This window comes from Heptranchias perlo, chromosome 10 (assembly GCF_035084215.1).
Source record: "Heptranchias perlo isolate sHepPer1 chromosome 10, sHepPer1.hap1, whole genome shotgun sequence".
Taxonomy (NCBI): Eukaryota; Metazoa; Chordata; class Chondrichthyes; order Hexanchiformes; family Hexanchidae; genus Heptranchias; species Heptranchias perlo.
Window position 1 is genome coordinate 50,806,445 of NC_090334.1, and position 121,896 is coordinate 50,928,340.

The window sequence follows — 121,896 nt, forward strand, 5'->3', positions numbered from 1 at the left end:
TTGCGCGGTGTCCGTTCATCCGTTGTCGCAGCGTCTGCATGGTCTCGCCAATGTACCATGCTCTGGGGCATCCTTTCCTGCAACGTATGAGGTAGACAACGTTGGCCGAGTCACAGGAGTATGAACCATGCACCTGGTGGGTGGTGTCCTCTCGTGTGATGGTGGTATCTGTGTCGATGATCTGGCATGTCTTGCAGAGGTTACCGTGGCAGGGTTGTGTGGCGTCGTGGACGCTGTTCTCTTGAAAGCTAGGTAGTTTGCTGCGAACGATGGTCTGTTTGAGGTTGGGTGGCTGTTTAAAGGCGAGTAGTGGAGGTGTGGGGATGGCCATAGCGAGGTGTTTGTCCTCATTGATGACATGTTGAAGGCTGCGGAGAACATGGCGTAGTTTCTCCGCTCCGGGGAAGTACTGGACGACAAAGGGTACTCTGTTGGTTGCGTCCCGTGTTAGTCTCCTGAGGAGCTCTATGCGATTTTTTGCTGTGGCCCGTCGGAACTGTCGATCGATGAGTCGAGCGTCATATCCCGTTCTTACTAGGGCGTCTTTCAGCGTCTGTAGGTGTCCATCGCGTTCCTCCTCGTCTGAGCAGACCCTGTGTATTCGCAGGGCCTGTCCATAGGGGATGGCCTCTTTGACGTGGTTAGGGTGGAAGCTGGAAAAGTGGAGCATCGTGAGGTTGTCCGTGGGCTTGCGGTAGAGTGAGGTGCTGAGGTGCCCGTCTTTGATGGAGATTCGTGTGTCCAAGAAAGAAACTGATTCTGAGGAGTAGTCCATGGTGAGCTTGATGGTGGGATGGAACTTGTTGATGTTATCGTGTAGTCTCTTTAGTGATTCCTTGCCGTGGGTCCATAGAAAGAAAATGTCGTCGATGTATCTGGTGTATAGTGTTGGTTGGAGGTCTTGTGCAGTGAAGAAGTCCTGCTCGAACTTGTGCATGAAAATGTTGGCGTATTGGGGTGCGAATTTGGTCCCCATGGCTGTTCCGTGTGTTTGGGTAAAGAACTGGTTATCGAAGGTGAAGACATTGTGATCCAGGATGAAGCGGATGAGTTGTAGGATGGCTTCCGGACACCTGTACTCAGGACACAGCAGACCAGCTACGTTATACCGCCAAACAGACGAGGCAACGGAACTACGCTGCCTACATGAAAACCAAGAGCAGGAAGCTTGAGAAACTCGGCATCACCACCAGCAACGACCAAGCTTCCCCTGGTACCACGGTTGCAACCACAGGGAAGTCTATTGTCAATTTATCCGACCACACCCTTCAACCAGACGAAATCGAAGTTCTCAGCCGAGGGCTCAATTTCTGCCCCACTACCAAAATGGACCCCACTAGTCTCGCGGCGGACACAGAGGAATTCATCAGGAGAATGAGGCTCCGGGAATTCTACCACAAACCCCAAGATTTCAGCAGCGAACCCAATGAGACAATCGACGATCCGGAACAGCAGACAGAGGGATCCGCGGTACAGCAACCGAAGAGGAAAGAGTCAAACTGGACTCCTCCGGAGGGTCGCTGCCCTCAGCTGGACATGTATGCTCAAGCTGTCAGGAAATGCGTCAATGCCAGATTCATCAGCCGCACTCAGAAGACAGTCCAGAATGTCACCCGAGCACAACGCAACGCCATCAACGCTCTCAAGACCAACCGCAACATCGTCATCAAACCAGCGGACAAAGGAGGAGCCATAGTCATACAGAACAGAACAGACTATTGCAAAGAAGCATACCGACAACTGGACAACCAGGAACACTACAGACGGTTACCCGCAGATCCGACCAAAGAACACACCCACCAGCTCAACAAACTGATCAAGACCTTCGATCCAGACCTTCAAAGCATCCTACGCATTCTCATCCCACGTAATCCCCGCGTGGGAGACTTCTACTGCCTCCCAAAGATACACAAAGCCAACACACCCGGACGTCCCATCGTATCCCATCCTGGATCACAATGTCTTCACCTTCGATAACCAGTTCTTTACCCAAACACACGGAACAGCCATGGGGACCAAATTCGCACCCCAATACGCCAACATTTTCATGCACAAGTTCGAGCAGGACTTCTTCACTGCACAAGACCTCCAACCAACACTATACACCAGATACATCGACGACATTTTCTTTCTATGGACCCACGGCAAGGAATCACTAAAGAGACTACACGATAACATCAACAAGTTCCATCCCACCATCAAGCTCACCATGGACTACTCCTCAGAATCAGTTTCTTTCTTGGACACACGAATCTCCATCAAAGACGGGCACCTCAGCACCTCACTCTACCGCAAGCCCACGGACAACCTCACGATGCTCCACTTTTCCAGCTTCCACCCTAACCACGTCAAAGAGGCCATCCCCTATGGACAGGCCCTGCGAATACACAGGGTCTGCTCAGACGAGGAGGAACGCGATGGACACCTACAGACGCTGAAAGACGCCCTAGTAAGAACGGGATATGACGCTCGACTCATCGATCGACAGTTCCGACGGGCCACAGCAAAAAATCGCATAGACCTCCTCAGGAGACTAACACGGGACGCAACCAACAGAGTACCCTTTGTCGTCCAGTACTTCCCCGGAGCGGAGAAACTACGCCATGTTCTCCGCAGCCTTCAACATGTCATCAATGAGGACAAACACCTCGCTATGGCCATCCCCACACCTCCACTACTCGCCTTTAAACAGCCACCCAACCTCAAACAGACCATCGTTCGCAGCAAACTACCTAGCTTTCAAGAGAACAGCGTCCACGACGCCACACAACCCTGCCACGGTAACCTCTGCAAGACATGCCAGATCATCGACACAGATACCACCATCACACGAGAGGACACCACCCACCAGGTGCATGGTTCATACTCCTGTGACTCGGCCAACGTTGTCTACCTCATACGTTGCAGGAAAGGATGCCCCAGAGCATGGTACATTGGCGAGACCATGCAGACGCTGCGACAACGGATGAACGGACACCGCGCAACAATCGCCAAACAGGAGGGTTCCCTCCCAGTCGGGGAACACTTCAGCAGTCATGGACATTCATCCACCGACCTTCGGGTAAGCGTACTCCAAGGCGGCCTTCGAGACACACGACAACGCAAAATCGTCGAGCAGAAATTGATAGCCAAGTTCCGCACCCATGAGGACGGCCTCAACCGGGATCTTGGGTTCATGTCACGCTACACGTTACCCCACCAGCGAACAAATGTTATCTGTTTTTAATATAATGGGTCATTTGCTGGCTCTCTCTGCCTTCCGGATGTTTCTGCCTCTCTCTGTGTTTTTTTTCTCTGTTTTTTTTCCCTGTTTGTTTTTTTGTTGAATGTGTATTCGGGGGTTCTGCAGGTGACACCTCTCTGTCTGAACACGGTGATTGCCTTGGCAACGGGCAGTTGCAGGGGCAGTCTGTAAACACCATGTATTGTTCTATATGTATAAATGCGTAGGCTTCAAGGAGTTCTTGAAACATTTGCCTGAGGAAGGAGAAAATCTCCGAAAGCTTGTGAATTTAAAATAAAATTGCTGGACTATAACTTGGTGTTGTAAAATTGTTTACAACTGGCTAGATAAACAATGGAAAGTTTATTTGTGCCCTGTGCTGGTAAGTGGCGTGGTTTTAGCTAGTTAACCTCTAGCAGTGTCCCAAAGCCTTGGCTCTTACCAACCTGTGAACCTGTGCCTAAGCCTTCTGCATCAGGTAAGTGGGGAGAGAACTTACAGGGAAAGAATGTGCATTCTGTATTAGGCACATAGAATCAGTATATGGATTTCTCAGTAGCTTGATTTGGAGACTTTTAAACACAACGACGGGTTTCCACATGTCAGCTTAACAAAAATAATTTACTGAAAGTGGACAACTTGCTTCCGGTCCTCTGCCAATCCTGCTCTTGGTCTAGTTACTAGGATGTTTGCAAAACCAGCCTGGAAGACAATTCATTTGTTATTTTTCCCTTCTCTCCCTAGCCACAGGTATCTGGTCAGTTGTTGAGAGGAGGCCAGGGTGACACTGCTGTAATAAGCAACTCAGGGAAATGAGAATCAAAATCTCAATTCCCGTCAGTGGTACTAAAGACTATTTCCCTAGGCACAAGAACATTTTATTTTCACCTCACATTTACATGGGAGTGATACAATTCAGATTCACGCCCTCAATCGCCAGAGATCCAGCCTCAATCCTTGTCAAAGAGTCACTTCCCCACAATGAGTGAGTCATTGGTACACTCGCGCACTTCCTAAAAGCCAGAAATTTAAGACCAAGTCACGTATCCACTCTGTCCTTTAGAAAGGTGGGACAGGACAGGGAAACAAAAGGCGAGGTTAAAGATAAACTATTTATTTACTAAAAATTCAGTAATTTTCTGTTTTTTGGCACTTAGTGTTGCAACTTTCAAAGTCTGAATTTTTTATCCACATCTTGTGTGAGTCACATACACAACATACTGATCAACTGTGGGTCAGCTGATATTTTGTTCCAAGGCTTGGCTCTTATAAAACAGAGACGTATTTGTGTTAAAACTAGATTTGGGACAAATGTGTTAGTTATTTTGTTTGTGCGCTCATCATAATGAGAGATAGCATTGGGAAAATGGAATGCTGCTTTTAATAACTATAATGTCTACATTTATGTTCTGTTTAGTATCACAGTGGAAAATTAGCATATTTGATTTTATTGGCATCCAGAATCAATTTTTGAAATAAGAGGCACTGTTCTTTGCAATTAACTCACAGGAATTGCAGAGGATAATGAAGCTTATGGTTTAAACGTAATACTGACTACGATCTACTCCTCTTAATTCAAAATTACTTAATTTGAATTATCTGTTAATATGAATTGAAATCAACCAAAATAAATGTTTCCTGGGCTGTTTTATTTAAATTGCTTAATTTGGACTACAAGATAATTTAATTTTTTGAGCCAAAACATGACTGAATCAACAGGAATAGACTTAAAAATCTTGAAGACTGTAAAGTGCCAATTTTAACTTGGTCCACCAGGTGGGAACGGGATATTAATGGCCCTAAAATTGGAGTGCTTCACTGGCTGCCCCGTTCCCCCTCCGGTCCCACTCCTGCCAATTTGCTCTTGCGAGGGTGGACCAGGCAGAAGCCTCATTAAAGCAGGTAAATCAAGGGCCCATGATATACATAGGACCCTGACGCAATTTTGTACCTAGTGTTGAGTGGCCTAAACAACGGTCCTTACTACTGCTACTACATTGCTACCGGCCGCTCCAAAAACAGCCGAGTAAAGTTTCTGGTTATAATTTTGTGAAGACAAAAGGAGCAGAAGTCCACATAAACATTGCCAGTCACTCCTGGCCCAGGCTTGCCATCTTCCATGTACATCTTTCCTCCAGGACGTCACTGCAGGCAGGCTCATAGAAACATAGAAAATAGGTGCAAGAGTAGGCCATTCGGCCCTTCAGGTGTGTTCCACCATTCAAAATGATAATGGCTGATCGTCTAACTCAGTACCCTGTTCCCGCTTTTTCCCCATATCCCTTGATCCTTATAGCATTAAGAAATATATCTATCTCCTTCTTGAATACATCTAATGACTTGGCCTCCACTGCCTTCTGTGGTAGAGAATTCCACAGGTTCACCACCCTCTGAGTGAAGAAATTTCTCCTCATCTCAGTTCTAAATGGCATACCCCGTATCCTGAGACTGTGATCCCTGGTTCTGGACTCCCCAGCCATCGGGAACATCCTCCCTGCATCTAGTCTGTCTAGTCCTGTTAGAATTTTATATGTTTCGATGAGATCACCTCTCATTCTTCTAAACTCTAGTGAATATAGGCCTAGTCGACCCAATCTCTCCTCATACGTCAGTCCTGCCATCCCAGGAATCAGTCTGGTAAACCTTTGTTGCACTCCCTCCATGGCAAGGACATCCTTCCTCAGATGAGGAGACCGAAACCGCACACAATACTCCAGATGTGGTCTCACCAAGGCCCTGTATAACTGCAGTAAGACATCCCTGCTCCTGCACTCAGATCCTCTTGCAATGAAGGCCAACATACAATTTGCCTTCCTAACTGTTTAGCTGCACCTGAATGCTCGCTTTCAGTGACTGGTGTACAAGGACACCCAGGTCTCGTTGCACCTCCCCTTTTCCCAATCCATCACCATTCAGATAATAATCTGCCTTTCTGTTTTTACAACCAAAGTGGATAACCTCACATTTATCCACGTTACACTGCATCTGCCATGTTCTTGCCCACTCACCCAACTTGTTTAAATCACATTGGAGCCTCTTTGCATCCTCCTCACAGCTCACATTCCACCCCAGCTTTGTGTCGTCTGCAAACTTGGAAATGTTACATTTAGTTCCCTCATCCAAATCATTGATATATATTGTGAATAGCTGGGGCCCAAGCACTGATCCCTGCGGTACCCCACTAGTCACTGCCTGCCACCTGGAAAAAGACCCGTTTATTCCTACTCTCTGTTTCGTGTCTGTCAACCAATTCTCAATCTATGCCAGTATATTCCCCCCAATCCCATGTGCTTTAATTTCGCACACTAACCTCTTGTGTGGGACCTTATCAAAAGCCTTCTGAAAATCCAAATACACCACATCCACTGGTTCTCCCCTATCTATTCTACTAGTTACATCCTCAAAAAACTCCAGTAGATTTGTTCAGCTTGATTTCCCTTTCATAAACCCATGCTGACTTTGTCCAATCCTGTTAATGCCCTCCAAGTGTTCTGTTATCACATCTTTTATAATAGACTCCAGCACTTTCCCCACTACTCATGTTAGGCTAACTGGTCTGTAATTCCCTGTTTCTTCTCTCCATCCTTTTTTAAATAGTGGGGCTACATTTGCCACCCTCCAATCTGTAGGAACTGTTCCAGAGTCTATAGAATTTTGGAAGATGATCACCAGTGCATCCACTATTTCCAGGGCCACTTCCTTTAGTACTCTGGGATGTAAATTATCAGGCCCTGGGGATTTGTCAGCCTTTAGCCCCATTAATTTCCCTAGCACTATTATTTTTTTTTACTAATACTGGTTTCTTTCAGTTCCTCCCTCTCACTAGTCCCTTAGTTCCCTAACATTTCTGGGAGGTTATTTGTGTCCTCATTTGTGAAGACAGAACCAAAGTATGTGTTTAATTGTTCTGCCATTTCTTTGTTCCCCATTATAATTTCCCCCATTTCTGACTGTAAGGGACCTACATTTCTGTTCACTAATCTTTTTCTCTTGACATATTTATAGAAGCTTTTACAGTCAGTTTTTATGTTCCCTGCTAATTTACTCTCATATTCTATTTTTCCCCTCTTAATCAATCTCTTTGTCCTCCTTTGCTGAATTCTGAACTGCTCCCAATCCTCAGGCTTGCCGCTTTTTCTGGCAATTTTATATGTCTCCTCTTTGGATCTGATACTATCCTTAATTTCTTTGTAAGCCACAGTTGAGCCACCTTTCCTGTTTTATTTTTGCACTAGACAGGAATGAATAATTGTAATTCCTGCACACGTTCTTTAAATATTAACCATTGCCTATCCACCGTCATCCCTTTTAGTAAAGTTCCCCAATCTATCATAGCCAACTCGCACCTCATACTTTCATAATTTCCTTTATTTAGATTCAGGACCCTAGTTTCGGATTCAACTATTTCACTCTCCATCTTAATGAGGAATTCTGTCATGTTATGGTCGCTCTTCCCTAAGGGACCCCGCACAAGAAGATTGTTAATTAATCCTTTCTCATTGCACAATACCCAGTCTCGGATCGCCTCTTCTCTAGTTGGTTCCTCAACGTATAGGTCCAGAAAACCATCACATAAACATTCCAGGAATTCCTCCCTCACAGTATTATTGCTAATTTGGTTTGACCAATCTATATGTAGATTAAAGTCACCCATGATTATAGTTGTACCCTTCTTGCATGTATCTCTAATTTCCTGTTTAATGACCTCCCCTATATCTCCACTAGTATAGACAATCCTCACCAATGTTTTCTGCCCCTTGGTGTTTCTTAGTTCCACCCATACAAATTCCACATAGTGATTTTCCAAGCCAATATCCTTCCTCACTATTGCATCGATTTCCTCCTTTACTAGCAATGCTGCCCCACCTCCTTTCCCTTTTTGCCTGTCCTTCCTAAATATTGAATACCCCTGGATGTTCAGTTCTCATTCTTGGTCAACCTGCAGCCATGTCTCCATAATCGCAACTATATCATAATTGTTAATATCTATCTGCGCTGTTAATTCATCTAGCTTATTGCGAATGCTCCACGCATTAAGACACAATGCCTTTAGACTTGTCTTTTTAAGATTGCTAGTCATCTTAGTTTTATTTTGCACTATGGCCCTATTTGTTTCTCGCCCTTGTTTTTTCTGCCTTCCACTATTGCTTCTTCCCTTTCTGTCTTTTGTTTCTATTCTTGTTTCCCCCTCCTCGGTCTCCCTGCTCAGGTTCCCATCCCCCTGCCATTCTAGTTTAAACCTTCCCCAATAGCACTAGCAAACACCTCTGCGAGGACAACGGTCCCGGTCCTGCTCGGGTGTAACCCGTCCCACCTTCCCCAGAACCGGTCCCAATGTACCAGGAATCTAAATCCCTCCCTTCTACACCATCCCTGCAGCCACGCATTCATCTGGTCTATTCTCCTGTTCCTATACTCACTAGCTCGTGGCACTGGTAGTAATGCTGAGATCACTACCTTTGAGGTCCTGCTTTTTAATTTATCTCCTAACTCCTTAAATTCACCTTGCAGGACCTCATCCCTTTTTTTTTAACCTATGTCGTTGGTACAGATATGGACCATGACTACTGGCTGTTCACCCTTCCCCTTCAGAATGCCCTGCAGCCACTCCGTGACATCCTTGACCCTAGCACCAGGGAGGCAACATACCATCCTGAAGTCACGTTTGCGGCCACAGGAACGCCTATCTGTCCCCCTTACAATTGAATCCCCTATCAATATAGCCCTGCCACTCTTATTCCTCCCCTCCTGTGCAGCAGAGCCACCCATGGTGCCACAAACTTGGCTTTTGTGCTGCTTTCCCCTGATAAGCCATCTCCTCCAACAGTATCCAAAACGGTACATCTGTTGGAGAGGGAGATGGCCCCAGGGACTCCTGCTCCACCTGCCTAATCCTTTTACTCTGCCTGGCAGTCACCCATTTCCTTTCTGCCTGCGGTGTGACCACCTCACTGAACGTGCTATCCACGATAATCTCAGCATCGCGGGTGCTCCACAGTGAATCCACCCGCAGCTCCAGCTCCAAAATGCAGTTAGCCAGTAGCTGCAGCTGGACACTCTTCCTGCACACATGGTCGCCAGGGACACCAGTAGTGTCCATGACTTCCCACATAGTGCAGGAGGAGCATATCACAGGTGCGAGCTCTGCTGCCATGACTTGCCTTAGATTTACACTGTGTTCACCTCTTGGACTCTCTTTCCGCTCGCGGGACTCTCCTTTTACACTGCGCTCACCACTCGGAACTCTCCTTTTACACTGCGCTCACCTCTCGCACTCTCCTCCTGCTCTCGGAATCTCCTTTTACACTCAGTGTCCAAGTCACTCAATATTGCACTGGCCTGGAGCTGGAGAGTGGCAACTCACCGGCAGAATGGAAATGAAGCCCGCACCGCTAAATAACTCGGGCCTCCTGCCAGCAAGAACTGGCAAGTGGCGGGTGCACCCACCCGCTGCTCGCTTTTTCTCGGCCAGCAGTTAAAATCAACCCTTAGATGTGCTGGTATAACACAGAAAGCAGGTCGACATCACAGAGTCAAACAATATAAATTAATGCAGCCATAAATATCTGGCGGTTTTAATGAATAGTGTTCCAAACAGATTTAATATACAACGGGCTATAAATTAAACTATGTAGCGGCCTTTCTTTTTTTTTTTAGGCACTATGCAGCCTCCTAAGGTCCCAAAATAGCATCCAGAATGCACGCACACGCTTCTAGTGTGACATGTGCCAGACACCATCTTGGTATAAAGTCACTTGCGCATGCGCAGATGACGAATGCCGGTACCATGTAAAGTATGAATTTGCGTTAGATCAGTGTGCAACGCTGATTTAAAGTAATAGATACCATTTTGGCACGCAATGCTCCAGCTAACACACGGTCTTAACCACGAACAGCTGAACATGTCGTAGACAGCATGGAGTAACCCCCCCACCCAGCGCTATTTAAAGGGACCATGCAGGATTTACAGGTTAGTTGCTGGATTATCGCTTCTGGTAGCTGATGCATTTGTACCTGTTTTTGGAGGTCTCCTATACTTGGACACTAGGGGACATAGCCTAAAATTTAGAGCCAGGACTCGCAGGAGTGAAGTTAGGAAATGCTTCTACACGCAAAAGCTGGTAGAAGTTTGGAACGCTCTTCCTCAAACAGCAGTTGATGAGCTCAATTGTTAATTTTAAATCTGTGATTGAAAGATTTTTGTTAACCAAGGGTATTAAGGGACATGAGGCTAAGGCGGGTATATGGAGTTGGGTCACAGATCAACCATGATCTCACTGAATGGCAGAAAAGGCTCGAGGGGCTATAGGCCACTGCCACTTGCTGCTTCCTGTTATGCGCCACCTTCTCCTGCAAGAAAGCAGGACGTGTGCCAGTGAGTGTCCTGCTGGATGATGTGCCTGTCATGATTGAACAGCTGCCAGTGTGTGAGACCTTTGAGTTGTGGGTATGTGGCTTGCAACAGTGGTAACGTGTGAGGGTGCCTTCTCTAATTCAAAACATATTAGTCAGTTGATAAACAAATGGGTCTTGAGAAGAAACAAAGCCCTAAAAATTCTTGTTGGCAGTAATATATATTGTACGATATTGCACAGGCATAAACAAGCGATTTTTTAAAATAACATTTTATTGAACAGATTTTCAAACACACAAGAAAAGCAAATCTGCAGATGAGGTACAAATGCAGGAAGAATGTCCGACAACGTAGGTTAAAAACTAGAAGAGTTTGATGATAATCTCAAACCAATAAACACATTTATATTTCCAGCTGAGAGATATTACATAATCCACCCCTGTTGAGTCTTGTATCAGAGATGCTCCCTGGTCTGGCACTGTTTACTGAAAAGTGAGCAGAAGAGGCTTAGCAGGATGAATGGAGAGTTATTACATTCCAGGCCATTGGCGACCATCAATCCGAGACTTCACAAGGCAGTAACGTGGAGATTACTGACCACACGGGCTCTATGAAAAGAAGAAAGAAAATTCTCCACACCAGAGTGATAAAGTAGGGGGTACTAACCAGAGGAGTGGTGAAAGGAATTGCTTCCAGCAGAGGGGCTAAAAATGAGTCCTCTAAATTCACAGCCCACTGCTCACAGTTCCAAGCCCTCCAGGGGCATCTGAGAAAACTCACAGGACTAAAATAGCCTTACTTACACACACTGCTCACAGTACTCTAAAAAGAATAATGTTATCTGGAAGAACTACTTCTAATGGAGATGGAGAGTGCAGATATCTTGCCAAATGGGTAATTATCCCATACATCTATATCCAGGTTGATTGCAATGGAAACCCTACCTGGAGTCATATGGTTGGGATACACAATTGTGCAGTACACATCAGATCAGTCATATGGCTCTTTCATGGAAATCTTCACTGGGAGGCCAATAGCGTGGTTACGGACAATCTCCACAATTAGAATCAATAAATGAGGTACATTTGAATTTGAATCCTAGAGTTGGCTTTCACTCATTTCTTGACCAAACTTTTGGTTACCTCTTAAATCTCTCTCTCGATGCCTGTTTTCTTATACCTATTTGGGAAGGGTCTTGGTTTCATTACATTGAAGATGTTACATAAATGCAATTTTTTGACATTGTAGCAGGTTATTTTGTTGGAATCCTTTGACTCAAGAAAAAATTATTTTGTAAACCATGTAAGGTTTTAATTTTTCTGTAGCTGATTACAGAACTTTACATATTTCATTAAATTAAGGCCATGAAACCAGCATGCTTAATACATTTGTTTGAAATTCCTCTCTGCTATTTCAGCCCAGATATTAGTCAATTTAAACAAATGGCTAGCACCCCCAGGCATTATTTCAAGGTTCAAGTAGTTAAATTCTTTTAAACTTCTTTCACGCGCTATAAAACTCTACTTTTTCTCCATCACCTATTACAAAGGTTATTTGAGTTCTCTCTTCTTTTCTCATTATGTACTGATATGTTGGGCAGTCCTAACTGTTCCTTAAATATCCAGGATAATTCCTGAATTTCCACAATTGTCACTTGTTGCCGGGGGCGTGTCAACTTTTGTCCGAATGTGTTACAGAACCTGCAGAGGCATGCACAAAAAACAATGTTTTGCCCTTATTCAATCTGATCTTATGGAAATTGTCCATATGTTTACAAATGGATGAAATGTATGACAAATAAAATCTAGCATGAATGTAAATCATGAACATATGAAATCAGTGGTCTGAATTTTTCTACAGTATGTAATCTGCAACGGTGCAGTCCCCAGTGATACTACTTTGTTCAAGTTGACAAGAGTAATGAAAGTAGTAGCAGGGCAACCTGCCACCCAGTTTTTTTTCCCTTCGGTGGTTGTTACTGCTGCTGTTGGCAGAAATAAGATGGATATCATAAAAGGGATCTATTCCCTTTCCATCTCTTGACATCAGCATGATAGCAGAGTCTGCTACCAGCTTAGCACAAATCCTGCATGACATTCCTGCACAAAGCAAAGAGCAGAACAGATACAGTTCCACTCACTGTGGGCAGATTGTTTGAGCAATGACGAAGCAAATGGCCACTGCATCATAGGGTCAACTGGATAGATATCTCTATATTGCAATTTATTTTCCATCGCTACGGGGGGGGGGGGGGGGGGGGGAAAGGGGTGAACTGGTAGATCATTAAAAAAATGTCCCCATACGATAAATCATACTTTGGAGAACAGGTTTGTAAATCAGTTTTTTTTCCCGCAGTGCAGAGTCCACTATTTCACATGACCATGTCCAACTGAGGGCAGGTGATGACGAACTCTAAGATGCTGCCAATGCCATTCCCTACACACTTCTATCTCCACTTACACCCATCATACATAGCTCCAAATGACAGCAGACATTCATGGTGTTGTGACATTGAAGTAGGAACTTTGCATTCCATGGTACAGATTGTGGGAACACCATTCTTCTGTGCTACTGGTCCAAATTACTTGGTTTTGTTAACTTTGCAACCCATACAAAATATAATTGCTGTTGCATTAAAATAAATCTGTAATGAAATATCTAGTTTAAAAAAAAGAAATTCTCTTGTAGCAGAATGAAGAAAAATCCTTTAACTTGCAGTCTGTCCCAACAAATTGGCATTATAGACTTTTGATTGTACTAACACTCTAGAATGCAAATCTATGTCATCATTTGTCTTGATGGTGGATGTCACTGCAGTCATTAATAAAGCTGAAAAAAATACAAATTGAGCAAAGTGTTAAGTTCTTGAGGTTTTAAAAGTTCAACAAAAACGAGAAAAATATAAAACTGCTGCAAATCCTCAGTTACAATAATTAATGCACAACATTTGTTTGGGAAAAAGGGATTTGTGCTTTTGACATTGCACCAAACCTCTTCTCATACTCATTGATCTTGTAGAAAGATAAAGCATAGCTAACCAGCAATGGAGAATTATTCTCTCCCCCATCTGTTGGTACTGAAATATAGCACTCCAATATTGTGCTTCAATTCATTGAGGACAATGACCAGACAGCACTGCAACCCAACTCTCTGCTGCATCAAGTGGCATTTCCATCTTCTACACTAGTCTCAATTCCAGATATCTCTGCATTAAGGCCGCCAAGTATGCAGTTAACATTATTACTTTCAGAATATACATGAAGGCTTTCACTTTTGAAAAATAATAGCAGGTCAGGCAATGGGGATGTTTTAAGCTATCAAATCCCGAGCCAGATTTTCTCTCAAATCCCTTCAATGAAAAGACAGCTTCTGAGACCAAATAACTTGTTGATAGTTTGGGTTAATTTTTCAGTAGGTGTTTAGTGTCAATGCGTAGCTGGTTATTAGAGTATTTGAGCCCATAAGTAAGGTTAATGGGTATTAGATAATGTATTTTCATATGTCAAGTTTTAGTTTGCTAAAAGATTAAAATTAAATGACCCTGAATTTACTCAAGTGTTCAGTTGGACTCTTGCCATAACTCCAGCAGGAGTCAGGCACAACCCACCAGAAAAAGGCATAGACCCAGTTGTGCTGGGTCTCCACCAAGTCCAAGAGTTCCTGGTCAGCCTTGCAAGGGATTGAATTGCTGCCCACCTCTTACAAAGCCAATGATGTCAAGGGAGCGGAACGAAGGGTGGGGAATCCCTCCCTAAACTGGGAGTCCTGCTTCCCCAGCTCAAAAGAATGAAGAAGTGAGGTGTACTGGACTCCAGATGGGCACATGTAGGCCCCACCAGGTGTATAGCTGAGGGTGGTGACCTGGATCCCAGAGAACAGGTTGGACAATTTTTTAAAAATTTGGATTGGGCCTTTTACACATAATGCTGAGGAGGAGCTTGATGGGGTCTCAAGCATGATGGGGTTAAGGTCACCCTCTCTCGATGGGGCAGGTGCTGAAGATACGCCCATAAAGGTACATGTGCCTGCTGATCCCATGCAAATGAGGTGCCATTCTGCCATTCCTGCAAACCCTGGCACTGTCAGCACTGGAGGTCCCTGGCAGGTATGATCCCGATCTAACCACCAGGACCACGGCCCACTGATTTTCAGGGCCAAAGTATCTTCTTTTAAATGGTAGCAGCTGGGAGAACAGGTAGAACATATCGCAAATTGAACGATACAATTAGTCCACTGTGCCATATTTCCACATGTTTAAAACAGCAATAGCGAGGTAGAAACATAGAATGTTACAACACAGAAATAGGCCATTCAGCTCATCAGCTGCAGTAGTGTTTTTCTTCAGTCTAATCCCACTCACTTGCTCGCTCCTCCATACCCTTAAATATTCTTTTTCAAGCAACTTTTTAAAAAATTATTTGTCCATGGGATGTGGGCGTCGCTGGCAAGGCCGGCATTTATTGCCCATCCCTAATTGCCCTTGAGAAGGTGGTGGTGAGCCGCCTTCTTGAACCGCTGCAGTCCATGTGGTGAAGGTTCTCCCACAGTGCTGTTAGGTAGGGAGTTCCAGGATTTTGACCCAGCGACGATGTAGGAACGGCGATATATTTCCAAATCGGGATGGTGTGTGACTTGGAGGGGAACGTGCAGGTGGTGTTGTTCCCATGTGTCTGCTGCCCTCATCCTTCTAAGTGGTAAAGGTCACGGGTTTTGGAGGTGCTGTCGAAGAAGCCTTGGTGAGTTGCTGCAGTGCATCCTGTAGATGGTACACACTGCAGCCACAGTGCACCGGTGGTGAAGGGAGTGAATGTTTCGGGTGGTGGATGGGGTGCCAATCAAGTGGGCTGCTTTGTCCTGGATGGTGTCGAGCTTCTCGAGTGTGTTGGAGCTGCACTCATCCAGGCAAGTGGAGTGTACTCCATCACACTCCTGACTTGTGCCTTGTAGATGGTGGAAAGGCTTTGGGGAGTCAGGAGGTGAGTCACTCGCTGCAGAATACACAGCCTCTGACCTGCTCTTGTAGCCACAGTGGTTACGTGGCTGATCCAGTTAAGTTTCTGATCAATGATGACCCCCAGGATGTTGATGGTGGGGGATTCGGCGATGGTAATGCCGTTGAATGTCAAGGGGAGGTGGCTAGACTCTCTCTTGTTGGAGATGGTCATTGCCTGGCACGAATGTTACTTGCCACTTATGAGCCCAAGCCTGGATGTTGTCCAGGTCTTGCTGTATGCAGGCATGAACTGCTTCATTATCTGAGGGGTTGCGAATGGAACTGAACACTGTGCAATCATCAGCAAACATCCCCATTTCTGACGTTATGATGGAGGGAAGGTCATTGATGAATTAGCTGAAGATGGTTGGGTTTAGGACACTGCCCTGAGGAACTCCTGCAGCAATGTCCTTGGGCTGAGATGATTGGCCTCCAACAACCACTACCATCTTCCTTTGTGTTAGGTATGACTCCAGCCACTGGAGAGTTTTCCCCAATTCCCATTGACTTCAATTTTACTAGGGCTCCTTGGTTCCACACTCGGTCAAATGCTGCCTCGATGTCAAGGGCAGTCACTCTCACCTCTGGAATTCAGCTCTTTTGTCCATGTTTGGACCAAGGCTGTAACTATAATTCCCTTTTCAAAGAATTTACAGTCTCTGCTTCAATACTGTTTGTAGCAGAGAATGTCACATTACAACCACCATCTATGGAAATAAATTATTTCTAAGATCCCTTTAATTCTTTTTGTGATTATCATACATTTTTCTTAGAATCACAGAATCTTACAACACAGGAGGCGGCCATTCGGCCCATCGTGCCTATGCCAGCTCTTTGGAAGAGCTATCCAATTAGTCCCACTCCCCTGCTCTTTCGTCATAGCCCTGTAATTTTCTCTCCTTCAAGTATTTATCCAATTCCCTTTTGAAAGTTACTAATGAATCTGCTTCCACCACTGTTTCAGGCAGTGCATTCCAAATTATAACTCATCCCTATTCCTGACCAATGGAAACAATCTATCACTAGTTACTCATCATAAGCCTTCATAATCTTGAAGACATCTATTCGGTCACCCCCATAACCTTTTTGGTTCTTGTGGAAAAAAAGTTCTAATTTCCCAAGTCTCTGTTCATAACTGTAACCCCTCACTCCTGATAATATCCTAGTGGATCTGCATTGCAGCTTTTCCATTGCGTTTATATCCTGTCTATAATGTGGTGCACAAAATTGTCTACAATACTCCAACTATGGCCTATCTAAAGTCTTGTACAAGTTCAACATTACTTCCTTATTTTTGTATTTTACACTACTAGATACAAAACACAAGGATTCTTTTTGCCTTCTTAAAGACCTTATTTACGTGTGCTACCACCTTTAATGGCCGATGCATCATTAAAGCTGGTAGCACAAGTGGATAAGACCATAAAAAAGCAAAGGAATAGATTCAAGTCAGCTGCCATATTCTGTTATTGCTTAGTTCATTTGTTTAAGGATTTTCCTTCCCATTTTATCCTAAACATTTCAACTGTCAGCAAATAGTTACTAACAACTATATAATGATTCGATTAAACAATCATTTAATGATCTCAATAGAAAAATGTTTGCTGCAAGGTTAAATTATCGTTTTTTGTTTAAGCTTTTCTATTAAAAACACAAGTTGCTATATTTTAAAAAAGGACATTTCTGACCATGATAGAGTGCAGTTTAGGCAGACAGCAGACAACTATTGGCATTTAAATGTAACCTATTGTTATTAAAGCTTATATTTTGTGATAGGTGCAACCGCTGTTGTTAATGGCCTGTGTGGGGGGGGGGGGGGGGGGTAGAACTTTTCCATATTTCTTTGGTACAGGTTATGTCACAAGATGATTACAGATGAGGAGGTCCATGTCCCTCACTCCAAATCCAAGGATTTTCCTGATGTCCCCCTCAACTCTCTATATTTGCTTATGCCTTTAAGGTAGGCCAACATTATACAGTACTGCTCCTTTATAATTGAATTTAAATGCCCTTCCTACCCCAAAAGCACAGACCGCTGTAACAGGAAAGTAGGATTCAGCATGTGGTAATTGCTGTGAATTGTTTATTCCAGATTTACAGAACCCCCCCCACCCAAGTCCATGAAGAATGTGATGGCCTGGTTTGGGCACTTTTAAGCCATTCCTCAACTGGGTTGGGTTATACACAGATTGGAAAACATCAAGCTCATCAGGTTTGTCCTGACCTGCAACTCATACCACAAATCCTAAAACTAATACCAACAATACAAAACATGCTCCTCCTGTCTTTGGAATGGTAGCTCCTGAATGACATGAAAGCTGTTGCTGCTTAACTAAACAGAAACTGGAAAATGTCAATCAGGCACCATTCACAACTGTTTGATTTGCTGATGCATCAGATTACAGTCAAGGAGTAAATTAATGTTCACATTTTTTTAAAACCGAAAAACAAGAATGTTTCCTTGGCCTAGATAAATCTGTTTAGTTTGTTTAAACAAGGGAAATGAGAGAGAGGTGCAAGAACTATACAGTAGTGATAATGGGGGACTTCAACTATCCTAATATAGACTGGGATAGTAATAGTATAGAGGGCATAGAGGGGGAGGAATTTCTGAAGTGTGTTCAGGAGAACTTGCTTAATCAGTATGTTTCTGGCCCAATGAGGAAGGAGGCTTGGCTGGACGTGGTTCGAGGGAATGAAGTGGGTCAAGTGCCAGTGGGGGAACATACAGGGAACACTGATCACAGTATCATACAGTTTAGATTAGTTATGGAAAAGAACAAGGAGCAATCTAGAGTAAAAATACTTAATTGGAGGAGGGCTAATTTCAGTGGGTTGAGAATGGATCTGTCCCGGGTAAACCATTACAGCCTTGTTAAAAAAAAAACCAGCAACTACAGGCCAGTCAGTTTAACCTCAGTGGTGGGGAAGCTTTTAGAAATAATAATCCGGGACAAAATTAATAGTCACTTAGACAAGTGTAGATTAATAAAAGAAAGCCAGCACGGATTTGTTAAAGGCAAATCGTGTTTAACTAACTTGATTGAGTTTTTTGATGAGGTAACAGAGAGGGTTATGAAGGCAATGCGGTTGATGTGGTGTATATGCACTCTCAAAAGGTGTTTGATAAAGTACCACATAATAGGCTTGTCAGCAAAGTTGAAGCCCATGGAATAAAAGGGGCAGTGGCAGCATGGATATGAAATTGGCTAATGACAGGAAACAGAGAGTAGTGGTGAACGGTTGTTTTTCGGACTGGAGGAAGGTATACAGTGGTGTTCCCCAGGGGTCGGTACTAGGACCACTGCATTTTTTTTGATGTATGTTAATGACTTGTGTTGGGTGCACAGGGCACAATTTCAAAACATGTAGATGACACAAAACTTGGATGTGTAGTAAAGAGCGAGGAGGACAATAATAAACTTCAAGAGGACATAGACAGGCTGGTGGAATGGGCAGACGAAATTTAACGCAGAGAAGTGCCAAGTGGTACATTTTGGCAGGAAGAATGAGGAAAGGCAATATAAACTAAATGGTACAATTCTAAAGGGGATGCAGTGTAAGAAACACGATTGTAGACCAAATCAATTACGTATCCAACCCCGCAAAGCTTCAGACACTTGGCTAAAAAGCGAAGCGCAAGACACATTGAAGGCCAACTGTCAGGAACAGATAACAAAACATCCCAAGGCATAATCAAAGACTCAGGACCTGGACACAGACTAATCCTGTTATGTTAATTGCAGGAGCTTTTTAGTTAATTAGGTAACTTTCACAATTGGCATATACAGGATGAGACATTGTAAATGTCTGCATCCAATCAAAGTACACAAAAAGATAAGGGCACATCCCTCCCCCATAAGATAGATAGAACAGACAACAGTTACCACCATAAAATAGATAAAGATGTTTGGAACAACGGGCGCCCTGGTGGGGGGAAATGTTCGGGACAGATGACATCATGAGACTAATGCTGTTAAACTACTAGAAGCAACTATGCTTCAGAAAGATATATAAACTGAGACACTGTCCCACTAAAGTTGGAAGCAGTTTCTCGGGACTGCGGAGGTCCACACACCCTACGATACCAGGCCTCATCAGCTTGAAATTTCCTAGGGGCAGGTACTACCATCCTTGTTTATTTGATATAACTGTATTAGAATGTTGTTATATAAATACTTGTTGTTAGAATCATAGAAAGTTTACGGCACAGAAGGCCATTCGGCCCATTGAGCCAGCGCCGGCTCTCTGCAAGAGCAATCCAGCTAGTCCCACTCCCCCGCGCTTTCCCCGCAGCCCTGCAAATTTTTCTTCTTCAGCTTTCTATCTAACTCCTTTTTGAAAGTCACAATTGACCCTGCTTCCATCACCCTTTCAAGCAGCGCATTCCAGATCCTAACCACACACTGCATAAAAAAGTTTTTCTTCATGTTGCCTATGGTTCTTTTGTCAATCACCTTAAACCTGTGTCCTCTGGTTCGCGACTCTTCCACTAGTGGAAACAGTTTTTCTTTATTTACTTCGTCTGGACCCTTCATGATTTTGAACATCTCTATCAAATCTCCTCTCAAACTGAGATCCATCATCCCTGGAACCATTCTTTAAATCTCATTTGCACTCTCTCTAAGGCCATCACATCCTTTCTAATGTGCGTTACCCAGAATTGGACACAATTCTCCAATTGTGGCCGAGCCAGAGTTTCATAAAGGTTCAACATCCTCGTTTTTGTACTCTATGCGCTATTTATAAAGCCCAGGATCCCATATGCTTTCTTAACCGCTTTCTCAACCGGTCCTGCCACCTTCAAAGACCTGTGTACATATACCCCCAGGTCTCTCTGTTCCTGCACCCCCTTTAGAATTGTACCCTTTAGTTTATACTGTCTCTCCTCGTTCTTCCTACCAAAATGTATCACCTCACACTTCTCAGCTTAAAATTTCATCTGCCACGTGTCAACCCATTCCACCAGCCTGTCTATGTCCTCTTCAAGTCTATCACTATCCTCACTGTTTACTACACGTCCAAGTTTTGTGTCATCTGCAAATTTTGAAATTGTGTCCTGTACACCCAAGTCAAAGTCATTAATATAAATCAAGAAAAGCAGTGGTCCCAGTATTGACTCCTGGGGAACGCCACTGCATACCTTCCTCCAATCTGAAAAACAACCGGTCACCACTACTCTCTGTTTCCTGTCATTAGCCAATTTCGTATCCATGCTGTCACTGCCCCTTTTATTCCATGGGCTTCAACTTTGATGACAAGCCTATTATGTGGCACTTTATCAAACACCTTTTGGAAGTCCATATACACCATCAACCACAATGCCCTCATCAACCCTCTCTGTTACCTCATCAAAAAACTCAATCAACTTAGTTAAACACGATTTGCCTTTAACAAATCCATTCTGGCTTTCCCTTATTAGTCCACACTTGTCCAAGTGACCATTAATTTTGTCCCAGATTATTGTTTCTAAAAGCTTCCCCATCACCGAGGTTAAACTGACTGGCCTATAGTTGCTGGGTTTATCTTAACATCCTTTTTTGAACAACGGTGTAACATTTGCAATTCTCCAGTCCTCTGGCACCACTCGAGTCTAAGGAGGACTGGAAGATTGTGGCCAGTACTTCCGCAATTTCCACCTTTACTTCCCTCAGCAACCTAGGATGCATCCCATCTGGACCTGGTGACTTATCTACCTGAAGTACAGCCAGCCTTTCTAGTCCCTCCTCTTTATCCCACACAGTATCTCAACTTCCTCCTATTTTGTGGCTTTGGCCGTATCTTCTTCCTTGGTAAAGACAGATGCAAAGTACTCATTTAGGACCTCTGCCACACCCTCTGCCTTCATGCGTATATCCCCTTTTTGGTCCCTAATCGGCCACACCCCTCCTCTTACTACCCGTTTACTATTTATATGCTTATAGCAGACTTTTGGATTCCCTTTTATGTTAGCTGCCAGTCTATTCTCATACTCTCTCTTTGCCCCTCTTATTTCCTTTCTTGCTTCCGCTCTGAACTTTCTATACTCAGCTTGGTTCTCACTTGTATTAACGACCTGACATTTGTCATACTCCCCCTTTTCTGCTTCATCTCGCTCTCTATCTCTTTCGGCATCCAGGGAGGTCTGGCTTTGGTTGTCCTACCATTCCCCCTCGTCATCCAGGGAGCGCTCTGGCTGGTTTTGCAGTACTTTTAGTGTTATTTAAAATATTGTGCTGAAAAATGTTGCTTCCAGACATGGGTGGCCTGGTAGGGCTTCCTCTGGGAACTGAACATGACTGGGAGAATGAAGAGAGGCCACATCCGCGGAGGGTCTTTAGGGAGCAATTCTCTTACCTCAATTTCAGTGACTACCAGTGCATGAGATATCTTCGCTTCACAAAAGAGGTCGTAACTGAAATCTGTCAACTGCTGCAGCCACAACTGCAGCCTCAAAGCTGTTCTGAACACCTCCATTCAGTCCGCAAGCGTGACCCTGAGCTTCCGGTCGCTTGCCATTTTAATTGTCCGTCCCATTCTGACTTCTCTGTCATCGGCCCCCTACACTGTTCCACTGAAGCTCAACGGAAGCTTGAAGAACACACCTCAACTTTCGATTAGGCACTTTACAACATTCTGGACTCAACACTGATTTCAATAACTTCAAATCATAACCACTGCTCCCATTTTTCAGTCAGCAGGTGCTGATAATGGTTCTGCTGTTGCCATTTACAGCTCCTCTAGACCCATCTTTTGTTTCTTTACTTGTCCCATTACCACCCTCCTTGCCTTGCACCATCATCCCTTTTGTCATTTAATCACTTCTGGCCTCCACCCTCTCAGAGACCTTCCCTTTTGTTCTTTCCTCTCCTCCACTCCCCTTCCCTTCCTCCCCCCCCTTTCCCTGGCGCTGTACTTGCTTAAAAACTGTTAAATCTTTACTTCTTCCAGTTCTGACGAAAGATCATTGAACTGAAACGTTCAATCTGTTTCTATCTTCACAGATGCTGCCTGACCTGCTCAGCATTTCCAGCATTTTCTGTTTTTATTTCATCTCATTCCCTCATGCCAGAGACAAGCGAGCAAGAGGTTTTGCACAGATTGCAGGCTTCCCCATGATGCAGGGTGCCATTGACTGCACACACACTGCCGTGCGTGCTCTTCATCTGAACTCGGCCATATTCATCAACAGAACGGGATTCCACTCCCTCGAAGTGCAGCTGGTGTGCGACCACAGGCAGCGCATCATGCAGTTCAATGCCCGCTATCCTGGCAGCAGTCATGATTCTTTCATTCTCCGGCAGTCCTCTGTTCACTTTGTATTTGAACCAGCACAGCAAGTCAAAGGCTGGTTACTGTGCGACAAGGCTTATCCCCTCATGACACAGCTCATGATTCTGGTCAGGAATACATGCACATGTGTACAGCAGGCCTACAATGAGAGCCATGCTGCCACAAGGAACAGTATAGAGTACACCATAGGCGTTCTCAAGCAACGCTTCTGCTGCCTGGACCACAATGGAGGAGCCCTGCAGTATCGAGATTTGTGTTACTATGCTGCATAACCTGGCCATCATGAGGGAAGAGTCCTTGTCACCACCTAGCGAGAAGCTGAGAAGCATGAGCACGAGGAAGAGAAGGAGGCGGACCAAGTGGAGGAGGAGGAGGAAGTGGAGGTAGAGGAAAGGAGGCTGCAACGTAGACAAGCCCTTTCTGCCTGGGCTCTAAATGTTCAGATCATTCATGAGCGATACCAGTAACCTGAACTACACCTCCCCATTCACCGAGAGTCCCACACTTCTTACTTTTCTTCTCTCACTGACCATATCATCCTCTTTCTGACAACACATATTGGTCCCTCCCTCAGTTCACCGCAGAAATAAAAACCACCACCAAAACCAAATTCAAATCCAAAGTTATCAATTTGCTCATTACATATGGCATACAAAATAAAACTATTCACCCATGTGCATTCCCGTAGTGCCTATAGCTTTCCTAGTGCTTATACGAAGTGCTTCCCCAGTGGATGCAGCATGGGAGGTGGAACATAAGAACATAAGAAATAGGAGCAGGAGTAGGCCATACGGCCCCTCAAGCCAGCTCCACCATTCAATCAGATCATGGCTGATCTTCGACCTCAACTCCGCTTTCCTGTCCGATCCCCATTTCCCTGGATTCCCCTAGGGTTCAAAAATCTATCCATCTCAGCCATGAATATATTCAATGACTCAGCATCCACAACCTTCTGAGGTAGAGAATTCCAAAAATTCACAACCTTCTGCATGAAGAAATTCCTCCTCATCTCAGTCCTGAATGGTCGACCCCGTATCCCGCGATTATATCCCCTAGTTCTAGACTCTCTAGCCAGGGGAAACAATCTCTCAGCATCTACCCTGTCAAGCCCCCTCATAATCTTATGTATTTCGATGAGATCATCTCTCATTCTTCTCAACTCCAGAGAGTATAGGCCCATTCTACTCAACCTCGCCTCATAGGACAACCCTCTCATCCCGGAAATTAATCTAGTGAACCTTTGTTGCACCGCCTCTAAGGCGAGTATATCTTTCCTTAGATAAGGAGACCAAACTCCAGATGAGGTCTCACTAAAGCCCTATACAACTGTAGTAAGACATCATTACTCTTGTACTCCAACCTCCTTGCAATAAAGGCCAACATGCCATTTGCTTTCCCAATTGCCTGCTGTACCTGCATGCTAACTTTTTGTGTTTCTTGTACGAGGACACCCAAGTCTCTCTGGACACCAACATTTAATAGTTTCTCACCATTTAAAAAATATTCTGTTTTTCTATTCTTCCTACCAAAGTGAATAACCTCACATTTCCCCAAATTATACTCCATCTGCCACCTTCCTGCCCATTCACTTAACCTTCTATATCCCTCTGCAGACTCTGTGTCCTTCTCACTGCTTACTTTCTCACCTAGCTTTGTATCGTCAGCAAACTTGGATACATTACACTTGATCCCTTCATCTAAGTCATTAATATAGATTGTAAATAGCTGAGGCTCAAGCACCGATTCTTGTGGCACCCCACTAGTTACAGCCTGCCAACCTGAGAATGACCCATTTATCACTACTCTCTGTTTTCTGTCCTTTAACCAATCCTCTATCCATGCTAACATATTACCCCCAACCCAATGAGCCCTAACCATGTGTAACAACCTTTTATGTGGCAGCTTATCGAAAGTCTTTTAAAAATCCAAAGATACTACATCCATTGGTTCCCCTTTATCTACCCTGCTAGTTACATCCTCAAAAAACTCTAATAAATTTGTCAAGCACAACTTCCCTTTCATAAAACCATGTTGACTCTGCCTAATCATATTATGATTTTCTACATGCCCTATTACCACTTCTTTAATAATGGATTGCAGCATTTTCCCAAAGACTGATGTCAGGCTAACTGGCCTGTAGTTCCCTGTTTTCTCTCTCCCTCCCTTCTTGAATAGCAGGGTAACATTTGCTACCTTCCAGTCCACTGGGACCATTCCAGAATCTAGAGAATTTTGTAAGATCATAACCAATGCATCCACTATCTCTGCAGCCACCTCTTTTAGAACCCTAGGATGTAGGCCTTCAGGTCCAGTGCATTTGTTGGCTTTTAGTCCCATTAGTTTGTCCAGTACATTTTCTCTAGTGATATTAATTGTTTTAAGTTCCTCACTCTCATTTACCACTTGGTTCCCCACTATTTTTAGTATGATTTTTATATCTCCTACTGTGAAGACAAATACAAAATATTTGTTTAACGCATCTGCTATTTCCTGATTCCCTATTATAATTTCTCCTGTCTCAGCCTCTAAGGGACCAACGTTTACTTTTGCTACTCTCTTCCTTTTTACACACTTGCAGAAGCTCTTACAATCCATTTTTATATTTCTTGCTAGTTTACTTTCATATTCTATTTTCTCCCTTTTTATCAATTTTTTGGTCGTCCTTTGTTGGTTTCTAAAACTCTCCCAATCCCCAGGCTTATTACTCTTCTTGGCAACATTATAGGCCTCTTCTTTCAATTTAATACTATCCTTAACTTCTTTGGTTAGCCACGGGGGATCATTTTTCCTGTGGAGTTTTTATTTCTCAATGGAATACTTGTTGCCATTGCTTTTCAACTGTCAAACCCTTTAATTTAATTTCCCAATCTACCTTCGACAACTCACCCCTCATACCTATCTAATTGGCTTTATTTAAGTTTAAGACTTTAGTTTCTGACTTAAGTATGTTACTTTCAAACTCAATGTGAAATTCTATCATATTATGATCACTCTCCCCGAGGTTCTTTTACTGTGAGATTACTAATTAACCCTATCTCATTACATAATACAAGATCTAAAATAGCCTAGAAGGTTGCTGACCTTCAATTGAGGAGAATGTGGATGGCCTTGGAGGACGACCTCGAGCAGCTCTGGGCCTAGAGGGCCCGGCTTCAGACTGCACCATCTCAGCATGGGCTGCAACAGTCTGGCCTGGTTGGCTGACAGGCAACAGCAAGGGCACTGGTGGAGTGGCAGGGGTGGGAGCAGGAATGCTGTCATCCTGAGAGGGGACAGCAGGTTCCTCTTTCATGAAGCCACTGCTAGTCTCCCGGGGCCGCGCCTCAGCAATTTTGGTGATCTGTTGGAGAACAGATTGCTGGACTGCTGTGACGCCCTAAAAGCCCCTTTCAACAGTGGTACCCAGAGCCACGATGGTAGCAATCTGAGATTCCAAAGCAGCAGTCAGACCTTTGATGGAAGCTGTGCTATCTGTCATCAGATGCTGTATCATGGTGGGTTCCACAGGTGTCCTGATGGAGGTGACCACCCGTTCCATGTTGGAAAGAATGGGCTCCAAGCTCTGCGCAAAGCCCTGTGACAAGTTGGAGCTGGACACCTCCATGCTCCTTGACAATGTGCGCAGGTTTTCTGGCAGGTATTTCAGTGCACCAAGCAATTGGTGGTGTACGCCCATCAGCCTTCTTCTGTAGCCTGGGCCATCGAAGTCCTCATTGCACTCCTCTGCAGCAGGACTAGTGAGCGACCTCGACCTCCAGCGAGCTGGCACCTGGGCATCCTTTCCCCCCGCCCTGGCTCCTGCGCACTTGTGCCCGGTGTCTCACCGTGTGCAGATCACCTCCTCTATCCTAACTGAGAAAGTACGCGCAGTGTCAGTCTCTGAGCTGGTGGCTGTGAGTGTAAGATCGAGTGACGGTGTCTCTTCATCATCAATGTCTTCCTCCTCTGACTGGGAAGGTTCCAGTTCTTGGGTATCTGAAATGAAAAAGGGACAAGGGTTGAGCTGTGGTGAGGGGAGAGGAGAAAGTAAGAAGTGCATGCTTACACCATCTGCAGCTTGTGAGTCAGAAAAGATTGTGGGATGAGGGAGAAGTGGGATGAGGGAGGATTAGGTTTGTAGAGAACCTCATCATCGATCCCTCCTGCACTGCCAGTGGCCATGGCCTCAGCGATGCCCCTTTCCATGTTAGCCAGCACTGTCTCCTCCATGGGCGCGCTTGTCCCCCTCCAGTTTTTTGTTGCTGCCTCCTGTTATGCGCCACCTTCTCCTGCAAAAAAGAGGGTTCTGTGTCAGTGAGTGTCCTGCAATATGTTTGGGTGATGTGATTGTCATTGTTGACTAGCTGTCAGTGTGTGTGAGCTGTGAGTTGTGGGTGTGAGGCTTGCAATAGTGCCAAGTGTGAAGGTGAGGTATACCATATGAATTGAAGGGTTGAGTACTGTTTGATAGAGATTGTTGGTTGGTGGGTGATGGGGGTGTAGTGAATTGAACAGTGGATGAGGCTAGTGGTGCAGTTGATAGGATGCAGTTGGTTGAAGGCCTTGGTGCAAGAGGTGGAGAGACATCCTGTAACCACAGGGGGGGCAGAAGACCCTTGAGACATATGCTCAGTAGGCAGTGGGCGGAAGTAGCGGCAGAGGTTAATGCCTGGAGTATAGATCCAAGAACATGTTCTATTCTTTATATTTTTCCTTTCTGTAAAGTTATTTTTCAGATCCTCCCAAATGCCACTCAGTAACAAGCTGCTAAAAGTCACGTGAGCCTAGTGTAGTTCATCACTGATATAACCGGCTCCCGCTGAAGATGTGGCCACGATTTAGGACCTCATTTCACGGGGAATAAGGTCCATGAACCTACAACCTGCAAAGACCCATTACACAGCACACTGGTATAACTCAGTGCCCCACTGGATCAGCTCTAGACACATGTTGTATACACCCCACAATGTAAAGCGAAGATCAACACATTTATTGGCTTTAAAGCTTGAATCAAAAAGGAACAGTTACCAAAATATATGATTCAGAATTTCAGTTCAATGTGGGATTGTTGTGGTTACAGTGAACAGCCACTGAATTGATGCAACTCTTACCAGCCTGTTTGCTTGAATCCTAACTGAAGGAATGCAACCACCTCTTCATTCTCAGCAGCCAAAGCCTGGAGGCAAAGGCAGAAACATTCATACATCTTAGCTTCACCCAGCTGAAAAATGTGATTCATATCATGAAAGTGCCAACAGCTATTTTTAAACACCAGCTAATGAGCAATTCAGCTAAGAATGTCAAAGTACCGTGTGTGCCTCATTTGGGAGGAATGTCAGCACTAAGATTTTTAATGTGGCTCTCCTGAGTCCCTCTCCAAATACAGTTTAAAATTTTTGCTTACAACTTCCAGAGGATTTTGTCCATCGTAGCTGCATTGGTCCAAGTCCACCCCTGCCAGCTGCCAAACCTCCAGTCCTTCCACATCACCATTTGCAGCCAGGCTGTGTACAACAAACAATATTTTATGTTTTTCTCACAGAGATACAGGTATAAAAGTGACAGATGCAGAAAATGTAAAAAGAGGTTGGGCTCATTTGTTTTTAAAAAAAGAAACCAACTATTTGCAAATATCCTTTACCGGTGTTATCATCAGTCAACTTATAACCTCTTCAATTTTACAGCACTGACGCACGTTAAAGGTTTATCATAACAATTGGGTAGACAAAAAACCTATCCCTTTTAAGATTCATTTAAAGTTCATAATTTTTCTTTTTTTTTGAAAAAAAAGAGAATGGTTCCCTCCCATTTTTTTTTAAAAACCCAGAAACAGTAAGATTTTACTTCACAATATTCCTTTCTCCCCCATTTCAAATCAATTTTCCTCCAGGCTTGAGATTGTCCCTTTATCATGCATCATTTTCCTTGCCAACAGGATGGGCAAGTCATCTGGTTCCACATCTCTGCCAATGCCACACTGTGAGCAGTCTGCAGTGACTCACCTCTATTTTTCCTCCAACCACCTGCTGATGTGTGTGTGTGGGGAATCTGGGCTGTGCTGTACTGTATGCATATGTGAATACAGCAGCAAGTCTCATAACATTTTCATTTCTACACAGAGCGGGTGTTTATATTATTCATATTCTCCCCCTTTCAAAACATGCCCATTGGGAGATGAGCATTTTGCTTACCATGATGAGCAGTGAAACCTTGGCAAAACATGTAATAGTGAGCACCCTGAAAATGGCAATGTCCATGGAAACCCAGTGGCACTGTGCATTTTGTATAGGTACACATTGTGCCACACAGTGATAAAAAATGGGTGGGCACCAAAACCCATAGGGCGAATGCCAAATTCTAAACCAAGAAGGTGGGAAAATTAGAAAACAAGTCAAAATGGGCTGCCCTCATCTATTCCCTTGTGGCTGGTTCACAAGTGCTACAGGGAAAGGCCTGAGAGCAGGTCACCCATTGCCTCAGCACATGTCTCTGGTACCACTTTTAGAGCACAGAGCTGTATATGAACAGCCGCTTGCTAGGCTGCATTCCCACCCGAGAGTTAAAACTGTCCTATCATTTTCTAGGTCATATTTTCAAAGTCAAGGATACACTTGCAAAATGGAGTAATCAGATGTGGGAATCCTGAGTGATTTTCTCTCACTGGCTGAGGCTGAAGCCATAAGGCCAAATGAAGAGCTCCTACCGCTACCCTAGTTCAGCACAGACCAGGGATCCAACCTAGGACTTTCTTGGTCTGTATGGATCAGTAACCAAGAAAGTCCCAAGTTTGCACTTAGTGGTGCATTTACCCACTAAGCTGTAGACAGAGCTTAATAAAATGTAAAATCAATTAAACAGAAGTCAACTCAATAAGCAATTGTATTTTTAATTACTGCATGCAGCTGTTGTTATAGCGACTGGTTGGTACAAACAAGCTTTTATCATATTGGCAGCCATTCTCTGAATTACGTCAACCAAATGGAAGATACAACAGAAGATAGAGGTAAAAATAACAATCTCTTTTTAGTTTTGTAACGTCTTGCTCATGTCTGGCATTATCCAATTGGGGATTCATCGGATCCTGTCCTGCTGTGATTTGCAATGCAAACATGACAGTTTAAAGTTAATCTGCCCGATATCAGAAGCAAGTTATAGAATTATGGCAAGGCCTGATCTCAACACCAAACATACCACAGATACATATTTGTAATGCAAGAATGAACCTATTAATGTCTGGGATTTATTCAGAGTTCAGTTCATAAATGATAAAAAGTTGGAACAATTTATGTAGTCTTCTAAAGGTGGAAGGATCAGTAACAGTTGGTGTGTAATGAGTACTCCATTGACATAGTATCAACTCCATTTTTTAAAACTGATGTGATCAGACAGCCACTGTTATACTGTTCATGACACAGGTGTTGGGTGGGAGAAAGCAGAGCTGTGTGCCAAAGTGCTCAAACAATGAAAGTCAGAGGGAAATGCTAAACGCCAACTACAGTAATCCATAATCCATGGCAGCACAGCCTAAAAGCCACCAGACACTGATTCAGCAGTGCAGGAGTGCGTCCCAACACTGCTACCATTCCCCAGAATTAGTCTCCAGGGCCATCGGTAACTCACTTTGTACGATTCATTTGTCATCACCCTGTTCATGTATAGTGGTTTATGGACATAATATACAATGCGTTGTAATCAAAGAACAATTGCAATATAAGAAATGTTTTAAAGGTAGGATACCAAGTCTCCAGAAATGTTTGTAAAATTAAAGCTTAACATTTAAAGTCAGTTGTACATGAGCTACTGGCATAGTGCAGATGATGTGCAACACCAACAATGCAAGAGCACCTTTCTCAGGTGGCCTCACCACTGATGCCAAACTGAGGAAATTTTGTGAAATCAGCCGTGTTATATTGCACATTCGATGTCACTGTAGTGCAAGGTATCACATCACACTGACACCAAACGTTTAGTACTAATGGAGCTCAGGAAGAAAGGACGGGATACAGGAAACCGGTGTACAATTGTCTCCATGTACAATGAAAACCAACTGTGACACAGTGAGGTTGGACTCAAACTGGAACTCACATTTGCTGAAATGATAGCCTTGATTTTAACTCAGAGCGGGAATCGGGCGGGCGGGGGTGGGGGCGGTGAGCGGCAAAACCCCGACCTCAGTAGCGTAATGTGGTAGCCGAATCATCAATATTATGATTTTTTTTATTGGCAACCCACTAAATAAAAATACACATTTGAAATTGCTTTAAAAGTGCACAGATTAAGGAGATTGCAACTCTATGTTTCCACCCACTTACACTCTGACCTGTTTCCTAGGCAGTATAGGAGCTGTATGTTCATTCTTTGTAACCCAGATACACAAGCAGGTACATGGGCCCAACCAGATTAGGAAAATAAATTCCCTAAATCTGCAAATGAAGAAGACTTTAAAATTTTGCATCTTAACAGAAATGACAATATATGAAAATGTTGGTTTATATAATAGACATTGGGCTCCTTTATTTAAGATTTCTAGTATCTGCAGTGTTTTGCTTTTTGTTTTGGAAGCAAAGTCCATTCTGATTCACATTTGTTGGGGTTTTCTATATTTTTTGGTCCTAAGTGTGCTACCCCAGTGTGGAGACCAGGCTCTGCTGTTGGTTTTGTGGAGCTACAGGTTGTTTGATTTACTGCTCAGCACTTTCATTTCTCGTCAACTGCTACGTGACATAGGTCACAGAGGTCCAGCTCTTCTCTCTAATGGGGATTAGACAGCTGCAGCTGTACTGGGTTCCTACTTGATTCTGTCAACAGATTTGGAAGGAAATAGTGGGTGGCCTGTCTTTCATAGTGAACAGTGGTGAATGGATCAATTTTGGTATTGTTATCGTGTCTCACTTGTAATTTTCCCTGAGCTATCAATGACCTACTGAATTGTAAGAAATGCCACCATTTTAGGGCGCTAACCTGTAAATTACAGGATTAATTTCTCCAAAAAGAACAAACAGAAATGCAGGTGAAAGATTATTTTGATTATCCTATTGGAATATACAGTTTGTTAAACAGCCCAGGATTCCTTCTTAAAAGTTTCTTTAATTCACAGTCAAATGCAAATCAAAGTTTCAGCAGTGTGTGCCTGGAGCCTCAATCCAGTTTGCGACACAGTAGCTCCACCTGGCGCTATCGATTGTCATGAAGAAAGCAGGTTGAACAAGGTTTACAAATGACAGCAGCTTGTCTGGGAGGGGTTAACAACTATGCGTGCTAAGTATCAACTCAAAGTGACACTCCTTTGGAGTTTAGGACAGGGAGGGACAGTTCCATTTTAAAAGTCAAAATTAAGATTCAAGTATGAATTTGTAGACTCCATCTCAGGAATCAGGTTAGCCAAGCATCACAGAACTTTTCTGACGCATGATTTTAACTAATGTTAAGTCCGATGTGTCAAGATTCCTTGCTACTTGGTTCAAAAGGCAACATTGATCTTTGAACACCCCCCCCGACTTGGAAAATGATAGAACGTGGATTTGCCATCCTCTTGATTTTTCAGTGGAACTGTGGTGGGTGGGAGCAGGAAAGGGGTCAAGGACATCCTCTGCCACAGGGCTGCTAATTATACATCCCCCCCCCCCCCCGATTTCCCACAGGCAGGGACCAGCAGCACAAAATACATTCGCCCATTTGTGGGCAGGCATAATTTATTTTATGCAAATGAGGCGAATGTGTCAAGCCACGCATTTCCATCATGCGCACTGCAGCAACACTAGATTGTTGCAAATCTCTGGTATCCAGCATTGCTATGGCAACAGAGGTGGTTTTAATTTTTGAAACTAAAAAGCCTGTGCATTTGCTCGCAGAGCATTGCAAAGGCTGTAGTACCAAATTCAAAATTTAAAAAAAAAATTCTTTACCAGAAGTTCGGAGGCTGTCAGCTATGCTGCACTTCAGCAGACCTCCACCCCTCTTCCAGGCAGAATTCCCAGCGGAGGCCAGAGAGGCCGCCAAAATTATGTAAAAGATAGAGGTTGGAAAATTGGCTGGGAGCAGAAAGCATCTTTCTGGCAAGAGGAAGTCCCACCAGGTCGTAAATGTGCCCCAATCTTATTTTTAAGTTAGCTAATCACTAGCCTTTCGCAAAGTAAATCAACCCTTGTCGGGCTCCACCATTTACTCAGCTGGTTAAAACGGTGAGTAATTGAACTGCATTGAGCAGGAAGCTCCCATATTCGATCCCTAGTAGCCGATCCCGGATGGGGGTCGAACACAGGTCACAGAAAAAAATTTCTGAACCTTTTCCGGAGTGGCCACCAGCGGTCCCTTCAAAGACTGCTGATTAGGCGGCTCACCACCTGGTACAAATTGGCAGTGTGTGCACCTCCGCCCATTTCTATTTGAAAATTGCAATCAGTGTCCTAAGATCGGAGCAAGGCCTTAATTTGCATATTTAAGCTGCCTTACACCCACGCTGCTTCCCATTTACAGGCCCGCTTGTAAACTGCATCAGGTAGGGTTTGGGCACCAATGGGGCTTCTGAGGTGCCCCCCACCTCCAATTTTCAGGTGAGAAATGGGCACCTGACAATTGAAAATCCCCCCACCCATATTCCCAGAGAAGGTGGGCGAATCAGCTACTCTTTGACCTTTGAAAATGACACTTAGTAACTTGATGTGACAGTAACTGCCATAACTGGCAGGTTAATAATCCCTCTTCCGCTGTGGTGAAGCACTTGGCCTGCATTCTACATCCTCTGCTGAGGTCAAGGCCGAGATTGAGAACTTGTGAGGAATTGAACGGATTAAAAGCAGCTCAGTACTGTTCTAATATAACCATTGTTATTAATGCAATACAGAAGTCAAATTATTACAAATGTGTATGGAATGTCAATTATAACCGTACCTGAACCTGACAATCATTGAAGTTACTGAACAGCCAGCAATTTGGCCTTTAAAATTCTGGTCTGGGGATGGGGAAGGAGAGAAATAAATCTTCACCTGATAAGAGTTATAAAGATTACTTTTCCACTTAAATATACTACAAGTTAGTGAACAATGTATGTGAATCAGGCTCCTCAGGCACAAGACAAATTAGAAATCTTACTTGCACAACTCAGTTCCCACTTCTACAATCTCATCTTTTGAGAAATGGGCGCCAGTCTGCCGCAATAACTTGATGACCTCAGTGTGCCTGCAAAAGAAAAACAGAATCACTGTAGCCATCGAGAAGCAAAACATCTAACAAAGCAAAGCATAACCAGTCGTTTATCAATGTGAAGCATCAGAACTGCTAGGGACAGTAAGCTGTTCTCCGGTGTCTCATTCAGTGTGAGTTGCCATCACAAGATGAAGGATCCACGATACATAACTTCCCTTTCACAGGAGAATTATATCTGGAGACTTTGGTGTATGAATTTTAAATTGAGCGCAGGACTTATTTCAATATTGAATTGAGGCTCCTGTGCTCATTTCAGATCTGGATGCCTAAACACAAAAAATAGGAACAGGAGTAGGCCATAGGGCCCCTCGAGCCTGCTCCGCCATTCAATAAGATCACGGCTGATCTTCGACCTCAACTCCACTTTCCCTCCCGATCCCCATATCCCTTGATTCCCCTAGAGTCCAAAAATCTATCCATCTCAGCCTTGAATATATTCAATGACTCAGCATCCACAGCCCTCTGGGGTAGGGAACTCCAAAGATTCACAACCGTCTGAAGAAATTCCTCCTCATCTCAGTCTTGAATGGCCGACCCCGTATCCTGTGATTATGCCCCCTAGTTCTAGATTCTTTAGCCAGGGGAAACAATCTCTCAGCATCTACCCTGTCAAGCCCCCTCAGAATCTTATATGTTACAATGAGATCACCTCTCATTCTTCTAAACTCCAGAGTACAGGCCCATTCTACTCAACATCACCTCATAGCACAACCCTCTCAACCCGGAAATTAATCTAGTGAACCTTTGTTGCACCACCTCTAAGGCAAGTATATCCTTCTTTGGATAAGCAAACCAAAACTGTACACAATACTCCAGGTGAGGTCTCACCAATGCCCTGTACAACTGTAGTAAAACTTCCTTACTCTTGTACTCCAACTCCCTTGCAATAAAGGCCAACATGCCATTTGCCTTCCTAATTACTTGCTGTACCTGTATACTAACTTTTTGTGTTTCTTGTACGAGGACACCCAAGTCTCTCTGAACACCAACATTTAATAGTTTCTCACCATTTAAAAAATATTCTGTTTTTCTATTCTTCCTACCAAAGTTAATAACCTCACATTTCCCCACATTATACTCCATCTGCCACCTTCTTGCCCACTCACTTAACCTGTCTATATCCCTTTGCAGACTGTGTCCTCCTCACAGCTTACTTTCCCATCTAGCTTTGTATCATCAGCAAACTTGGATACATTACACTCTATCCCTTCATCTAAGTCATTAATATAGATTTGTTTGCCCTAGTCAATACTTGCGAAACACAAGCTCCGGCTAGTATTTCTGTGACTTCTGGAGGCTGCTCAAAACAGGCCGACAAACTTGGAAATTTTTTTGTATTTTGTGGAGTCGGAAGGAACAGTTGCTCCTCCTAGATCCATAAAACAACTGCGGGCTGCTACCGGCTCACCCTCACCGCCCCCCCCCGATCGCCTCTCCCCCTCCCTTCCAGACTTACCTCTGAGACTTGGCGTGGGCCGAAGTTCACAAGGCTCCAACAGGCATGCTGCGTCAGGCACCTAATTGGGCCCTGCAACTCGCCTGATTTATTCTGATGAGACCAGAGGATGAATTTACTTTAGTCTTTGGGCCTTTCCGTTCCGGCGTGCTGTCGCTGCACGCCGATGGAATCATGGCTGATTTAGGGCACTAAGGGAATTTAGGCCTCTTTATTCCTGCAAGTTCATAGATGTTAGATTCGTTCCCCTTCTTTCCCCCCACCCCACAAATACACTAATCATAAAATTGTATCAAAATGGCTTGCACCAATTAAATTCTTCCAAAATATTTGCAAGAGATATGTGCAAACTGGTAAGTGAAACCAGTTAGGGAGTCTGGAAAGAGCTCTTTATGTAATTAAAAGAGCAAATTAAAAGTCTTCAAATGTCAACAACGCATGGTGCTCAAAAGGTAATTTTCTGGCTTCATGCTCTCTACAGGAAGCCCTCCCCGCTGTGTATAATTTTCCGACCAAAATGGATGGAAACTCATGTACAGCATACTCACGAATTTCCGATATATAGTTCTGGCAGGTGAGGCGCTCTGCTGGGATCAAAAAGTGAGAAAATGATTCCTTAATCCAAACCTGAAATAATGATTTTCCTGCAATTGGGAATCAATGCAATATATACACCGGTGAGGATATTCGGATATTCCAGTAATTTACTGTAAAATATAAACTGCTGCAATTGTAGGTCCTCTTAACTTTCAATAATGCCCATGACTCTCGCAAAATCACTTTCAGTTTCAAGGCACAAACTTTAGAATCTGATATATATATTTTAAACAACATTGAAATATAAGGGAATGATGGAACACTGGGAATTCGCTCTTACAAGCCACAACACCATACTAAACTCAACAGGATTACAGTTTGTGGGGGGGGGGGGGGGGGAGAAAAGAGAAAACAGTAGAAAATGTCAGATGTTTCCAAACATTTAAAAACTATTGGTATTCATTTGCATCAATTCCACTTCTAGCATGTTTGATGTTTCATGATGTAGGGATGAGGAATCCCATAGCACAGAATGTCGCAACTGGCTGCGGTAGTGTGGCAGCAGGGGGTAGCAATGAAAACTGTTTAAAAAGGGGAAAATATATTCAAAAAAGTTCAGTCTGGTCTGTCCCATATACAACTGTATTTAAATGCTGCTCTATAACTGGAGTGGAATATCAACTGTAACCTACAAATAAAGCCCATGTAAACAAGAAAGAGAGGAGGAGGAACAGTATCTTTTTCTTGTAGCGCTTCAGTACTCAGCACTGAATATTAACCACTCATGATTTGCTGATATCCACACGTGGCATTGGCTGAACTGTAAATGTCCATAAGCACAAAAGCAAAGTCAAGGACATAGCCCATTGGAGCTCATCCCTGACAAACAGAAGGGCAGAAAGAGATAGAGACAGAAAGACAAGACTTGCAATTTTATAGTGACTTTCATGACCTCAGGACGTCCCAAAGCACTTTACAGCCAATTAGGCACTTTTTTTGAAGTATAGTCACTGTTGCACCTGCCGCTTTGTAGCTGAGTGATGGAAGGTAAACATAGGGCAAGCATGGGGAGGCACTCACAAAGAGCATAAGAGATCCCTCCCAGTGAAAAAATGCCTGACCTTCATTTAGTATCTCCACACAGAGGCACAGCTGAGATTGAAAATGCACCATGTGGGGCAAATGTAGGCCCAAGCCTGCTTTCTATTACCCCACAGCACAGTATGCCATAGCTGCAACATGCTGCACTGCCTGACAGTAGTTTTTGTTTAAAAATCACATGCGATCTTCAGCTTTTTCTCTATACTCAAGGAAAGGTAAAGAGGTTTTATGGAGTACTATACTCCCGCTATTAGAGAAGAATCAACTAATGCTGAGTGGTAGGTCATTCTTACTCCTCGTTCAATGATATTTATAGTGTATCGTAATGTGGACATAATGAAGGATTTGCTTTCTTCCACACAGAACACTTGCCCAGACTTGTTCAGCATTATAATTATGTCAGGATACAAAAATCCTTCTCTAACATTACTAGGAGGTACACAAGTGTTTTTACTGGGCCATTCACTAGTTTGGGTTTCAGGGTGGCTTTCCTCACAAACTATATGTACAGGTGTCCTCCAATCACAAACTGCATTTTATGTTTTTCTTTGCCGAAGGCATAGATAAAAACAACATAAAGAGGTCCTTGTATGTCTAGTCACTTAACCTTTCAGCAGCTGTATACAAGAATAAAGCACACAATACAGTGCACTGGTGCATAACTGTTTTACCAGTAAACATTTACCAGGACTTTTCATTTGACAAATTGGGTTGTAGGACAAAAACTAATCTATATTCACAATAATATAAAGTTGAGGGATGCTTGGAGAGGTTAGACAATAATGTTTAAACTAGTTGACTCCAGTTGACAGGTAAACAATTAAGAGATTACCATTCACAATGTGGATATGGATGAACCTCCTCACTGTTTGGCAACCACCCACCCGCACTCCCCCTTGCCCACCCCCAACTTGGTCATTAGCAAATTTTGAGATTCATGCTCCCTATGCTCAAATCCAAACCATCCATATATACCAAGAGCAAGAGTGAACGCAGACTGACCCCTGGGTTTCTGACCCACCATTTCCAAACATTCTCTATCCCATGCAGCACTCGTTTACCTTTGTTGTTCCTGTCTGTCAGCCATGCAGCTACATTTCCTCTTACACCATACACCTAAATTTTTGTAACTAGCCTTCTGTTAGACATCTTACTGAATGCCTCCTGACGATCCATATACACTACATCTACTGCATTCTCTTCAGCTACCCAAATGGCCACTTCTTCAAAAAATGATTACATTTAAACACATCCTACAAGATGTCTGCATTTAAATTGAATGGCTTAGCCCCTCCCTTGGATACCTGGCTGAGAAAAAGGCCTCAAATTTCCACACGGCCAATTGCAACATGTTGCACTTTAAAGCCAGTGGAAAATGAGTTGTGCCCACCATAGAAAAGATACAGCACAGAAGGGGGCCATTCGGCCCATCATGTCCACGCCGGCTCGAAGAACAACCAGGTGCCCATTCTAATCCCACCTTCCAGCACCGGTCCGTAGCCCTGCAGCTTACAGCATTTAGGTGCAGGTCCAGGTACTTTTTAAAAAAAAAAAGAGTTGATGGTCCCTGCCTCTACCACCAATTCAAGCAGCGAATTCCATACACCCACCACCCTCTGGGTAAAAATGTTTTTCCTCATGTCCCCTCCAATCCTTCCGCCAATCAGCTTAAATCTATGTCCTCTAGTTCTTGAACTCTCCGCTAGGGGAAACAGGTACTTCCTGTCTACTCTATCTGGGCCTCTCATAATTTTGTACACCTCAATCAAGTCTCCCCTCAGCCTCCTCTGCTCCAAAGAAAACAACCCCAGCCTATCCAATCTCTCCTCGTAGCTGCAATTTTCAAGCCCTGGCAACATTCTTGTACATCTTCTCTGCACTCTCTCCAGAGCAATTACGTCCTTCCTGTAATGTGGTGACCAGAACTGCGCAAAATACTCCAGCTGTGGCCTTACCAACATTTTATACAGTTCCATCATTACATCCCTGCTTTTGTATTCTATACCTCGGCTAATAACGGAGTGCATTCCGTATGCCTTCTTCACAACCTTATCTACCTGTACTGCCACCTTCAGGGACCTGTGCACATGCACTTCAAGGTCTCTCACTATATTCCCTTTTACTGTTTGCCCTCCCTAAGTGCATTACCTTACTCTTCTCCGGGTTGAACTCCATGGTCGAGAGAGGTATTTATATCAGAATTTCTTGGCTCAGCTCATATGCATATCCATTGGAGAAGTGATTGGCATAAAAGCTGTGTGAAATGGGAGTAATATGCTGGGCAGCCTTTAAAAAGACAGTTCTGACTGAAGATCGCATCAGCAGGCTTGGGGAGCAGGAGGTCAGTAAGGAACAGTACTTGGCCCAGTCAGCTGACCATCAGTCAGCTTGACTGCATATCTCATTACTGTTTTTGCGCCACTTTTCAAGAATGTCTACCAAAGGAGCAGCTAGTAAAGGCAGCCAAACAAAGAATCAGGGCATGGCACAGAAGCAGAAAAGAAGATTCCAAAATTTCAGGGAAATGGACTTGTAAACCCTCCTGGATGAGAATGAACTCAGGAGAGACAGACTGCTGGATGTCCACGGCCGGAAATCTGCCAAAAATGTCACTCATGTTATCTAGAGGGAGGTGGCTCTGGCACTGAGTACCGACTCTCTCACCCCGAAGACTGCAGACCAATGCTTTAAAAAGTTCAATGACTTGACGGTGGCAGGTGTTGACTGTTTTTAATATTTTTGTTCAACTAGTGATAACATTAGGCAATGTGGTTTGGAGATTTATCGAGTCCAATAGATCATAGAAAGTTATGGCACAGAAGGAGGCCATTCAGCCTATCGCGTCGGCCAAAAAAGAGCTATTCAGCTTAATCCCACTTTCCAGCACTTGGTCTGTAACCCTGTAGGTTACAGCACTTCAGGTGCACATTCAAGTACTTTTAAATATGATGAGGGTTTCTGCCTCTACCACCCTTACAGGCAGTGAGTTCCAGACCCCCACCACCCTGTGGGTGTAAAAATTTCTCCTCAGCTCCCCTCTAATCCTTCTACCAATTACTTTAAATTTATGCCCCCTGGTCACTGATCCCTCTGCTAAGGGAAATAGCAAGGAATCTTACAACACCAGGTTATCATCCAACAATTTTATTTTAAAATCACAAGCTTTCGGAGATTATCCCCTTCGTCAAGTGAATGACTCATTCACCTGACGAAGGGGATAATCTCCGAAAGCTTGTGATTTTAAAATAAAATTGTTGGACGATAACCTGGTGTTGTAAGATTCCTTGCATTTGTCCACCCCAGTACATCACCGGCATCTCCACATCAAGGGAAATAGGTCCTCCCTATCCACTCTATCTAGTCCCATCATAATTTGGTATACCTCAATTAAATCTTCCCTCAGCCTCCTTTGTTCCAAAGAAAACAACCACAGCCTATCCAATCTTTTCTCGAGCCCTGGCAACATCCTCGTAAAACTCCTCTGTACCCTCTCTAGTGTAATCGCATCTTTCTTGTAATGTGGTGATCAGAACTGTACGCAGTACTCAAGCTCTGGCCTAACCAATGTTTTATACAGTTCTAACATATTCTCCCTGCTCTTATATTCTATGCCTCGGCTAATAAAGAAAGTATCCCATATGCCTTTTTAACCACCTTATCTACCTGTCCTGCTACCTTCAGGGATCTGTGGACATGCACTCGAAGGTCCCTTTGTTCCTCTACACCTCTCAGTATCCTCCCATTTATTGTGCATTCCCTGGTCTTGTTTGCCCTCTCAAAATCAATAACCTCACACTTCTCTGGATTGAATTCCATTTGCCACTTTTCTGCCCACCTGACCAGTCCATTGATATCTTCCTGCAGTCCACTGCATTCTTCCTCACTATTAACTACACAGCCAATTTTTGTATCATCTGCAAACTTCTTGATCAAGCCCCCCACATTCAAGTCCAGATCATTAATATATACCACAAAAAGCAAGGGACCCCACTGGAAACAGCCTTCCAGTCGCAAAATCATCCATCAACCATTACCTTTTGCTTCTTGCCACTGAGCCAATTTTGGATCCAACTAGCCACTTTCCCTTGGATCCCATGGGCTTTTAATTTTGTGACCAGTCTGCCAAGTGGGACCTTGTCAAAAGCCTTAATAAAATCTATGTACACTACATCAAATGCGCTACCCTCATCGACCCTCCTTGTTACCTCCACAAAACATTCAATCAGGTTAGTCAGACACGACCTTCCCTTAACAAATCCATGCTGACTGTCCTTGATTAACCCATGCCTTTCTAAATGACAATTTATGCTGTCCCTCAGAATCAGTTCCATTATTTTTTCAACAACCTAGGTTAGACTGACTGGTCTATAATTACTCAGTCTATCTCTTTCTCCCTTTTTAAACAACGGTTCAATGTTAGCAGTCTTCCAATCCTCCGGCACCAAGCCTGTAGGCAGGGGGGATTGGAAAATGATGGTCAGAGCCTCCGCTATTTCCTCCCTTGCTTCTCTTAACAGCCTGGGATACATTTCACCCGGGCTTGGCGATTTATCTACTTTCAAAGATGCTAATCCCTTAATACTTCCTCTCTCTCTGTTTATCCCAAACAATATTTCACATTCCTCCTCAACTACAATCTCTGCATCATCCCCCTCTTTTGTGAAGACAGACGCAAAGTATTCATTAAGAACCATGCCCACATCTTCCGCCTCCACGCATAGGTTGCCTTTTTGGTTTCTAATAGGCCCTAATCTTTCCTTAGTTAGTCTCTTGCTATTTATGTATTTATAAAACATTTTTGAGTTTTCCTTAATTTTACTTGCCAGTACTTTTACATGCCCTCTCTTTGCTTTCTTAATTTCCTTCTTAATTTCACTCCTGCACTTTCTGTACTCCTCTCAGCTTTCTGCAATATTAAGCTCTTGACATCTGACATAAGCTTCCCTTTTTTGCCTTATCTTAACCCATTTGCTCCTCGTCATCCAGGGGGCTCTAGACGTGGCAGTCCCACCCTTTTTCTTAGTGGGAACATATTTACTCTGAACCCCTTGAATCTCCCCCTAGAATGCCTTCCACTGCTCTGAAACTGATTTCAAAGGAATTAGGAGCTGTTTCCAGTCTACTTTTGCTAATGATGTGGAGATGCCGGTGATGGACTGGGGTTGACAATTGTAAACAATTTTACAACACCAAGTTATAGTCCAGCAATTTTATTTTAAATTCACAAGCTTTCGGAGACTTCCTCCTTCCTCAGGTAAATGTACTTTTGCTAAATCACTTCTCAGCTTAGTAAAATTGGCCTTTCCCTAATTTAGAACTTTTACTCCTTTTCTATCTCTGTCCTTTTCCATAACTATGCTAAATCTAACTGAATTATGGGGCCCGATATTAGGAGGACAGCGGGTTAGCAGCGGGGGGTCGACTGGGCGCCCAGTGAAATCGGGGTGCTCCACACGCGATTGCAGCTTGATTGAAGGTACTTACCCTTGCTTCCGGGTTTCGCGCTGGAAAGCTGCGCAGCAGGCGGACTGCGCTTGCGCAGCATAGGCTGTCAAGCTGGAGGAGCCCTATTTAAAGGGGCAGTCCTCCACTGACTGATGCTGCAGAAAATAGGAAAAATTACAGCATGGAGCAGCTCAGGGGGAAGGCTGCTCCCAGGTTTAATGATGCCTCACTCCAGGTCTTATTGGATGGGGTGAGGAGGAGGGTGAGGACAGAGATCTTCCCCCCGGCAGGCGGGAGGAAGTGGCCTGCCTCTGCCACCACGAAGGCCTGGCTCGAGGTGGCAGAGGAGGTCACCAGCACCACCAACATATCGCCCACCTGCATACAGTGCAGGAGGCGCTTCAATGACCTAAGTAGGCCAGCCGAAGTGAGTACACTTACTCATTCCCCTACACTCCGTCTGCCACATCACTGCCCCCACCCACATCTCCTTCTGCACCGCCAACACTACTCTGTCACATCACTCCTCACACCCACTCAAAGCTCATCCTCATCTTACCTGCACTTACTCACCTCGCTAGTACTCATCCCACCTTTACCACTCAACCCAATCCTCATACAATCTCATACTCACCCTTTCATGTATCTCTTTCACGGTCAGCCTCACTCAACCTGCCGCTACCTGTGCTGCAGCCACAGAGGGCGTGCATCACATACGTGCAGTAGGAAGCGTAAGGCAAACGTGTCGTGAGCATGAAGGGGATGCACAAGGGTGTTTGAGGGTTTGTCATGGTTTTTACTTATATTTAATTTCTGATCAACTCACATTACATATTATATTGTCACCACTACTGCCACATCTTTGCGAATCTTGTCTGGTTTGTGCAATAATGCCCTTTCCTGAGGATCACAATGAAGGCCCACACCTGATGCCACCCATTGTGTCACTGCAGAGTGGGTGTAGGTGTATTTGCAGGGCTCTTTTGTGCAGACGACTGAGAGACGTCGGCGATGTCCCCGGTGGCACCCTGGAAGGATGCGAAGGAGAAGTTGTTGAGGGCAGTGGTGACTTTGACAGCAACAAGTAAGAAGATGGTGCTCGGGCCAGTTGGAAGCAGCTCGGCATGAAGGAGGCTGCAGATGTCCACGACTACATGTCAAGCGACTCTGAGCCTCCATGTGCATTGCTGCTCAGAGAGGTCCAGGAAGCTGAGCCTCGGTCTGTAGACCCAGTGGCGAGGGTAGTGCCTTCTGCGACGCATCTCTCTCTGCCGTTGCCCTCCCTCCTGCTGTGCAGGTGAATGTGTCACAGCACTGTGTTGTGGAGCTCCACGTGTCAGAGGTGGACGGCGTGGCTGGCGAGGCTGTTCGTCCTCCGAGGAGGTTATGACCGCAGCTACGGCGGCCCCCATCCGGAAGATGTACATTTGAGGGGGTCCGCAAGGTAGGTAAATGTGTCTGGACACTGGGGTAAGTGTGCAAGTTGGTGAATTTTATTGTTAGGAGGAGGGTGGTGGAGGCCAAACTTTGTCCAAAGTGACAGACTGGCCTCCTGTAATGAGTGAGGGTCTCCCACCTCCACCTGCCAAATGGACCTTTGCAGCTGCCACAGGCTGATGGCTGCAACACGTCCATTTCAACTGGGAGTGTTTCCCCCAGTACGGGAAACAGTCCCAGTTGACTTGAAAATCCCACCCCTCCTAAAATATCAGATCAATCAGGTCTGTAAACGACCTGAAGTACCTGGTTAATTACTTTAAGTGGCATCCCGCCGGCTTTAATTGCCAGCGGGAGTCCCACACGCGGGGGCTGCACGCACATGTCAGCGCATCACTGGGGAACCCGGAAGTGGACAGGTTGGAGCCGGGCTCCGGACCCGCCCGGGAATCCCCGATTTTCGGAGCCCCTCCGCCACGAACGCACCCACTCGGGATGCGAAAATCACTATCAGCAAAATCCTCTCCCACTGATACTCCTTCTACCTGCCCAGCTTCATTCCCTAAAACTAAATCCAGAACTGCCCCCCTCTTGTTGAGCTTGCTACACACTGGCTAAAAATGTTCTCCTGAATGCAATTTAAGAATTCTGCACCCTCTATACCTATTGCACTGATTGTATCCCAGTTAATATTAGGGTAGTTGAAATCCCCTATTACTGCCCTATTGTTTATGCACTTCTCAGAAATTTGCCTACATATTTGCTCTTCTATCTCCCTGTGACTGTTTGGGGGTCTATAATACACTCCCAGCAGTGAGACTGCCCCTTTTTTGTTCTTTAGCTCAACCCATATGGCCTCATTTAATGATCCTTCGAACATATCATCCCTCCTCACAGCCATAATTGTTTCTTTACCCAATATTGCCATGCCCCTCCTTTTTTATCCCCCTCTCTATCTCGTCTGAAAACCCTGTAACCAGAAACGTTGAGCTGCTGTTCCTGCCCCTGTTTAAGCCACGTTTAAGATGAAGGCAGCTGAATTAACATACATCGTGTCTCTTGATATTAAATTTAATTTCCTCACACAATTGTGCCCAGTAGTTCCTGTAATTAAGCCCCCTGATCAGCACTCACCATTTAAACGAAAACATGAAAAACTTCACAGTTAACTTCAATTTTTGTCAAGAGTGAAAAGAAAGGAAAAACTTGCATTCATATAGCACCTTTCACGACACCCCAAAGCGCTTTACAGCCAATTCATTACTTTGACGTGTAGTTACTGTTGTAATGTAGGGAAATGCTGCAGCTAACTTGTGCGGAGCAAGGTTCCACAAACAGCAATGAGATAAATGACCAATTAAAGTTTTAGTGTGTTGGTTCAGGGATTAATGTTGGCCAAGACACTGCGAGAACTCCCTTGCTCTTCTTCGAATAGTGCCATGGGATCCTTAACATCCACCTAAGGGGACAGGCGGGTCCTAGTTTAATATCTCATTTTAAAGACAGCACCTCTGAGTGCAGCAATCCCTCAGTACTGCACTGACGTGTCAACCTAAATTACACGCTCAAATCTCTGGAGTGGGCCTTGAACATACGACCTTCTCCCTCAGAAGCAAAAGTGCTACCACTCAGTCAAGGCTAACACCTTAGTGAGGAGAGAATTCCTCCTGTGAATAATTTTGCCAAAAAAAAATTAGCATCAATACAACTAAATATTTCATAATTCTGAACAAATATATATTCCATTGAGGAATAAAATCTACACGGGAAAAGTGATCCATCCATGGCTAACTAAAGAAGTTAAAGATAGTATTAGATTAAAAGAAGAGGCTTCTAATGTTGCCAAGAAGAGTAGTAAGCCTGAAAATTGGGAGAGTTTTAGATATCAGCAAAGGATGACCAAAAAATTGATAATGAGGGAGAAATTTTTTTTAGAAGGTCTCTCTCCTTCTCCCTGTAGCTATATCTCTCTCCCTTTCAAACACTTTCTCTTCTTGTCTTCACTTTCTGATTTCAACACTCACACTTTCTCCCTTTTTTTTATATAAATCTCTCTTCTCTTCTATTTGTTTCCCCACTGTATCTGTGTGCCTTCCTCACATGCTCCCTTACTGAGAGGAGAGGCCAGGGGTTGGCAGAGGGAATCTGGAAGCTGTTGCAACATCTGTGGGAAAGAGTGAAAATAGGGGTCTCGGCTTTAGCTGGGGTCAAGCCTGGGGAGGAATTACCAGATTATGGCATTTGTGAAGAAAGGGTTTCTCTATTCCCATTTCAACCACAGGGTAAATCTTTCTGTCCCCATTCTGCAAGTCGTGCTCTCCTCTTTTCTCTTCCCACTTAACAAAATGTCTCTATTTCCCCTGCTCTTATGGTTGCCCCTCCTCCCTCAACACAATCTCTCCCACTCTCACTTCCCCAGCTTCCTCCAGTGCACACACCACCAGATGGTCTAACCCCATTTTACTTATAAACAGTAATAAATCAGGTGCTCCGGCAAAAGTTGATCTACCCTCAAAATAAATACCATGGAAATTGTCATCTTTTTATCTTACATTTTGGTTTAATTATTTCTTCAAACTCTGAAGGTGCTTTCATAAATATTCAAGAACAGTCAGCAAAACTTTTTCCTCCATATGCATTTTGTAATAATGCAACAAAGGTAACTCTCCTTGGAGGAATTCTAAGTTTGAAAATAATAGGTTCCCACTGGAATGTTCTAACAAATGACTGGTGCTCCTTGGCACCCTATCATTTCACTGTATACATAAAGACACACTTTTTGTGGGATGTATCGAGACCTGGGCCAGGATTATCCCCTCAGTCATGGTGTTCTGGCAGGGCCGGACCTCTACCCGCCTCTCCGACATTATCCAGGAAATTGGGTTGGGGTTCAACACTCATACATGGTGGGCTCTCTGTGGGATTCCTGCCACCAAGAGAGAGCCCACCATTGCAGCAGTCCCAATGCCACATCAGAAGAGATGGCTGGGCAGTTAAAGGAGCAAAAATGCCCGAAGGTCAGCATCCCGACAGTCCTTGCAGAGGTCAAGGCCTACACAAGGTAAGTAACTGGAGGCTGGAATATTGAGGCCTGCACTGAAAGGTCAGTGGGGGCTGGAATGGAGGGAGAGGAGGCTACTACAAGGCACTCTCCCTCTATTGAGGAGCCAAAAGTCTTTACCGCTGCTTCTTGTGACATACTATTCCTATGGTGGTCCTGGGAAGTAGTGGCAAATGGGGAGGACGGGAGGGAAGGAGAGGCCAGTAGAGAACAGGAAACCTCAGTTGGGGCTGAGGCGCAAGGTTAGGCTTCAATTCCCGAATTTTACGTCATTCTCGGCGTGATCCCACCTGATCTCATGGAGGAGAATCGTGCCCATGGTCTTTCAAAGCAGGTACAGCAAGTATTCAGTAAAAATCTAACTGTGCTGACTTCCTGAGATTTATGAAATGGGATCAAACGCACAAACTTCTGCCACAATATGAGTTACATTTCAAAGGCTGTAACTTGTAGTAGAATGTTTAGTTTCCTGTACCTGAATCTCACAGCATTCTTCAGTGGTGTGTCGCCATACCGATCTTTGGCATAAACAGTGGCTCCATGCCCGAGCAGATACTGCACAACTGGTAGATGTCCCTCACAAGCTGCCACATGCAGTGGGGTCCGTCCGTCATAATCGTCGCTGCACAAGTTCCCGCCCTGAAAAGCATTTTTTTTTAAAATTAATGCATCAGAAAAAAAGTGAATTGAAGGTTTGCCCTCCTAAAATGTTATACCTTTGTCTTGTTATTTTAGGGCTTACTCTTTGATACAATATTAATTCTAACTAGATGGGGAGAAGTTAAATGCACCCTGTGGTGTTATAACTAGCTATACGGACTAGAGGTCCCAGATTCAATTCCCCGTCTGTACTGATACTGATCTCATGGCACGAATCAGCTGGGATACTAAAATTGGCCTCATTATTCCTGGAATTGAGGAGTGGAAAAATTAGTCACCATTTACATCGAATTTACAGCACCGAAGCAGGCCTTTCGGCCGAACTTGTCTGTGCCGGTGTTAATGCTCCACACTAGCCTCCTCCCACTCCTGCTCCTACTCCTATTTCTTATGTTCTTATGTTCACCCCACCGCATCTAACCCTATCGGTTTTGATCGCTAACCCGAGATTCTTGCTGGTTAGCATGCAGGTGTGGATGTCTGGTGAGCACAGAATTGAGCTCGACTGTGATGCATTCAATGCCTGAATAGCCTACTGCTACTTGTTGTCTAAGCTCACACACGATGAATGAAGAATTAGGCGATCTGCACCCCAGCGGGGGTTAATGCCTTTGAGAGAGGTTGGGAGAAAAGGATAGAAAATAGATAAACAGAACCTTCAGTGCTGTAAATCTGAAATAACAACAGTAAATGTACAAAATACTCTTTAGGAGAAGTGTATGAATGAGAAAATTTGGTTAATTATTTGGGTGGAACACATGATCAAGAAGTATTTTCTCTTTCAGATGCTGACTCATCAGCTGTGTACTTCAATACAGCATTTTTACATCAGTTTAAAATAAACAAACCTCATGTGAGACCAGAGATCAGAAGAAACTTTATTCTTAGAAACTTTATTTCCAAGAAAATATTGCAAACATTGAACAGGCTCCCAACAAAAGCAGTTTTGTGTTGCTTGACTCCTTTAAGAAAGAGCTGGATAAATACCTAGCTCGGAACAGGACTAGATGTTAGAGAGACAGGTATTGTCTAAAATGATCACAAACTCCATGTTAAACAATAATCTACTGCTGCTGGGGCTGGGGACAAATGTTGTCTTGGGAGCAACAGACCAGGGATAAATAGTGGAGATGTGACGATAGATGAATATTCTGGAGTTCCCTGAATTGCCTTCAAAGATGAGGAAGTGTTTATGAAGAATTTTCCTTCAGGGTACCTAGGTGAAATGAAGTAATGACTGAGCACACTTAACAGTCTGTGGAAGGAGTGGGCTTGATGGGCCAAATGGTCTTTTCTTGTTTGTGATTTCCTAGTCTATGGATGTGCCACAGTTTCCTGAACATTGGGAAGACTGAAGCCATCGTCTTCGGCCTCAGCCACAAACTCCGCATCCATGCCACCGATTCCATCGCTCTCCCCAGCCAGTGTCTCAGGCTGAACCAGGCTGTTCAAGGTGTTGACTGACCCCAGGATACATTTCCACAGGCTGGTACCTCACTCAAGCAGCCACCGTTGTGTGTGAGCCTAGGCAGGCTGTTCAACCGTAGCGATCTAATCATATCCTCATCCAACATCTACAAGCATGCACTTTCTAGAAGAAGTTCCTGAATTGCAATCAGGAGTTGGAACGTTGCCTGATTTTTTTCCCTTCACCCTCAACTCGGGGGCGCTAAAACATATTGTTTTAGTTGAAATTAGGATGCGCATCCAAGACCAGGGATTAAAGGATTGCTTTTCTTCATAACCTGTAAATTTGCTATTTTTCACTGATCACTACTGACATTTTTTTTTTAAACAGGAGATGTGTGTCAGCATTACCCAAATCACTCCGTAAGAGTATAGGTACTTCAGAACAGAATGCCAAGATTAATCTAAATAAGGCGACTTGAGCATACACTGTACTGTGGGTATTAAAAGTCTTGCATATGGGACCCTCTCCCAGTACATATTAACTTTACTTTCTATGTCAACCTTTTAGACAAAAAAAACCTGTGTCAACATGTCGCAACAAAAATGCCCTATGTAAAAATGGGATTAGGACTACTGCTCGTACAGAAGATAAACACCAATTCAGACTGGTTGGGCAAAATGACCTATTTCTGTGATGTGATTTCTTTGCAATTCTTTTCTAAGTGAGCGCTAGTCAGTTCAGACTTGCAAAATGAAGGTCAGCCTATAATACAGGCAAAGTTTGATAATTTATTATTTTTCATATTACAAGGGGCAATAGGAAATAGGTAAATCTCGTTGTGATAATGACATTCTGTTCAGTCACATATTTCATATAAAATAAACCAGTTCTTTGGTTTTCAATTGGCCTCATCTCACAAGAGTGCTTATCGTTCCAATTTTGAGAAGATGGAGATTACAGAATCCAGTACATACGGTGAGGTGTTGTTACAGCCCACGGCCATGCTATTGTATAACTAGATATTGGGCAGTAAAGGTACTCTCCAGATTATAAGAAACGTGGGGTCTGCTTATAGGAGTGACTGGTGACACGGAGACTGATAGAATATCTAATACAGACCCAAAATTTGTAACACCACTATTAATAAAACCAAGAATCCCATATAAGAACATAAGAAATAGGAGCAGGGGCAGGCAATAGGGCCCCTCGAGCCTGCTCTGTCATTCAATAAGATCATGGTGGATTATCTATCTTAACTCCACTTGCCTGCCCGATCCCCATATCCCTCGATTCCCTTAGTGTTTAAAAATCTATCGATCTCAGTCTTGAATATACTCAATGACTGAGCATCCACAGCCCTTTGGGGTAGAGAATTCCAAAGATTCACAACCCTTTGAGTGAAGAAATTTTTCCTCATCTCAGTCCTAAATGGCTGACCCCTTATCTTGAGACTATTACCCCGAGTACTAGACTCTCCAGCTAGGGGCAACAGCCTCTCAGCATCTACCCTGTCAAACCTTCGAAGAATTTTATACATTTTAATGAGATCACCTCTCATTCTTCTAAACTCCAAAGAATATAAGCCCATTCTACTCAATCTCTCCTCATAGGACAACCCTCTCATCCCAGGAATCAATCTAGTGAACCTTTGCTACACTGCCTATAAGGCAAGTATATCCTTCCTTAGTTAAGGAGACCAAAACTGTACACAGTACTCCAGAAGTGGTCTCACCAGACCCCTATATAATTGCAGCAAGACGTCCTTACTCTTGCACTCCAACCCCTTGCAATAAAGGCTAACATACCATTTGCCTTCCTAATTGCTTGCTATACCTGCATGTTAACTTTCTGTGAGTCTTGTACAGGGACACCCAAATCCCTCTGACTACCAACATTTCTTAGTCTCTCATCTTTTAAAAATATTCTGCTTTTCTATTCTTCCAACTAAAGTGGATAATTTCACATTTCCCCACATTATACTCCATCTGCCACCTTCTTGTACACTCACTTAATCTGTCTATATCCCTTTGCAGCCTCTTTGCATCCTCCTCACAGCTTACTTTCCCACCTAGCTTTATATCGTCAGCATACTTAGATACATTACACTCGGTCACCTCATCTAAGTCATTGATATATATTGTAAACAGCTGAGGCCCAAGCAACGATCCTTGCAATAGCCCACTAGTTACCGCATGCCAGCCTGAAAATGACTCTGTTTTCTGTCTGTTAACCAATCCTCAATCCATGCTAATATATTACCCCCAATCCCATGAGCCCTAATCTTGTGTAACAACCTGGTGTGGCACCTTATCAAATGCTTTTTGAAAATCCAAAGATATTACATTCACTGGTTCCCTCTTATCTACCCTAGTAGTTACACCCTCAAAGAATTCTAATAGATTTGTCAAACACGATTTCCCTTTTATAAAACCCCGTGTTGACTCTGTCTAATCATATTATGATTTTCTAAGTGCCCTGTTACCACGTCCTTAATAATATTCTAGCATTTTCCCTACTACTGACGTCAGGCTAACTGGCCTATAGTTCCCTGTTTTCTCTCTCCCTTCTTTCCTGAATAGCTGGGTTACATTTGCTACCTTCCATTCATGGGGACCATTTTAGAATCTAGGAAATTCTGCAAGATCAAAACCAATGCATCCACTATCTCTGCACCCACCTTTTTTAAAACCCTAGGATGTAAGCCATCTGGTCCTGGGGATTTGTCGGCTTTTAGTCCCATTAATTTCTCCAGTACTTTTTCTTTTACTAATATTAATTAATTCAAGTTCCTCACTCACATTAAACCCTTGGCTCCCCGCTATTTCTGGTATGTTTTTTGTGTCTTCTACTGTGAAGACTGATAGGAACATACAAAATATTTGTTTAACATCTCTGTCATTTCCTTATTTCCCATTATAATTTCTCCTGTCTCTGTCTCTATGGAACCCATGTTTACTTTCCCTACTCTCTTCCTTTTTACAAATTTGCAGAAGCTCTTACAATCTGTTTTTATATTTCTTGCTAGTTTACTCTCATATTCAATTTTCTCCCTCTATCAAATTCTTGGTCATCCTTTGCTGATTTCTAAAACGCTCCCAATCCTTAGGCTTACTACTCTTTTTGACAACATTGCAAGCCTCTTCTTTTAATCGAATACTATCCTTAACTTCTCTAGTTAGCAATGGTTGGATCACTTTTCCCATGGAGTTTTCATTCCTCAAGGGAATGTATATTTGTTGAGAATTATGAATTATTTCTTTAAATGTTCACCAATGCTTATCTACCATCATATCTTTTAATCTAATTTCCCAATCCACCATAGCCACTCGCCCCTCATACCAATATAATTGGCCTTGTTTAAATTTAAGACCCTAGTCTCGAACTTAACAACATCACTCTCGAACTCAATATAAAATTCGATCATATTATGATCACTCTGCCCTAGAGGATCCTTTATTATAAGGTCACTAATTAACCGTGTCTCATTACACAATACTAGATCTAAAGTAGCCTATTCCCTAGTCGGTTCCTCAACATAATGTTCTAGAAAAGAGTCTCGGGTGCATGCCATGAACTCATCCTCCAGATTACTTTTGCCAATTTGGTTTGCCCAGTCTATATGAAGATTAAAGTCCCCCATTATTACTGCGTTATCTTGGTTACATACTTCTCTAATTTCCTGAGTTATACTCTTTCCAACACTATAACTACTGTTAATGAGCCTGTAAACTACTCCCACCAGTGTTTTCTGCCCCTTGTTATTTCTTAGCTCCACCCATAATGATTCTACATCCTGATTTTCTAAGCTAAGATCCTTTCTCACTACCGCCTTTATCTCATTTTTACAGCTTCTTTAACTTGTTCCCCACTTTTAAAGATTTTTACAAATGAATCCATAAGTCTGTAAGCTCCTCTACTCCTTTAAAGTTTTACCATTTAATGTATGCGTCCTCTCCTTATTCTTCCCCTCAGAATTTATCATATATCGCACATTCCTCTACTTTAAATTTTATCTCCAAATGTTGAAATTATGCTCCCATAACCAACTCTAGGCTATAATACATTATATATATCTATCTACACATCTATTATATGGTCCCAGATCCAGGGCCATCTCTAAAGCTAATAAGTCAGTGCCCCTGGTAATACTACTTGGCACAATACCCCATTTCTTATAAAACCTCGGACTCACTACGGTACCTCGGGTACGGTAGCATAGTGGTTATGTTACTGGGCTAGTAATCCAGAGGCCTGGACTAAAATCCAGAGTCATAAGTTCAAATCCCGCCACGGTAGCTGGCAAATTTAAATTCAATTAATTAATTAAAAAATTCAATGAATTAAATAAAAAAATCTGGAATTAAAATACTAGTATCAGTAATGATGTCCATGAAACTACCGGATTGTTGTAAAAACCCATCTGGTTCACTAATGTCCTTTAGGGAAGGAAGCTTGCCGCCCTTACCCGGTCTGGCCTATATGTGACTACAGACCCACAGCAATGTGGTTGATTCTTAATTGCCCTCTGAAATGGCCTAGCAAGCCACTCAGTTGTAAAATCTTGCTACGAAAAATCATAATAAGAATAAAACCGGACGGACCACCCGGCATCGGACCACTAGGCACCGGACACGACAACGGCAAAACACCAAGCCCAGTCGACCCTGCAAGGTCCTCCTTACTAACATCTGGGGACTTGTGCCAAAATTGGGAGAGCTGTCCCACAGACTAGTCAAGCAACAGCCTGACATAGCCATACTCTCAGAATCATATCTTTCAGCCAACGTCCCAGACTCTTCCATCACCATCCCTGGGTATGTCCTGTCCCACCGGCAGGACAGACCCACCAGAGGTGGCGGTACAGTGATATACAGTCAGGAGGGAGTGGCCCTGGGAGTCCTCAACATTGACTCTGGACCCCATGAAATCTCATGGCATCAGGTCAAACATGGGGGTAATATTCTGGCATGGGTGGAGGATTGGTTATCGAACAGGAAGCAGAGAGTTGGGATAAATGGTTCATTTTCGGACTGGCAACCAGTAACCAGTGGTGTTCCACAGGGGTCGGTGCTGGGTCCCCAACTCTTTACAATCTATATTAACGATTTGGAGGAGGGGACCGAGTGCAACATATCAAAATTTGCAGATGATACAAAGATGGGAGGGAAAGTAGAGAGTGAGGAGGACATAAAAAACCTGCAAGGGGATATAGACAGGCTGGGTGAGTGGGCGGAGATTTGGCAGATGCAATATAATATTGGAAAATGTGAGGTTATGCACTTTGGCAGGAAAAATCAGAGAGCAAGTTATTTTCTTAATGGCGAGAGACTGGAAAGTACTGCAGTACAAAGGGATCTGGGGGTCCTAGTGCAAGAAAATCAAAAAGTTGGTATGCAGGTGCAGCAGGTGATCAAGAAAGCCAACGGAATGTTGGCTTTTATTGCTAGGGGGATAGAATATAAAAACAAGGAGGTATTGCTGCAGTTATATAAGGTATTGGTGAGACCGCACCTGGAATACTGCATACAGTTTTGGTCTCCATACTTAAGAAAAGACATACTTGCTCTCGAGGCAGTACAAAGAAGGTTCACTCGGTTAATCCCGGGGATGAGGGGGCGGACATATGAGGAGAGGTTGAGTAGATTGGGACTCTACTCATTGGAGTTCAGAAGAATGAGAGGCGATCTTATTGAAACATATAAGATTGTGAAGGGTCTTGATCGGGTGGATGCAGTAAGGATGTTCCCAAAGATGGGTGAAACTAGAACTAGGGGGCATAATCTTAGAATAAGGGGCTGCTCTTTCAAAACTGAGATGAGGAGAAACTTCTTCACTCAGAGGGTGGTAGGTCTGTGGAATTTGCTGCCCCAGGAAGCTGTGGAAGCTACATCATTAGATAAATTTAAAACAGAAATAGACAGTTTCCTAGAAGTAAAGGGAATTAGGGGTTATGGGGAGCGGGCAGGAAATTGGACATGAAGCTGAGTTCGGATCGGTCAATGCCCTGTGGGTGGCGGAGAGGTCCCAGGGGCTATGTGGCCGGGTCCTGCTCCGACTTCTTGTGTTCTTTAGATTTGTGGTTGTGATCAGATCAGCCATGATCTTATTGAATGGCGGAGCAGGCTCGAGGGGCCGATTGGCCTACTCCTGCTCCAATTTCTTATGTTCTTATGTTCTTATGAAACCTCCTGCTGATTACCACCTACCGCCCTCCCTCAGCTGATGAATCAGTCCTCCTCCATGTTGAGCACCACTTGGAGGAAGCACTGAGGGTAGCAAGGGCACAAAATGTACTCTGGGTGGGGGACTTCAATGTCCATCACCAAGAGTGGCTCGGTAGCACCACGACTGACCGAGCTGGCCGAGTCCTGAAGGACATAGCTGCCAGACTGGGCCTGCGGCAGGTGGTGAGCGAACCAACCAACACGAGGGAAAAACTTACTTGACCTCGTCCTCACCAATCTACCTGTCGCAAATGCATCTGTCCATGACAGTATTGGTAGGAGTGACCACCGCACAGTCCTCATGGAGATGAAGTCCCGTCTTCGCACTGAGGACACCATCTAACGTGTCGTGTGGCACTACCACCGTGCTAAATGGGATAGATTCAGAACAGATCTAGCAGCTCAAAACTGGGCATCCATGAGGCGCTGTGGGCCATCAGCAGCAGCAGAATTGTATTCCAGCACAATCTGTAACCTCATGGCCCGGCATATTCCTCACTCTACCATTACCAACAAGCCAGGGGATCAACCCTGGTTCAATGAGGAGTGTAGAAGAGCATGCCAGGAGCAGCACCGGGCGTACCTAAAAATGAGGTGCCAACTTGGTGAAGCTACAACTCAGGACTACATGCATGCTAAACAGCGGAAGCAACAAGCTATAGACAGAGCTAAGCGATTCCACAACCAACGGATCAGATCAAAGCTCTGCAGTCCTGCCACATCCAGTCGTGAATGGTGGTGGACAATTAAACAACTAACGGGTAAGGAGGCTCTGCAAACATCCCCATCCTCAATGATGGCGGAGTCCAGCATGTGAGTGCAAAAGACAAGGCTGAAGCGTTTGCAGCCATCTTCAGCCAGAAGTGTAAAGTGGATGATCCATCTCAGCCTCCTCCCGATATCCCCACCATCACGGAAGCCAGTCTTCGGCCAATTCGATTCACTCCACGTGATATCAAGAAACGGCTGAGTGCACTGGATACAGCAAAGGCTATGGGCCCCGACAACATCCCAGCTGTAGTGCTGAAGACTTGTGCTCCAGAACTAGCCAAGCTGTTCCAGTACAGCTACAACACTGGCATCTACCCGACAATGTGGAAAATTGCCCAGGTATGTCCTGTCCACAAAAAGCAGGACAAATCCAATCCGGCCAATTACCGCCCCATCAGTCTACTCTCAATCATCAGCAAAGTGATGGAAGGTGTCGTCGACAGTGCTATCAAGCGGCACTTACTCACCAATAACCTGCTCACCGATGCTCAGTTTAGGTTCCGCCAGGACCACTCGGCTCCAGACCTCATTACAGTCTTGGTCCAAACATGGATAAAAGAGCTGAATTCCAGAGGTGAGGAGAGAGTGACTGCCCTTGACATCAAGGCAGCATTTGACCGAGTGTGGCACCAAGGAGCCCTAGTAAAATTGAAGTCAATGGGAATCAGGGGGAAAACTCTCCAGTGGCTGGAGTCATACCCAGCACAAAGGAAGATGGTAGTGGTTGTTGGAGGCCAATCATCTCAGCCCCAGGGCATTGCTGCAGGAGTTCCTCAGGGCAGTGTCCTAGGCCCAACCATCTTCAGCTGCTTCATCAATGACCTTCCCTCCATCACATGGTCAGAAATGGGGATGTTCGCTGATGACTGCACAGTGTTCAGTTTCATTCGCAACCCCTCAGATAATGAAGCAGTCCGAGCCTGCATGCAGCAAGACCTGGACAACATCCAAGCTTGGGCTCATAAGTGGCAAGTAACATTTGCGCCAGATAAGTGCCAGGCAATGACCATCTCCAACAAGAGAGAGTCTAACCACCTCCCCTCGACATTAAACGGCATTACCATCGCCGAATCCCCCACCATCAATATCCTGGGGGTCACCATTGACCAGAAACTTAACTGGACCAGCCATATAAATACTGTGGCTACGAGAGCAGGTCAGAGGCTGGGTATTCTGCGGCGAGTGACTCACCTCCTGACTCCCCAAAGCCTTTCCACCATCTACAAGGCACAAGTCAGGAGTGTGATGGAATACCCTCCACTTGCCTGGATGAGTGCAGCTCCAACAACATTCAAGAAGCTCGACACCATCCAAGATAAAGCAGCCCGCTTGATTGGCACCCCATCCACCACCCTAAACATTCACTCCCTTCACCACCGGCGCACTGTGGCTGCAGTGTGCACCATCCACAGGATGCACTGCAGCAACTCGCCAAGGCTTCTTCGACAGCACCTCCCAAACCCGCGACCTCTACCACCTAGAAGGACAAGAGCAGCAGGCGCATGGGAACAACACCACCTGCACGTTCCCCTCCAAGTCACACACCATCCCGACTTGGAAATATATCGCCGTTCCTTCATTGTCGCTGGGTCAAAATCCTGGAACTCCCTTCCTAACAGCACTGTGTGAGAACCGTCACCACACGGACTGCAGCGGTTCAAGAAGGCGGCTCACCACCACCTTCTCGAGGGCAATTAGGGATGGGCAATAAATGCCGGCCTTGCCAGCGATGCCCATATCCCGTGAACGAATAAAAAAAAGGATTGTGTACATACATCAGTAGATGTTCTAGCCTAAACCATTATTTTAAGGTATTTCGAGCTAGTATTTCTAATTGATTTCTTGGTTGATCTTTAACACACATGGATTTTCCACAGTATGGCTGTTGATTAGCAATACCATACACAATTAACTGTCTGATTTGCGTGTGCCAGAGGTTGGGCAGGGGGTGGGGGGCGGGGGGGAAAAGAGAAAGAGAGCTATTTTGGGTCAACTGAGATGCCAGCCCCTAAAGTGACTGTGAAACAACAATCCAGCCAATTAGAATCTTAGACTTTGCTTTTTTTTGGGGGGGTGGGAGAAGTGGAGATTCATTTTTGTACAATATATTCATTCTTGTCATATCACTTAAATAGTTTGAGTCTTGTAGATGTTACGTGATGAAGACAGCCGTAACTACAAAATCTGCTGGAAATTCAGGAATTACAAAAGAACCTAGTGAGATCTTTCTTTGCCATAAAACAAAAACAGAAAATGCTAGAAATGCTCAGCGGGTCAGACAGCATCTCTGAAGAAAACAGAAGGGTTAACATTGAGTGTGGACCCTTCATCAAAACCATTTTCACAAAGGATCCACACCGGAATCATTATCTCCTCTATTCTCTCCACAGATGCTGTCTGATCTGCTGGGTGTTCCAGATTTCCAGCATCGCAGGGTTTTATTTTGTTTTTCTTTCTTTACCATATCCTGTATAGCTTCCAATGCACTGATATCACCGGTCTTTGCAGCAGCACAAGCCAACGAAGGAGTCAGAGCGTCTCTGATTGCTTCCAGTTCCTATTGTTTTAAAAGAGAAAAGGAGCTTGTTACATATAAAATCATTCAATATTCTTTGATTTTAAAAAAATCTCAAATATCAAATAACCTATTACGGAGCAGCACAACATCTTTCTACTCATATGTACCATCCCCCTATTACTCACAATCAGTTCCTGATGTTATCATTTTGGCACAGAAACAGTAGTGCAGTCATTAAAGGGGTTGAAAGACATTTATCAGAATATAAAATAAAAGGGTCAGTTTCATAACCATGGATCTTCATAGCATCTGGACTACAAAGCTTACCTCTTTGCAGCTGACACTGAGACACCTGGCAATGGCTTGAATAAATCGACTGTCTCGAAGAGAGATCTTTGCCTCCTTAAACGCTGCAGTCATTTCTCCTCTCAGGTTTTCAGACAGCATCTGGGAGAAAGCAAAACAAACCCCATTCAACATTGGAAGAAAAAAATCATAATTAGGCAAGACAAAGTCTCACTTTAAGAACACTTCTATTAAAGTGGTGGCCAAATATAATTAAATTAAATTTTATCAATTGCAATAAAATATAGTTAAGTGGATTCTCAACAAGTAACATTTTAAGCAGGACAAAGATATCAACTTTGTCATAGGAACTTCCACACGCACAAAGAGGCAGATTTTCCTCTTGGGTATGATGTACTTTGATGTAAAGGATTGCCTAAGCACAGCATGCAAAAGAAAATCAGGTGAGGCGGACTGTTCATGTTTAACAAAGACCATCCAATTTTCCGTCCATAAATTTAAATGAACTAAAAATTGGGTGGTCCTGTTAGTCACACACTTCTCCTCATCTGATTTTCCTTTATGTGCTGCACCTAGGTGATCCTTTACATCCAAGCGCAATCATAGAAGAATCATAGAAGTTACAACATGGAAACAGGCCCTTCGGCCCAACATGTCCATGTCGCCCAGTTTATACCACTAAGCTCGTCCCAATTGCCTGCACTTGGCCCATTTGCCATAAATAGTCCAAAAGTACACTGCTATAACAAAGCTTAAATTGCTTGTTTCATTTACTTAAAGATCAGATTGTGCCTTTTGATCAAAAGGTCAAAGTGGATTTGTTCTTTTGATTTAATTAATAGTAGTATTCTCTTCATGTGAAAGGAATTTCTGACACTGGTTTTTCTTTTCTCAATTGTAAATTTGCATGAGCTTTTGTAGAAAATGTTCCTTCAAAGGAAACCAACCGAAGTGTCAGGTATGAGGCATAAGGGACTACAAACTTCGCAATCCTGGTATTTCATCAGAGAAAAGGCTCCATTTCACTCCTTGAGGATATGCTATTAAAAGAACATAAGAAATAGGAGCAGGTTGATAAAATACAATACAGAAAAGTTTATGCTAAAATGAAACTAACTGAATTTGCCATACCAGAAATCAAGATTATTTATCGACTTTATAGAGACTTCTGTATCACTATACTTTTATATGGTTATTTAACTGTAAATATATTACTGGCTTAAATTTCCTGTAAACTTATACCGAACCGATGGCGAAATTGCAATTTTCAGCACTAAGCCTGAATTTCCTCAATTTGTTGCCCCGATTCCACAAAAACCACCAAAGCCCTCTGCAGCTAATTAACACAGCTGCAACCCCCCACCCCATGCAAAATTGCAGCTCACGCAAATTTTCTGAATTTCGGCGCAACTGGATCCAAAGTCACATTTCTGGTGTTTTATGGCAATTTATATTTTAAAAAAGAGATTTCTTTAATTTTTCTTCACTGAGACTTGCAATGTATTTTCTGTATCTTGGGATGCATCATTATGGCACCAGAATGATTTGCATTAAAAATTAAAAAACTTTCACAAGTACATTTTCTTAAGTATGATGTGCCTAATGTTCATAAATGATGATTTGATGGCTTCAAACTTAAAGGGACTTAAAGAAAGAATATGGCATAAGTTCCGTGCCCTGTTTCCTTGGGCCCTGATTGTTTATGCCAATTTCCACTTGTTTTACGCTGTTTTTTTACATTCCAGCGTGTACCAATGAGGTTCTCAGGAATTTCACAGTAACTTGCCGAGAGAAGATTGGCGTGAATTCCAGCATAACTTGCTGCTTACGCCGTTTCAGGAAATTCCTGGTCACTATCTCATTCTACATGAAAGCTCTCCTCCTCACAGAAATCTCTTGTTTATTAGACAGAAACTTACTATGTACATGGTACAGTGTTCTGTAATATGGAGTATGAACATGTCCTATGATACATTCTATGCCAGGTTCCTACCTTGATTGGACTGTTGGGAATATACCAATAATAGACTATGCGCTTCATCACAGGGATGGAAGGGAAAATTATATTGGCCAGTGAGATATTGGACTGTTCTTGCAGTGAACAGCTCAAGAAAAATGTAGTGCAAATCTTTTTAGGAAGATGCCTGCTCATCCTCTTCACTGCTCAATGGAGCTACAAAGTAAGTTTTTATTAAAAAAAATTTTAAGAAAATGTGTGTGCGCAGCACTGGAACATTATTTTGTGACTGAAACACATTACCATACTCTTCTGCTGTACACTCAGTTCAGTCTTGCCCAGTACGTAGGACAATTTGGCCAAAGCAGCTTCAGGTGTCATATCACATCCAGGAATGAGACCGACATCACTGAGAGCCTGAAATCAAAAAAGTACACAGAACTAAACTCTCAGTACTCAGCTGAAATAGGACGAACTTATACCATATGAAATTATTCTGAAAGAGAATGGAACACAGACCTGTAAGTATAATTCCTTCGAATTAATGCTAGCTTTATATGAATCAATGGCCCAAATAGGCAGGAATCCAAAGCTATTGATTTTACACTTTGGACAATTGAATACAAATACTGCACAAGTTCCACACAGCTACTAAACTTCGGATAATTCTGGAACCAGTTCTCTACTGCTTCCGCTCCTGAAGTCAGCTGCAGTGCTAGATTCAATGGTGAGCCTTGCGCATCTGTCATCAAACTGCTGGTAAAACAGGAACAGGAACACTGAAGTGCAGTGTGTTCAGCCCAGCCACCTTTTAAATGGTTGTGCTGGCAGAGCAGCAGAAGCATTCTTACCATTAGACCATAAGAGATAGGAGCAGGAGTAGGCCATTCGGTCCCTCGAGCCTGCTCTGCCATTTAATGAGATCATGGCTGATCTGATTTTTACCTCAACTCCACTTTCCCTCCCTTTCCCCATACCCTTTGACTCCCTTGCTGATCAAAAATTTGTCTAACTCAGCCTTGGATGTATTCAATGACTCAGCCTCCACAGCTTTTTGGAATAAAGAATTCCAAAGATTCATGACCCACTGGGAGAAGAAATTCCTCTTCACTTCCGCCTTAAACGGGCGACCCCTTATTCTGAGACTCTGCCCCCTAGTTTTAGTAACATCCTCTCAGCATCTACCCTATCAAGTCCCCTCAGAATCTTGTATGTTTCAATAAGATCTCCTCTCATTCTTCTAAACTCCAATGAGTATAGATCCAACCTGTTCAATCTTTCCTCATAAGACAACCTTTCTATACCCGAAATCAACCTAGTGAACCATCTTTGAACTGCTTCCAATGCAAGTATGCCCTTCCTTAAATAAGGGCACCAGGACTGTACGCAGTACTCCAGGTGTGGTCTCACCAGCACCCTGTACAGTTGGAGCATGACTTCCCTGCTTTTATACTCCATTCCCCTAGATATAAAGGCCAATATTCTGTTTGCCTTTCGGATTACCTGCTGCACCTGTATGTTGACTTCTTGTGTTTCACGTACGAGGACACCCAGATCCCTCTGTACCACAGCATTTTGTAGTATTTCTCCATTCAAATAATATTATGCTTTTTGATTTTTCCTCCCAAAGTGGATGACTTCACATTTTACCACATTATATTCCATCTGCCAAATTTTTGCTCATTCACTTAACCTGTCAATATCCCTTTGCAGACACTTTCTGTCCTCATCGCAACTTGCTTTTCCACCTATCTTTGTATCATCAGCAAATGTGGCCACAAGACATTCTGTTCCTTCATCCAAGTCATTGATATATATTGTAAATAGTTGAGGCCCCAGCACTGATCCCTGCGGCACCTCACTAGTTACAGATTGCCATTTTGAAAATGACCCTTTTATCCCGACTCTTTGTTTTCTGTTAGTCAGCCAATCCTCTATCCATGCCAATATATTACCCCCAACACCATGAGCTCTTATCTTTTGCAGTTATCTTATGTGGCACCTTATCGAATGCCTTTTGGAAATCTAAATATACCGCATCCATTGATTCCCCTTTATCCACCTTGCCCGTTACTTCCTCAAAGAACTCTAATAAATTTGTCAGACATGATTTCCCCTTCATAAAACCATGTTGACTCTCCTTGATTGTATTATGAGTCACCCAATGTCCTGCTACTACTTCCTTAATAATGGATTCTAGCATTTTCCCAATGACAGACGTTAGGCTAACTGGTCTATAGTTACCTGCTCTCTATCTCACTCCCTTCTTGAATAAGGGTGTTACGTTTGCGGTTTCCAATCCGCTTGGACCTTTCCAGAATCTAGTGAATTCTGGAAGATTACAACCAATGCATCCACTATCTCTGTAGCCATTTCCTTTAACACCCTCGGGTGCAAGCCATCAGGTCCAAGGGATTTGTCAGCCTTTAGACCCATTAGTTTACCTAGTACTTTTTCTCTAGTGATAGTGATTGTTTTTAGTTCTTCTCTCCCCTTTGCCCCTTGATTTTCTACTATTATTGATATGTTATTAGTGTCCTCTACTGTGAAGACAGATACAAAATATCTGTTTAATTCTTCTGCCATTTCCTTGTTTTCCATTATTATTTCCCCAGTCTCATCCTCTAAGGGACCAATGTTTACTTTAGCTACCCTCTTCCTTTTTATATACTTGTAGAAATTTTTACTGTCCGTTTTTATATTTCTTGCTAGTTTACTCTCATAATTTATTTTCTCCCTCTATTATTCTTTTAGTCATCCTTTGCTGTTTTTAAAGTTTTCCCAATCTTCAGGCTTTGTCATGTTGTATGCTTTTTCTTTTAGCCTGATACCATCCTTGACTTCCTTAGTTAGCCATGGTTGGTTCACCCTTTTTGTGGAGTCTTTCCTCTTCACAGGGATATATTTTTGTTGCGAGTCATAAAATATCTTTTTCAATGTTTGCCACTGCTTATCCACCATCATACCATCTAATCTGTTTACCCAGTCCACTTTAGCCAATTCCGCCCTCATTCCTTTATAATTGCCCTTATTTAAGTTTAATACAGTAGTTTCAGACACAAGATCCTCGCTCTCAAACTGGATGTGAAATTCTATCATGTTATGATCACTGCTTCCCAAGGGATCCTTTACTTTGAGATCATTAATTAATCCTGTTTTGTTACCCATCACCAGATCCAAAATGGCCTGTTCCCTGGTTGGTTCCCCGACGTATTGGTCTAAGAAACAGTACCTAATACACTCTATGAACTCCTCCTCAGGGCTATTTTTGCCAATTTGATTCGTCCAATCTATGCGAAAGTTAAAATCGCCCATGATTACTGCATTACCTTTTTTACAAGCCCCCCTTATTTCCTGATTTATACTTTGCCCTACAATGTTAGGGGGCCGATATACTACTCCCAGCAGTGATTTCTTTCACTTGCTATTTCTTACCTCCACCCAAATTGATTCGACATCGTGATCTTCTGAGCCAAGATAGTTTCTCACTATTATACCAATTTCATCCTCTATTAATAGAGCTACCCCATCACCTTTACTTTTTTTCCTATCTTTCCGAAATGTTAAATAACCCTGAATATATTTAGCTCCCAACCTTGGTCACCTTGCAACCACATCTCTGTAATGGCCACAAGATCATACCCACTTGTTTCTATTTGTGCCAGTCTTTAATTGGAAGTAATTCTACTTTTTTTATTATTATTAATTGGCACATTGTTGAAAGCAAAAATCATGGTAAATTTACTGGCAGGTAACATGCTGGCCCACCTCTTTTTGACGCAGCAGCAGACTCCCCCTGGGTACTGCAGTTGCACTTTTCTACTCTCAGACAGGCATGACTCCCCGATGGAGGCAGAGGGAGCCCATCTCCAGTGTGGTAGTGGCCCCAGGGCTAGAAAGCTAGTGCAGTCAGGGGGAGCATCTCAAAGGTAGGCAGAAGTGTCCACCCGCCTCACTCCCACTGATGCAGCAGCCCAGAGAAAAGCCCAATAACATTCAGTTTAAATAACATTCAGTTATTTAAAGAACCATGTTGCAGAATTATCCTTCCTTTATCCAGTAATCTGAGAACCATTTTCCAGTTCAACCAATTTTCTTTTAGGAGGAAGTAATGATATTCATTGATCGATGGGGAAGATTATCCACTTCTGTGCTCCCCAGACAACAATGTTCCACCCATTAAAATGAATTGATGGAAAATCCTGAGCTGGAAAGCGCAGCAGTAGAAAATCCCAACCATAATCTTTAAATAGATCAGTGACTAACCTTTCCTGTTGCATATGATTGAGTAACAGAGCCTCTCAAACACTGAGTGCAGTTTATTATCAACACTCCACGTTCAATGGCTTTCTTAAACTCCTCCAACATATCTGGACGATTATCTGGAGCATTACCCGTTCCATACGTCTCCAGCACAATTCCTTCCATTGGTGGTTGCAGAAAAGCTTTTACCTGTAATGAGACTGCAGGTATAAAAAGGGACAAAATCCATCCATACCAACTCAAAAAGATGTCTTTTGGAGATTATTTTACATGGGTTTAGTTGTAAGAAGACAGCACTAGGGTTCTGGAATAAGCTTTCTCCAGAATCCTGTGACCAGAAATAAAACATCAGCTGTTTTTCCAAGTCGAAGAAATGTTTTTCTGTTGATATCTGACCAGGAAATGGGGGGCCATAAGCAAGGGCATTATTTCATGGTGCCTGAATAAATCAAGCTCCATTTTTATTAGATGGGATTAAAGGGCTTTCCAGGACTTTTACCAGTTTTTAAGGCAGTGCATTCTGCAATTCCATCCATTTTTCTCTGCGATCCACAAACCAGCATCCTGGGCCATGAACACAGCCATTGGAAAAGCATGACTGCATTTTTGTCATGCAATCCAAGAAAATCATCCTCTCTGCGAAAAACGGCTGGTCATGCTCACCGGCTCTGACCGGCTCCGAGAGGTGGAACGCTACTTCGCACTGCAGGTGGCAATTCCTGATCTTGCAATAGTTTTGCAAGCTTAAGAGTTTCTATTCCCCACAAGAACAGCAGCATTTGATTGGAATCAACTGGAGGGTCGAATCGGGGAGGTTGGCTCAGTGAACTAGGGAAGGAGAGGGAAAGATGAGCGACAATGAGAACATGGTGGAAGGCAGGAGAAGGATGTCAACATGAACTGCGGAGGGAGGATAAGGTGTCAGAAGAATACCAGTGTGAAGTGGGGGAGGGCAAGAGAAAAGAAGAGTGCCAGCATAAATTGGAGGGAATTGGGGGGGGGGGGGGGCGGGAAATTAAAATTGTCAGCACGAACTGGAGAGGGTAATGGGAAGTGCGCCAGCGTGGACGGAGGGAAAGGAGAGTACCAGCGTGAACTGAGGAGGGTGTTGAGAAGAAGGGTGCCAGCATGAGCTAAGGAGGAAGGTGGATTGAAGAAGATTTCCAATATGAACTTGGGGAGAAGAGTTCCAGCATAAACTGACAGGATAGAGGGAAGAAGTGTCAATGTTAACTATCAGCATGAGTGGCACTATGAACTGGGAAGGGAGAGGGATTAATAAACAGTCTCTTGACAATTTAACATTCAATCAAATAACTTTATAACAATCAGATTTAGCAACAGAGTACGAATCTATATCCAGAACAGCCCACAATTCCTCTGCAAGAAGTGAGGGAAAATTGCAGGAAGTTTAGCCACGATTTACCCAATTGAATCGTTTCAAAGACCTCAATTAGATCACCCCTCAACCTTTTAAACTCAAGGGAATACAAACTAAGTTTGTGCAACATACTTTTCCAACTTCATTTAGCGTAATCAAAAATAATATAGAAAACTACATAATAATCATTAGTTTTAATATTTATTAATAAACACCAATAAGATAAATGACTTATTTTCAGAACGGTGCAACGAGGTAACGACTCAAGGGTTGGTTCTAACCTGAATTCTTAAGATTTTGCACTCTGACCACCAGAATTTGAAATTTGGCCCAACCCATCCCACTTGGATACACGTTTCTTCGTACATTTTTTAGTGCAGAGCAATCTTGCTTATTTTCAAATAATTGCGTCATTTTAAAAAAAATAAAATATTGCCAATACCAGACATTTTGTAATTGTCCGTTTGGGAAATACTAATACATCACATTTCCCCTTTATCATTCTGATTTGCACAGTCTCAATTTCATTTTGACCATTAGAAAATCGTTAGCTAATTAGTTTAAAAAAGGCAAGTTACCGTGGCAACAGTGATTCCTGGGAATAACCTTATCAATCCTACATTCCGATTCATATTGGTGTGTACCACAAACTTCTTAGTTGTAGTTGGTCTCCAAACAGTGTCCCAGTTGACTATATAGAAAACAAACACAATTTCACTACACCCGAAGTTTAACAAAACTAAGTAATTCTATTCTGTGAATAAAGCACACGAAATACTGAAATAAAATGCAATTTGCAAAAAATATAATTACATAAAAAACAGGGTGGGTCAGCAGGCTGGTTCTTTCAGCCCTGGGACTTAACTTTCAGTCCAGCCCTAACTGTTGGAATAAAAGTCTTCTGTGAGTTCCAAAGATATTGTGTGAAATGAGTTTGGACAGTTTCAATCCAATTCCTAGTGAACATAGGTTCAAAGCATGAAACTGCTCATCTCAATAAGAAGGGTAACAAGGATGGGTGGTGTACGAAATGGAAAATGTGATAGCAGCTTAGTTGGGGTGCTCTTCTGAGGTTGGAGTTAAGTCACATTGTTAGGGAACAGTAGAGGAAACTTTTCTCTGCACCTGACCAAGAACTTGATGCTGACACTGGACACGTGCAATGGAAAAGCGGTCATGTTTTGGATTTTTTGACCATTTTTCAACAGTAAGGATTTGGAAATAAGAGTTACTGTGCTTTACATGTTTGGTTTTTAAGCCAAGTGTATTCAGGCAAGTTAAAAAGAGACTCTGACACAATAGTTAGTTCAGATGCTCATGAGCTAGTTTTTTTTAAAATTAGTTTATGGGATGTGGGAGTCGCTGGCGAGGCCGGAATTTACTGCCCATCCCTAATTGCCCTTGAGAAGGTGGTGGTGAGCCGCCTTCTTGAACCGCTGCAGTCCGTGTGGTGAAGGTTATCCCACAGTGCTGTTAGGAAGGGTGCTCCAGGATTTTGACCCAGTGACGATGAAGGAACGGCGATATATTTCCAAGTTGGGATGGTGTGTGACTTGGAGGGGAATGTGCAGGTGGTGTTGTTCCCATGTGCCTGCTGCTCTTGTCCTTCTAGGTGGTAGAGGTCACGGGTTTGGGAGGTGCTGTCGAAGAAGCCTTGGCGAGTTGCTGCAATGCATCCTGTGGATGGTACACACTGCAGCCACTGTGCGCCGGTGGTGAAGGGAGTGAATGCTTAGGGTGATGGATAGGGTGCCAATCAAGCGAGATGCTTTGCCCTGGATAGTGTCGAGCTTCTTGAGCGTTGTTGGAGCTGCACTCATCCAGGCAAGTGGAGAGTATTCCATCACACTCCTGACTTGTGCCTTGTAGATGGTTGAAAGGCTTTGGGGAGTCAGGAGGTGAGTCACTCACTGCAGAATACCCAGCCTCTGACCTGCTCTTGTAGCCACAGTATTTATATGGCTGGTCCAGTTAAGTTTCTGGTCAATGGTGACCCCTAGGATGTTGATGGTGGGGGATTCGATGATGGTAATGCCATTGAATGTCAAGGGGAGGTGGTCAGACTCTCTCTTGTTGGAGATGGTCATTGCCTGGCACTTGTCTGGCACGAATGTTACTTGCCACTTATCAGCCCAAGCCTGGATATTGTCCAGGTCTTGCTGCATGCGGGCTCGGACGGCTTCATTATTTGAGGGGTTGTGAATGGAACTGAACACTGTGCAATCATCAGCGAACATCCTCATTTCTGACCTTATGATGGAGGGAAGGTCATTGATGAAGCAGCTGAAGATGGTTGGGCCTAGGACACTGCCCTGAGGAACTCCTGCAGCAATGCCCTGGGGCTGAGATGATTGGCCTCCAACAACCACTACCATCTTCCTTTGTGCTCGGTATGACTCCAGCCACTGGAGAGTTTTCCCCCTGATTCCCATTGACTTCAATTTTACTAGGGCTACTTGGTGCCACACTCGGTCAAATGCTGCCTTGATGTCAAGAGCAGTCACTCTCACCTCACCTCTGGAATTCAGCTCTTTTGTCCATGTTTGGACCAAGGCTGTAATGAGGTCTGAAGCCAAGTGGTCCTGGCGGAACCCAAACTGAGCATCGGTGAGCAGATTATTGGTGAGTCAGTGCCACTTGATAGCACTGTCGATGACACCTTCCATCACTTTGCTGATGATTGAGAGTGGACTGATGGGGCGGTAATTGGCTGGATTGAATTTGTCCTGCTTTTTGTGGACAGGACTTACCTGGGCAATTTTCCACATTGTCGGGTAGATGCCAGTGTTGTAGCTGTACTGGAACAGCTTGGCTAGAGGCGCAGCTAGTTCTGGAGCACAAGTCTTCAGTACTGTAGCCGGAGTGTTGTCGGGGCCCATAGCCTTTGCTGTATCCAGTGCACTCAGCCGTTTCTTGATATCACGTGGAGTCAATCGAATTGGCTGAAGACTGGCTTGCTGTGATAGTGGGGATATCGGGAGGAGGTCAAGATGGATCATCCACTCGGCACTTCTGGCTGAAGATGGTTGCAAATGCTTCAGCCTTGTCTTTTGCACTCACGTGCTGGACTCCGCCATCATTGAGGATGGGGATGTTTACAGAGCCTCCTCCTCCAGTTAGTTGTTTAATTGTCCACCACCATTCACGACTGCACAGCTTTGATCTGATCCATTGGTTGTGGAATTGTTTATCTCTGCCTATAGCATGTTGCTTCTGCTGTTTAGCATGCATGTAGTCCTGAGTTGTAGCTTCACCAGGTTGGCACCTCATTTTTAGATACGCCTGGTGCTGTTCCTGGCATGCTCTTCTACACTCCTTGTTGAACCAGGATTGATCCCCTGGCTTGTTGGTCATGGTAGAGTGAGGAATATGTCGGGCCATGAGGTTACAGATTGTGCTGAAATACAATTCTGCTGCTGCTGATGGTCCACAGCGCTTCATGGATGCCCAGTTTTGAGCTCCCAGATCTGTTCTGAATCTATCCCATTTAGCACGGTGGTAGTGCCACACAACACGTTGGATGGTATCCTCAGTGCGAAGACAGGACTTCGTCTCCACGAGGACTGTGCGGTGGTCACTCCCACCAATACTGTCATGGACAGATGCATTTGCGACAGGGAGATTGGTGAGGACGAGGTCAAGTAAGTTTTTCCCTCACCACCAGCCGCAGGCCCAGTCTGGCAGCTATGTCCTTCAGGACTCGGCCAGTAGTGGTGTTACCGAGCCACTCTTGGTGATGGACATTGAAGTGCCCCACCCAGAGTACATTCTGTGCCCTCAATGCTTCCTCCAAGTGGTGTTCAACATGGAGGAGGACTGATTCATCAGCTGAGGGAGGGTGGTAGGTGGTAATCAGCAGGAGGTTTCCTTGCCCATGTTTGACGTGATGCCATGAGATTTCATGGGGTCCAGAGTCAATGTTGAGGAATCCCAGGGCCACGCCTTCCTAACTGTATATCACTGTATCGCCACCTCTGGTCAGTCTGTCCTGCCGGTGGGACTGGACATACCCAGGGATGGTGATGGAAGAGTCATCACGTTGGCTGAAAGGTATGATTCTGAAAGTATGGCTATGTCAGGCTATTGCTTGTCTAATCTGTGGGACAGCTCTCCCAATTTTGGCACAAGTCCCCAGATGTTAGTGAGGAGGACTTTGGAGGGTCGACTGGGCTTGGTTTGCCTTTGTCGTGTCCGGTGTCGAGTGGTCCGATGCTGGGTGGTCCGTCCGGTTTTATTTTTATTCTGACTTTTTTTAAGCGAGATTTTACAACTGAGTGGCTTACTGGGCCATTTCAGAGGGCAATTAGGAATCAACCACATTGCTGTGCGTCTGGAGTCATGTATAGGTCAGACCGGGTAAGGATGGCAGGTTTCCTTCCCTAAAGGACATTAGTGAACCAGATGGGTTGATGTTGTTTCCCCTTAAGACTGTAAATAAAAAGCATTTTGTTAGACTGTCACAGCAATCGCTAAACACCTCATAATCCATTGTGTTGGAAAGTCTTTGATCCCTTTTCTGGTGTGAACAGTGAGAGATAAAAGACACACAGACACAGGCAGTCAAACAAAGGCTTCTTGAAACAGGAATGCTGTGAAAGCATTCAGCTTTGTGAAAGAGATTGTTGTGAGGCTTTCACTGAGACAAAGAGTTTAGAAATGCTGGAGGTTAGTCAGAAGCTATCTTGTTTATGCCACTTAAGATAACCCACTGATATGGGTAACGTTGTGTGTTCTTTACTTTGTATTATTACGTGTTGATAAGTTGTATGGATTGAATTAAGTGAGTCTAATCATAATACTGTTGTATTTGTTCATCTTACAGTATCAAAGCAACTCAATGATTTGTATCTGACCTCATCTGACCAAGTATTTGCTTGGTCATCCTTCTGAGAGATTGGAGAAGTACACCTGTGAAAGAAACAAATATCTGGAGGGGGTATTATTGTTACCCTCAGGTTACACTACCATGCAAGTAGATATATGGCAGTATGAATCAACTCCCATAGAAGTAAGGCACTCAGACCACTTATGGAAGCAAATGACGCCACTGAACATGAGAAGGTATCTATGATAGACCCAAATTTTTAACAAAAACATTCCATTCCCTATGGCAACATCCCTTGAACAGCACAACAAAAAATGCACATTTATTTGAACACAAATATGCAAATTACTTTGGAAATAAATAACATCTAATTACAGAATATATTCATATGCATCACATTCACAACAGGTTAGTAGAAATATATCATAGATTTTAACATAACGAACTTTGAGATATATAGGGTTGAAATTCTGCTCAGCAATATTTTCAGCACATTGGTTATGTGCTCATCTAAATACTGTGCATTATTTAACAGTTGTTCATCCATTTACTTTAACAACTTTATTAAAATAGCACACATTTGAATTTAACAAATTTGCTAACCAGTGTACAAAAAAGTAACTCAGCAGAAATGCAACCTCTGTGAATTATTACCATTGTTAAAAAATACAAAGATGATACAGTTACTTGTGTTATGCTGGCCATTGTATTTTCCCTGTAACAAAAGTGGACTACATAAAAAGGATTGCTTGTTTTGCACAGAGGAAACCACACAAGTCCTAGAGTGATATGAATGCACTTGACCACATAGCTAGAAAAAACAAGCAACAAAGTTTGTTATTAAAGTTTAGTCGGGTTTGTGAGTTCCACAAATAGGTTACTGCTTCACAGTAGTACCCATGTGATATTCCTTTATATCGCAGTTAAGAATCATAGAATTTACAACATGGAAACAGGCCCTTCCGCCCAACATGTCCATGTCGCCCAGTTTATACCACTAAGCTAGTCCCAATTGCCTGCACTTGGCCCATATTCCTCTATACCCATCTTACCCATGTAACTGTCCAAATGCTTTTTAAAAGACAAAATTGTACCCGCCTCCACGACTGCCTCTGGCAGCTCGTTCCAGACACTCACCACCCTTTGAGTGAAAAAATTGCCCCTCTGGATCCTTTTGGATCTCTCCCCTCTCACCTTAAATCTATGCCCCCTCGTTATAGACTCCCCTACCTTTGGGAAAAGATTTTGACTATCGACCTTATCTATGCCCCTCATTATTTTATAAACTTCTATAAGATCACCCCTTAACCTCCTACTCTCCAGGGAAAAAAGTCCCAGTCTATCCAACCTCTCCCTATAAGTCAAACCATCAAGTCCCGGTAGCATCCTAGTAAATCTTTTCTGCACTCTTTCTAGTTTAATAATATCCTTTCTATAATAGGGTGACCAGAACTGTACACAGTATTCCAAGTGTGGCCTTACTAATGTCTTGTACAACTTCAACAAGTCATCCCAACTCCTGTATTCAATGTTCTGACCAATGAAACCAAGCATGCTGAATGCCTTCTTCACCACCCTATCCACCTGTGACTCCACTTTCAAGGAGCTATGAACCTGTACTCCTAGATCTCTTTGTTCTATAACTCTCCCCAACGCCCTACCATTAACGGAGTAGGTCCTGGCCCGATTCGATCTACCAAAATGCATCACCTCACATTTATCTAAATTAAACTCCATCTGCCATTCATCGGCCCACTGGCCCAATTTATCAAGATCCCGTTGCAATCCTAGATAACCTTCTTCACTGTCCACAATGCCACCAATCTTGGTGTCATCTGCAAACTTACTAACCATGCCTCCTAAATTCTCATCCAAATCATTAATATAAATAACAAATAACAGCGGACCCAGCACCGATCCCTGAGGCACACCGCTGGTCACAGGCCTCCAGTTTGAAAAACAACCCTCTACAACCACCCTCTGTCTTCTGTCGTCAAGCCAATTTTGTATCCAATTGGAAACCTCACCTTGGATCCCGTGAGATTTAACCTTATGTAACAACCCACCATGCGGTACCTTGTCAAAGGCTTTGCTGAAGTCCATGTAGACCACGTCTACTGCACAGCCCTCATCTATCTTCTTGGTTACCCCTTCAAAAAACTCAATCAAATTCGTGAGACATGATTTTCCACTCATAAAACCATGCTAACTGTTCCTAATCAGTCCCTGCCTCTCCAAATGCCTGTAGATCCTGTCCCTCAGAATACCCTCTAACAACTTACCCACTACAGATGTCAGGCTCACCGGTCTGTAGTTCCCAGGCTTTTCCCTGCCGCCCTTCTTAAACAAAGGCACAACATTTGCTACCCTCCAATCTTCAGGCACCTCACCTGTAGCTGTCGATGATTCAAATATCTCTGCTAGGGGACCCGCAATTTCCTCCCTAACCTCCCATAACGTCCTGGAATACATTTCATCAGGTCCCGGAGATTTATCTACCTTGATGCGCGTTAAGACTTCCAGCGCCTCCCTCTCTGTAATATGTACACTCCTCAAGACATCACTATTTATTTCCCCAAGTTCCCTAACATCCATGCCTTTCTCAACCGTAAATACCGATGTGAAATATTCATTCAGGATCTCACCCATCTCTTGTGGTTCCGCACATAGATGACCTTGTTGATCCTTAAGAGGCCCTACTCTCTCCCTAGTTACTCTTTTGCCCTTTATGTATTTGTAGAAGCTCTTTGAATTCGCCTTTGCCTTATCTGCCAAAGCAATCTCATGTCCCCTTTTTGCCCTCCTGATTTCTCTCTTAACTCTACTCTGGCAATCTCTATACTCTTCAAGGGATCCACTTGATCCCAGCTGTCGATGCATGTCATATGCCTCCTTCTTCTTTTTGACTAGGGCCTCAATCTCCCGAGTCATCCAAGGTTCCCTACTTCTACCAGCCTTGCCCTTCACTTTATAAGGAATGTGCTTACCCTGAACCCTGGTTAACACACTTTTGAAAGCCTCCCACTTACCAGTCGTCCCTTTGCCTGCCAACAGACTCTCCCAATCAACTTCTGAAAGTTCCTGTCTAATACCATCAAAACTGGCCTTTCCCCAATTTAGAATTTTAACTTTTGGGCCAGACCTATCATTCTCCATAGCTATCTTAAAACTAATGGAATTATGATCACTGGTCCCAAAGTGATCCCTCACTAACACTTCTGTCACCTGCCCTTCCTTATTTCCCAAGAGGAGGTCAAGTTTTGCCCCCTCTCTAGTCGGGCCATCCACATACTGAATGAGAAATTCCTCCTGAATACACAACAAATTTCTCTCCATCCAAGCCCCTAATGCTATGGCTGTCCCAGTCAATGTTGGGAAAGTTAAAGTCCCCTACTATTACCACCCTATTTTTCTTGCAGCTGTCTGTAATCTCCTTACATATTTGCTCCTCAATTTCCCGTTGACTATTTGGGAGTCTGTAGTACAATCCTATCAAAGTGATCTCTCCCTTCTTATTTTTCAGTTCTACCCATATAGACTCAGTGGGAGAACCCTCGGATATATCCCCTCTCACTACTGCCGTGATGTTCTCCCTAATCAAGAACGCGACTCCCCCTCCTCTCTTACCTCCTGCTCTATCTTTCCTATAGCATCTGTACCCTGGAACATTGAGCTGCCAGTCCTGCCCCTCCCTTAGCCATGTTTCAGTAATAGCTATAACATCCCAGTCCCATGTACCCATCCATGCCCTGAGCTCATCTGCCTTGCCCATCAGACTTCTTGCATTGAAATAAATGCAGTTTAATCTAGACTTCCCTTGGTCTTTGCCCTGCTTTCTCAGACCATCTGTCCGGTCATGTTCTGTACACTCTCCCTTACTGCCTTTTGTTTCTGTCACCACTTTACTTCCCACTGACTTCCTGCATCGGTTCCTATCCCCCTGCCACATTAGTTTAAACCCTCCCCAACAGCACTAGCAAACACTCCCCCTAGGACATTGGTTCCAGTCCTGCCCAGATGCAGACCGTCCAATTTGTATTGGTCCCACCTCCCCCAGAACCGGTTCCAATGGCCCAGGAATTTGAATCCCTCCCTCTTGCACCATCTCTCAAGCCACGTATTCATCCTAGCTATCCTGTCATTGCTACTCTGACTAGCCCGTGGCACTGGTAGCAATCCTGAGATTACTATCTTTGAGGTCCTACTCTTTAGTTTAACTCCTAACTCCCTAAATTCAGCTTGTAGGACCTCATCCCATTTTTTACCTATATCGTTGGTACCTATATGCACCACGACAACTGGCTGTTCACCCTCCCCCTCCAGAATGTCCTGCAGCCGCTCCGAGACATCCCTGACCCTTGCACCAGGGAGGCAACATACCATCCTGGAGTCTCGGTTGCGTCCGCAGAAACGCCTGTCTATTCCCCTTACAATAGAGTCCCCTATCACTATAGCTCTGCCACTCTTAAGAAAAATAAAACTCTTTTTCTCCAAAAATCTTAAGAGGCATGCCAAGTTAGCGGATCTCAGCCAGGACCCAGGTAGGGGAACATTGATTGGCCTCAGTGTCCTCAGACTGGGGCATGAAAAATCATCCAAGGTTCCTGTGCCTGAAAGCTCTCCACTGACCCCTGCTGGAAAGTGTGAGAAAAAAAAAAGACAGACCAAAAGAAAATAAACAAGTTCAGATGTAATTGGTCATCCTACCCTAACCTCACCCCACTGACCTACCAACAGTCACTAGGTAGAAGAATAACTAGTACAAAGTACTAAAGATGCCCCAAACATCAGTGGAACTGTATCCCAGCATGAACAACATCCCCCACCCCTCCCTTGGAAAAGAAGGGGACTTATACTGAGGGTTGGGGAGAATAGCATTTTTTTTGATGTATTAATATTGTCTGCCTGGACAGAGGAAGGGGCTGGTCATAGCACATGAAGCAACTGAACACTGTCACTTGGCTCAAGTGTATAAATTGAAAACAAACTCATGGGGAGAAGTGTGGTGGCCCAGAGAATGAAGCAATAGCCTTCAAAAGAGCCTGGTGAATTGCAGTGAAAGTTCGCTGATGCAGCTGTAAGCTGTAAAGGAGATCAGCAACCACAAGAAGGGGCTGTCTGCGAAATGAAGGTAAGCAGGAAACTGCAGAAAAAGTATCAAGTGGACAGGGTTTTTTTTTGGTAGTTTCAGTTACTTCCCTTTTTCTAGAGAATTTCCTTTAGGGATTTGATGGAGAAACACAACAGGCTTGAGGCTTATTACTTAGCATGTACAATTTTAAGCAACAGGAAAGTAGTTCTGTTTTTAAAAATGGTATCGTACAGTTCCAGCGTCCATAACAATGGTATAAAAGTATTTTCCTAACAATATTTCCAGTCGCTTCAAAATGGCAACATTTCTCACAGAAAACGGAAGATCAGTTTTTTTGCAAATCCCACAACAATCTAAATCAAAACCATCATATTTTGTATCTTGTTTTTATATCACTTTGGAAAGATTGCATCAGCAGCCATAACTTGCATGAATGTGAAACCAATCAAAAAAAATGTGTTTGAGCACTGCCGCAACATTTCTGCATTAAAAAGAATTTGCACTTATAAAGTGCCTTTCTCAATCTCAGGACATCTCAAAGCACTTCACAGCCAATGAAGTAATTTTGACGTGTAGTCACTGTTGTAATACAGGGAAATGCAGCAGCCAATTTGCACACAGCAAGGTCTCACAAAAAACAGTGAGATAAATGACCGGCTAGCACTTGGGCAAGTATCAGCTGATCAGAGAGTCAGCATGGATTTGTGAAGGGTAGGTCATGTCTAACTAATCTAATTTAACTTTTTGAGGAGGTCACTAGCGTGATGGGTAGGAGTGTGTCTGGATGTTGTCCATATGTTCTTCTAGAAGGTATTTGATAAGGTTCTGCACAAGGGATTATTAGCACAAATGAGAGCGCGTGGTATTGGAGGTAATCTTGTGACATGGGTCAGTAACTGTTTCGGAAATAGGAGACAGAAGGTAGGGATAAAGGGTTCGTTCTCTGATTAACGGGATGTGGCAAGTGGTGTTCCCCAGGGATCTGGACTGCGGCCTCAGCTATTCACCATATATATTAATGCTTCCTACATACAACTGTGGCTACACTTCAAAAAGTACTTCATTGGCTGTAAAGTACTTCGCGTAGTCCTGAGATCGTGAAAGGTGCCATATAAATGCAAGGTCATTCATTCAATGACTTAGATGAAGGAACAGAGAGTTGCAGATCTCTTTTTATTTTCCCATCACAATTTTTCTTTGTTTTTTGTTTTTAAGGTCCCTTTATAACTTTCACCAATCCAAAATACAGTGCTCCCTGACTTTTGCAAAAACCCTCTTATGTTACTAGACACTAGGGGATATGCCAATCTTCCGATTTTCTTGCCTTTTAATGAAGAAGCACTGCAGTTCTGCTTTGGACAACTCTTTTCATTAGGTCTTTGTGGATCAATAGACATATCTGTGGCATAGGGACTTTATACATCTCCACAGCCCCAAACCATGCTAAAAAAAACACAGAAGTCCTGCCTGATGCCAACTGGTAAGTACAAGTCAGCAGAGTTTGCCTGTCAGCGCAAGTGAGCAGAATGTGCGCGCCCAGGAAGCTATCTAAAGGACAATGTGACTAAAAACTCACAGCTCCTTTATTTTTCACAACTGACAATCACATCCTATTTAAAAAATTTCCCCACCTTGTTCAGAGATTCATCAGAATTCTTCTCTCCTCATTTCCCAGAAGGGCCAGATACTTTCAGTGTATTACTTTTAATGCATAATATATCACACATTAATATTTTATATTCTTGTTGGTAAAAAGATACTGACTGACTTCCAGACTGAATCTGGCCAATTTAAACCAGACCATTGCAGGCCTGTGCTCGGTCTGCTGTCGGATGCTGCGCTGTTTGACGACGTGAACATTGACAGCACAGAGAAAAAAAGCAAAAAAAACCTAACAACTTTTAGTGTCCCACTGAGGCCATCCATTATAAGTGGGCCAGTTTCATGAATCTGTCCACATAGACAAAATGGGGTCAATTTTCGGATGGCCAAGCGTGGCGGGGGAGCTCCTAAAATTGGGGATTCCCGGAGCGGGTCCGGAGTCTGGCTCCAACTCGCCCACTTCCGGGTTCCCCAATCATGTAAATCGGTGCGCGTGCAGCCCCCGCACGCAGGACTCCCACCGGCAATCAAAGCCGGCGGGATCCCACTTAAGATCATTATCTGGGTACTTGAGGTCGTTTACAGACCTCATTAGTTGGAGATTTTAGGAGGATTCGGATTTTGGACTACCCAGAGCATGTTTCCCAAGCTGGGGGAAACACTCCCTGTTTAAACAGACGTGTTGCAGCCAGCAGCCAGTGGCAGCTGCAAAGGTCCATTTAACAGGTGCGGGGTAAACCCTCATTCATTGCAGCAGGACACTGTCACCTCAGACAAAGTTTTGCCTGCCACACCGTTGTCTCCACACTCCAAATCATACCCTGAACTCTGCTGTCCAAACACATTTACCTATTTTGTGAACCCCCTCACACTCACACCGTCAGGATGGGAGGGGGGCGAGGGGTGCCATTGCTGCATTCATCACTCCATTGGAGGACGAGCAACATCACCAACCTCGCCAGGCATGTCATCCACCTCCGCCACGTGGAGCTACAAAACACAGTGCTGTGCAACAGGCACCTGCACAAAGTAGTCATGCAACTACACATACACCCACTGTAGGGTGACATCAAGGGTGTTCATGGAGAACCTCATGAAAGGGCATTATTGCATAAGCCAGTCAAGAATGGCCAAGACGTGGCAGTAGTGGTGACAATATAATATGTAATGTGAGTTGATCAGAAATCAAATATAAGTAAAAACTGTGACAAACCCTCAAACACCTTTGTGCATCCCCTTCATGCTCATGACATATTTGCCTTATGCTTCCTACTACACATATGTGATGCATGCCCTGTGGCTGCTGCACAGGTAGTGGCAGGTTGGGAGAGGCTGACCGTGAAAGAGGTGCATCAGAGGGTGAGTATGAGACAGAGCCATGAGATTGTATGAGGATTGGGTTGAGTGATAGTGGTGGGATGAGTACTGGTGAGGTAAGTGCAGGTAAGATAAGAATGAGCTTTGAGTGGGTGTGAGGGCTGATGTGATAGAGTTGTGTTGGCAGTGCAGAAGGAGATGTGGGGTGGGGGCGGTGATGTGGCAGACGGAGTGTAGGGGAATGAGTAAGTATACTCACTTCGGCTGACCTACTTAGGTCATTGAAGCGCCTCCTGCACTGTATGCAGGTGCATGATATGTTGGTGGTGTTGGTGACCTCCTCTGCCACCTCGAGCCAGGCCTTTGTGGTGGCAGAGGCAGGCCACTTCCTCCCATCCGCCAGAGAGAAGATCTCAGTCCTCCCCCTCCTCCTCACCTCATCCAGTAGGACCTGGAGTGAGGCATCATTAAACCTGGGAGCAGCCTTCCCTCTGGGCTGCTCCATGCTGTAATTTTGGCTCCTTTCTGCAGCATCAGTCAGTGGAGGATTGCCCCTTTAAACAGGGCTCCTCCAGCTGACAGCCTATGATGCGGGTGCGCAGTCCACTCGCTGCGCAGCTTTCCAGCGGGAAACCCGAAAGCCAAGGTAAGTGGCTTCAATTTACTTGCAATTGCGTGGGGAACCCACCAATTTTACTGGGCAGGTTACCCACGTGCCCAGTCGACCCCCCGCTGGCAACCCGCCTCCCTCCTAATATCGGGCCCAATACATCAAATCTTGGACTCAAGTTCTGGATCTCAGTAAAGCCACAACAGAAGTAATTGGTTCAAAAATTTTGAAATTGGCAGCAGCTCAGCAGCCCATGCTACAAAAAAAATCATTCAACAAATCCTTCTCAGAAGGCAGCAGTCAGGAAAGCTGCCAGCTATTTTTTTCAATTGTTAGAATAGTTCATAGTGGGGGTAATATATTAGCATGGATTGAGATTGGTTAACGGACAGAAAACAGAGAGTAGGAATAAACGAGTCATTTTCGGGTTGGTTGGTTGTAACTAGTGAAGTGCCAGCTGTTTACAATATATATCAATGACTTAGATGAGGTGACCAAGTGTAATGTATCCAAGTTTGCTGATGATACAAAGCTAGGTGGGAAAGTAAGCTGTGAGGAGGACACAGAGTCTGCAAAGGGATATAGATAGGTTAAGTGAGTGGGCGAGAAGATGGCAAATGGAGTATAATGTGGAGAAATGTGAAATTATCCACTTTGGTATTAAGAATAGAAAAGCAAAATATTTTTTTAAAAGATGAGAGACTAAGAAATATTGGTAAAGGGATTTGGTTATCCTTGTACACGAATCATAGAAAGTTAAAATGCAGGTGCAGTAAGCAATTAGGAAGGCAAATGGTACTTTAGCCTTTATTGCAAGGGGGTTGGAGTATAAGAGCAAGGTGGTCTTGCTGCAAGGAACGAAGTACTCAAAATTGGAAAACAATCAAACTATAACTTACCTTTAATTTCCACTTCAGCATTGACAAGTGGATGCATGTTAGGTGAAGAAAATGCAGTAAAACTGCCAGCATCTATTTTTGTCACCCGATTTCCTCTGTATAATTTGTGTTGAAAATATAGACTAACCTAAATAATGAAACAAGAAGTCAGCAAAGCCAATAAAAGGTAACAAATAGGCTACTCCATTACCATATCAAACAAGATCAGACATCTGGGGCTCGATTTTGCGATCGCGTTTCCGGCGGGTTCCCAGCGGGGTGGCCCCGAAAATCCCGATATCCGGTCACATGACCGGATCGCGACGAAATCCCGGCCACTTCCGGGTACCGCGCTGACGTGCGGGGCTGCGCGCGCAACCCCCGCTGGTGGGAATCCCGCAGGCAATTAAAGCCAGCGGGGTTCCACTTGAGAGTACTTACCTTGCTCGTTGTGGTCAGTTAATGAGCTGAAGCAGCTGTCAAAAGAGGAAGTGTGGGATTTTAGGTTCAAGGCAGTGAGTTTCACACACCGGGGGAAACAGTACCTTTCCAACCAGGCGTGTTGCAGCCAGCAGCCTGTGGCAGGTGCCAAGGTGCGCTCCACGGGGGACAGCCCTCACCCACGCAGGAGGCCACCGCGTCACATAGGGCAACCCCTGCCCTCCACCACCCCCCGCCAAGCCAGAGGACAGACCGACACGAAACCGCAGCCCCAGTCCGAGGACCCACCCACCTACCCTGCACAACCCCTCAGACCAACACCTGCCAGATGGGTGGTGCGTTGACATCGTCGGAGGACGAACAGGATGACCAGCCCCAGCAGCCTCGCAGTCCACGCCGTCCGCCTCGGAGAGGTGGGGCCCCCCAACACGGTGCTGCGGCACACCCACCTGCACAGCAGGAGGGAGGGCAACCGCAGAGAGAGATGCGTCGCAGGAGGCACTACCCTCCGCACAGGGTGTACAGAGCGAGGCTCAGCTTCATGGACCTCTCCGAGGAGCAGTGCATACGGAGGCTCAGAGTCAATCGCCAGGTGGTCGCCGACATCTGCAGCCTCCTTAACGACGAGCTGCTCCCTGATGGACCAAGCAGCATCTTCCTACCTGTCGCCGTCAAAGTCACCACTGCCCTCAACTTCTTCGCATCCGGTTCCTTCCAGGGTGCCACCGGGGACATCACCGGGGTCTGTCAGTCCTCTGCACACAAGTGCATAAGGCAGGTCACCGATGGGTTGTTCCGCAGGGCCTCCCACTACATCAACTTCGCCATGGACGAGCGCAGCCAGATGGAGAGGGCGGTTGGATTCCATGCCATGGCCGGCTTCCCACGGGTGCAGGGTGCAATCGACTGCACCCACATCGCAATACGGGCACCTCCGCATGAGCCAGGGCTGTTCATCAACAGGAAGGGGTATCACTCCATGAACGCCCAGCTCATCTGTGACCACCGCCAGAGATTCCTACACGTGTGCGCCAGATACCCCGGCAGCTGCCACGATGCCTTCGTCCTCAGGGAGTCCGCCGTCCCGCCCATCCTGCAGGCACCCAACGCCGGCAACGGCTGGCTCCTCGGCGACAAGGGGTATCCCCTCCACACGTGGCTCATGACACCTCTGAGGAACCCCATCACCGAGCCGGAGCGTCGGTACAATGACAGCCACACTGCTACCAGGTCTACAATTGAGCAGACCATAGGGGCTTCTCAAGATGCGCTTCTCAAGATGCGCTTCAGGTGCCTTGATCGTTCTGGGGGAGCGCTGCAATACACACCATTCAGAGTGGGACGAATCATAGTTGTCTGCTGTGCCCTGCACAACATGGCCCAACAGAGAGGGGTGCCGCTGGAGGAGGCCCCATCCACACCCGCCACCCACATTGAGGAAGGCGAGGGCGAGGAGGAGGTGGAGGAGGAGGAGGAGGAGGCGGAGGAGGAGGACGCGCCAGAGGATGTTGGACGACCCATGCGCCGAGCCGCGACTCACCGGGATGGTCGCCGGGCCAGGGAGGCACTCATACGTCAACGGTTCTCCTAGAGTCAGACACTGCGAGGCGCTCGCATCTCCTCACCTGCACATGCGAGCGGCCATACCAGCCCCCTCCACTGAAAAGTGCTGCCAGTAATCCTGCACCCACAGCAGTGTGCCCAATGGGTGGCAGCAGGTGTTCGCCGTCATGATGGCCTCCACGGAACGCACCTATTGCACAAGCCGCGGAAGAATGGACGAGAGGTGGCAGGAGTGGTGAGAATAGACTATTTAATATCTCGAATGTGACATTATATAAGAAAAAAAGTACAAAATAATAAACACCCTGGTGTATTCCCTTTGTGATTATAAGGCCTTTGCAATTCTTTTCCGGGAACCCCTACGTGGTGATACCCCTGTGGCTCCAGCAGAGGTAGTGGCAGGTTGCTCGTCTTCTTGCCTTGACCGGGTAGATGCTTTTGGCGGACGGCCCCTGGGTTTCGGTGCCCGTGACGGCACCTCCACAGACTGCTCCTCCTGTACCGGGGCAGGGGCAGACTCGGCCACCTGGAGAGGAGGCACCATTGCGGGTACTGGTTGAGAGGTGGGCGACGGGTGGGACGTGGGGGCGCCTTGAGAGGCGTCCCCGCTTCCATGTCCCCGGTCACCATCATCCCTCTCTTGGCCTCGGCCCACATCACCCCTTCCACCCTGCTGGACGGCAGTTTGGATGGCATGTGTGAGGCCTTGCAAGGCCACCCCTAGTGTATCCCTCAGCCTGTTGATGGCGTCGGAATGTTGCTCACCCTGAATCCGTACAGACGTTGTCAGGGCCTGCATGGACTCGATCTGGAGCTGTGCGTGACGCTCGAGGGAGGCCAGCCTGTCCTCCACCGCAGACAGTCCCGCACCTACCTGCGACACTGTGTCGCCGGTACCCTCCTGTGCCTGCGCCACCAATGCCCACATGCAGGAGGTGGACTCCTCCATCGCCTGCGCTATTGTGGACAATGCGCGCGGCACCTCTGCCAGTACCTCAGCAATTAGCTGGTGGCCCTCGACGACTCTCCTTTTCACTGGTGGCCCCCTGGGTTCAGCATCTGGGTCCGGCTGAGCGGAGCCTGGAGATGAGTGCTCCCTCCGTCGCGGACCCTCCGCGGCTGCCCCTGCCACCAGGGTCTGCTCATGCTCACTCGTGCGCGGTGACTCACCAAGTGCTACCCCAACTAGTTGGCGAGGGGGACCCACCGAGGTGCGTGTCTCTGCGCTGGTGGATGGTTGGCTCTGATGTGACAATGCACCCTCAGAGACCGCCATGTCCTCTGAGGAATCGCCCTCCACGATCGCTTCACCCAAAGACGGACCTGCAAGAGAACAGAGGGCACTTTGAGGCATGTGGACCAACTTGACAGTGCGCCTGATGGCAGGTGATGAGACGGTAACTCGCGATCATGGGTGTTGAGTGTCAGCTTTCCCTTACCAGCCGTTTCGGCAGCGACACACTCGCCATCGGCCACCGACAGGCAATGTCGCGTGCGGGCGAGGTCGAGCGCCTCCACCTCTGCGTCGGTGAGCTCCACCACTTGCGGCGGCCCACCTCCGGTGCGTGCCCTTTCCCTATTGTTCTTGCTTCTCTTCTCCTGTGAAGGCAAAACACAGATGTGTGAGTGGGTGCGTATTGCATCGTGAGACGCATCGAGCATCGGTGTGGTTGGGTTGAGCGTGGCGCGGATGGATGGGAGGAAGCGTGGGCCACGTGCCCATCCCATTGCATGGGGATTGGGGTGTGTGGTAGTGTTCGGGTGGGGTCAGGGACGGTGGGTACTTGCGTGCATGGCGAGGATGGTGAATGAGTGGCTGTGAGGATTGCTGATGGAGCGCAGTGGTGGCTGTGCAGGAGGGGGTTGTGATCTGTTTGGCGTGATGGTGGGGACGGGATGTGGGAGGGTGCGTTGGTGTACTCACCTTGCCAGACCTAGTCAGGTCATTGAAGCGCTTGCGGCACTGCTCCCAAGTCCTTGGGGTGTTGCCCCTGCTGCTCACCTCCGCCGCCACCTCTGCCCATGCCTTCCTGGTTGCGGCGGCAGGGAACTTGCGTCCATCTTCTGGGAAGAGTGTTTCCCTCCTCCTCCTCACGCCCTCCAGCATCAGCTGCAGTGCCAGGTCTGAAAAACGGGGCGCAGCCTTTCCCCTTTGCTGAGCCATCGTCTCAAACCGCTTGCTTGTAGCAGGAGGGGCTTTGGGAGACTGCCCCTTTAACTGGAGCTCCTACATCGCGTCGACGGTACTGCGCATGCGCAGCCGGCCGGCACGCAGCTGGGGAGCGCAGAACCCGGAAGCAGGGCTTAATCAGGTCAATTATCCTGCGATCGCGTGGGGGACGCACACGATTAGCCGTCCGCGTTTTCCACGCTCCCGGAGGACCACCCGCTGGCCTGCTAAATTCGAGCCCCTGAACTCAGTGGAGTTTGCACACTTACCTCTGGTATTACAAACTGGCCAGCAATCAGCAGTGCCCCAAGCAAGTTATCATGGCCATCATTTCTCATCTCATAGATGGGAACCTGGAAGAACAGAAGCAGTTGTAAAATCTGATTTGGCATGGCAGAAAGTACATAATAGGGACAAGTGCAATACCAGATTTATTGGTTAGAGATTAGGGAGTAAACTGAATGGCTGTTTTGCATTTTTTTTTGTTATACTAGATAACCCTCTCTTTCTGCTTTCCCCCCAAAAAAGTTATTTTCTCCTCCCTCTCTGGTTTCACCAGACCACACAATACCTGTGGCCAAGGGAACAGGTAAACAACCTACTCTCAGTGATGAATCTCCCAATTGTTTCAACTCCCTCTGAGAAAATGACTGGTTTCTGCTCTGAATTATCCAACAAACGCACAACTGGACAGTGTGAGGGCCCACAGATGTGATCCCATATCCCACAGCTCTACATTAGGGCAGCTTAGCATCTCTGCTCCTACATTGTCTTTCATTATGCCTCTGTGAAGCACCTTGGGACATTTTCTTTACATTAAAGGGGCTATATAAATGCAAGTTTTTATTGTCATTATTCTTATGTTTTTATTCAGTAATCCAAAGTTTAGAGTGAGTGCTAAAGGACTTCCTTACAGATAAAGCTAGAAGGAAACATTTAATGTAATGCCAATCCTATCTGTTTCAAAATTATTGGAGATGGGTAATGAGAGAAAAGCCATTAATGAGAATTACATTAAAACAAAAACATCAATCAGATCTGTTTATAAATAAAAGTGAGACGTGTTTTCAAGTCTACTCATTTTTATTTGAATTAAAAGTTCCTCCTTTCCATTTTGATGATGTTTTTGAGGGTGTCACCATTGTGAAGTTAAAACTATCAAAACTGCCATTGGTTCAGTTTGTTCTGCCATACCAAATATGACAGCACAGATTCTAGTTTCAGGAAACCACCTCTTTGTACCACAAACCTCGCTTGAGCATTTTACAGAGGGGGTCTTGTTATGTTTGCAGGTTGGTGAAGTCTGTGCATGCAACAATCCTGGTGGTAACCTTCACCTTTGGTGGCACTGTATTCAGTAGAGATGGGGCACTATTATTGGCACTTCCCCATTCTGAATGGGGAGGCAAGGTGGTTAAAAGTGATTCTCAGCCTGAAATCGACCCGGGCGGGTACAGGGTAGTTTGCTACATTTAAAAAGCATAAAAATATATCAGCAGCTCTAGCGCACCTTTGCAAATGGAGAATTTTTTTTTTAAAAAACTCGGTTGCATATTCCCTAATCAAAGTCCTTGGTGCTATATTGGCAATCATGCTCAAAGGCCTTAACAATAGCTAACGTGAGAAATGGAGAACTTCGCACTGGTTCAGTGTGTCCTGAGGTGAGTGAAGGAACATTATTGGAATAGAGCAAATTTATCCCACCACTATGGCACCAATGACAGACATGCAACCACCCTACTTTTAAACAGTAAAGCTCAAAATACTATCTTCACACACAACACAAGTTTGGGGAAATAAAATCCATGGCCTACAACTTTACAACTAACTTCTTAGTTAGTTGTTCACAGTTGAAATGGACATAGTATAAAAGTTTGAAATGCCCATTAAGCTTTAATAAAATTCTCCTGATAAAGCTGTATATTATAAACTTTATTATGAAACTAATGAAATGAATAAAGAATTACTTATTTTACAGCAATTTTCTTGTAGCCATTCCAAGTTCCTCAGAAAATCAAAAGGGCTGGTGGAACGTGTGTATAATCATAAAATGAAGAATTTGCATTCTCCATTATCTCTTGTAATCACAGTGCTTGGACTTATGAAGACCTTACCTGGAAATAGAAGCACATTTACAAGGCTTCTGGGCCTGTGCAAAAAATTCAAGTGCTGGTTTTGAAAGCTAATCAAAATTGTAGTGTGACTATTCAGTGTTTCAAAGAGGAAGGCTAATAATGTTAAGCAATGAAAATTCCTTCCTTAAATTAAATTTTATCCAGGCTGTAAGCAATTCTCTCTCTCTCTCTCTGCACCATATATTTGTCCTTGAGTGTTTATCTAATGCCCTCTTAAATATTGATTAAGCTTCAATTGCCACCTATGACAATACATTCCATGTCAATAACCCTTTCCATCAAAAAATTCTTCTATCTTACCCTTAATGCTTCCAATATTAATCTCAAATTCATGCCTCATTGTTATCAATTCAGCAGCCTGTGGAAATAAACTTTGACTATTTACGCACTCAAAACTTTGAACACTTCTATAAGATCCCCCTTAACCATCTCTGCTCCAGTGAATACTTGTAAACAATTTTACAACACCAAGTTATAGTCCAGCAATTTTATTTTAAATTCACAAGCTTTCGGAGGCTTCCTCCTTCGTCAGGTAAATGTTCAGGAGCTCCTTGAAGCCTACGCATTTATACATATAGAACAATACATGGTGTTTACAGACTGCCCCTGCAACTGCCCGTTGCCAAGGCAATCACCGTGTTCAGACAGAGAGGTGTCACCTGCAGAACCCCCGAATACACATTCAACAAAAAAACAAACAGGAGAAAAAAAAACAGAGAGAGGCAGAGACATCCGGAAGGCAGAGAAAGCCAGCAAATGACCCATTATATTAAAAACAGATAACATTTGTTCGCTGGTGGGGTAACGTGTAGCGTGACATGAACCCAAGATCCCGGTTGAGGCCGTCCTCATGGGTGCGGAACTTGGCTATCAATTTCTGCTCGACGATTTTGCGTTGTCGTGTGTCTCGAAGGCCGCCTTGGAGTACGCTTACCCGAAGGTCGGTGGATGAATGTCCATGACTGCTGAAGTGTTCCCCGACTGGGAGGGAACCCTCCTGTTTGGCGATTGTTGCGCGGTGTCCGTTCATCCGTTGTCGCAGCGTCTGCATAGTCTCGCCAATGTACCATGCTCTGGGGCATCCTTTCCTGCAACGTATGAGGTAGACAACGTTGGCCGAGTCACAGGAGTATGAACCATGCACCTGGTGGGTGGTGTCCTCTCGTGTGATGGTGGTATCTGTGTCGATGATCTGGCATGTCTTGCAGAGGTTACCGTGGCAGGGTTGTGTGGTGTCGTGGACGCTGTTCTCTTGAAAGCTAGGTAATTTGCTGCGAACGATGGTCTGTTTGAGGTTGGGTGGCTGTTTAAAGGCGAGTAGTGGAGGTGTGGGGATGGCCATAGCGAGGTGTTTGTCCTCATTGATGACATGTTGAAGGCTGCGGAGAACATGGCGTAGTTTCTCCGCTCCGGGGAAGTACTGGACGACAAAGGGTACTCTGTTGGTTGCGTCCCGTGTTGGTCTCCTGAGTGAATACAGCCCTCATTTTTAACTCTCTCATCAAACCTATATCTTCTCATTCCTAGTAATGCCCTACTGAATGCACTGTGCCTTTTTATATGGCTAAAATATATTTTCTCCAATGAATGTACTATTCTATATATTCCATATATTAGTACTAGTTATGTATTTTATATTTAATTTGTAATATATTGAACAGCATATCCATTTTATTAGATAGATATTCACTCCAGCTGTGGTGGGTTTTTTTTTTAAGAACAGTTTAATCATCACCTCCTTGCCTTGTACTCAATGTTCTTACATATAAAAAACAGAATCCTATTTGCTCTTTTATGCCTTTTCCCATCCGCAGTCCTACCTTTAAAGATCTGTAATGCTGCACTCCACTGTTACATTTCCATTTTATCTCCAAAATGTTCCACTTCACAATTTATCCACTTGATTGAATTTGCTGCCCACTCTCCTACACCTGTCATAGAGTCATAGAAGTTTACAACATGGAAACAGGCCCTTCGGCCCAACATGTCCATGTCGCCCAGTTTATACCACTAAGCTAGTCCCAGTTGCCTGCATTTGGCCCATATCCCTCTATACCCATCTTACCCATGTAACTGTCCAAATGCTTTTTAAAAGACAAAATTGTACCCGCCTCCACTACTGCCTCTGGCAGCTCGTTCCAGACACTCATCACCCTTTGAGTGAAAAAATGGCCCCTCTGGACCCTTTTGGATCTCTCACCTCTCACCTTAAATCTATGCCCCCTCGTTATAGACTCCCCTACCTTTGGGAAAAGATTTTGACTATCTACCTTATCTATGCCCCTCATTATTTTATAGACTTCTATAAGATCACCCTTAAACCTCCTACTCTCCAGGGAAAAAAGTCTCAGTCCATCCAACCTCTCCCTATAAGTCAAACCATCAAGTCCCGGTAGCATCCTAGTAAATCTTTTCTGCACTCTTTCTAGTTTAATAATATCCTTTCTATAATAGGGTGACCAGAACTGTACACAGTATTCCAAGTGTGGCCTAACTAATGTCTTGTACAACTTCAACAAGACATCCCAACTCCTGAATTCAATGTTCTGACCAATGAAACCAACCATGCTAACTGTTCCTAATCAGTCCCTGCCTCTCCAAATGCCTGTAGATCCTGTCCCTCAGAATACCCTCTAACAACTTACCACTACAGATGTCAGGCTTTTCCCTGCCTGCCTTCTTAAACAAAGGCACAACATTTGCTACCCTCCAATCTTCAGGCACCTCACCTGTAGCTGTCGATGATTCAAATATCTCTGCTAGGGGACCTGCAATTTCTTCCCTAACCTCCCATAACGTCCTGGGATACATTTCATCAGGTCCCGGAGATTTATCTACCTTGATGCGCGTTAAGACTTCCAGCGCCTCCCTCTCTGTAATATGTACACTCCTCAAAACATCACTATTTATTTCCCCAAGTTCCCTAACATCCATGCCTTTCTCAACCGTAAATACCGATGCGAAATATTCATTTAGGATCTCACCCATCTCTTGTGGTTCCGCCACAAGATGACCTTGTTGATCCTTAAGAGGCCCTACTCTCTCCCTAGTTACTCTTTTGCCCTTTACGTATTTGTAGAAGCTCTTTGGATTCTCCTTTGCCTTATCTGCCAAAGCAATCTCATGTCCCCTTTTTGCCCTCCTGATTTCTCTCTTAACTCTACTCCGGCAATCTCTATACTCTTCAAGGGATCCACTTGATCCCAGCTGTCGATGCATGTCATATGCCTCCTTCTTCTTTTTGACTAGGGCCTCAATCTCTCGAGTCATCCAAGGTTCCCTACTTCTACCAGCCTTGCCCTTCACTTTATAAGGAATGTGCTTACCCTGAACCCTGGTTAACACACTTTTGAAGGCCTCCCACTTACCAGATGTCCCTTTGCCTGCCAAAAGACTCTCCCAATCAACTTCTGAAAGTTCCTGTCTAATACCATCAAAATTGGCCTTTCCCCAATTTAGTTCTCTTGCAATATCCCAAATATTGCTGTTTGATAGTGTTCTCACTCCTAAGTAAATGAATCTGTAAATGTTTACACATTTACTTGGTAAAACACCAGTTTATCTTGTGCAGGGTCATAGAATTACTGGATTTAGTGGTAAATGATATTCTTTCCTGCATTGGCACAGGTAATGAGGCTGATTTTCCTCTTTAATGATTGGGTGTAATGCATCGTCCACACGAAAAGACAAGAGGAAAATCGGGCAGGGAGGATCATCCACTCATAATAAAACCCGTCTGATTTTCTTTCTATTAATTTAAATGGACCGAAAGCTGGACAGGCTCTGTTGTGGCCGGGGGATCCTCCTCATCTGATTTTCCTACTTGTACTTGGCCTGGAAGAAGCTTTATGCTTAAGTGCTATAAAGAAAAATCTGTCCTAATGTTTACATTTGTATTAGTGGGTGCAGTGATGCAACTGAAGGATGTCACAAGAGCTTCTTCCCTTCCCCCAACCAATGTGGAGATACACCATTTTTCAAATGTGCTTTCATTGTTCAAACACAACAAGCAAAGTACAAATAATCAGAAATTAGAAGCATCACTCCAATATTGAAGACCACAAGTAAGTCATAAAAGTACTGATACAGAAATCACTAGAGTAAAAAGAAAAATAAATAAAGCTATCTAAAGAAAAAGAGCAGACATTAGTTTTAAGCAGTTAACCCAGGGCTCAAAGCTAGCAACTTAAATGGGGTTCAATCAATTAAAAACAATTTAAAGAAGGCTATCACTCAGTCATACTAAAAGAATGTTACCATTCCTAGGACAGTTCACATAGTAATGGATAACTGCCTATCAGGATCTAAACATGTATTCAGAGGCGGTAACTAGATACGGATGAGGAAGGCCATTTGCCCTAACTTAATTCATCCATCCAAAACACTCCCCCCATTGCTGCATCTAATTGTTTCTTAAATGATTCCAGGGTTTTCGCCTCAACTATTCTGCCTGGAAGTCCATTCCAAGTGTTGATCATTCTCTGCATGAAGAAAAACCTCCCAATATCAATCTTAAAGTTACCTTTTGCTAGTTTGAACCTGTATCTCCTTGTCCTACTCTCACTGTTTAATTTAAAGTAGTATTCCGGATTTACCTTTTCCCCACCATTTACTATGTTATATACCTCTACATGAGCACCTCTCAGACATCTCCTTTCCAGGCTGAAAAGCTCAAGTGCCTCGAGTCTTTCTATGTATCTCACACTCCTAGCACTATGGATCAGTCTCATGGCCATTCTCTGCACTCCCTCCAGTGCTCAAATGTCTCCCTTGTTTCTTGGCAACCAGACAATACTCAAGGTGTGGTCTGGCCAGAGCACTGTATAGTTTGTTCACAACATCCTCTGATTTGTATTTTACTGTTTTGGCTTTGTAGTTCAGCATTCTATTGGTTTTGATGATTGCTGCTCTGCATCAGCTGGACATGTTGAGTGTTGAGTCTACTAAGACTACGAGGTCTCTTTCAACATCATCCTTTGCTAGTTCAAGACTATTCCTGAAGTATGCATGTTGCCCATTTTTCCTTGCTATGTGCAATACTTTATTAAAGCTCATCTGCCATTGTTCAGCACACTCACATTTTGTTTAGGTCATTTGGTAATTTCTGGGCTGCTTCCTTCAATTCCACTGCCTCTCTGAGAAAATTTTGCATTAATTTTCAGAATCCAAATCATTGATGCAGATTAGAAACACTAGTCGTCCCAAGATTGAGCTCACTTAGTGTGGGGGCAGAGGGGAGTACTAACATTACTGCTCTATCCAAGTACCTGTTGGTTTCTAATCTCCAGCCAATTTCTAACCTGGTACATCTTCCATACCATCTTGCTATATATCCTCAGCTTTAAAAAAGGGTAAAAAATTAATTGCATAAATGCCAAAAGGCCACACGCTTATGAATGTAAGAATTGTCAAGGCTACTGAATTACACCTTTCACAGATAAATGAACAATTGCAGAATTCTATCTCCAAAACAATAAAATTCCTAAAATACCATGTAATAAAAACAGAATTTTACTCATTCTGTTGCTGTAAATCAGTGTCCCTGACAACAGATTGGGTGTTATAGGATATAACACCCTGATTGTTATAAAACAGTATTGTCTGACTGACTGTGAGCAACATCATGGCAGATCTGGTTTATACACAGAGATTACAACTGCTGAGAAGGGTAATGTTAATGTGCCAATCAAAAACAGGCATATAAACTTCCAATCAAAAGCTACTAAGGATCTACAAAAACAAACAGTTCAGAACGACTAGTCAGTAAAATGTGCCAGTAAAGAAAGGAGAAGTGAACCAATGAAATTGCTCTGTAACTTTGGTGGTAAATCAGAAAAATCTTCTGCTGATGTTAAGATGGGAGATCAGGAGAATCCCACGGGAATTCTCCCCTAAGTCTCCTGCTAAGTATATACATAGTAGTGTTTGGTAATTTGGTAATTTTATAACAGACTGAGGGCAACATTGTGTCTCGCACTGATTTAATTTCCCTTGCCCAAAAAAAGTTATCTACTTTTTTCAAATCTTTTGAGGTGAAATCCACACAACCACCAATGAAATAGTTGTAATTTAACAATAAATCTTTGAGGCAGCACTATATATTTTAGTGATAATGAAATATTTTTCTAACATCACAAGGTGGCTGGCTATAAGGCAGGTTTTAAATATTAGCACTGAAGACAAATGTTAAATCAGTAAAGGATGCTAGAAATAAACAGGTAATATCAGTGGTTTGTACATGATTTAGACAAGAATACTGTCAATAATTTTTGTACATGATTTAGACAAGAATACTGTCAATAATTATTCTAAATTGATTCTTGCCAATAGGTAAAATATTTACATTCTAAGAAGGCCGACCTCAACGATAACCACATTGGATCTGTTATGCATCAAGTGCTGTTGAAAAAATGTTAATAAAAAGTGCACAATGCAGAGCTTTACTTCCAATGACAACACTGCCATTCCTTTTGAGTATTAAGCTCTGCAAAAGTCATAAGCATGCAGGAAATACTATAAACAAAATCATTCTGTTTGTCTTACAGATGATACAACCGTATACAAATTCTACAGCAGCACAATATTATACTTGTATTGTGTGAAATCTAAGTCACTGGATCTTTTTCCTTGCAAATATAGGGCAGTAGGTAAAGTCTTTATCTAAATCATCGCAGCTTACCTGAGAGCCAGTCAATATGATGGGCTTTCCTTGGTTCTCACACATGAATGAAAGGGCTGAAGCGGTATAAGCCATAGTGTCTGTGCCATGAAGGATCACAAAACCACTGTACTCTTGGTAGTGAGTCTGAGGGTAATAATAACATAAAACTTAGAGAGCAGTAGGTCTGTCAGAATGGTTTCCAGTCTACTCAAGGAATCTATCAACAGCAGGTTGGTTTGTTAGGAATATAACAGATGTCAAACTCAACAACAACTTGCATTTATATAGCGCCTATAAATGTAGTAAAACAGCTCAAGGCACTTCACAAAAGCATTGAGTAAGTCCCCATTTCATCTTTCATGCTGCACACCAGATATTTCAAGCCACTCCAATGCTTCTGATAAAAGAAAGCTGACAAAACCAGCACAAAGATAATATGGTGCACGATATTGACCATTTGAGGCCTATAGTATTATTTTTATCTTAAATGACACAGCACATTTTGGCCCTGAAATCTGCAGTGGCCATATCTGATGTAAGTGCTGGGATGCACTCGCCTGGGACCTCCGTGCCGACCCCACCAAAATTTGCCTGCTAATTTTACACAGCACAACTGGGTATGGAGCTGGTACATCTGCCTGCTTCCGGATGCCGCAACATGTGACTGAAGAGTAGCTACTTGGGAGGGAGTGGGGTGGTGGAGGATTGCCAAGGCCCCCTCAGAAAGAAAGAACAGTGCCGGTAATGGCCCCCTTTGTAGGGGGTCACATTTAAATCATTTTTTAAAATAGTTTTTCAATTGGGGGCCCAGACCACAATCTCAGCCTCAAGCTCCAAGTGGGGCCCACATGTTCCACTTAGGGGCCAGATATGTTGATAATGTGCCCGCCAACTGAGAAACCGCGGACTTGAGAATACCTGGCATAGGAAGTTGCTGCCCCCTTGTCCTGGCTCTTCCAATCAGGATTTCAGACAGAGCTTCAGTGGGGCAGAAACCTGGTGGATCCGGGTTCTGCCCTAAATTCCTATCCAACGGCAAGAGATCTGCCTGAGTTATATCCTCCCTCACCCCAGGAATTTTAGGCCTTTACTGTTTCGCTTAAGTGAAATATTTAGCTGCTTTGCAAAATCCTCTAACCTAAGATACTTGACCCAAGTCTCAACTTACCTGTATATCAACAGCAATTTCAGCCCAATTATCTGTGGTCATGTTACAGGAGTCCAGCAAAGGTGAATATTCAATTACCGAATATACAATCCTTTTGTTTGACTTACTCTGACTGTAAAACAGAATAAAATGCAAGGTTTTCATTTGTAACATGGATAATGTTTAAAACCTACTCAATGCCAATAAATAACCCATTAACTAAACTTTGCTTGTGTCTTGGGCATGCAACATATCATCCTTGACAATAAGTATGACTGAAAACTATCTAATTTCTGTTCCAATAAAATCTGGTGTGCTCCCCCTTACTAACACACCATATAATTCTTTATAGCCATCTATTGTCTCTTAAATAACTGTCACTTTTGAACATTTCAGCAATTATTAAATATTTCACTGTGTCAATAGGATTAATGTAACACTGCTGTGTTAATTCGTCCTTGAATGCCACTAGTGAATGTATGATAATCCCTCAAAACAAGCTAATTAGCACACAGTAGAATCAAGCACTTCATTGTTCATAAAGTTATTGACAGGATCAACAATTTCCTTGATCAAGCCCCTCAGTTTAAAAAATCCTGATAAAGGACCTGATAAAAGAACATGGATTATATGGACTTTCAAAAGGCATTTGATAAAGTACCACATAATAGACTTGTTAGCAAAATTAAAGCCCATGGGATTAAAGGGACAGCGGCAGCATGGATACGAAATTGGCTAAGGGACAGAAAGCAGAGTGTAGTCATGAATGGTTGTTTTCAGACTGGAGGGAAGTTTACAGTGGTGTTCCCCGAGGGTCAGTATTAGGACCACTGCTCTTTTTGATATATATTAATGATCTGGACTTGGGTATAAAGGGCATAATTTCCAAGTTTGCAGAAGACACAAAACTCAGAAATGTAGTAAACACTGTGGAGACTTCAGGAGGACTTAGACAGACTGCTAAAAAGGGCAAACACATGGCAGATGAAATTTAATGCAGAGATGTGTAAAGTGATACATTTTGGTAGGAAGAATGAGAAGAGGCAATATAAACTAAATGGTACAATTTTAAAGGGAGTGCAGGAACAGAGAGAACTGGGAGGATATGTACACAAATCTTTTAAGGTGGCAGGACAAGTTGAGAAGGCTGTTAAAAAAGCATATGGGATCCCTGGCTTTACAAATAGAGGCAGAGAATACAAAAGCAGGGAAGTTATGCTAAATCTGTATAAAACTCTGGTTAGGCCTCAGCTGGACTGTTGTGTTCAATTCTGAGCACCACACTTTAGGAATGATGTCAAGGCCTTGGAGAGAGTGCAGAAGAGATTTACTAGAATGGTACCAAGGATGAGGGACTTGAGTTATATGGAGGGACTGGAGAAGCTGGGGTTGTTCGTCTTAGAGTAGAAAAGGTTAAGAGGAGATTTGATAGAGGTGTTCAAAATCATGAAGGGTTTTGATAAAGTAAAAAAGGGGCATCTGTTTACAGTGGGAGGAGGGTCGGTAACCAGAGGACAGATTTAAGGTGAATGGCAAAAGAACCAGAGGCAACGTGAGGAAAAAAAAAATTTATGTAGGGAGTTTTGTGATCTGGAATGCACTGCCTGAAAGGATGGTGGAAGCAGGTTCAATAGTAACTTTCAAAAGGGAATTGGATAAATACTTGAAGGGGAACAATTTGCAGGGCTATGGGGAAAGAGCAGGGGAGTAGAACTAATTGGATAGTTATACCAGAGATGGCACAGGCATGAGGGCTGATTGGCATCCTTCTGTGCTGTATGAACAATGCAACCACCCCTCTGAGTAACTTCCATCACATCACCTCACTGACAAGCACGTGGGCTTCAACGGGTTGGCTGAAGTTCAAGGTTACATACTAATATGTCCCTTTCAATGCAGCTAGCTCTGGTGACATCAGAAGTCAGTTTCAAGGTAGGAATAATTTATGCTTTATATAATTAGAAAATATATAGTGTGGAAAGTATGCAATAAATCCAGGGGATTTGTTTTCTTTCCCTCTGGTGGTTATCTGTGCCATGGACCCTGTATCAGCAAAATGAGCAGTAGCTATGCTGAAGTGAGGAACAAATGACATTTTCTATTTTTGGGGACGTTGGTTGAGGAAGAATATTGGTCAGGACACCAAAAGAATTCCTTGCTCTTTTTAATAGTGAAATGGATCTTTAACCATCTAAAAATGTAATGTTTCATTCAATGGATGCCAACTCCTACAATGCAGTACTCCCTCAATACTGCATTGAAGTGTCAGCCTAGATTATGTGCTCTCGTCCTGATGCGAGGCTTGAACCCACCATCTTCTGATTGAGAAGAATGCTATGAACTGAGCTGAGCATAATATCGATCAAATTGCCTAAAATGTGTCAGATATAGATCGAAACCAATTCAACATTATGTTGTCTGGAATCTGGATTTGTTATCCATGCATTTTTAAAGTTCAGTATTTCCTGAGTTTGATAACAGACAGGAAATAATAATTACTTACGGAAGAACCAAAATATTTTCTGGTGAATCACAAAAGTCGTAAAGCTTGGTTTGTTGAGCATAATCTTCGTCGTGTAAGCCTGGCAGTTTTCGAAGAGCCTTGACAAAGGCATTCTGTTGTGGTGCAAGTACTAAAGACAAAGGGAACAAAGCAAATATGTATTTGTAACCAAAAGCAATTATCATACTTGCTTCCCTTACAAAGCATTTACTTCTGGCAGCATTGTAATGGTTCCTACACTTTTCTATGCATACAGAGGTGTTTAGTTTTGAAACTGCCACATTTATGGGGTTTTTTCTATGAAATATTTACAAGACTATTAAATAAAGTGCTATTAATGAAAAAATTATGTAATTTTCAAGCAGCTTTTAATTCAAGTAGTATTAAAATCCAGACAGTAAAATTCCTTAAAACGGCCTGTTAAGTGCAACTTTTCGCTGTTTGCCACATACTAATTTTACAGTGTTCTGTTTCACCAGCTTGTCATTCAATCTCTGGTTCTCGGGGCCTGCTCATCAAAGTCAGCAAGAGAGAAATCAGGCAAGCAAAGTAACACATGCAACATTAGAATGAGGAAGAGACTTTGGCACATTTTATTACCAGCTATTTGTAGCAGTATTTGAAGCCAAGACCCAGAGGTGAAGGTACAGTGTCTCAACCAACTCTTAACTTGAAATTTAATTACATCAATTACTGTAAAAAAGTGCATACATCATACTTTTATGGACTGATACAAAATATTGTTTGCTAGCTAGTGTAAAAGTCATGGGTGTCACAATAAAACCAGGTCCCTTCAAGTGAATCTATAACAAGGTGACTCTTCTGTTAGCTAATACACAGGTAAGACACAATGGGGATAATTTTAACCTAACCCACTGGGTGGGAACCCCACAGAATCGGGTGGAACGCCAGTTTCACACCCCACTCAATATTACTCTCCTTTGACTTCAGTGGAGAGTAAAATCGTGCCGGGTGTAAGACCAGCGTTGCACCTGATCCAGCCAGTTTCCCGGCAGGCAGGTTACGTTAAAATTGGCCCCAATATCTCTGTTCCATCCTCATTTATTGCCTTGCAAACTAGCAGGATTACACAGCATATGGCAGTTATGTCCCCCAACTCAAAATTGGACAACATGCAATCTGAGCTTTTGTACTACGTAATTTCTAATTCGTTTTTGTTCAAAATGACTGCAGATGTGATTGGGACTCGGGGACAGCTTTATCATTGGAAAGTTGGTTCATAGAAAATCTCAGCACAATTTATATCCCAGTATTGCAACTAGCAGAAATTAAGTTAGCCGATGATAAATCTCAGTATGTTATTTTACACAATCTAAAATTCCAACCTGAAGTAGTAACTTTGATTACCCTATGATGAAAAACTTCAGTTAAACAGCTGAAATTTATATATTCCAAATTTATTACAGAAATATCTGCAAGATATTTTTGCCTCATGACCAGATTGTACGAATAAAACAGAATGATTTAATGCAGTAATTAAGTATAAATTTATTATATACCTAACCATAACTCTCAATTTATACCACACATTACACTTTTTTAAGGTTACTTATGTTAGATTTTAACAGGGAATAAAGATAGAAACATTTTAGTATTCGCCATTAATTCATGACAGATAACTTTCACATCTACCCTGAGATGCCATCTTTCATTCCCCAGTGCAGATTGAAATTATAAAAATAAGGGTCAGATCAGTGAGTCATAGGACTGCAGAAAACTTCACGTTATTGTAGTGCCCTCAATCCCCACTTGCAGGTGCAATGCAGTCAATAGCACAACTATGAGATACGATGGATCCTGTGCTGCTAGGTAGAGAAGGGATATTTTTTGCAGGACAATGGATAGTGCATATTCGTGTTCTAGCATGCATCATCTTACATTTTTCTAGATTAAAAATAAGGGTCAGATCAGTGAGTCATAGGACTGCAGACACCTTCGCGTTATTGTAGTGCCCTCAATCCCCACTTGCAGGTGTTCCATAACAAATCTGCTTAATTGTCCACAACTTTTTGAATGCTCTTTATCTGTCTTACATTTGTCAAATTTTCACATAGCTTGACATAATTGGCAAGCTTTATAATTACAAGTACCCTGTTCTAGATTATTTTTGAACAGAGAACATCAGGGGAGCCAGCACAGAACTCTGCTTCTCACTGCCTCATTCCTCCTCTCTACCCCAGCTTTTTACATTTATCATCAATGTCTGGGGCTTCAGCATCAGCCTCAGATCAGTGGTAGCACTCTTACTTCTGCATCAGGTCATGGGCTCAAGCCCCACTCCAGAACTTGAGCACATAACTTAGGCTGACACTTCAGTGGAGTACTGAGGAAGTGCTGCATTTTCAATGAGATGGTAAACTGAAGCTCAGGTATTATTCGAAGAACAGGGGAGCTCTGCCAGTGGCCTGGCCAACATTTATTCCTCAAGCAACTGCACCAAAAGCAGATTAAGCGGTCATTCCTCTCACCTCTCACTGCTGTTTGTGTGGCCTTGCTGTATGCAAATTAACTATCGTATTTCCCTACAAATCAACAGTGACCACACTTTAAAAGTTATTTATTAACCATGAAATGCTTTGGGAAGCCCTGAATATATTACAGGTACAAAATAAATACAAGATCGTTCTTTCTTTTTATTGCCGAGCTATTTTCAATCCAAATAATTACTTTGTCATTAATTTCAAAAGCCTCAATCTTCCTTAAACATTACACACACAAAATGTTATCAAGTGCCTTTAAAAAATGCAAACAAATCCTATTTACTGGATGGACCTCACCTACTACGGTAGCAAACTTCAAGGAATTTCAGCATCTTAGTGGGGGTATAGCCTACTGATTCTAAATCCACGCTAACTATGCTCTGTGCTCTTTAGATAAGCAAATGCAGTATTCTTCAATGTTTGCAAGCATCTTCAGATAATAGTCTAAATGGTCAATAATTTCTGGGCTCATGTCTTCACTGATTTTTGATAACATTTGGTATTCCCCAAGCCTCAGGTACAGCTCCAATGTTTTATGGAGTTCTTAAAAATATCTACTAGAGCCTCATTTATTTCCTTGAGGATTCTGGGGTGTATCCCATTTGGCACAGTTAGCTTGAAAGACATTTATGGATCAAATACCTCCTGTTGATAAATTTATAAAAACTTCAATGCATTTACAAAATGGGAAATCATTGACAAGAGGAACTTCACCCATGGTTCAGTCAGTAGCGCACTCACCTCTGAGTCAGAAGCTTGTGAGTTCAAGTCCCACTCCAGAAGCTTCAGCACAAAATCTAGGCTGACACTCACTCCAGTGCAGTATTGAGTGGGTGCTGCATTGTCGGAGGTGCCGTCTTTCCGATGAGACGTTAAACCAAGGCCATCCGCCCTCTCAGGTGGATGCAAAAGATCCCATGGCACTATTCGAAGAGCAGGGGAGTTCTCCCAGTGTCTTGGCCAACATTTATCCCTCAACCAACATCACTAAAAATGTATCTGGCCATTATCACTTTGCTGTTTGTGGGAGCTTGCTGAATGCAAATTGGGTGTCACGTTTCCTACACTATAACAGTGACTACACTTCAAAAAAAGTAATTCATTGGCTGTAAAACACTTTGGGGCATCCTGAAGTCGTGTAAGGAGCTATATAAATGCAAGTCTTTCTTTCATGAGTATCTTCATGATATATGCTTTAATGTTGTCTATTTGGGTCTACATTCTTGAGCCAAAATAACTGGAATTTGGTTTTCATCGAATAATTTATTCAAGAATTGTGAAGAATGTGACTAGTGTTCCATGATACTCTACAACGTCTCTTTCCTTAACCCCTTGAGGACATAATTGGTCTTTGCCGTAGCTTTAAAAAAATTCTTTAGATCTAGCAGATGTGTTTTCCGTAATCTAATATAGGGTATGAATGTAAGGCAGCTTTAGATCTCAAACCTCTGACCTCAATTAAGGTCATGAGGCATAGCACCTCCCTTCTCCATGAGATCAATGGCATTCAAATGCCATTTTTAGATCTAAGTCACTACTGTCCTATGCCAAAACCCATTATTACAGTGTCACTTCATAATATATGCTTTAATGTGGTAGTACAGTTGCCTCTGTGTCAGAAAGTTGTGGGCTTAAGTCACATTCCAGAGATTTGAGCACATAATCTTGGCTGACTCCTCAGGTGTGAGTGCGACCAACTGAGCCAACCTGACACTTGACCTACAGTACTGAGGGAATGTTGTATTGTCGGAGCTCTCGCCTTTCATATGAGTTGCGAAACTGAGGCCCCATGTAATCTCTCAGGTGGACATAAAAAATCCCATGGCAGTATTTCGAAGAGGAGCAGAGGGGTTCTCCCCAGTGTCCTGGCTAATATTTATCCCTCAATCAACATCACTAAAAACAACATTATCAGGCCATTATCTCATTGCTGTTTGTGGGTCCTTGCTGTGCGTAAATTGGCTGCCACATCTCCCTACATTACCAAGTGACTACACTTCAAAAGTACTTCATTGGTTGTAAAGTGCTTGGGACGTCCTGAAGTCGTGAAAAGCGCTGTATAAATGCAAGTCTTTCTATTTTTCTACTAAGTGTCAGGTTGGCTCAGTTGGTAGCACTCACACCTCAATCAGAAGAACAGGCTTTCAAACACCACATGAGCATGTAATAAACTAAGTACTGAAGGAGTGCTGCATTGTCAAGAGCTGCTATCCCTTGGTTGAGATATTAAACCAAGGCAACGCTTGCTTGTTCCAGTGATACCGATGGATTTTTTAAATCTCACGGCATTGGTCGAAGGAGGCCAGGGCATTCTGCCAGGGTCCTGGTCAATACTCTCCCCTCAACTAGTACCACCAAAAATAGGTCCTTCTTCTCACTGATGTTTGAGACACATTGCTGCCACATGCAAACCTCCCACTCCCAGTTTGGGCCTGTCCATCCTCATCCCCGCTTACTTCCCACCCTCCCAATGGCACTTTGTCACTGACCGGAGCCTGCTGTTCTTAATGCTGGCGCTGGCCTTCCCCACTCCAACTCCTGGCTCCATATTCCCTCAGGTCACCTCTCTGATTTTCACCAAGCTTGCCCGTCTGCTTCTTTGCTCGCGCCAGACTTCCAGTCTCCCACATGCACCGAGGCCTTCTCTTTGATCTCTACAAGTACACTTGAATTCCGAAAGTGCAATGTATAATGTATTTTGAGAGCTCATTATGCCTTTGAAACTAAAGCACTGGATTAATAGTGAAGCTAGAAGAGGAGGTCCCCGGGGGGTGCACAGGTCCTTGGAGGTGAACCACGAAACCAATGGGCAGGGTGGGCGCAAATAAAGGAAATGGCCTGAGGGTATGTGGGCTCTGGGATTTGAGTGGGACTGGCAAATTGGAGGCAGCAGGCCCTGGTCTGACAGCAAGGGGAGTGGGGTGAACGACCGGGCAGCATTGTATATTGCTTCATTTTGGATAATATCAACATAAACAGGTCTGTGATGGGAACAGGCTTTCAACTGTTTATAGTTTGAGTTAGGGGCCATGGCATGAGAGGTTGAGATGGGGGAGAAGCATTGGGATAAGCAGAGATGAAAGAGTACAAAGAAGGGAGTATATTAGCAGGGACAAGAGCTGGGTTAAGTGAGAGGGCATAGCTGTAAGAATCACTTAGAACTGACAGTCTTATTGAAGGATAGATGAGATCGAAACTCTTAGGGTTTTCTCACTCTCAAGCTTGGGAATAGGGATAAATTGACATCATTTTCTTAATGCTATTAGCCATCATGCTCTGCACATTGCCCTGCAATTTTTTTCCCTTCAAGTATTTATCCAATTCCCTTTTGAAGGCCACGATTGAATCTGCCTCCACCACTTCCTCAGGCAGTGCATTCCAGATCATAACCACTCGCTGTGTAAAGATGTTTTTCCTCATGTCACCTTTGGTTCTTTTGCCAATCAGCTTAAATCTGTGTCCTCTGGTTCCTGACCCTTCCACCAAAGGGAACAATTTCTCTCTATCTGCTCTGTCTAGACCCCTCATGATTTTGAACACCTCTATCAAATCTCCTCTGAGAACAACCCCAGCTTCTCCAGTCTATCCACGTAACTGAAGTCCTCCATCCCTGGAACCATTCTAGTAAATCTTTCCTGCACCCTCTCTAAGGCCTTCACAACCTTCCTAAAGTGCAGTGCCCAGAATTGGACACAATACTCCAGTTGTGGCCGAACCAGTGTTTTATAAAGGCTCATCATAACTTCCTTGATTTTGTACTCTATGCCTCCATTTCTCAGCCTGCCCTGCCACCTTCAATGATTTGTGCACAGATACCCCCCAGGTCTCTGTGTTCCTGCACCCCCTTTAGAATTGTACCCTTTAGTTCATATTGTACCCTTTAGTTCATATTGCCTATCAAAATGTATCTCTTCGCACTTCTCTGCGTTAAATTTCATCTGCCACGTGTGCGCCCAAGCCTCCAGCCTGTCTATATCCTCTCGAAGTCTATCAAAAGTTCAGTTCTGTGAAAAACAACCTAATATACCTAAATAGTCTTGTGAATAACAGCTCTGTATCTGGTGTGAGGTTCCAGCCCGGGGGGGTGGGGGGGGGGCCATAAAAACCCAACATCCCCTAAGCTCAGTGCAGAGGATCCAGAGAATCATAGAAAGGTTACAGTACGGAAGGAGGCCATTCGGTCCATCGAGTCTGCGCCGCTGCATGCAAGAGCAATCCAGCTAGTCCCACGCCCTCGCCCTATCTCTGTAGCCCTGCAAATTTTTAACTTTCAAGTACTTATCCAGTTCCCTTTTGAAGGTCATGATTGAATCTGCCTCCACCACCCCCTCAGGCAGTGCATTCCAGATCCTAACCACTCGCTGTGTAAAAAAGTTTTTCCTCATATCACCTTTGGTTCTTTTGCCAATCACCTTAAATCTACATCCTCTGGTTCTTGACTCTATCAGTTTCTATCTATCTACTCTGTCTAGACCTTTCACGATTTTGAATATCTCTATCAAATCTCCTCGTAACCTTCTCTGTTCCAAGGTGAACAACCCCAGCTTCTCCAGTTCATCCACATAACTAAAGTCCCTCATCCCTGGAATCATTCTAGTAAATCTCTTCCACACCTTCTCCAAGGCCTTCACATCCTTCCTAAAGTGCAGTGCCCAGAACTGGACACAATACTCCAGTTGTGGCCGAACCAGTGTTTTATAAAAGATTCATGACTTCCTTACTTTGTACTTTATGCCTCTATTAATAAAGCCCAAGATCCCATATGCTTTATTAACCGCTTTCTCAACCTGCCCTGCCACCTTCAACGATTTGTGCACATATACCCCAAGATCTCTCTGTTCCTGTACCCCTTTTAGAGTTGTGCCCTCTCGTTTATATTGCCTCTCCTCGTTCTTCCTGCCGAAATGTATCACTTTGCATTTTTCTACTTTAAATTTCATCTGCCACGTGTCCGTCCATGCCACGAGCCTGTCTGTATCCTCTTGAAGTCTATCACTATCCTTCCAAGTTTTGTGTCATCTGCAAATGTTGAAATTGTGCCCTGTACACCCAACTCCAAGTCATTAATATATATAAAGAAAAGCAGTGGTCCCAGCACCGACCCCTGGGGAACAGCACTGTATATCTCCCTCCAGTCCAAAAAACAACCGTTCACCACCACTCTGTTTCCTGTCCCTTAGCCAATTCTGCATCCATGTTGCTACTGCCCCCTTTATTCCATGGACCACAATCTTGATAATAAGCCTACCTTGCGGTACTTCATCAAACGCCTTTTGAAAGTCCACATACACCACATCAACTGCATTGCCCTCACCTAAACTCTCTGTTACCTCATCTCAAAACTCTATCAGGTTAGTTATACACGATTTTCCTTTAATAAATCCGTGCTGGCTTTCCCGAATCAATCCACATTCGTCCACCCAGCTGTCAGAAGATTACCAGAAAACTCGAAACGACCACACTGCCAACTTAATTACAAACTCTGCCCAGAGATCAAATGGGGTAATATTGTTTTAATCTCTGTATTATTACTGTCTTCCAATATTGGGTACTTTTACGTGTTTGATTTGACTATTAATAAATGAGACATTGATTACCATTTGGCATCAAGTCTGAATCTGTTACAATCACAAATTATTTTCAATATTCTACAAAACGTATACAATACGTTACATATATAAACGTCACGATGCAATTTTATACCTATATATATATATAAATAAACCTCTATACAAATGCCTTCTATACAAATTTATCGCAATTTGAAATTACCTACATTCACTATTACAATTTCTATATAACAGCACAATAACATTCTCCATTATGTCATATAAGACTTCTGTCTTTATCAATATAAATTGGTCAAATTGGCAGATGATACTAAACTAAGGGAGGCACAGGAATCAGAGGTGGCAGCTCAGAAATTACACAATAAGTTGAACAAAAAATTGTAAGTGGGCAGAGCAATAGCATTTGAAATTTAATATAGATAAGTATGAAAAGAAAAATGGGCAACACATAATTCATGAATGGTTTTGAAAGGACTATGGATGAAGTTGAGAGGCGTTGGAGTAGACTTGACACTCACACGTCCAACCAATGCAGGGCAGCTACAACAAAGCCAACAGAATATTGAACTATATAGCCAAAATAGTAGAATACAAATCAGAACTTCTTGTGATCGAACTATTTAGTACCCTGGTCAGACCACACCTTCAGTACTGGTCACCGAGACACAAGGGAAACATTCAAGAATTGGGGAAAGTGTAGAGAAGAGCCACAGACTGATTACTATTGATAAAGGCCTGAGCTTTTTCCTACTTTCCATATCTTTTGGAGTTGTTTTAAACAAAAAAAAACAGGAAAATCAGACATGACGTGGCTGAAATACCTAGCAGTGCAATACACATTGCACTTTAAAAAAAATTAGTTTTTTTTTACATTGTTGAAAGAAATGCTTCTTTTTATGTAATCTATTACATCACCTCTTCCTATAGGGCATCAGTTCTCCCAAAGGTCATGTGGCAGTTAGGTGACAGCGTCCTGCATTTGCACCTATCACTATCAGCTCGTCAAGAGAAATGAATGTCTCACCTGTGCCATAGAAGTAGCATGCATCGTTAGAGAATGTGAGAGGGGCTTAAAGTAGGTCAGATTTTCCTCTTCACTGCTCCTAGGAAATTGACATTCCCCAAGCACAGTGAAGAGGAAAATAGGACAGAGACTCCCCTCCAAATGATTTGAAAAACTCCAGATCGTCTGGCTACTGCACTTGCGTTTCCCTCCCCAATTTTTAAGCACATGACCCAGCCAGAGGGCAGCAAGAGAGGGGAAGACCCAGGGGAAATCTACAATACAAATAGTACAAACAGTTGTTCAAGAACAAGTGAAAGGGAAAAGCATAGAGCAGCGGAAAGAAAGTGTACTTTAGGCACGACAGATAAAATGAAAACTAGAAGGCGTAAGGCGATTAACCCAGCATCAAAGCTGTGGCAGGGGGTTGGGAACCTGAGCAGGGAGACAGAGGAAAGTGTATCAGGAAGGGACAGAAGGTATGGAGTAAAAGGTAAAGTGTTAAAAAAGGAAAAAGCAGGAACTAAGTGTCACAAAACATATTTGAAAGTTCTTTATCTGAATGCACGTAGCATTCGTAACAAAATGGACGAGTTAACGGCACAAATAACTACGTATGGGTATGATCTTGTGGCCATTACAGAAACATGGCTGCAGGGTGACAACGACTGGGAATTAAATATGCCAGGGTATTTAACAATCAGGAAGGACAGGCAGGAAGGAAGGGGAGGTGGGGTGGCAAGGGAAGGAATCACTGTAATACAGGGAAAAGATATTGGGACAAAGGATCAGGATAATGAAACAGTTTGGGTAGAGATAAGGAATAATAAGGGGCAAAAAACACTCGTGGGCGTAGTATATAGGCCTCCTAATAGTTGCAACTCTGCTGGAAGAAGTATTAATCAGGAAATAGTTGGGGCATGTAATAAGGGAACAGCTATAATTATGGGGGAATTTTAACTATCATATTAACTGGACAAATCAAATTGGGCAGGGTAGCATTGAGGAAGAGTTTATTGAGTGTATTAGGGATGGATTTCTTGAGCAGTATGTAACTGAACCTACAAGGGGGCAAGCAACCTTGGACCTGGTCCTGTGTAATGAGCCAAGATTAATTAATAATGTCCTAGTTTTTTTTTTATTCGTTCACGGGATGTGGGCGTCGCTGGCGAGGCCAGCATTTATTGCCCATCCCTAATTGCCCTCAAGAAGGTGGTGGTGAGCCGCCTTCTTGAACCGCTGCAGTCCGTGTGGTGACGGTTCTCCCACAGTGCTGTTAGGAAGGGAGTTCCAGGATTTTGACCCAGCGACAATGAAGGAACGGCGATATATTTCCAAGTCGGGATGGTGTGTGACTTGGAGGGGAACGTGCAGGTGGTGTTGTTCCTATGCGCCTGCTGCTCTTGTCCTTCTAGGTGGTAGAGGTCGCGGGTCTGGGAGGTGCTGTCGAAGAAGCCTTGGCAAGTTGCTGCAGTGCATCCTGTGGATGGTGCACACTGCAGCCACAGTGCGCCGGTGGTGAAGGGAGTGAATGTTTAGGGTGGTGGATGGGGTGCCAATCAAGCGGGCTGCTTTATCTTGGATGGTGTCGAGCTTCTTGAGTGTTGTTGGAGTTGCACTCATCCAGGCAAGTGGAGAGTATTCCATCACACTCCTGACTTGTGCCTTGTAGATGGTGGAAAGGCTTTGGGGAGTCAGGAGGTGAGTCACTCGCCGCAGAATACCCAGCCTCTGACCTGCTCTCGTAGCCACAGTATTTATATGGCTGGTCCAGTTAAGTTTCTGGTCAATGGTGACCCCCAGGATGTTGATGGTGGGGGATTCAGCGATGGTAATGCCGTTGAATGTCAAGAGGAGGTGGTTAGACTCTCTCTTGTTGGAGATGGTCATTGCCTGGCACTTTTCTGGCGCGAATGTTACTTGCCACTTATGAGCCCAAGCCTGGATGTTGTCCAGGTCTTGCTGCATGCAGGCTCGGACTGCTTCATTATCTGAGGGGTTGCGAATGGAACTGAACACTGTGCAGTCATCAGCGAACATCCCCATTTCTGACCTTATGATGGAGGGAAGGTCATTGATGACCTTAAGGATCCCCTTGGAATGAGTGACCAATTAGAGGGTGAGAAGGTTGGTTCTCAAACAAGCGTACTGATCTTGAATAAAGGAGACTATGATGGTATGAGAGCGGAATTGATTAAAGTGGACTGGGAAAATAGTTTAAAGGGTAAGACGGTACATAAGCAGTGGTGTTCATTTAAGCAGTTATTTTACAACTTTCAAAAAATATATATTCCACTGAGGAAAAAAGGGTGTAAAAGAAATGACAGCCATCCGTGGCTAAGTAAAGAAATTAAGGATAGTATCCGACTAAAAACAAGGACATATAAGGTAGCCAAACTTAGTGGGAGGATAGAAGATTGGGAAGTCTTCAAAAGACAGCAAAAAGTAACAAAAGGATTGATTAAGAAAGGGAAGATAGATTATGAAAATAAATTAGCAAAAAATATAAAAACAGATAGCAAGAGTTTCTACAGTTATATAAAAAGAAAAAGGGTGGCTAAGGCAAACGTAGGTCCCTTAGAGGATGAGACCGGGAAATTAATGGTGGGAAACATGGAGATGGCAAAAATGCTGAACAAATATTTTGTTTCAGTCTTTACGGTAGAGGACACTAAGAATATCCCAACACTGGACAAACAGGGGGCTCTAGGGGGGGAGGAGCTAAATACGATTAAAATCACTAAGGAATTGATACTCAGTAAATTAATGGGACTCAAGGCGGATAAATCCCCTGGACCTGATGGCTTACATCCTAGGGTCTTGAGGGAAGTGGCAGTAGGGATTGTGGATGCTTTGGTTATAATTTTCCAAAATTCTCTGGACTCGGCAAAGGTCCCAGCAGATTGGAAAACTGCTAATGTAACACCCTTATTCATAAAGAGTAGTAGGCAGAAGGATGGAAATTATAGACCAGTTAGCCTAACATCTGTGGTGGGTAAAGTTTTGGAGTCTATTATTAAGGAGACAGTAGCGGAACATTTGGATAAACATAATTTAATAGGACAAAGTCAGCATGGCTTTACGAAGGGGACAAATTTGCTTGAGTTCTTTGAGGATATAATGTACAGGGTGGATAAAGGGGAACCAGTGGACGTAGTGTATTTGGACTTCCAGAAGGCATTCGACAAGGTGCCACATAAAAGATTATTGCTCAAGATAAAGAATCACTGGATTGGGGGTAATATTCTGGCATGGGTGGAGGATTGGTTATCTAACAGGAAGCAGAGAGTTGGGATAAATGGTACATTCTCGACTGGCAACCTGTAGCCAGTGGTGTTCCGCAGGGGTCGGTGCTGGGTCCCCAACTCTTTACAATCTATATTAACGATTTGGAGGGGACCGAGTGTAACATATCAAAGTTTGCAGATGATACAAAGATGGGAGGGAAAGTGGAGAGTGAGGAGGACATAAAAAACCTACAGGGGGATATAGACAGGATGGGTGAGTGGGCGGAGATTTGGCAGATGCAATACAATATTGGAAAATGTGAGGTTATGCACTTTGGCAGGAAAAATCGGAGAGCAAGTTATTATCTTAATGGCGAGAAACTGGAAAGTACTGCAGTACAAAGGGATCTGGGGGTCCCAGTGCAAGAAAATCAAAAAGTTAGTTTGCAGGTGCAGCAGGTGATCAAGAAGGCCAACGGAATGTTGGCTTTTATTGCTAGGGGGATAGAATATAAAAACAGGGAGGTATTGCTGCAGTTATATAAGGTATTGGTGAGACCGCACCTGGAATACTGCATACAGTTTTGGTGTCTATACTTAAGAAAAGACATACTTGCTCTCGAGGCAGTACAAAGAAGGTTCACTCGGTTAATCCCGGGGATGAGGGGGCGGACATATGAGGAGAGGTTGAGTAGATTGGGACTGTACTCATTGGAGTTCAGAAGAATGAGAGGCGATCTTATTGAAACATATAAGATTGTGAAGGGGCTTGATCGGGTGGATGCGGTAAGGATGTTCCCAAGGATGGGTGAAACTAGAACTAGAGGGCATAATCTTAGAATAAGGGGCTGCTCTTTCAAAACTGAGATGAGGAGAAACTTCTTCACTCAGAGGGTGGTAGGTCTGTGGAATTTGCTGCCCCAGGAAGCTGTGGAAGCTACATCATTAAATAAATTTAAAACAGAAATAGACAGTTTCCTAGAAGTAAAGGGAATTAGGGGTTACGGGGAGCGGGCAGGAAATTGGACATGAATTTAGATTTGAGGTTAGGATCAGATCAGCCATGATCTTATTGAATGGCGGAGCAGGCTCGAGGGGCCGATTGGCCTACTCCTGCTCCTATTTCTTATGTTCTTATGCCTGGAATGCAACTGGGGATGTAAATTGCCCAGGAAAGGACAATCACAGGCAGTTGCTTTCTTATGGTTCCAGTGCACCACATGTGTGCGCCACCTATGAGGCATCCAGAGGAAAATCTACCCCAGTAATTTTTTTAATTCATTCTCAGGATGTGGGCATCACCGGCATGGACGACATTTATTGCCCATCCCTAGTTGCCCTCGAGAAGGTGGTGGTGAGCTTCCTTCCTGAACTGCTGCAGTCTGTGTGAAGGTCCTCCCCCAATGCTGTTGGGTAAGGAGTTCCAGGATTTTGACCCAGTGACGATGAAGGAACGGCGATATATGTGTGACATAGAAGGGAACTTGGGAGGTGTGGGACTGGAGTCACATATAGGCTAGACTGGGTAAGGCCTCAGCTTTCCTTCCCTAAAGGACATTAGATAAACTAATAGTTCTTGGCCACTTTTAATGATAACAGCTTTTTTATTTTCATTAAATTCAAATTCTCAAACTGCCATGGTGGGATTTGAACTTACATTCTGTGGATTATTAGTCCAGGCCTCTGGATTACTAGTCTAATAATATAACCACAACGCTACCGTAATATTCAAAACGACTATGTACACAAGGCTTTGAGAGGCGACCATACTAATGACAAAAGAATTCCCTCATCTGAATCTCTACTACAGGTTTTTGAACAATGTAGGAACTTTAATTTTCTGAATCTGCTATCAACAGGTGTGAGTAATCTGCATATGGTTTGGTCCTTTGCACACAAAGAGGCTCAAGGATGTTTTGTTCCAAAGTATAAAAGCTTTATTACTTTAAAATATAAGTGGTAAAGATGTTAAAATACAAAAGTGCGATTACAACATACTAAATAAGACATTTAGATACAACCTGGCAAAGCTCATCACCGTCAAGGTTCCAAGGTGTACTCTTGATGGTCCTTGATACCACTTGAGCGTGTCCAGTCTCGCTCAGAGAACATCCGAACATGGACGATTTACTTCTCAACTTATATACGTTATTAACACCCTTGGTCCTACAGGGCCGGGTGCACTCGAGGCCTCCCCATCAAACGTTTTCTCTCTCTAAGCTAGTAACCATCTGTTTTACTCCCTGCACATTCCAGATGACATAAAATACCTGACACATCACCTCCTCCCTCAAACCATCTTATAAATATGATAAGAATGGAAACAGACTCTCTCATTACTCAAGGGTGCATTATCTACACAAGGTTACTAAAAGCCTGTTAATCCTAATAATGGAGAACAGAAGGCCTTGTTCTGAAGAAAAGTCTGTATAATGCTTTTCTTAACAAGTTTGGCAATATTCAGAGCCTGTACAATGCTTTTCTTACAACAGGTATAGTTATTTATTTCAAAACAATAACATTTCAAGGTTGGCACTTTATTAGTATGTCACTTGATCTCGGCTCTTATAAATTGAGAGAATTTAATTGGCCCACTGCACACTCCTGCCTTACAGCAATGTAAGGTGAGCAGTGAATGAAATAGAGCCGAGTACAGCACTTAATAATCATGTCGTATAGGAACACTTGGCTCCAGGACACACAATTAAATAACGGGTGTCAACCATTGATAACTGTCGGCAATTACATCTGACCGGCACCATTAAAAATTTACTAAAAATGCCATTAAACCAGATCCACCTGTGGATTTCATAGCGAATAAAAGATTCGGGACATTTTAGGGATACAACACATCTCAAGGTTTAGATAATGGGAATAAGTCCCTGAGGGATGGCTCTGGCCCTTTATAATGGGAATAAGACGCTGATGGAGGGCTCTGGCCTTTTATAATGGGACTAAGAACCTGAAGGAGGGCTCTGGCCTTTTATAATGGGAATACGACCCTGAAGGATGGCCATGCCCTTTACAATGGGAATAAGCTCCTGAAGAATGGCTCTGCCCCTTTATAATGGGAATAAGACCCCGAAAGATGGCTCTGCCTTTTACAGCTGTAATAAGCCCCCAGAGGATGGTTCTAGCCCTTTATAGTGGGAATAAGACCCTGAAGGATGGCTCTGGTCCTTTATAAGCTCCCGAAGGAAGCAAGTCTCCCGGTGTGGGGTGCCAGTCCTGTGCACTATCCCTGGCTCTGCTCCCAGACTGCAGGTCCCTCACTCACCGTTATCCCGGTACACCATGCCGATGGTCCCTCCGGTATTTATCACCAGCACTTGGACCTCACTTGAGCTGTCCCCCGACTCCACGCTGTAGCTGCTTGAGCGGCGCTTGCGTCTCTGTACCTGGGCCCTGGCGGACTGTCGGACCATCCGTGATCCATTGGCGATAGTGGAGCTCTCCGAGTCCAGCAGGTCGAGCCGGGTGTTGGAAAGCGCGCTGGAGAGCGACGAAATGCTGCAACTGGAGCCGGAACTCGCTACATTCCGCTTCTCCGCCATCAGGGCAGCTGCAGACTGAGGAACTAGGAGGCGGTGTGGGCAGAGCCAATCAACCCACAGGCTGACGTCAATAGTCACACAACAACACCGTGCATTCACATCTCCACGGAACAGCCCCACTTCTCTAATTTAAACAATTTTACAACACCAAGTTATAGTCCAGCAATTTTATTTTAAATTCACAAGCTTTCGGAGGCTTCCTCCTTCCTCAGGTGAACGTTCACCGGAGGAAGGAGGAAGCCTCCGAAAGCTTGTGAATTTAAAATAAAATTGCTGGACTATAACTTGGTGTTGTAAAATTGTTTACAATTGTCAACCCCAGTCCATCACCGGCATCTCCACATCATCTCTAATTTAAGGCGTCGTACAACACCAGGTTATAGTCCAATAGGTGACGAAGGAGAAAAGCTCCGGAAGCTTGTGATTTCAAATAAAGCTGTTGGACTATAACCTGGTGTTGTAAGATTCCTTACATTTGTCCACCCCAGTCCATCACCGGCATCTCCACATCAGGACGATAACCTGGTGTTGTACGACTCCTAACATTTGTCCACATCATTCTCTAATTTACACCGTGTATTCACATCTCCACTCTATACCCCCCCTTCTCTAATCTACACCTTGCATTCAAATCTCCACTATACACACTCCCTTCTCTAATCTTCACTGTGCATTCAAATCTCGATTATACACACCCTCTTTAATGTACAACGTGCATTCAAAGAGTAACTAGGGAGAGAGAAGGGCCTCTTAAGGATCAACAAGGTCATCTATGTGCGGAACCACAAGAGATGGGGGAGATCCTGAATGAATATTTCACATCGGTATTTACGGTTGAGAAAGGCATGGATGTTAGGGAACTTGGGGAAATAAATAGTGATGTCTTGAGGAGTGTACATATTACAGAGAGGGAGGTGCTGGAAGTCTTAACGCGCATCAAGGTAGATAAATCTCCGGGACCTGATGAAATGTATCCCAGGACATTATGGGAGGTTAGGGAGGAAATTGCGGGTCCCCAAGCAGAGATATTTGAATCATCGACAGCTACAGGTGAGGTGCCTGAAGATTGGAGGGTAGCAAATGGTGTGCCTTTGTTTAAGAAGGGAGGCAGGGAAAAGCCTGGGAACTACAGACCGGTGAGCCTGACATCTGTAGTGGGTAAGTTGTTGGAGGGTATTCTGAGAGACAGGATCTACAGGCATTTGGAGAGGCAGGGACTGATTAGGAACAGTTAGCATGGTTTTGTGAGTGGAAAATCATGTCTCACGAATTTGATTGAGTTTTTTGAAGGGGTAACCAAGAAGATAGATGAGGGCTGTGCAGTAGACGTGGTCTACATGGACTTTAGCAAAGCCTTTGACAAGGTACCGCATGGTAGGTTGTTACATAAGGTTAAATCTCACGGGATCCAAGGTGAGGTAGCCAATTGGATACAAAATTGGATTGACGACAGAAGACAGAGGGTGGTTGTAGAGGGTTGTTTTTCAAACTGGAGGCCTGTGACCAGCGGTGTGCCTCAGGGATCGGTGCTGGGTCCGCTGTTATTTGTTATTTATATTAATGATTTGGATGAGAATTTAGGAGGCATGGTTAGTAAGTTTGCAGATGACACCAAGATCGGTGGCATCGTGGACAGTGAAGAAGGTTATCTAGGATTGCAACGGGATCTTGATAAATTGGGCCAGTGGGCCGATGAATGGCAGATGGAGTTTAATTTAGATAAATGTGAGGTGATGCATTTTGGGAGATCGAATCGGGCCAGGACCTACTCCGTTAATGGTAGGGCGTTGGGGAGAGTTATAGAACAAAGAGATCTAGGAGTACAGGTTCATAGCTCCTTGAAAGTGGAGTCACAGGTGGATAGGGTGGTGAAGAAGGCATTCAGCATGCTTGGTTTCATTGGTCAGAACATTGAATACAGGAGTTGGGATGTCTTGTTGAAGTTGTACAAGACATTAGTAAGGCCACACTTGGAATACTGTGTACAGTTCTGGTCACCCTATTATAGAAAGGATATTATTAAACTAGAAAGAGTGCAGAAAAGATTTATTAGGATGCTACCGGGACTTGATGGTTTGACTTATAGGGAGAGGTTGGATAGACTGAGACTTATTTTCCCTGGAGAGTAGGAGGTTTAGGGGTGATCTTATAGAAGTCTATCAAATAATGAGGGGCATAAATAAGGTAGATAGTCAAAATCTTTTCCCAAAGGTAGGGGAGTCTATAACGAGGGGGCATAGATTTAAGGTGAGAGGGGAGAGATACAAAAGGGTCCAGAGGGGCAATTTTTTCACTCAAAGGGTGGTGTGTGTCTGGAACGAGCTGCCAGAGGCAGTAGTGGAGGCGGGTACAATTTTGTCTTTTAAAAAGCATTTGGACAGTTACATGGGTAAGATGGGTATGGAGGGATATGGGCCAAGTGCAGGCAATTGGGACCAGCTTAGTGGTATAAACTGGGCGACATGGTCATGTTGGGCCGAAGGGCCTGTTTCCATGTTGTAAACTTCTATGATTCTATAATTCTCCATTATACACAGCCCCCTCTGTAATATACACCGTGCATTCAAATCACCATTGCTGAGACATGGCTACAAGCTGGTCAGGATTGGGTGTTAAATATTCCAGGTTAGAAAGGATATGGAAACTGCAAAAGGAGGAGGGATAGCCTTATTGATAAAAAGATACGATTACATCATTAGTAAGAGAGGATATAGGTGAGGGAAAGCAATTAGCAGAGACTCTATGATTAGAATTGAAGAATAAGAGAGGACTGAAAACTGACTTAGGAATTGCCTACAGGCCTCCTGGCAGCAGCAATGATGTGGCAGAATGTATTAGTTCAGAGATTAGACCGGCTTGTAGCAAAAGCAGAGTTGTTTTAATGGGAGACTTTAATTTTCATATGGATTGAGGAGAGCAGAGTAACTCAAGTCAGAAAGGTAGTGAATTTTTTGAGAGCATTCAAGATAGTTTTCTGGAGCAATATGTTCTGGAACCAACAAGAGGGCAGGCCATACTAGATTTAGTAATGAATAATGTTAATAATCTTAATAATCTAACAGTAAGGGAACATTTATCTAACAGTACAATACAATCACAATACAATTGAATTCAATCAAAAGCAAAATACTGTGGATGCTGGAAATCTGAAATATAAACAGAAAATGCTGGAAATACTCAGCAAGTCAGGCAACATCTGTTAAGAAAGAAACAGAGTTAACATTTCAGGTCGATGAAGTTGAAGATTTAACAGTTTTTAAGCAAGTACAGAGCCAGGCAAAAGCGTGATGAAATGACAAAAGGGATGATGGTGCGCTGGTAATGGTTCTGCTGTTGCCATTTAGAGATCCTCTAGACCCATCTTTTGTTTCTTTACCTGTCCCATTACCATCCTCCTTGCCTTGCACCATCATCCCTCGTGCCCTCCACCCTATCAGAGACCTTCCCTTTTGTTCTTTCCTCCCCTCCCCTTCCTCGCCCCAGTGGGAGGTGTTCAAAAAAAATTTAGCTTAATACAGGACCAGCATATACTCCTAAGGGGCAAGAGCACAACTTACCAACTGATGAATCAGTCCTCCTCCATGTTGAGCAACACTTGGAGGAAGCACTGAGGGTAGCAAGGGCACAGAATGTACTCTGGGTGGGGGACTTCAATGTTCATCACCAAGAGTGGCTCGGTAGCACCACTACTGACCGAGCCCTGAAGGACATAGCTGCCAGACTGGGCCTGCGGCAGGTGGTGAGAGAACCAACACGAGGGAAAAACTTACTTGACCTCGTCCTCACCAATCTACCTGTCGCAAATGCATCTGTCCATGACAGTATTGGTAGGAGTGACCACCGCACAGTCCTCGTGGAGATGAAGTCCCGTCTTCGCACTGAGGACACCATCCATCGTGTTGTGTGGCACTACCACCGTGCTAAATGGGATAGATTCAGAACAGATCTAGCAGCTCAAAACTGGGCATCCATGAGGCGCTGTGGGCCATCAGCAGCAGCAGAATTGTATTCCAGCACAATCTGTAACCTCATGGCCCGGCATATTCCTCACTCTACCATTACCAACAAGCCAGGGGATCAACCCTGGTTCAATGAGGAGTGTAGAAGAGCATGCCAGGAGCAGCACCAGGCGTACCTAAAAATGAGGTGCCAACCTGGTGAAGCTACAATCCAGGACTACATGCATGCTAAACAGCGGAAGCAACATGCTATAGACAGAGCGAAGCAATTCCACAACCAACGGATCAGATCAAAGCTCTGCAGTCCTGCCACATCCAGTCGTGAATGGTGGTGGACAATTAAACAACTAACGAGAGGAGGAGGCTCTGCAAACCTCCCCATCCTCAATGATGGCGGAGTCCAGCACGTGAGTGCAAAAGACAAGGCTGAAGCGTTTGCAACCATCTTCAGCCAGAAGTGCCGAGTGGATGATCCATCTCGGCCTCCTCCCGATATTCCCACCATCACGGAAGTCAGTCTTCGGTCAATTCGATTCGCTCCACGTGATATCAAGAAACGGCTCAGGGCGCCGACAACATCCCAGCTGTAGTGCTGAAGACTTGTGCTCCAGAACTAGCTGCGCCTCTAGCCAAGCTGTTCCAGTACAGCTACAACACTGGCATCTACCCGACAATGTGGAAAATTGCCCAGGTATGTCCTGTCCACAAAAAGCAGGACAAATCCAATCCGGCCAATTACCGCCCCATCAGTCTACTCTCAATCATCAGCAAAGTGATGGAAGGTGTCGTCGACAGTGCTATCAAGCGGCACTTACTCACCAATAACCTGCTCACCGATGCTCAGTTTGGGTTCCGCCAGGACCACTCGGCTCCAAACCTCATTACAGCGTTGGACCAAACGTGGACAAAAGAGCTGAATTCCAGAGGTGAGGTGAGAGTGACTGCCCTTGACATCAAGGCAGCATTTGACCGAGTGTGGCACCAAGGAGCACTAGTAAAATTGAAGTCAATGGGAATCAGGGGGCGAACTTTCCAGTGGCTGGAGTCATACCTAGCACAAAGGAAGATGGTAGTGGTTGTTGGAGGCCAATCATCTCAGCCCCAGGACATTGCTGCAGGAGTTCCTCAGGGCAGTGTCCTTGGCCCAACCATCTTCAGCTGCTTCATCAATGACCTTCCCTCAATCATAAGGTCAGAAATGGGGATGTTCGCTGATGACTGCAGTGTTCAGTTCCATTCAAATAATGAAGCAGTCCGAGCCCGCATGCAGCAAGACGTGGACAACGTCCAGGCTTGGGTTCATAAGTGGCAAGTAACATTCGCACCAGATAAGTGCCAGGCAATGACCATCTCCAACAAGAGAGAGTCTAACCACCTCCCCTTGACATTCAACGGCATTACCATTGCCGAATCCCCCACCATCAACATCCTGGGGGTCACCATTGACCAGAAACTTAACTGGACCAGCCATATAAATACTGTGGCTACGAGAGCAGGTCAGAGGCTGGGTATTCTGCGGCGAGTGACTCACCTCCCGACTCCACAAAGCCTTTCCACCATCTACAAGGCACAAGTCAGGAGTGTGATGGAATATTCTCCACTTGCTTGGATGAGTGCAGCTCCAACAACACTCAAGAAGCTGGACACCATCCAAGATAAAGCAGCCCGCTTGATTGGCACCCCATCCACCACCCTAAATATTTACACCCTTCACCACCAGCGCACTGTGGCTGCAGTGTGCACCATCCACAGGATGCACTGCAGCAACTCGCCAAGGCTTCTTCGACAGCACCTCCAAAACCAGCGACCTCTACCACCTAGAAGGACAAGAGCAGCAGGCACATGGGAACAACACCACCTGCACGTTCCCCTCCAAGTCACACACCATCCCGACTTGGAAATATATCGCCGTTCCTTCATTGTCGCTGGGTCAAAATCCTGGAACTCCCTTCCTAACAGCACTGTGGGAGAACCGTCACCACACGGACTGCAGCGGTTCAAGAAGGTGGCTCACCACCACCTTCTCGCCTTCTCGAGGGCAATTAGGGATGGGCAATAAATGCTGGCCTCACCAGCGACGCCCACATCCCGTGAACGAATAAAAATAAACAAATAAAGCAGCCATGGTCGACAAAAGAGTTTAGAGATGACATAAAACTAAAGGAAAATGCATACAAAAATACAAAGAATAGTGTAGATCCAGAGGACTGGGAGAGATATAAAGAACAGTAACGGAAGACAAAAAAGATAGTCAGAGCTGCAAAATGGGAATATGCAAAGAAACTTGCGAGGTAAATCAAGATTAACACAAAAAGTTTTCACAATTAGAAGAAAAAGGGTAGTCAAGGGTAATGTGGGCCCTTTAAAAACAGATGTGGGTAATATTGCAAATGAAAATAAGGAAATGGCATACTTGTTGAATAATTAGTTTGCCCCCCAAGGCCTCCAACCTCATAGTGCCCCGACACTGCACAGCCCACTTCTACCGAGGCTGAACGCCAACTCTCCAACACCTCCTCCTACCTCCCTCTCGACCATGACACCACCGATGAACATCAAGCCATAGTTTCCCAGGCCGTCACGGACTTCATCTCCTCTGGAGATCTTCCCCCCACAGCCTCCAACCTCTCAGTATCCCAACCCCGCACAGCCCGCTTCTACCTCCTTCCCAAAATCCACAAATTCCATCCTTTCAACCTGTTATTGCCCCACAGAACATATTTCTTCCTATCTAGACTCTTTTTTCTCCCCTTGTCCGTTCTCTTCCGATGCCCTCCGCCACTTTAACAGTTTCCAGTTCCCCTGCCCTAAATCGTCCCCTTTTCACTATGGACGTCCAGTCCCTCTACGCCTCCATCCCCCACCAGGACGGTCTGCAGGCCCTCCGCTTCTTCCTTGAATGGAGGCCCAACAAGTCCCCATCCACCACCACCCACCTCCTCCTGGCTGAACTTGTTCTTTGACTCCACTCACTTCCTCCAAATAAAAGGTGTCACTATGGGAACTCGTATGGGTCCCAGCTATGCCTGCCTTTTTGTGGGATACATGGAACATTCCTTGTTCCAGTCCTACTCAGGTCCCCTCCCTCACTTCTTTTTCCGGTACATTGATGACTATCAGTGCCATTTCCTGCTCTCGCCCCGAACTGGAAAATTTCATTTACTTTGCTTCCAATTTCCACCCTTCCCTCGCCTTCACATGGTCCATCTCCGACTCTTCCCTTCCTTTCCTCGACTTCTCTATCTCCATTTCTGGGGATAGGCTGTCAACCAATATCTATTATAAGCCCACTGACTCCCACAACTCCCTTGATTACACTTCCTCCCACACCGCATCCTGTAAGAACTTTATTACCTTCTCCCAGTTTCTCCGTCACATCTGTTCTGATGATGCCACCTTCCGCACCAGTGCTTCCGATATGTCTTAATTTTTCCTCAACTGAGGATTCCCCTCCATTGTAGTTGACAGGGCCTTCGACCGTGTCCGTCCCTTTTCCCGCACTTTTGCCCTCACCCCTTCCCCTCCCTCCCAGAACCATGATAGAGTGCCCCTTGTCCTTACCTTCCACCCCACCAGCCTCCACATTCAACAGATCATCCTCCGCCATTTCCGCCACCTCCAGCATGATGCCATTACCAAACATATCTTCCCCCCTCCCCTTTCAGCATTTCGAAAGGACCACGCCCTCTGCAACACCCTGGTCCACTCTTCCAAGACCCCCAACACCCATTCTCCTCCCCACGGCACCTTCCTGTGCGAGCACAGGAGATGCAACACCTGCCCTTTCATCTCCTCCCTTCCCACTATCCAGGGGCCCAAACACTCCTTCCACGTGAAACAGCAATTTACTTGTACTTCTTTCAATTTAGTATACTGTATTCGCTGCTCACAATGCGTTCTCCTTTACACTGGGGAGACCAAATGCAGATTGGGCGATCACTTTGCTGAATACCTCCGCTCAGTCTGCAAGGGTGACCCTGACCTGCCGGTCACTTGCCATTTTAATTCCCTGTCCCGTTCTGACCTCTCTGTCTTTGGCCTCTTACACCATTCCAATGAAGCTCAACGGAAGCTCGAGGAACGGCACCTCATCTTTTGATTAGGCACTTTACAACCTTCTGGACTCATTGATTTCAATAACCTCAGATCATAACCACCGCTCCCATTATTTTTGGACAGCAGGTGCTGGTAATGGTTCTGCTGTTGCTATTTACAGCTCCTTTAGACCCATCTTTTGATTCTTTACTTGTCCCAGTACCACCCTCCTTGCCTTGCACCATCATCCCTTTTGTCATTTAATCACTCCTGCCCTCCACCCTATCAGAGACCTTACCTTTTATTCTTTCCTCCCCTCCCCTTCCTCACACCCCACCCAACTCAGCCCTTTCCCTGGCTCTGTACTTGCTAAAAAACTGTTTAATCTTCAACTTCATCCAGTTCTGATGAAGGGTCATCGACCTGAAAGGTTAACTCTGTGTCTTTCTCCTCAGATGCTGCCTGGTTTGCTGTGTATTTCCAGCATTTTCTGTTTTTATTTTAGATTTTCAGCATCTGCAGTATTTTGCTTTTGATTATTGTTAAATA

The 121,896-nt window shown here is 44.1% G+C and overlaps 1 protein-coding gene across 3 annotated transcripts; it reads right to left on the reverse strand.

The window, feature by feature from the left end:
• Positions 1 to 10,838: 10,838 nt before the first annotated feature.
• aspg (asparaginase homolog (S. cerevisiae)) lies at positions 10,839 to 113,376 on the reverse strand. 3 transcript variants are annotated; one of them, XM_067991718.1, is made up of 17 exons: positions 113,077 to 113,376; positions 97,499 to 97,628; positions 95,017 to 95,128; positions 93,867 to 93,992; positions 85,322 to 85,405; positions 80,900 to 81,026; positions 67,133 to 67,245; positions 65,177 to 65,362; positions 61,214 to 61,327; positions 58,975 to 59,094; positions 58,591 to 58,686; positions 47,539 to 47,702; positions 33,913 to 33,999; positions 28,226 to 28,325; positions 27,933 to 27,997; positions 13,340 to 13,406; positions 10,839 to 12,277 (listed from the first exon to the last, which is right to left on the reverse strand). In XM_067991718.1, exons 1-16 carry the CDS (start codon positions 113,351 to 113,353, stop codon positions 13,364 to 13,366), a joined length of 1,944 nt encoding a protein of 647 aa, XP_067847819.1. In that variant the 5' UTR covers positions 113,354 to 113,376; the 3' UTR covers positions 10,839 to 12,277; positions 13,340 to 13,363. The 3 variants fall into 3 exon arrangements, with proteins under 3 accessions (XP_067847819.1, XP_067847818.1, XP_067847820.1); XM_067991717.1 differs by having other exon boundaries at positions 10,839 to 13,406; XM_067991719.1 differs by lacking the exon at positions 27,933 to 27,997 and having other exon boundaries at positions 10,839 to 13,406.
• Between the last annotated feature and the right edge of the window lie 8,520 nt (positions 113,377 to 121,896).

What these genes read in the sequence shown, in the direction of transcription:
- aspg (XM_067991718.1), bottom strand. Translation starts at nt 113,353, where the DNA reads ATGGCGGAGAAGCGGAATGTAGCGAGTTCCGGCTCCAGTTGCAGCATT. An exon ending in CATGGTGTACCGGGATAACG is followed by an intron (nt 97,629 to 113,076) that starts GTGAGTGAGGGA and finishes CTTTGTCTTTAG; the next exon opens with TACTTGCACCACAACAGAAT. An exon ending in GTGGGAACTGAGTTGTGCAA is followed by an intron (nt 28,326 to 33,912) that starts GTAAGATTTCTA and finishes TGTTGTACACAG; the next exon opens with CCTGGCTGCAAATGGTGATG.